A 118,544-nucleotide genomic window follows, 5' to 3' on the forward strand; every position below is an offset into this window, starting at 1 on the left:
ATTTTTAACAAAATAAAGAAAAACAAATCTGTTCCATAATAAATTTTGAAAAAAAAACATAGATAAATGTTCTTTCCTTTTACCATATTAGCCTTTTGTTTCTTTTGTTTTCAGTTTTACTAGAAATTATAAAAAAAATTGTTAATATTGAATTCTAGTATCGATTTATTTTAATGTTTTATCTTATAGTTCTGCTAATTAAAAGAATTATCTTTTTTTTGCTCAGTTAAATACATTTCAGCCTTTGTCTAATGTAAAATATGAACTTTTCTTACATGTATTTGACAAGATTTTTCCATATCTGGAAAATAAATTATTAAACAAATGATTAATTAATACATAAATAAAATGCTTACATGTACTTTTTCTTGCATTACATATATACAACTACAAAATATATTGCATGGTATTTAATGCACATTTTTGTAGAGCACAAGTTTAAATTTTATTTAGTGAATGCTTCTTGCAAAAAAAAAAAAAAAAATTATAGAAGCACAATATAAAAATTATGGATTCATATGCTTTTCTCACTAAGTACACCTTTTGCATAATATCTTAATTTAATATTTTTTTTTAAAGAATAGTTACTTTTTAAATATGTGTATTGTTCTTATGTCAAGAGAACCAAGTCTCAGGTTTAGATTAAATATTTTATAAACCTCAACAAAAATTTCCTCTGTAGAAATATATCTTGATTTGATTGCATTTTATAACATTTTATAAAATTGCTAAAATGCAATTGCAATTTTTATTTATTAGATCCATAGCATTCACTCTAGTAATAAAGTTTCTAGCATATGTAAGAACTTTCAACAGAATAATTTCCAAGTAATCTGAGTTTTTGTGAATCTGCTTAATATAAAGTATATTTATGCATTGTTTTAGAATGCAATCTTTGTTTCTCATCAAGAAATCTTAGAAATGAACATGTTGCCAATCACCTTGCAGCTGACCAATGAAAACCCTACTTCATCTCCCTTGTCAATTTCACTATCATTGATTCATTAATTAGAAAAGTTTCACTGCCTCCACCCCCTCAGGCCAAAGGATAATGGACCTGTCCAAAGTATTATGTAACCATCCATGGTCAGTTAATTTTTCATACCAGGGTAGAAAAGCTATATTCTATTGATGATGTTTACTTATATTTATTTAGGACAAGAGAGCAAACACAGAGTTTTATACCACTTAAGTTTTATGAGTTGTGTAAAAAAAGGGAATGCCATTGAAGTTTAATATGACATACTAAAGTTGACCAGTGGTCACTTAGATAAACACACATTGTTTTTGTGTCATTTTGATCTGGTCCAGGGTTGGAAGAGGAAAAAGTTTTGAAAATGGAAGTAGAGACAGCTGCCCAAGCATATACTCTGCAATCCAAAGGTTTGAGAATTTTTCTTACATGATTTTTTAATGCATGAGTTATGTAATACTGAGCATGTTTTGTAGAAAAGACTTGGACAAGAAATTACCTGTGTAGTTAGCCAGTATAGCCCTGTTTGCATGTTAATGTTATTTTTAAACTGTTGATGTTATGTATTACATAAGTTTGTCTGTTAATATCAAATGTGAGTTTAGCATTTAAAAATCATCATTAATTGAAGTGCAAAAATTCTTGGAGTTTTAATTGTTTAAGTATGATTTAGGCTATGTGATTTGAATGTGTATTTTAATATACCTGAACATTTTGATTTTTCACAATTTAAATTTATGATATCTTTTAAGTCATAAATCTAAATTATGAAAAATAATAGAATAAAGGTTATTGAAGTTTAAAAACAAACTATGATAGGAAAAAAAAACCTTATTTTATATTTATTTTTTTGGACAAAATGCTAAAAAGAAAAAAAAACCATCTGTTTCATGAATTTTAGAAAATTAGTTTAAAATAGTTGTTTTTATAAAACCATATTCTCAAAAGGGTGTTATTTGAATAGATTATAATTTCATAGCAGGCTTTTTAACCTTTCCAATTGAAGAGCTTAGACCTTACACAGTTGGTGTAGCACCTTAATATTTAATTTATTTAAAGCGATCAATGGTTCTCATTGTGTAGTTAACTGTCTCTAATGGAGTGTTGTGAACACTTTGACACCCTGAGCCCATCATTGAACCAATTGCCCAAGTGTTAAAAATTGGTTGGAATTTTGGGTTGGGTTTTTGAAACTCTTGCCCTGTATATGAATATGTGAAATAAATTTGGTAATTTTAGCTTTTGTCCACTGTGAACAACTGTGCATATGTTTTAATATTGCTGTGATGTAAGTCTGATTTTAATGAAATATTACATGTAGGTATGAAAAACAGGGAATGCTTTGAAATAAGTTGCTGACATCTGATTGATGAGTAGTGCATCTAAGAGTTAATGGCTCGGTTTTGAAATACATGTACATTTTTATAATTTTTTTTATTTTAAAAGAAATGGTAAAGAAGAGATTTACATGTACATGTAGGTCAAATTTTGATTAAAAATATTATATAACAGTGAATTTAATTCCAAAAATTGCTCATAACAAAGTATAAAAGTTATATTTGGTTTAAAAATACATGTACATGTAAATCTACATGTATAATTTGTACATGTATATGGTTTAGAAAAAGGTGTGTTTTTGCTCTTCTATTGGTTAATGTGAACCTTTCATTAAATAGAATAAATCTGTCAACATCATACATGTATTTTCTTATGAGAAATAAGTAAGTACTTTGCTAAAAAAGAACTTGGTAAATTTTTATCACCCTTTATAATTCAGAGCTTTAAGGTTTTTAAATTAGAATTCTGGTCTTTTAGGAAAAGGACTTAAATGTAAAATTTTGCTAAGTACTGGAGATGAATAATAGAGATGTGAAAAACAGGCCCAAATTCAAAGGGGTGGACCCAGCTTACATGTTCCTAACACTGGGGAAAAATGTGGGTTTTTTTTGCATGAAAATTTGATTTCTCACAAATTCTATCCAACAACATTTTCTTGCATCAACTTAGCCTTTACTTTGATTGACTCTCCCATAAACGTGAAATCCTGGATTCAACTCTTAAAAAGTGAGAAATTCATAATCTGAATTAAGGAATATCAATTAATTGCCCTTGACACAGATTGGATGATTGTTAAATCATAATTTGTATGACCTACATGTAGCAATGATAAAACCCCAATTATAGAATTATTCACAGGAAAAGTCATCTTGAGATATGGGTGCTAACACCATGTTTAACATATTAAAATGTCATTTTGATAATTTAAGAAAAGCCGTTTTACAGAAGGTGAAGTATGTTTTTAGAAATTTATGTTTTTTTTCTTTAAACTATATGAAAGAAAATTAATTTGATTTCTTTTTTTAATGCATTGAGGAATTTAGGATATGATTCATGGTTCTTGTGTTTTTTAAAAACATCCAGAACTGTGTACATGTATTTTAAAATTGCATGTAACAAGAAAATGAAACTCTTCCTCAATGTTAATTCTTAAAACACAGAAAAAATTGATTCATTTATGAAATGCATTTTTTTTTCAAAATGGACTTTTATGTTCAGGTTTAAAATTCTACAGTGTTTAAATAAATTCTTTAATCAAAGATTTTATCATGAAAAAAAAAAAACAAAAAAAGAGAAAGATTTCCCCTTCTTGCCAATTCCACATTAAAAATTGAATAATAGTTCCTACAGTTTAAAAGAAAGTGACTTCATCCTCAGTTGGAAATAATGAAATTAACACCATGGTTCATGTTTGACCTTTATAACAGTTATAGTGAAAACATTATAGAATTGCATAATAGACTATTAAAATCTGTATGTACAATCTTTTACAAGATTAATGATCTTATCATGAGGTTTTCACAAGATATAAAAAATAGATAATTCACTAACAAACCTACTGGTAACTATATATTTGTTTTTCCCAAGGTGGTGAATATATTCTCCAGATAATAAGATAGTGACCTGTTGACATGGTTTATTTACAGGGTTTTATGCATGAGGAGTTATTTTATTATTTTTTTATTGAGGTCCATTTAGTAACGGGTACTTGCAATATTGTAAAATTTTAGCAAATGCTTGTGCTTAATTTATATGTGATTGGTTCATTGTTTTTTTTAATTTAAGAGCCCATTTTGCAAATGCAATTTCATTTGCAATAATTTCTAAGTTTTCAATTATTGCATATACCGGTAGTAGTAATGCAATATTGTTTTATCAGACCATTCGCTTCTGCAATATTTCTTATAGAATTTGTCTGTTCTAAAAAAGAAGTATCCATATTGCAAACTGTAAATATTAAATGTAATAATTCATTTTACAGTTACTGCATTTAGTAATTATTTTGTATTGAATTTCACTAAACATGTTTTTAAGAAATTTTTTTGGAGAGATTTTTAATTTGTTAAGGTACATGTACATTCTCTTAGTGTTTCTACTATAGATGAATTTATGATCTGTTTTTAATTTGGTTATAAAGGATGTGAGTCAAAAACCCCTAAACTCAGGTCCTGAAATGTGATTTTCAGTAGGACATTTTAAAGTTTACAGTATATCAGTAATACTCATGTACATGTATCGGTATGGAAAAATGTCTTGAAATTTTGTAATAATTGGGGCCAATTCAGTGGTTCCTGGCTGTATTCGTTTTTGGAGCACTTTTTCAGTTTGATTTCATCGCCTGAATATAGCTGAGATATTGCTGCTTGGGCATTAAATCCCAACAATCAATCAATCAGTTTGATTTCATTGCAAAGAAGTATATCTCAAATTTACAAATAATACACAAGTATCAGTAATTCAATAAAGTTTTGAAATTCTACAAATCTGTATATTAATCATGACCATATATTGTAGATGGGCCATTTCATAAGGTTCCTGGCTCCAATCCTTTTCTAAGCAATTTTTCAAATTGATTTTCTTGCAAAGATATAGAAAGTTTCCAAATGAAGCAATAGTAGATTTTAACATATACAAAGGAAGGGCCATTGTGGTGGTTTCCAGTTTTTTTTCCGTTTTAATCAGGAACAATTTGGGCTGCTCTTTTTCATCTTTTTCACTCAAGTAGCAAAAAAATTGAAATAGAAAGTTTGTTAAATATTTTGCTGTTTTTAGATTTTACACATAGGCAATGACATGACATTTTAATAGGAGTGCTAGCTGACTTACGTGTAAAAGTAATTTTCAGAGCTCCCTATTTGTTGTTTTAGGTTTTACACATAGGCAATAACATGACATTTTAATAGGAGTGCTGGCTGACTTAAGTGTAATTTTCAAAGCTCCCTATGTGTCTTCTAGAAAAAAATGAAATCAATGCATTATATAAAAACAAAACCCAATAATCATGGAATACATAGGAAAGTTAACTTTATTTTGAGATAATTTTGCTTAAGGAAAATGCCAGTATTCATATGAGGTGGAGGATTGTGATCACACCAAAGTACTTTAACCCACCACATTTTTTTAATTCTCATACCTGTTAACTTTTTGAATGCCTCAAAGAAGGAGATTTCCTTCTTTTCAGGTTTTTCTAAGAGAGATTGAGCTTGATGACCTTTTAAACAGAAAAAGGATAATTTTGCTAGAAATCAAAATACAAATGTAAGAGACAGGTATAAAATCTATGATAACCTGATAAATTTACAAAGGATTTCTAATCAATATTTGAATAATTAACAAAAGGATTAATTATTTGTTGATTCTTTCTCGATGATTTTAATTATAACATAAACATTGTATTTACGTGATTATAAGTCTAATAAGCCATTTAGAACATAATTTGTGCAAATTTTCTGCTATTCCTAAAGGGAGATTTTGTGGGAGAAATTTGTGAGAGAGGGAGATTCTAGTCTCCCATCTGGGAGACTTTCTCAAAGAGGGAGTCTCCCTCCTAAAGAGGAAGGGTTAACAGGTATGTATTCGTTCTCAAGTTATGAATTTCTGACTTTGTATGTCTTGTTTCGTTTGCACTTTCAGTTTACATTATGTTTTTGGAGTTAATAGGTTGGGTTGTTTTCTTAACTCACCGTACCCATTCTTTTTATTTATGGAAATTTTATTCCATTAAAATATTATTTAGGTGGATGTACATGTATAAAGAAGGATTAAAAAGAGACAAACAAGAAGAAAACTTTCTCCTGGACAAGTGAAGTAAAGTTCAGTTATGTCAGATTCTACGTAATGCAGAAAAAAATGAGTGGTTAAAAAATCGTTCAGTTCCATAATATGACTAACTGACCAATGCTCTAGGCAAAGTTTGGACAGAGTCGTGATGTTTTGTAGAAAATCAAAAACTTTTTCCAACTTTCGGTAGATTTTTGAATCGAAAAGTTATAGAAGTTTCTGGAATCGTTTATTTCCTTCAGTTACAATGCTTATTGGATTATCTTTCTGGAAGCACAAAGGTAGGGCAAAACCACACATTGGAGGATCCTGATGGGGGAGGTTCTTGGATTTGGACCTCTTACCCTTTTTTTTGGACAATTTTGTTTATTTTGTGGAAAATTTGTATAAATGATTAGGAAATTATGGCCTGGAACCATTTTTAGATCTTAACCCCCTTTTCAGAATTTTTGAATCTGCCCCTTGTTATATAAAATTTGGTAATATGCAATACCTGTAAATTTGATATACACTGAATTAAGAAATTATTGTGTGCATTTATCATTGAAATTGGATGATTCTACTCAAAAGTTTTTATTTTTAACTTAAATTATTAGGGTTTTGAATGGTGTAGAATAGTTTAAACATGTCACACAGTGATTGGTGTGAGAGAGGACCATGTGCCTTTGATCACATTTCAGCTGAAAATGCCCCATCAAAATAAGAAATTTTGACTAAGACTGTTCAAGCATCTGTGACATAGATATTTTTTGATTGCTTATATAAAGAAAAAGCGCAGGAAAATTTTCCCGCCATTTTTCGTAGTGCATTTCAGCTAAATTTGACTTACAAATATCTTAAAAAGGCAAATTTTACAAACACTTTGATGGTTATTTCTGGTGGTTATCAGATATAATTAATTGGTAAATGTAATAAAATCTCAGCGTTTTTTCTTCTTCATGTGCCACACCTTATATACATTTGCCAGATTCTTAGACAGAGAAGTACTTAATTCCTTTAATCACTGCATTAGTGTAATAAAGAATATAACTACTTGCTTAATTTGTGATCAAAGCTTTTTGAAAATTTCTTAAAGTTTATGACTCATTGTGCATTGTACATGTAATTAAACTTTCAGGATGATTGCAATATCAAAATTCAAAATTTTAATTTCATAAAAGTTTATTAACATTTATGCTTGAAAATTATTTAATATTGCATTTATCTAAAAGGCTCAAATATTCTTCTGATTAATGTTGCAAACATGGAAAATGCTGAAAGTGTTGCCCAATTGTATTGCAGAGATCAAAATATGTTGTGAAAAAACTGATACCAATATTTTAAAATTTAGATTTGTCACATGATATGAAATAAAGTCTTTGATCTATAGTTATAATGGGATAGTCAAAATGTTCATTTTTCTGTGTTCAGCTTTCATTAGTGGGGATTATTTTTTCTCCCTGACAACAGATTTCACAGAGGACCTGTCAAATAGATAAAGTAATGCCAGGACCACAAAGGTTACGTAATATTTTGGTTTTTCTCAACAACATGTACTGGATTAGGTATTTGGACAAACCCAACTTTCAAAGTGGATTAATGTTTTTAGCAAACTATCAAAGTGATTGTGGAATTTGATTTGACTTTTCAATACCAAATGTTTTAGATGGAAAACAAACAAAAATGCTGTGATAAACATTGATTATGACTAATTTGATAGTATACAAAATGAGACTTTGATAAATAAGATTTTAAAAATTTATATTGAAAAACAAGGATCGTCAACAACAAGATTACAGGATACCTATGTATTCAAAAGATAAAAAGATCGGTTAAACAATTCTGACATTTAAAATGATGGTCAAGTTATGGGTCATCTTGACATTTTAGACAAAAACTTGTATACTACAGTGAAACTTTTCCAAACCAACCCTGAACGGTCTGAAAATCTGTTTTAACCAGACACTTTTTAAAGTCCCTCTTAAACAGTTTCAATGTTTTGTCAACCTGATTAAATCTGATTTATTCTGGAATATATTTCCACCATGGACAGTGCACTTCTAACATGCAAAGTGGGCTAATCTTCCTGTTCCACCATGAAAAGTGATTCTATGGAGAAATGATGAGCAGAGGGTTGATTCTTCATGCATTGTATTTTAAGCTGTTTGTGACTGAATTAGAAAAGTTTTCTTTCAAACATAAGCAACATTTGTACATTTAGCTTTTCTGTACTTCCAAAACAAAAAAGTTGATATGCATAGGGATCTTCACCATAGGCACTCCCTGATGTCTCCTACCATGAAAAAGTGGACTTCCCCCACTATAAAAAGTTAATGAGTAAAAGGCTTTATCCTCATGCACATTGTACTGTCTCTGAGCTCCTCAACCTCAACACAGGAACTCCTCCACTTCCTGTTGATGAGAAGGAGGTGTGACATTATTACACTCTTTCACATTTGTTGTCTGCTGTAGCAGTTTGTTCAGAATGATATTTCATTTGAACTAAACAAACAGAGTCTTGGGATTGTTTTGAAAAATTCAGATGGATGGAAAACATCTGAAAACTGTCAATATTTAATATGTATTGAAGTGGAATGGCCATGTAAATTATATAATTTAATGTTTTGTCAATTTAGAAATTACTGCATGTAATAGTCATTGCTGATGTTTTCATTTCAGTAGAAAATGTTTTTGTAAATAGAATTTTAAAAATGATCATGTGAAGCCTGGCAAGAACATTTTTAGGAGTAGACTTTGTGAAAATTAAGAATTGGTGACAAAAATTGTGATTTTTAGGGGCAACGCAGGGTCTGCCTCCTATGACCATATATTGTATATGTCAACAGTGAAAAGATTAAAATCCTTTCTCATTAAATCATGAAATTGATTAAAGATCCTTTTGATAGAAAAAGCCATAAATACGAAAAGTAGATGTATAATGGTACATGGAGATCGGTAGTTTGACTTTTGCCGAAGGATATCTTCAGTTTGTTAATGAAAAAGCCTTAAAGTGTAAGAAATCCTCCCTACCCCTACCCCCTCTCCCCCCAAAAAAGATTTTTACTGGAAAGTTGTGTTAATCATTCACATAGAATTGAAATAAGTATTGAAATAAGCATTGAAGATGGAAGATAACGAATAATAAGGCCTATAATGGTTTTAAAAAACACCCTGTCAGAAAAAAAAACAGATATTCTATGATAAAAAATGTTTTTTTTAGTTGTGTATTTCAATTATGTAAAAATAGAAAAAGATTTTGACAACTGCCTTAAGATGTTTATGATCTGATAATGAAAAAATAGAGACTTGTAGTGTATTGTACAAGAACACCCAAAAAGGACGGCTATTTTATCTCCGCCATCTGACATATTAGATGTCCCGGTACTTTGCGAAGTGTCAAATTTAAAAAGGTAATTGTAGAATGTCACACTTACTCTGATGACATTTTTACCAGGGGCATTTTACATATCATATCTTTCACGCTGAAATTCCAATTAATGCTAATGTTTGTCCATGGCCATCATTTTTGCCATAAATGACCAGCCATAAAATATTAATAATTTATGTCACAGGTTGGCTGTCCCACTTTGTTATGTAAAACTCCAGAGAGAATTTTTGATTTTAGAATCTGTCATTTTTATAATCTGCGCTAATGAGAATTTGATGGACTTTTTGAAGTGCCTTTGTTGTTTTTGTGTTCCATCATGAATATTTCACACCTTCTGAAAAGGTCTGAAATGTTTTACAGTGCTTTCAGTTTTGATGATTTAAGAAGTTTTTAATGTTTTCCGGTTCTTATGGGCTTCCGAGATCTTCTTCTACTTCTCATGAAAAATAGAAATACATGTATTGGGATGATTTGTATTACTGGTACATGTTTATCTCTTGAAATGTGCACAAAAAAATTTAGACAAGAATTTTAACTATAATTAGCTAAAAAAAGAAAATTGAAAAAAAAATTCAAATTTGATTTTTGCTATTGTTAAATATTTTAATTTTGTTTATAAGGTTGGTTTGAAAATGTAAAAAATGATTTAGAAGAAGAAGAATGAAATTTATTTTTAATGAAAAAAGAATTGAAAAGCATGTATTTTTTTTCAACCAGTACGAAAATTTAACTATACAAAAAATGATGCTAATTTAAGAACCAAAAAAAAAAAAAGAAGAAAATACATTATAGAAATAAATTAGACAGCAAGGTACAAATATAAAAAGAAGAAAAACATAATTAAAACAAAATATTTGTATGGCAAGCCAAAGTGGACAAAAATCAATATTTTGTAATATTAGAAAATGCTGTTTTTTGTCGACTTTGGCTTGCCATAGATTTGCTTTCGGAAGTAGTAAAAACTATCTTTGGTTTTCTTTTGATGTTGCAACAAGTATTATGTTATTCATTAAAAAATAAACATAACATTTAACAAAGGCAAAACATGAAGCATGAAATATCATGCAAAACATTTGCTGCAGAAAAATTGAAAATAGATTTAATTTTTCTATGGCTGTTGAAACTCTTCAGAGAAAGTTCACACTCCTTGACAGCAATGACATCAGAATGCAACATATGTCCATAGGCTGCTCTTGACATCCCTTATCCTTTCTGACACCAGAATTAAAAGAAATACAAAATTAACCTCTTGAAAAGTTTTTAATTAAATTACCATCTGACAAAGTTGCATCATAACTAGCCCTCAGTTCCCACCATGTGAGGGTAATTGATGAGTGAAATGGACATCCATTGTCAAGCAACAGGGGGTGATCAATAGCCAATCAAATTTCTTGATAGAGATTCTAATGATTTTAAACTTGTAATCATGAAATTATATGCTACTTTTAAAAAAAATTTTCACCATCTATGTAAGGGTAATTGTTATTTTAAACAATATCCTTAAACTGCTAGACACATGAGGAAGAAGTATTTATTTTTTATAAGTTTAAAAAGCTAGCTCTACTTGTATAAACTATGAGTATGTTTCTTTGTTAATTTCTATGGAGCTGAGGTAACATGCATTTAAGAAATAATTAAAGTTTTTGTGGACCTTGCAGTTTGCATTAAGGGACACTAAGCCTATTAAAGTAGCTCTCCAGCTAAGAATCATGCAAATGTGATTCATGGTTGGAAAGCATGTACATTTTTATTTTTGATATTTTATTTAAAATGCGATAGTAAACGGAAATTAACATGTGCCTTTTCATATAACCCTTGTTCTCAGGAGATAACAAATGTAAAGAATGTACTGTAGAATTCAAATTTAAGGGAGATAACTCTGTAAATGTCACTAAAATACAATAGAAGCTGTTGGATTTACAATGTGGATTATCCCCTAAGAGCAGACAGATTGCAGTGATTCATCATACAAACCTATAGCTTAATAACGAAAATAAAAATGTGTAGCCTTTTTTGTTATATGTCACATATTACAGAATTTGCATAATTCTTAAAAAGACTACTACTTAATTATTAATCTGAGGAATAATAATAATAAAAAACGTATTTACTTTTCAATATTGTTTTGTGTAGTATTGATAATTTTATAGATGCATTGTAATGTTAGAAATAGCGTAATTCATTGAATAATTTAAAAGTACATGTTACTTGAAATCAATGGTTTAAGAATCAACAGATAACATCTGATCAGCGATGTTTTGGTCAATTCCTGTAATTGAAAAGACCAAGAATGAAATTGACAGAAATATAAAAAGAAAAAAAAAATTCAATTGTATCTAAATTTTTAATTAAAGTCTGTATCCTAACAATGAGGACAGTATTGCATCACAGCCGGACCCAAATGACAACTGCTTTTATGGCAAATGACATCCTTTGTAATGACCACAAATGGCCTCTGTTTTATTATTCCCATTAAAACATCCCTTCATTTTCAGTTGGTTTGAACAATAAAATGACAAGAGTATTGATTTTATTAATGCCATTTGCAATGGACAATGGAAACTGACCAAACATGGAGATAAAAAGAGTGATCATCCATAATTAATAATTTGTATTTTAATGGCTAGTTACATCAGCGATTTGTTTGTCGCCAACGGCTAATTGTTACCTGTAGTTAACAAGTGCATTAAAAAGTGACGAATACTTTGAAACAGTTTTCTAGCCTTTGTTTGAATATATTCCATTAAGTACATCTTTTGAAATGTTACTCGTGCCTTTTTTGGTTAAGTGGCCTTTTTTATTTGAAGTGTGACACAAGTGGATACATGTAACAAAAAAAATCTTTTGATATATTTTTATGTTCTCTTTTTTTGGTAATTAATCCTTTAAGTACCACTTTTATAAGGCATTTGTTCAAACTATTTAAAAAATCCCATGTTTTTGTATGTTACATTTTCAGAATGGTATACAGCCTTCCATTTCTGCCCTATTTTCAGTCTTGTGAAAAAAAAGTATGCAATTTTCTATTTTTTTTAGTAATGGATAAGGCTACTTTTTCAAAATTATAGTTTAAGGATCACTTTCATAAGAGCAGGTTTCTTTTTTAATTTCTGTTTTTTAGTTTTTAGTTTTTTAAATCACTAAGAAACAAGAAATTTACTAAAGAAATAATTGTAAAAAGTTAGTTTCCAAATTTTTGCTTCACACCTGTGTCCTATATGTAAATAAAACTGATGTTTTCACCATAAGCAAAGTGACACTGACACAGAAAATAATAAATGAACATAAATGAAAAATCTATAAAAGATCCACTATCATCAGGGGCTATAACTCAACTCATCAAGGACCATAACTCATAACAGTTAATAGATAAAAACCACACTCTTCCCTCATTAGAAATGCTTGTTTGTTGATGTGTTAATGTTTTTCTATACACTCGTAATTGTTTTTATGAATGTCCCCTGTCAAAAATATGTCCAAGGTGAGCAAAAAATGGCCTTTTAATTTTTCTACACACTTATAACTGTTAATATGAATGCCCCTTGTCAAAAATGTCCAGATTGGACAAAAAAATGACCACTGGTAGAAATTTTTTCCCTTAGGGTCTACTTTTTCTGGACACACCACCTGGCTAATGGGTCTACTGATTGCATAATAACATAAAATAGCTTGTTCTTTAAAAATGTTCACTCAACCGTGAAAAAGTAAATTAAATGTTTATAAGTACAAATTAGGACAATAAAAGGTGAAGAAAAAGGATTTAAAAGGATTTTTTTATGACATTTATGGGTTGTCCAATTACACTATTGTTAAATGGGAAGTGTAATGATGAAAAAGAAAGGGAGATAATTATTGCTTAACAAGTTCAGTTATATATAGATAGGTGAAAAAGAAAGAAGGCATACTTGTATAATCATTTGTGTAAGGGTTACTTTAAAAGTAGTGAGGATTGGAGGGATGTTCTGGTTTGGACCCCCCTATTTGTTGGCAAATTTTGGACTAAAAAGCGAATAATTGCCTGGAATCTCTTTGCAACCCACTTTTTTAAAATCTCTGGATCTGCTCTTGAGAAAATATACTTTTATAGGAAGGTTGCAAACAGGGGAGAGTTCAATTCATGAGTTTTTTTTATTATTTATGAAATGCATTAACTTAGCTTTATATATTTTTTTTTGAAATGATATGATATGTTTATATAAAGGAGGGTGGACTTGAAAATGAAGTATAGGTTATAGAAATTACTAATTTCATATGTTAAAAAGAGTACCTTTTAGGAAAGTTCTCAAACTTCATTAGAGATCTTATATTCACTAATTTGCATATTAGAAGTGTGTCAGATTGGTTGGCAAACAACTAAGTAAACAATTGACAATTTAATTTTAGAATCCCAATTTTCAAAACTTTGTTATTTTATATCCAAGTTTGGTTTTGTAAAATGTTTGATTTAGATAGAATAGTTCATATTTTGTATGGGAATTTATAACTCTTTCTTACGAAAAATAAATTTGAAATTATATTTATATGTAAACCTCTTTTTTCACATACAATTATTTTTTTTAATTTTATGCTCATATAGTCTAACCGCTGATTATTTATGTGCAAATTCTATGGTTAAAAGGGTTTTATTGGCAGTGTAGGGAACCAAAAGATTTTTTCAATTATCTTAAAAAACGAAAAAATTATGATGATTTAAATTTGATGACCCATGCCACTTGAAGGAATTTTTGCCAACCAAAACCAAATCACAGATTAAGTGATGACATCACAAAGAACTCTCATATTGGTTTCTTTAAATTTTTTGATGTTGATTTTAAAGTCAAACTTTGAACTTCTTGATTTAAAATTGTTTGTATTAATTAAAAACAAATAAAAACTTGAGCTTCAAAGTGAGTAAAAGGTTTTTGTCATGATTTGAAAAAAGTTTTTTATTTGGAGAAAACTGCACAGATTTTCTTAGTTTTATTTTAGCTTAAGGAAAAAAAAGATACGAATTTCTTTTTGCATGGCTAATTTTTTTTTTCTTTTATACAGCTGACAAGAAAAGAGTTGACTTTTTTTTAAAATTTTGTTTCCAAAATAACCTTTGGAACAATTACACTTTTTAAAAATAGATAAAAAAGGTCTGAACTTGTTCAAGAATAATGCATGCTCCTTAGTTCTTTTAAAATGTACTGTTTAACCTCTGAAGTCACAAAAAACAGTTCTATTGAGTGATGGCAATTTTTTTATTACCAATTTATTTCACTTCTAAGTACATCTGACCAGAAATCCATAGCCTTGGCACCAACAGGAAACTATTATCAGTGATTGCAATACTGTGTTTGATGGCTAACACAAGGTTAAGATAAACATCATAAAAATTACTTAAAGAAGATCCTCAGTTGCTGGTCAAGCTAACCCTGTTAATCATCAGTTTTTTTGGAGGGGCAGCTGGCATGTTAGGGTCCCAATGGGGAAACTCATTTTTAAAAAGTTTCAAATTATTTTTTAGCACTATAAAAATTGATATTGTGTTCATGTATTTACATATCGAATGAATTAAGTGGCTTCAGTTTTATAATATTCAAAAATAATAAATGTTCACATTAGAAAAAAATATTGACATATTGATACCCCAGTTGGTACCTCTTTGCATGTAATCATTGCTTTGATAATGAAAAGGAGTTGTACAAAAATCAATATTTCTATCAATAAAGAGATGGTCAGCCTGACCCTTACATCAACATTCTTTTTAGTTGGGTCATAGATTGTTTTCTATCACTGCTGTAGAGGAAAACACCCATAATGGTGTTTTCTCAAATAAATTAGATTAATAAAAACACGAAAGCAGTATACTCCCTTGAATTAATAAACCCTTTCTTCAACGTGTGATGGAGAATATATTAAGTATACTATTTATTTGATCTCGTAAAAGTTCAATAAGTGCTTCGTTGATATGCAAATATTTACAAAGCGATAGCATGATTGTTACGATACTACGAATGTTACAAAGTGATACAAACACGTCTTAAACTTGTTTTTGAATATGTTTTTGACGTAGAATTGAAGTTTTATTTTTGTCAGCACTCCTAATTTCCCCTTTTCAATAGGAATGCAGTTTTACATGTGGCAGTCACAGATAAAATTGATTTTTGTGAGAGAGTTTAAGGGAATAAAAGTGCCTATGAACTTTTGTTGATATACAAAAACAAAGCAATAAATCTTTCCAAACTTATGTTGAATGGAAAATTGTTTTTGAGCATTGATTTGTTCTTATATTTTTACTAGTGTTCTCACCTCTGGGGGGTGGGGGTTTATTAATTTTGAAATAGTCATGTGTGAAAAAAAAAATGTTATTATTGAAAATAAGGCATAGGTGACAAAAACATTAAAAATAGTTATAAAACCTGGCACATTGGTTCACTTTTATTGAATCTGTGAAAAACAAATCATATTTATTGAAAAATTTATTTGTTAATAATTTTATGAATTGTACAATTTATTGTTAGCCTCAAAATTTATATAATGTAATTCAAAATTGAGTTGTCTCCCATTTTCTGATACTTACTAAGTATTAAATGAGGTTTGAAAAACTACGAATAAATATGAGTTTGATGTTAAAAAAAAGAGAAAAATTAGGGGTTCACCCAAAATGCTGTCTATTTCTGATATCCAATGGATATGCAAAGGAGAAGGCTAACATTACCTCTTGTGTTTTTTCAAGTAGAAGAAAGGGAAAAAAAAGGGAGGGGGGTAGGGTTGGTTGAGGAAAAAAATAACTTGAACAATGGATAGCAGATAATTTGCAATTAATATTTACAAGATGGATCTTTAATTTTTAGAAGTAATACCCTTATACACATATGCTTTTTAATGAAATAATCCATAAAACTGGATTCTAATTTTAAAAACTGAAAATTTAATTTCAGTTCAAGAAGACACAGGTTTCTTGAAAGACAGTCATCCGTTTGGTCCAAGTCCTTACATCAAGCCAAAAGAAGACGTTTCGCAGAGTTTGTACCCAGAATCGTTTGGCAAGAAATCGGCTGATCAAGTTTCAGAGAAGTCTGTTCAAGAAAGACCACCATTTTCACAGTTGTTCGACAGAGAAGAGCAGGAAAAGTTAAAATGGGAGGCATTCAGAAGACAAAGTTTTGCAGACAAGGGGAGAAGTTATGGAGAAGATGGGAGAAGTTTTGGTGAAGATAGGAGAAGGTTTGGAGATGATGGAAGAAGTAATGGAGACAAAGAGAAAGAACTGGAACACAGGGACTATAGAGATGAAGAGACCAATAATGGGGTTAACAGACAGACCGACATAGAAGACAAAGATGGATATGAACCTGAGCCCAGGAGAGAGAATGGGGAAAAAATGTAAGTAATGGATTGTTTTTTATAAGATATATGTAGTTAATGAAATTACAAAGGTATAGGGTATGGAGTTCTGGGATTGGATATAGGATTAAGGTTTAGGGCAGTGATTTAAGGGAATAAGGCATAGAGAATGAAATTTCGGCAACAGGGTATGGAGTTTGGGGATTGGGAATGGGATTAGATTTGATGAGATAGGATTAAGGGAAAAGGGTAAGAGTCAAGGTAATAGGGTTTTTGGAAAGGAGTTTAGAGAAAGAGATTGATTCAGGAATATATGAGAGAGGATTTTGATGGGTACATTTGTACTGGGGAATCTGTTGAAAAGTGTGTATTTTATTTGTTATTAATTGTTGTAAATGAAAGTAGTGAACTTTTGCTGGCCAGCTGAGCCGCATGCCTTGTAATGGATTCTATAACTGTTTAGCTGTTTCAATGACCTTGGTTGCCCTTGAGATGAGAAAAATGTTAAAAACAGAAAATGAAGAATAAAATTTTATAAAATGGCACCTAACTGTCTGGTCATAATTCTAGGCGAGGCTTTCAAAATCGGAAAAAGTAATTTCAAATCAGGAAACCATATTTAAAAAACAATGATATAAATATATCGTGCGACTTTGTATAAGTGGTTTTAAAAAATTTTCATCTTAATGTGTTGAGTCGTCTTTTTCTGTCAAGAGGGTCTCATTTCAAGTGTTTTTGTCCTAGTTATCTCCTTATTTTTGATGTATAAAGTGCTTTCAATTGTATTAATATGGTTTAAAATAATACTTCCAGTTCATCTAAAGTGCATGACATGTTTTTCGATTTTTTGTAGGGAGGAAATTTTTACAAGCTTAGGAAATGACAACCCTTAAAATTAGCTTAAGTTTTTAGAAAGAGGATGATCCAAATTGATCCGAAATTTTATCTTATTGTTGAATTTCCCTCTTAAACCTGGTTATTTCATTTGTTGCTAATGTGGATTTGATCTATCCTTGAATGTTGTCTGTTTTTTTTTTTTTGGCATGAATTCCATGTGAAATTTTCCTTCCATCTGATAAATATGCATTTACATAACATCTTGTGAAAATATCGACTCTATTATAATAACAAAAGAATTATTCAAAGTATAGTCTTATTGGTTCTTGTCTCTTTACCAGAAATATGAGCAGAAAATGAACCCATAAATGTAAAAAAAAAATCTGAAAATTTAAGGAAATCTTGTGTTTTTTTATGGAGATTTTTTTTCAGAAATTCTTTTTGTTTCTTCATTGTATTGGATTCCAGTCTAAATTCACAATTAACACTTCCAACACATGCAGATTAAATTTCACTTGTATTTTAGGCCAATAAGAGCCTTTGATGCCCTTTTGCTTTTTTAAAAAAAATGTTTTTTTTTATGAATAGATGAACCTAGAATCAACAGTAGAACTTGATTTAATTAACATACTTGTAAGTGCAGTGAAACTTTTGAATGTACATAAACCAAAAACCTGTCTAAACCAGACATTTTTTGAAGTCCCTTCATACAATTTCAAGGAGGTAGACCTAAGGTAAGGGGCATAACTCTTGAAATAAGTGATATGTATGTATCATGTTCAATTTCACCAAAACCTGTCAAATTTTCATTTGAAACAGAATGAAATCAATCGAAGTTACTTGTTGCTTATATGAGGTTGATGTAAAAGGTCTCAGTCTTGTATTCTTTGCCTCATAGGCTTCTATAGTGTACCTTAAATTTTCATGATTTAAAAAAAAAAATAAATAGACAAGGAGTTTCAATCTAACTTTTGACCATAATTTTCCATTAAGGAAATGTCAAAAATAATTTTTATGTTCATTTTAGAAAAAAAAGGCACAAACTTTTGTACATGAGGACAGGTCAAACAAAAAAATTAGACTTTTTCTACTTTCACTTTTATCTTGAGTTTATAAAATAGACTTCTTTTCTGAAGCATTATTTTTCATGAAAATACTGTTTTTCCCCAAAAACAAGTTTATTGTGTCATAGCATGATATTTACCCTGTATTTTTTATGAAAAATAATTATCATTTGTCAAGAAACAAAAACAGGAAAAGGCAAAAAGAAAGCGCACTATATTTTTTAGCCTCCATGTTTTGATGTACACCTGCTCAGGAATATGAAATACAAGACTGATACTTAAAATGCTGAATACAAACATTTCAGTGATTTGTAAGAGTTGTGTCCCTTCCCTTAGGTCTGCCTCCTTCATTATATTTTGAAACAGAATAAATTCTACAGTACTAGTCCAGAAGGGGTTCAGTTTAGACAGGTTTTATTGGATTGACGTATTATATTGTTTGGTTACTGTGAAAGAACTATTGTTCGTGGAGTACAAATTTTCGTGATTTTGTGGTTAGGCCAAATCACGAAATTTGGTTCCCAACGAAAAGGAGAATCCCATTGATGTGTATACTGAAAACCTCATAACTAAAAATTCAAGAATCTATGAACTTGTGTTTCTTTCCTAATCCATGAAAATTGGTATTCATGAATTAAAGTACTTTCACAGTATATTTTTAGTGTTAAAAATAAGGCTTATCTTGTGAAAACAAAGTTTAGAAAAAACTTTCTTTGCTCTGTTTGTTTTTAGAAAATCTATTTTACTTAGATTTCCGCAGAAAATAAGGTTAGGATTATAATTATAGGTCTTTTAAGTAGATGTATACAAGTCCTTTCATTAGAAGTGGATGTTGTAATCTTTGTTACATAATTTTGTAGTTTTGTAATAGGGAGAATGTTACTTTATTGAAAACTCATGTTTTATTTTCTATTCAAACAACCATTTAAATCTTTATAGAGGTTATCAAATTACTGTTTTTCTGGTGGAGAAGGACTGTCATTAAATTCATAAAGGTCATTCAAGCAATAAAAATGAAATAATGAAAAGATACAATATAATGGGAGTTTTTTGGACATATGTTGAATAAAAGGTGACCAAATGTCATCCAGGTCGAGACACTCTTTTATACATGCTTCACGGCCATGTCATAGGGCAGGTGTTACACAAAGAAATCATTTTTAAAAATAAAAATCAGATGAATCGAACAATGGCCAAAGGGTCAGCTTTAATTATACCTTTTGTTGGTAAAGATGACCATCATTTCTACTGACCATTTTTATGCTTGACCAGTGCATTCATTAAAACCCATTTATTAAATTTTCATTTTGCTAGCTGACGTCCAATTGCAGTTGGGCATTTTGGTGAAAAAAATGCAAAACATTTTAAATAGATTTGACACTCCATCGATTTTGACCATTGGCCGAAATATTAGGACGTCCCACTTAACTTAAGTGGGCATAAAATGTATCTGTTGATACAGCCACGCTTATTATGACCTCTGACCCCCTGCATCATGTGGCTTTGGACAACTGACCAGTAATATTTTTACATGATTAAAAATAAGCTGATACTAAGTGGACTCTTGTTTAAGATGCTATGATTCACAAAGTGTGTTTTTAGTCACATGCTTGGCTAATGGTCATTTCAAGTTTTTCATCAGTATCCAATCTGAGTATTAATGGTCAAGTTGTGTTTTTAATGACGAGGGATTGATAAGCATGCCTGATATTTATCCAGAGATTGAACAGTCCCTCATTGCCAGGTACGTTTAATCATTTAATCATCAACAAATCATTGATTAATCATAATTGGATTAGTTTTGGAGATTATATAATTAGTTTTGGTTTGGAGATTATATAATATGTTAATGATTATCTAAAATGTTGGATATAGTTCATGTTATACCTTTTTGGATTTATCTTAAATATGCTTTAAAGAGCAGAAAACTACCTTCTCTTATTGTGTAAAAGAATTTTAAGATAACAGCCAACAAACAAAACTAGATTTTTTGCGAAATCATAAGAAAATGTGTAAAAGAAGGGGTGGTGAGTTTGTGCAAAAAAAAAAAATCCGGAAAAGTTTGAAAAAGTTTAGTTATTTGGGTTAACCAATTTCACATTTACTTGAAAAGAAATATCTTAAAGCAATTTTTTTCCACTAAAAGATAGTATGAAATAATTTAGAGGTATGAGTTTAATGCATCTGCAGTCTGCAAAGATGCATCTAAAGAAATAAACATTGTAAGTTTTTTATTTTTTATTATTCAAAAACATCGTGTACTTTTAAAAATGAATTAAAATACTTGTACTACATACATTTATCTTTTCTGATAGTATGTCGTGAATTTTTTTTTGCCTATAAGCGATACATCCTCAAATTAACAAAATATATACATGGGCCTTCAAGCTGCCATTTATTGCCTACATTTCCCATAAATTCCCTTTATATTTGATATTTGACAATCCCCTATAATCTCTATATATTTACCCTAAAATTGTATTTCCCTATAATACCCATATAAATTTCAATCAGTTGGTTTGAAAACTGATTTTTCTTTTTCCTTCTCACTGGACCTTTGTAGAATTATAATTATGTAGTTTCTGTTTTTCATCATGTCCCCCCCCAAAAAAAAAAAAAAAAAAAAAAGAAAAAAGAAGATGTTTTTCTCTTTTTATAACTTCCTTTACACACTTTTCTAGTCTTGATGCTTGACTCTGCACAGTCTAACAGCAGGATGCATTGTCATGTTTAGAAGATTTAGGTTGCCCTTTGTAAAGCCATATTTTTACTCAAAAGCCACTGGAATGCCCTGTATATAGGAAAAAATAACAAATGTGGACAATCTAGAAAGTTCTCCTTTTTTGGAGCATGACTATCCTCTTCTTTCATTAGTCATATATGTTTTAAATTTTCCAAAACTTTAATACTTAACCAAGGTCATCTTAGTCAGTTAATAATGACATATAATTCTTGAAAACCTTGTTTGGTTTAGATACTATTTATGGAGAAAACCCATGTTTGGTAAAATCTTGTAATTATATTATTTAATTAACTGGTGTTTACAGAATGTTAGATATCTCTTAGGTGCATATGAAGTTAAGTAGTTGGCCCAGCTAGGGCTATTACTTGCCCTTAACTGGGTTTGAATTAAATTTTTCGATAGTGTAAGATATTTGTATTCAAGCTTGTGGATTCTTGTGTTACTGAAGAAATCCAACAGCCTTTAAGGAGGCAGACATAGGGTAAGGGACATAACTTGTGAACTCAGTGATATGTTTGTATATTCTATTTCAATTTCACCAAAGAAATTCAATTGCAGATGCATTGTAATTCAATTTCAATTTCACTACAGATATTCAATTTTACCAAAGCCTCTCAAGCTTTTGTTTGAAGCAGCATAAAATGAATCCAAATTAATTAGATGCTTACATAGGATTGATGTAAAATGCTGAATACAAATGTTTGAATGATTTTTAAGAGTTGTGTCCCTTACCCTAGGTCTACCTCTTTAATTTATGATTTGCAGTCTATTCTCTGTGCATATAAACTTAAGCAAAATTCCTTAATCCAAAAAGTTAGTGTTGCTAATGAAAATTAGCAATACCGATTTCTTGCTAAGTTTTTGCTAAAGTTATGCTGTAGAATACTAATATGGTTTAACAGTGTGTCCAGTTAGATAGTAACATGTCTCTTCATTATAGAACAATGTGATAAAATTTTCCATAGTAACATAGCATAAGTAAATAATTCATTTAATTCTTTAAAATAAACAAACATTTTTGCCACTTATAAATTAAAGTGAGGATGTTTTTGAAATTTTTGTATATTATAGAAGACTTCTGAAAATACAAATAAGACTTTGAATATGTCAAGTTTAGTGTTATACTTCTTGTATAACTGTATCTGAAGTATTTATTGTTTACAGTTTTTTTTATTTCTTTTTTTTTTAATATTAGATTTCTCTTTCCTGTCCAAGGATAAATTATGTCTTTTATTTCTTAATTCAAATGTTTCCTCACAGGTACCCCTTTGATGAAGCAGACTTTTCCCCACTTGAGCCTCATCCATTGCACATCTGAAGATGAGCTTTTTACTAATCAATGTAACATCTTATTTTAGACGATTATATTTCTTTGTCCTGTGGTCATCGGCTTGACCAGTGTCCAGCCGCCCTTTGACCCACGACAAGATAATGCATGACAGTAAAAAATGACCGCATGACCTGGGGGACAAAGGCAAAAACCATTGCTTCACACGTCAAAGTGTTTGGGTCTGTCGTTCACAGACAATGGGTCTTTGTTGTTGACTTGCTCATATTTCTCCGATTTAGAAGGTCCGTGGAACTTAAATGTTTTACTATGCACTCGCATTTTTGTGAAGAAAATCTTTAAATGTTTTCAGTTAAATTTTTATTTGTCACTTCCTGTAGTAACAATAAGATGGAATTTTCAATGTCTTTTTTTATTCACCTATTTTTCTGTAAAGAAAACAATTTACACTCAGGAAGTTTTGGATGCATTTTTTTCTTAAAAAGTTCTGGACTTGAGTCTGCCTATGAACTCAATAATTTTATACTAGAATAAAACAAAGAAAATTACTGTGTTTTTTGGAAAAGACTACAGCAAAAAGAAAATTGAAAACCCCTGTCTGAGTTCATTCTCATTACAGGTTTCTTTCTACATGTATTTGTACTTTGGGAAAAAAATCTTTCATTAAATCAGGCAAAATAAGTTACAGTTACTCTTAGAAAAAAAAAAAAACAAAACTGAATTAATTCTAAGCTATAATTACCCGTACCTTTTAAGTCTCTATGTAAGATCAGTGATAGCATGCTTGATATTAAAAATTGCTAATTAGCATAAAAAAATTAGTGGATGAGATTTTTATATTAATATCCAAAAAAGATCATGTTCTCAGAGGTTTGTTCAGACTGGATGTTCATTTGTAGTTATGGTAATTGAAGATCATATACATGTTTCCGTGGCAACATGCCATCCAATAATTAAACTTCATAACTTCCTTGTTAACAGAAATTATGTGTAATGCTGTACTTTTAATAACCTTTATGGACTTAGGTTAGGTGCATAACAATAGACAGAAAAAACAAAACAAACACACAAACATACAAACATACAAACAAAACTGCAATTTTATAGTAAAAAAAAAAGAATTTTTTAACAGTCCAGTCTAAATCCAGTGGTTGATTTCACAGAAATTGTAAGCTATGAACTCAAAAGAGAAAGTGGCAATGTGACTTCATTAAATAGGATATATATAGGACTTTGTGAAATTCGTCACAGGTCTCCATTTTTCACTCCTACCCTAAATATGAGCAAAAAACAAAAAAAAAAAAAAAAATTTCCAATTAACTCAAAATTACCTTATTACAGAAATTGGTACAAATATTTAACATGTGGCAAAATTTATAACAAAAATATAACTAAATAAAGATCTAATTTTCATATAATTAGCATTTTTCTCGGTATGACATTTTTTTTTTCTGACCAGAATGTCATTTATGAGTTTTCAATTAAGAAACAAATTGACCGAGCACATGTTTGCTGATATTTTACACCACAAAACATCTGTGAATATTGTTCTGCAAATAAGGATACAAAAGAAAAACATGTCCTAATTGTGGGTTTTGAATTGACAACATGGGCTTAAATGTGTTTTCAAGTATGTTTTTGACAAGCTCATAAATTTGTATTGTAAAGAACTTGTTAAAAAACACACGATTAGTTATGACCTTTAAAAGTGGACCAATAAAAAAAGGGCAAATATCATTGTCCTATTTTATGGTAATTTATTGTGGTGAATATGAATTTTTGAATGTCCACTTTATGTCAATAAAATAAAATATGATACCAGATATTTATTCAGTGACCATTTTTCCAAACAGATATTTTATATGTCTAAACAGTTAATTTTGGTTATTTCTCTATGCTTACAATTTGTGGGATACATTATGGTGCATGTCTGTCTGTCTGTTAGACTGTTGAATTTCTTGGTGAAAGTACCCTTTTTCCTAACTGTTGATTTACAGTTCTGGAAATTTAACTCTATAATACATTTAAAAGAGGGAGTTGGGACTGGAAAAGGGGGAGAATGTGCTTCAATGCAATGGTTGATTCATTACAAACCTGACACTTAAGTGTAAGTATTTGTAAGAATCAGGCAAAATTGGAAAAATCAGGAACATGCATGTCAAAAACCCACTGATTAACAATGTAATATCACTCAAGGATACTTTGTTTGAAAAGACCATTATTTGATCTCTGCATCACTGGCTTTGCTCAGACATTTTTTTCAATAGAATCTTAGAAATATGAGGTTTTTGAGTTACCTGTCCTTGAAATGTTCATTTTCAGTGCATTTCAATGAAATTTTAACCTCAGTAGTCCAGCATGATATGGAAAATCATGTCTGTTTTCCTGGATTCAGATGGTACAAATAGTCAAATTCCACTATCAATATGATGTTTTTTTATAACCATGTTTCACCTACTGCCTGATTCTTACAGGGACTGACACTTCCTTACCTGATGTCCAAGCTTTTTCCTTACTTATATTAATGAATATTTTTTTAAAATTTCTATTGAATTAAAAGGTTTTATTTTTAATTCAAACAGAAAAATTCTACTATTCATAGCAAATATTTGATTTTAAGTATTTGTCCACTCTTTATTATAAAATTTATATTTTAACATACTCACTAAAGCTTGAAGATGACTAATTTGAGCATTGAAATAATGTTAACCACTACTAACCAAAGTACATTCTATATATAGGCATATTTCATACCTTTAAAACACTGCTTAGAAACTATATTAAACTAATGTGCTATCTGACAAGAATTGACAGCTTAAAACACAGCAAATCTGGAAACTCTTGGGAAATCATGTAGAAATAGCCGTAAATTGCCAAATTAGATCTGTTTCTTGATTTTTGCCAAATTTGATAAAAGTCGGGTCTTGAGTGAAGCACTGCTAAAAAAGATGGCAAAAGGTTATCTTTATCTGTCATTCTTCATCTTTCGAACTGTCATGGTTTGATTTAGGTTACTAAGAAAAGTTGCGATCAATCATTTTTTCGAGGACTTGATGTGATTGGTCTTTTTTGTCCTTCTCTTTCATCAGGGTCAATTTGTGTCCTCCCTCTCTTTATGGAAAATTCCTAAGTTAGTGCTTGGATTTGATGTTCGCCTGTTTCACGGTCAGACTGTAAATATATTTCTTCCCAGCAAAATTGAAAATTTGTAGTTTTTTGCTGGTAATTTGGGTCTTATTGATCACTGAAATCTTAAGTGGTGACTCTAGAGTAGCAGAATACATCAATTTGTGCCTTGCATTACCTCGCAAGCAGATTTGGATCTATTTTATAAGACTGCAGAAAATTTAGGATTGGAACCAAAACGGCGCCACTTTGATTCTGGTCAAATTCATATCATGTGTCAAATGTTTAATCGCATCAAATTTCAAGTTTGTAAGTGTTTCCATACTTGCCTGAAATGTTCAGGGTTTGACCTCTGCAGTCATATCAAGCTGCACCCTGCAAAGCATTTCACACAAATTGAAAGCAATAACAGGTTTAACAATAAAATTGAAAATGGAAAACATGAAGTGCACAAAATAAAAAGGAAAAAAATGGGCAATATCCAAAATAAACCAAAATGAAGTTACATTTTTTCTGCTTAGATATTGTTTTTTTTTTTCAACGATGTCTGGTTGAAAGAAATCAAGGACGAACAATTGGAGAAATCCAGGACAGACTAAAGTAAAAAATAAAGTCTGGTCAGAAATTATACTAAAAATAAAAACAGAACACGAAATTTGTATCTTAGCACCACCCGCTCCTCCTCATAGAACCAAATGATTGCTCCTTAAGTAAAATATGATATCCACTTGTTTAACAGAGTTTGTTAAGTTCCTTGTTTCTCGGCATTGATTTTCTGTCAATGAGGAAAACAGTTAATCATAATTTTTTCTGACCTTTTGGGGTTATAGCAAGGACACTGGTCAATAAAATGACCAATGCTGCGTCATATCTTGTATTTTTAATTACATTTTTCAATCTCCATGGTCATTAGCCTAATGCATTTGCACATCTGCCCAGGGACTGGACATGTCATGATTTTTGACAGATTTTTATGGACAATGAATGAGAAATTGGATAGTAGGCCATTGGTCAGTTAAAGAGGCCATGAGTTCTTTGGTTTCAATCTTTATAAGAAATTCTTCTGCGTTGGTCTCATGCACGGTCTCAGGCAGTTCATGGAAATGTAATACCTTGGCCCAGTTAATATAAGATCAGTGATTTGGTTCAGATCTGCTTTAATTGTCTGTCCAAATTTTCATCACAATTACCTCGACTCCTAATGGACAGATTGATTTGAAATTTGGTGTGTGGCTTTATATGGATAGGGTTTATGTTGTAAACAATAATGGTTGTTCTCAAACAATAGCTTTTCTTACCAGAGGAGGTATGCATGGTATGACAGCATTTGTAACTTCATGTTGTTTTTAACTACTGTAAAGGTATTGATTTTCGTGGATTTTCTGTCCACTGTGAAAATAGCGAAAATCAGTGTGCCACGAAAATTAGAACATTTACCATATTTGTACTTGTTACTTGCCATAGCGAAGCTAAAGTCAACTTTTAAATTTGTAATTGTTTTTACAGTGGTGTAAAATGTATGGATTTCACCACATTGAACCTTTTTGTTTTAAAGGTCTGCTTGCAAAAAAAATTTAAAACCCTTGTTACATGGAATGATTGGTTATAATCTAATCACTTGATCTCCAAAACTTATTCATATCAGTCTTTAACTCGAAAGGTAAGTGTACAGAAATATATATTAGAATTGCTATTGACATTTAGAGGATGAATATAATTCACATGTTGTATATTTGTAGTACTGAAACACACCTTGCAGGCATTTGTAGTTTAAACTGAAGTGTGTTCACAGCTCTTTTAAAGAACAACAAGGTCCCTGACTGAATGACTTTCGTTTGATTTCCGCTAGAATCTTGGTTTCTTTGATTACTGTTTCAAAGCATTGTGAAATCTTTTGCACTAGAACAGTATCAAATAAAAAAAAAATGGATCTGTTTGCTCGTTTTGGAAATATAAGCATTTTAAATTTTGGTGGGAAGAGGGCTCTCCTAATTTTTACATAAGTTTTGTCCTAGTAGGTTTTTTCTTTTAAACAACCCTATGGAAGAATAAGGATTTCATAAAAAAAACAAAAAAACCTCCCAAATAACATTTTTAAAAAGGTGTCTTTAATGAAATTATGGAAAGAAAATTGGGGGTCACTAGGCATTAAATTCAATGCTATGAATTGGATATAACCAGAGGAGTCCAAAAATCTGACAAAAATGGCTGAAAATGAGAAGTGAACAACCTTAAGACCATCGACATAAGATGCAGGAAAATGATCAGTAGATTATATTGAATACTAAGAAGTTCTCATATTCTTGAGAAGTACATAGCGGTATTTCTGAACAGAACCTTAAGGAGGTAGACCTAGGGTAAGGGACACAACCCTTCCAAATCACTGAACGTTTGTATTCAGAATTTTACCATTGACCAAATTGACCAAAATTCAGAATTTTACCATTGACCAAATTGACCAAAATTTACGACAAACATGATGACTTTTCATTCAGAATTGTCAACTTTTCTTTCATCTGTGGCAACATTCCTTCAGCACCTGCGTATGGAGTGATCATATCACAACTCATACATTATGCCAGAGCTTGCCGAAACTACGCAGACTTTTTGTATCGCGCTAGAACTCTAATAGGCTTCTGGAACAGGGTTATGTTGCTACAAGATTGAAGTCATCAATACAGAAGTTTTATGGTCGTCATCATGAACTCATGGATCGTTAGGATGTATCCATTTGCACCATGAAAACTGATTTATTCAACGGGTCAGAGTTTTCATTTCCTTGTTTGTCTACCCCGGACTTGACTTTTTATGAGCAACTTGTAGGGTGTTTCTAGAAAAGCAGAGGACGCTTACCCTACCGGTGCACCTGGTCCATGCCCCCAGTGGAGTTGCTCATTTGCTTTTGCTACTTTGTATGTATGATTTTAGTTACTTTATGTTCATTGTTGTGTATGTCTGTTTTCCATGTCTGGTCTCTGTCCCTGGATTGCATTCTTTTGAATTACCGCTATAATCTTGGTTCCCTTGATTACTCTTACATCAATCTCATGTAAGCATCAATGTAACTTGGAGTGAGTTCATTCTGTTTCAAATGAAAGCTTAGTAGGCTTTAGTGAAATTGAATATAATACAAATGTATCACTGATTTCAAGAGTTATGTCCCTTACCCTAGGTCTATGTCCTTAAATTATTCAAAAACCTTTTTAAATTGAACCCTGAATGATCTGAAAATCAGTCTTAATTCGAACCTGAATAATCCAAAAACCAGTCACATTTAAGTTCATAGTATATCAATTTAAAAAAAAAAAATTGAATCTTGTTAAACAAACACCTGTCTTTAGCAAACACCTGTTTTAACTGAACCATTTTTGTAGCCTGGTAAAGACAGAAATCTCTCTATTATTCTATTAATTTTTGTGGTTAAAGTTTAGAATATCAGTTTTTAAAGCATATGCAACCTTTGACCTTTGAGTAGAACCACTGACCTGTGAGCTAGTTTAAATGTGTAAGCAACTGCTTCTTTAATGCAATAAAAAAGACGAAGAGATTTTGGGGGAGACAAACTCAGCGTAGTTTTTGAAACTTAGATTATGCTTGTAACCTTTATTGTTTCCGGTGATAATTCTGTTGTGTTATTTTGAATCCAAAATATCACACTTCGCCAAAGAAACCATCAGTAAGGTGTTACTACTATGTGTATATTTATGAATGAAAGTTCGTTATTTTTCTGAATTAAAATATTGAACCAATCAAATTTCAAAATTAAAATAAAATTTCTGACATTCTGAGTTTTGATTGGGCTAGTAATTAACAGTTTGAAAAGTGCTAATGACATATATTATACAAATAAACTTTAAGTAATATTTATCATGAAGAATTTTCCATTCATAATCTCGATGCCGTCATTTTGTGTTCATTGGAAGAACAAAATGTAAGTTTTAATGTAAATTTAATTGTTGTGGAGTTTTGTTTAAACGTTTAATCGTTTAATTGGTTATTTTTGTCTTTGATTTGTCAGGTTTTTTTTTGGTTTTCAGTTCATTGTATTTTTGGTTTGCATTGTGTCAATTTTATACTGAAACTCAATACTATTAATGTGTTTGGTACCGGTACTTGTAAATTTTTGGTTTTTACACAAAGCACTATTTTTGGCATCCACTGTTTTAATCACGTGGATATAGCAGAAAGGGAGGGAGAGACATAAATAAGCAACAAACTTTTATAAGAAAAACGTTATTCTTTTTTTTTTTTAATAAAATAATTAACACTCAACAATTTACCTATACAGAAAGGTTCAGGAATGGAGACAATATTCTTTTATGGAATTTTTCCCTGATAAATATGATGTTTGACATTTAATACTTTGTAGTAAGATATGTAATAAAATTTTTTTAAAAAAGTATTAATATTCAATGTAGTATTTTTTTTTAAGGTAGATAAAATTTGTTTGCCGTTTACGTGAAGACTAACGTAACTAAACACATCAATGCGACAAAGAAAACAGGTTAAAAATTTATTTTCAGCAATGCATAATTTTCAAGAAGAAACAAACTGAAAAATAAAAGTTGATTTAAAAAAAAAAAACAAACAAAAAACCAATGAAATGAAGAAAAAACAAAGACATGGGGTATGATTTTTTTTTTAAATAAGTTATGACATTTCAATTAAGAGTTATGTCTGTTTTCTTTTTTCTTTCTCTTTGTCTGTTCCATTTTTCTTTAAAAGGTGAGGGACTGAATTTTAAATTTTGAAGTTGAAAATCTACCAATATTTTTGTTAAGATAATAAAATTTTAAAAATGCTTCTTTACAAAACAAAGCTTAAAATTACAATGTTGTTTTTCTCACTTCAATTGTCTAAATGGGATGGTGTGAAAAATCAATCTTTAACTCATTCAAATGTCCACATCAATGGAAAAAAATATTGACTTTAGAAATCTTTAACCTTTTAGCATTTTTTACCCAAACAACAACTTTTACTTTGTTGACTGGTCAAGGTATTGATTTTGAAGAGTTAATCATGGCCATATTTTTCTGTATTATTCAATTTTTGTTTGTCTGGCATTGATTAAATAAAATAGTTGCCATGAAAAATGTTACTTGTGACCCATTTAATTAGCAACATTAGTAGAGTTACATGAGGGACAAAAAATTTGTCACAATTTTTGTCCCAAAACAAATATATTTTAGTAGATTGATGTTTGTGCTAGGGATTTTATATTATGCAATAATTTTAGGTGATAAAAAGGTTCAAGAGTTCAAATGTAGTGGCTAAAAAATGTAAATAAAGGTCGTAATGTTTAAAGGTGAAAAGATAAATTTACGCAGGTGAATAAATTTTCAAATATATGGTGACCATATTTAGAAGATATATGTGTTTACAGCTTCAATGTGGACCAAGGGAGGAAATTTAAGGGGATAAAAAGGGTATTTTTATACCCCCCCCGCAAACAAATTTTGGTGGGTGTATAGGTTTCTTTTTAAAGAGGGACATCAAAAGTGAATAAACTACTGGATGGGTAATAGGAAAAAAATCAGAAAAGTAAACTATTCTTCTTGGGATGACTAGATAGGGGCTTACTGTGAAAAAAAGTGGTATATATACTAGGCTAGGATTGGGTAGTAACGGTATTTTTTTTAAATGTAGAGGATTATTTTAAGGTTGCAAGAGGTTGATGATGAAAAGAGATTTAAAAATGTAGAAAAGAGGAAACTGCAGGGGGAGGGTCCAGGAACTTTTTCCAAAATAGGGGTACCATCTTCTACCTTGATCTGTAATTGAAGAGTTGTTACAATGCAATTTTATTTTAAAACTTCAAAAATATGTATAGAAATTTAAAGCAGAAAAAGTGCCATTACTCCATTTTAATGCTCTCTTACAGCTGAATGTGCAGCATTTCAGTTGATCCATTGATACTTTTCTGTATTTTTTGCCGATATAAAATAGTAATAAAAATAGCAGCACAGGAAGTAGAACAAGGGAAAATTGCTTACATTTCGCCAGCATGATTGGCAAAATGTACAACATGACACCAAATAAAAATCAATTGGTCTGTTTATATAATGGAACAGTAAATACTGTCCATCTGTTAATTATGTTTTTAATGTTGTTAAAAAAACAAGAAGTTACCATGGTGATGACCATTACCCTTCCTTGTCCTTGTTTACTTTGATATTGATCAAAACGGAGGATAATCCTTGAAACAGCAACGAGTGTCCCCAGAATGTTATGGAAAATAAGCATGGTTGAAGAAGTAGCAAAGGAAGAATTGCCAAACAATATACATGTAGTCTATAAAAAAAAGTCTTATAAGATGCATGGTCTGAAGGAATAGTGCTAAAATTTTGTTGTTTAAAAATCTGCATGCATTGTCATTAAAAGTAGTGTTTAAAACAAGAACTTTGAATGAATTAGCAAGCATAGTCTTCAAATCTTGTGCTTAGTATACTTTGTTGAAGAATCTGCAATCATGGTCTCTTTAAAACAGTGCTCTTATCAGGCATTGTGGAAGAAACGGCAAGCATGGTCTTTAAAAATATTGCTAGTAACCAGCATTGTTGAAGAATCTGCAAGCATAATGTAAGTCCTTAAAAGATGATGCTTAATTTTCTTGATAGCTTATACCACAAATATTTTTGCCTAAGCGTAGCACCTGTTCCATTTTTCCACTTTTGGTTATGATTCAATTTAATATTCCGTTTGGTTTTCTATGTATTTCCATAGGGTCCTTTGTTTTGTTTGTTGTTTTTGTCATTTTTAATTTTGTAATTGTTTAATACTACCTTACTGCCTTGACTGAAACAATAGATTGGTTTGCACCAACCATTAAAATCTTAATGTTCTATTTGTGTTTCTATTATTTCAAGTTCATTACATTGTTTAGGTAAGAAAGAGTATCTGCTATGTTGCACTTGGTGTTTATGCCACCATGGAGAAAACAAGGGAAAACTGTAATGGTTATGAAAGTTTAGTATTTTTTATTTGTTCTGTGTTCTAATTTGACCTTATCTGAAAGGTTGTGGGTGAATTGGTCTTAGATGGTTTTGCTTAATTGCTATAATATTGTTGCCATTTTATTTAATGTATGTCTTCAATTATTACTGTGCTGTACTTGCACCTTTAGAGCCTTTATTTGGTCAAATAAACTTGTATTCGTGGTACACTGATCCTCTGTACTTGACATGAGGCAGGTAACCAGTCTATCTTGTTTTGGAGTTATATCCCTTTCCTTGGTATGTCTTAGAACCAAAGGGATATCTGCAACTGAAAAAGAACTATAGACATGATATGAGGATAATCCTTGAATTTTCACCTAAAATGTATATGATATTTATATGAAAGAATCTTATAAAGTTTGAATTGAATTCACATGAATTTCTTTTTACTTTTTTCATGTACTTAAATGATGGTGGATTAAAATCTTTTTTCAATTAGAAGAAAATGGTGATAATAAAATCTTCAATTAATAAAAAATGTATAAGCATGAAAAACACTTGGATACGTATTAAAAATAAACTAAACAGAAATCATTGATGAATATGCTCATTAATTCCACTGTGATTTAGATTTATCTTCATGCCAATTTTCATTAAAATCACTCATGTAATTTCATGTTGACCTTTCACTGATAATGACTCTTTCAATATGTGTAGAGGCTTTTTTCACAAATATATTTAGCGTGACCATTGGCCATACAGTAGATAAGATAATATTATTAGGGTCGTAACTGTTTTACATATTTACTGAAGGGTCAAAAGTTATGGATAAAAAAAGGGACTAATGCATGAATTTTGAGGGTACTGCAGGTGTTGCTATGGAGAATAATGGATTTGGGTAAGATCAACTTTTTGATTATGTCAATTTTGAGTAAAAAATCTTCCTTTTTATAGAGATAACTTGGAATTTGAAATGTAGGAGGTTTATTTGTATATGGATTTACGCCATTGGTCAACTTGACCCGAGGTTTGTAAAACAGATTTAAAAGTCTATAGGTAGAATGACGCATGTTGAAAAATCATTAAATGTTTTTGTATTGGAAATGGGTTTTAAGTAAATGTTTTGGATATTTTTTTTTATGGTTCGTTAATTGTTCTCCCTGTAGGATAGAAAAAGAAGTAAAAATGGCACAATTGAGAAAATCATTAAATGTTTTTGTAAAGAAAATTGGTTTATAGATTATAATACTTGTTTTTGACCTTTTTGACTGTTAGGTAAATGGGAGTTGATTTGGTTTGTTTCCAAAAGGTAAATTGTCATAAATACAATGTTTTAAAACTAATTTGTAAATTTTATTAAGAATCAGTTACTTCTTTCAAGTTTAAGATATTTTAATGAATTTTTGAGTGTTTTGTGAACTTAGTTTAGACTAATATGAAAATGATTTTGACAGGAGTGGATTTATTTTATTTTTTTTAAGTTAAAAAAATGTATAAAAAGGGATGGGATCACTGTTATGATTATGAAATCTATTTTTATTTGAAAACATGAGTAGGTGTGTGTTATTGAAAGGAATGGAAGGAATTAGCTGTTTTTTTTTTCAAACTCCATGTACAGCCCATCCTGCTAATTGATTGATTGAAATGAAATTGATTAGTTTTCCTCAGTTAAAAATACATACTGTCATAAAAAGATGATCATTGAGTTATTTTTACTGATTAAAATTGATTGATTGATTGATTTATTAATTGGGAAATTAAGTGAAAAATAAATTTTTAAAATTTTTACTTTAAAATAAATGTTGTTCCTAGTTAGTCATCATTTCGCCTAAGATTGATTGATTGATTGAATAATTTAATAATTTGGAATGATTTGAAAAATGAATTTTAACTGTACTTAAAGCATCATTTAGTTTAGAATAAGTATTATATCGAATGTTTGCACTATTATCAATTTTTTGATAAAAAAACCACAGTTTCTCTGGATTGTGGTGAGTAATAGGATTATAGCCAATTGATGGATTTCTTTTGTGAAATGGGGCTTAAGAAATTAGGGGATTTAAACGGGGGATTCAGTTGTCATAAGGCAAGTAGAGGGGACCGAAATTTAATTATTAAATTATTAAGTTATGTAGATGAATATCAAATATTGGGTTTAATTAAAGAAATTATTCTGTACAAGTTGGCAGGAAAAAAGTTAGAAAAAAGGAATTTTTAATTAAAAAAAAATTGCTCAAATTTTTTTGGAAACAAATTAGTACTTTGCTAAATTAAGTTTTATGAAAATGTACAGTGTCTGTTTAAAATTAACTTAGATCTTGGAAGCCGAAAGTGAGATTGACCTCTACTTCATATAAATAATCTATCTTATGAAACCTCAGAGTAGACTCTTAAAACCATCTCAAACTGCCTTTAAAACAAACTACAAATTTTACACTGGAAAAATAATCCAATTAATTAGTTGTTTGGTTTGTTTTAAGAATTTCCTGCATTTTTCCCAGGAGAGTGATTTCCTGTCTTATCCCCCCTTTTTATGTACTCTAAATAAAACAAAATGACCAGCTTATCAAAGTTTGCCTTTTGACCCAAATATAATTACATAACACTTGTTTGAGTAGAAAAATGAAGACAGCTGACTTATCTGCAAAACCCTCATAAATATATAGATTTCTTAGTAAATCAGTTGTGTCATTAGTGGGGATCCACTCAGGGGTAGAGGTATGGGGTTCTTCGCAGGGGGAAGATTGTAAGATCTCCTGCAAGAGGTGATGAAATGTGATATTAGTTTTATTGTCTCACTGTGTAGAACCTTTGGAATTTGATCTATCAAAAATAATTAGGAATTAAATTTTTAAATGAAAACCTGTAAATTCACTTCTTAAAACAAAAAGATATACAAAAAAACTGAAAAACAAAACAAACCAAAAAACTGTGAGCCCTTCAAAACAATATATACCTGTATGAAAATAGTAAATTAAAAATAGGTGTATTGTGCATTCATCAGTTAATTTTTGTCTAATTTTGCTCAAGATCAACAAAATTTTTCGATTGAAGTGGGACCTAGGAATTACCCCTTGGAAACCGCTTGGAAACCCTTGGAGCAGCCATTAAAACTCCTACTCATTTTTATTTAACAAAAGTTTGAAATGAAATTATTTTGAACATATTTTCAAGGTCATATTGGACATGTTTTGTATATGTATAATTTCCACTGGGATTAAAGACATTTTCCACTTTAACATTTTAAGTTCAAGCTTCAGTTTTGAATAAAATCATGTAATAGAAATGTTTGAATGTAGGAACTATTTTAACATTTTGGATACGTCTTTGAAATAAATGCAAAAAGCTTTGCACTTATAAGGGGAGATAACTCAAATTCTTAATGTATGTTATCATTGTATATAAGCATAACTTTAAATGAGATGTTTCTTTGATGTACTATCGAGTACACACTAGCTTGTTATTTTTCCAGCTTTGGTTCTGATCTAAGTTTTAACAGTTTATGGAAAGATCAAAATACAAGATGTACATCTAAGGGGAGTTAACTCAGAAGATTCACTTGCTTTACAAAGCACTTGAAATCATGATCCATAAAGTAGACCATATTGTTCTTTACTGTCTGTAGATAGAATTTTTTAGGGGAGGGTTGGAAGGGATGCTATTTAAACAAATTTTAGGCAAGATTTTCCTTATCTTAATAGTGTTTAATGAAATTTAAGCTCATTTTTCTTATTTATTTAAAAACCTATTTGCTCTGTGGGTGGGCGGGGGGGTATCTTTCTTACCACCCCCAGCCTGCCTGGTACAGTCTTGGTTCATGTAAACATTTGTAGAAAGATCAAAATTTGAAGAAAGGAAATATTTTTAAAGGGAGTTCATATTATTCTCATATTTTGAAATTTCATACAAGCAGGAATACGAAATAAGATATTCTTATAACATACTACCAAATAATGAAGCTTGTTCTATTTCTAGATTGACCCTGGTTCAAGTTTAATTTTATCTTTCCTGTAAACTAGTTCCATTCTTGTCTTGGAGACTTTTTATGGGAATGGTCATCAAAATACAAGCTGTTGGGAGGTGATCAGGTTCGGGAAGATAAGATATGGGACAGATGAACATGCAGTGTTTTTAAATATATGTAATTTGAGCATGATTGAGAAAGACATGCTTTCAGAAATTCGCACTGAATTTTTGAAGACATTGATGTAAGTTTTTGTTTCATAGAATTTTATATAAAGTGGGAATGGGTCATAGGAGGAGAAGATTGGGTGGGAATGGGTTGAAATTATGATTTAAAAAGTTAGAATGCATGTATGTTTTACATGCAGTGATGTTACTGGTATTTAAAAAAAAATACATGTATTTATTATCCCCTGCTGCAAGTTGATGGGAAGACATTGAAATGCTAGGTATATGTCTTTGAATTTGTTAATTTACATTTTTTAAGGAGGTAGACTTAGGGAAGGGATATAACTCTTACAAATTATTGGAACATTTGTTTTGACCATTTTTACACCAATCTCACGTAAGCATCAAAGTAACTAGGACAAATCTCATTCTTTTTCAAAGGAAAGCTTGAAAGGCTTTGGTGAAATTGAATATGATACAAACATATCACTGATTTCAAGAGTTAAGTCCCTTACCCTAGGTCTACCTCCATAATCAAAGTAATATGTAGGCTACGTATTGGTGACTTGTACATGTTAAGTATTGTTGTTGGCAGAGTTATTTCCCTTTGTTGATGATTAGAAATAGTGGTGATAACTTGTCTTGACAGAGTTATTTCCCTTTGTTGATGATTAGAAATAGTGGTGATATCTTATAAAAATATGTTTTGGCAGTATGGAGCAACTATTTCATACATTTTTTGATTTATGGGTGCAAATATACTACATGTATATGGAAGGTGAAAAAAACACATGTGAATTAAATGTGGTTGTTTGAATATAATCAAATTGATCATTCCCCAACAGCCTAACCCATCCCAACTCACCTGACCAAATGAAAATGAATTTGCTGATATTGTGGTATTGTAGGGAACAACATTTTTATATTTGAGGTAAATGGGTCTACATTTACATTGTAGTGCATCTAGTGTCATTTGAAACAACAAAATTAATTCTTCCCAAACCCCTTCCACCTTACCCAGCCCTGCTAGATATCTATGAATGAAAAGATTATTTAGCAAACATGCCAGTCTTAATAACAAATAAAAATTCTTGCAAGATTTATTTCTTAACCTTTCCCCATATCCCCCCCCAAAAAAAAAAGAAAAAAAAAAAAAAAAAAAAAAAAAAAAAAAAAAAAAAAGAAAAAAATTAAAATTGTGATAATCCTCTTAAAACATTAATGGAAATGATAACTCTCTTAATCGTAACACAATCATAAGTTGTTTTTTTTCTAATCTGAGGAAAGGGCTCCTTAACTTTTGAATTTTGTGTTGTTATTAACCATACATTATTTTCTCACGGACTTACCCTCTGGGAAAAGATAAACCTTCTTCTTTCTGATAGCATACAATCTCATTGTGTCGTAAGAGTATGCAAGTCATATACATTTCATTAAATGCAAATATTTTCATTACGAATTGGTTTTTTAATAAATTCCTTTACAGTTTCAAAGTTGGATATTTTTTGTTAGTATGATAAAGAATAACAAAGCCAGGTGTTTTGAACTTAAATATATTTTCATTTTCAATTTCTTCTTTTGATTCGTTTTTCTATTATTATACCTATATTACCAGTCTTGGGGAGTGTCAAAAAGGGAATTACCAACGTCTTTTTAATTCAATAGATATGGAGATCACAACATTCCGATAAAGTTACTGTTGTGTACTCGAGCTTCTATCAATCCATGAACAATCAATATAAAAAGTTTTTTATGCAGGGATTTTTTTCCATCTTATTAATTCTCTATATCACCTCGTGCTCGTAAAGTAATAAAATAAGTTCTTTATTGATGTATTAATATTAAATCGGAACAATCATATTTTTTTATGTTTAATAGTTCGAGAAAAATGGCAATAGGATTCGACTTTTCAATATGTTGTTTTTCTTTCACGGGGTTCTTTTGAGTAAAAGATTAAATGAACATTTACCATTGCTTTTTTATAATACAATTGTGCAGGGATGAAAGAGAAATATGTTTTTATTTCTTTACCAATAGGTTCGTAAAAAGATCCTAATATAAAATTGAATACACGTTAGATCTTGTCGGTCTTGTGGTCAATTCAAAAGGTGTTGACCCACGGTGGATGATTATACGTAAAAACACAACTGATAACGTTGGAGAAAAAGAAACAATATTTGTCAAGGATAGGCCAGTTTAAATGTTGAAAAAAGTAGATAACGATAAAAACACTGTAACCTTTATTATTTAATACATGTGGTAGTGTATACCAAGGCCAAAGATCAGCTTAAAACGCATCAGGTAAGAAATTTGTAAAATAATATTGATGGAAAGTTATGTTGATTTTCATTAAAAGTTAAATCTGTTTCTTTAAGTCTTATAAAATGCAAGTTAAAAGAGTTGTAATAAGTATAATATTGTAAGAAAATTGTTTGAAGACTTTATATTGGTTTTTGAGTTATCTGCCCTTTGTAATGAAAAAGACTTGAGCTAATTGATTTGTTATGCAACTTTAAGACAGACTTGTGAAGGTTTATTAAGTATGGTGTTCTGTTAGAATTCAGTTTTTTTTTCATGTTTATGTTTTGTTTGTTATGCACTGTGTGACCTATATTACTGGTACTATATAATCTGACCTGTTTATGAAAATGAATGGTTTTGGAGTTTTACAGAAAACAGAAAGGCGAAAGACCTTTGGCAAAATAGTTAAGTTAAGGTTATTTTGGTTGCCAAAAAAATTGAAAACAGGAGAGAAATTAGAAGATTTAAGGATTGGTTTGGAATGATCAATTAGGACGATAGTTATATTTATTGGTAAAAAGAATTAAAAAAAAAAAGGGGGGGTAATCTGAGATTTTAAAAAGAGGTTATGAGACAAAGAACATGATTTGAGAATGGAATTTGGGAAAACGAGTGTGAGGAGTATTTTTTATCTAAAGGTTATAGGTCATTGGTTCAAAGGTAATATGTCATACTTAGTTAGAACTTGATTCATTCATTTTTTTTATCTGCAAAACAACAGTACTGACATTTAATTTAATGCTTTTGCTTTTCTAATGTTGATCAGCATTCTATTTCTCTTTGTTTTTATTTGTTCATTTAAGATGTTGATATTTTCCTAATGCTATTTTGGATTGGTAAAGATCATTGTGTTTACAAGTGAAAAATTTACACTTTTGAAATGTTATGTTTAAAGGATATGTAAGGGATGAACTTGATAAAATCGAAGAGTATATTTACTTCCTGTCCGATTATTGAAGCTTCTTACATAACTGATCAGCTTCCTTCTGTAATGAGTATAAGATAGAGGTGGTAACCATTTGATTTCTAAGGGTGCCAGGAGGAGGCAACCATTTGATTTCAAGGGGTGCCAGGATAAGCAGTTTTCCTTAGTTTTGGAAATGGCTGTACAAGGAGATCATCAGCCTCATCAAACTACTGATTATCTTTTCTCATTAATTAGCTATTTTAAAATAATTTAGTGTGAAATAAAATTTGTTTCACCATTTATGAAAATATTTTATAGTATTGGCCAGAAGTAGGGTCTAATGCATCTTCTCCTTTGATTTTTTTTTATCCCATTCTAATATGACATGCTTCAAGGCTCTTTAGACTGAAGCCATGGTGAAAAAAGTAATATACACATGACCAACATTTCATGCAACACATAAGCTGCATCTATTAAAAAAAATATGGAGAGTCTAATCCTATTAGAATTGAAATTAATAAAGGAAACTCCATATTATCATTGTTTTACCATGGGCTGGTCATTTAGGTAGGTATTAAACCCTTTGCTGTTGCTAGGGATGAAACAATGGAACATAAATGGCCAGCCCATGGTAAAACATTGATAAAATGGAGTTTCCGTGATTTATTACTTAATTTCTTCATTTATAATACTCATTTAATTATACAAATATTTCTAGCTGAATGTTAATCAAAAACAAGGAAAAAAATCCAGGGTAGACTAGAGTCTATGATCTCAACCATTACTTATTTATTTTAACTATGAACCCTCCAAGTGAAACTATAATGTTATTTTCAGAAAAACAAATGATAAAAAAAAACCCTCATTTTGTCAGAAAACAAAATGAAAAATTTAGATATGAGAAAAAAGATCAACTTTCAGAACATTAAATGATAATAAAGAAAAAAAAGAATGTAATTTGTAGAGAATTAAAATGAAAAAAAGAGAGGAAAAAACAAAAACACTTAATGAATCTGACATAAAAGAAATTAGAGATAAATTGTTTACGCTAGTATCTATTTCCGACTGAACTTATCTTTTCTCCCAGACCACAAGTACTTTAAGGGTCTTTGTTTCTTTTAAAGTGTTTGGGTCTTAAATTTTTTATGAGTTAAAGCTTAAGTACTTTGGTTGACAAAAAAGGTTAGATTTTATTGCAAGGCATATTTGGGTTTATCACTGTATGTTTGACTTTTACAAGATTTTGGACAACGAAAAATGGCAGGTTAGTTACTAAATGAATTATAAATTTTGAGGTATGAGGTTTTGGGATACAAGTAATAGATGAGGATCCCATGGTTGGGAGAAAAAAGGTTTGGGAGAATTAAGACTTTGGAAGAGGCTGAAAGCATGAGGAAATATTTAGTTACATAAAATGTCATACCATAGTCATTTTCAATAGGGGGCATAGACAGGGATCAATGTTGATGGGATAGTATAAATTGATTGATTGATTGTTGGGGTTTAACGCCCGGGCAGCAATATTTCAGTTATATTCAGGCGATGAACAAGAAAGGGATGATGAAATGAACATCATGATGATGAAATGAAAAAAGGGATGGGACACAAGGATAATAGGATCGACAAATTTAGATTTCCACAAGATAAAAGGGGGGATGGGTAGGGTCTGGCAATTTAGCCTCCTGTGTCGGAGCACAAAGGATTCCTACTCCTATCAAATACCACAGCAGGATTCTTTAGCCTGTGACAAATGTGGCATCTTTCCCAACACAGTGCACCACTATGGTTTGCGTTCAGGTTTTCTGTATTATAGCCTGACAACCCCAGCATGTAACACGCCAGGGGTACCCCATTCCACCACCTGGGGCATACATCCCAGTTGCTCTGTGGGCAGAGCGCCTAGCCCCTGGCTAGGTTTCTGAGCACTATTTAGTCGACAAGCTTAGCGCTGCTGCAGGCCTATTCTTTTGACACCCGGACCTGTGCAGGGCAATATAAATTTGAAGAAATATGGAAATTTTAATGGTTATAAAAACTGGCAGGTTGCCACAGTTGGCTTTTTTATAAGGTATGAATGTATGAATGGCAAGTGCGAGAGGTGCAGATTTGGGTGGGAAGTTCGGGTAATGGTAAAACTGGGAAATATTTTTTTGAGCATGCTCTGCAATCAATCTTGTTATTGTCAGATCAAATATGCAATTCATGTAGCTCCCCAAAATGTAGTTATAATGTTCTTTAAAGGAAAGTTTTTGTTGGTTGAATTTTTGCATCACAGGCAAATTCAAATTGCTGATGCATAGTAGTATGGAGGGGATAAATAGGTGTAGAAATTTTGTTTAACAAATTTAAAAGCAATTTTTTTTAGGCCAAGTAAAAAAATATGACTCGGCGGGTGGATTTTATTTTGTATTTTTTATTTCTTAGCAGATATTTGGTAGCCTAATTTCAGATTTTTGAAGTATAGATATGTTCTGAATCCATAGCCACATCAGTTTCAGAAAAGAAGCATTGTTTTAGTCACCAAGAAATGAAAGATTGATGTGAAAGTATCTCAAAACTAGTAACTGACATGAAAAAAAATCTTGATTTTGAAATTCCTGCCCATTTTTTTTTGGTCAATTTTTTAGGGGTGGGAGGGGATGAGAATCTACCAATTGAATTTATTTGGCCTTATGAGGAGTTGAATAATGTAGAAATCGGGGAGTTGTTTTTATGCATAGGGTATAGAGAGATATTACTCAGTTTACTTTTTTATATTTTGCACACTTTTCACCAAAAAAAAGAGCTTAAGATATACAGTTCAAAATTTTGGCAAATAAAAGTCAAATCAACTGACTTGAAATTGATTTATAATGTAAATGACGCATTGTATTCTAATTTTGGAAATCAGTTTGGCTTATTAGTCATCTTTTTTCGTCTTTTGAACGTTTTCTTTTTGCTTTAAGTGTGATTTATTATTTGTTGAGGCTGATTTTGTTAAGTAATAATTAAAAGTTTGTACACCTTTGCCCATGACTTTGTGAAGGAATGATATTTTACCATGGCAAAAGCTGTGTTGCCGATTTAAGATGAGATGATGGCACCTTAGGTGTATGTAGTCCTCGCTGAAAAGATGACATTTTACTGTGGCAGTGTCGAAGTGATGGAGTCATTGTTCCTTGCTCTACCCATGACTTGGTGCTTTAGAGATGATTTGTATGAGCCATTGTCACTTATTTATAGCGTCTTATATCACCATGGGGACATTGTTTGGGATTAGTGTACTTTATTTTGACTTAATGGATGATTTTTATATTTCAGGGCTGATACAGTGTCACCACATGTTACTGATGTGGTTGATAAGGTAATGTCTGAAGACAATTCACTGATTGAGAACCAAGAAAGTTACAACCTCTCCAACGCAAGTTTCAACGACACAAACTCAAATTCATCTGACGCAGGTTCTGAATTTATATCTAACCATGTTACGTCTGAATCGACGACAACATATGTACGGGATCCAACAACTGGACATGTTACCTCAATCAAGCCTGACAAAGAAGGAGTCTATTTCTGTCATCTTTGCAGCTTCTCAGGTAGGTAGTAGCCATGGTGACAGTCTGATGCATTGTGGGTTAATTTATTTCAAAGTAACCTTTATTGATGTAATGAACTAGTGCTAAGATTGAAAAAAGGTTCATCTCCAAAATCATAGGAAATTATGTTGTAATGCAATTCTAAGAAATAAAATTTCTATCCACTACATTGCTTTTGTTACAGGGGTCAAAATTTGGATCTATGGTTAAGGACTTATGCCTACCAACCTGCAGAACTTATCTGAAAATTTACATTGAGTAAACTACTAGTAAAAATCTTAATTACCTTTATTAATTTGATTTCGAATATAGCAGACCCTACCTAAAATAGCAGCCACATTAATACTTACAGAACATGTATACTTTGAAGTCCCAAAAGAAATATTATCAAAGTGATGTATAAAATTACATTCATAAAATCAAATTTTCTCAATAAATCTACATAAAATAGCTTTAATTGTGTAATATTCCAAACACCGTCTTGGTCGTAACTAAAAATAAGTGTGTTCCTTTCCGTTCTCATGTCATTTTCTTTTTCCCAGTGGTCATATAATTTCCCATATTTTGTTAGATTTTTCCTTAAAATCTGTAGTATTTTCCAAAAGGGAAAAATATGTATTGTCTAGTGTGATGATTTCAGAATCTATTATCATCATTAACTAGGATTGAAATTATCAATTCAGTTACATGAAAAGCCATGTGGCCGGGGTCAAAATGTAGGTCATAAATAGATATAAGTTGAATAACTATTGATTGATAAAGTGCTGAGAAAAGAGCATGTGGTGAAAAACATGATGTATGTGTACAAAGGGCAGGAATTACGATACACGACCAAAAAAAATTATCAGTTTTGACCTCATTTTTTTATCTACTGATATGCTATATAGTGTTAGAGTCAGTTTTGTGCCTAACATAAAATGTGTACCTCAATCAAACAATTATCTCTTTTTTTATTTACAATAAATAGATATAAAACTGTTTACATAATAAAGTTTCAAATGTGCCAGTCTTATTGGGAAGACCTACTTCACTTATCTTTTTGTTTAAATAGGGTATTTTTATACCTTAGGAAAAAAATTATCTGCTTTTTTAAGTTACTGTTGCCGAACAATGATTGTAAATAAGGAAAGAACAAATGGAAAAAGAATGATAAAGTACTTCTATTCCTCAAAAAATCTTAATACAAAGTGCCTGGTGATTTTGTTCCAAGTAAGCCCTTCCCCTTTTTGTAAGAAAGAACAAATGGAAAAAGAATGCAAAACTATTTCTATTCCTCAAAAAATCTTAATACAAAGTGCCTGGTGATTTTGTTCCAAGTAAGCCCTTCCCCTTTTTATAAGAAAGAACAAATGGAAAAAGAAAGCAAAACTATTTCTATGCCTCAAAAAAATCTTAATACAAAGTGCCTGGTGATTTTGTTCCAAGTAAGCCCTCCCCCTTTTTGTAGCACAACAAAACAAAATGGAAAACAACATTCTGCATCTTGTAATTTAATGAGTCATTAAATTTTAAAATTGATGTGTCACATAATTACTCCTGTAAGGATGAAAAAAATTCTTAAAAATTTAGTGGTGTTTAGTGTCCGCTTTTGATCACTAGCAACTGATTAATGAAAGACTAAATCTATTGATGACTGTCTATCAATCTGGTGGGTGTTTCTAGAAAAGCAGAGGACGCTTACCCTACCGGTGCACCTGGTCCACGCTCCCAGTTTTTAGTGGAGTCCGAGTTGCTCATTTACTTTTGTTACTTTGTTTGTATGATTTTAATTACTTTATGTTCTTTGTTGTGTATGTCTGTTTTCCATGTCTGGTCTTTGTCCCTGGATTACATTCTTTTGATTACCCCTATAACCTTGGTTCCCTTGATTACTCTTCTTAATTTTCAATCAGATTTGTAATGTAGGTGTCCATCCTAAATGTCTGCACCCCTCTTCAACCCCCCTCTCCTCCATCCAAAAAATATTACCATGTGATGTAAATTGATCTAGTCATTGATTTGTATTGTACAACATATAGTAAAATCTCATCTATCTGGTAATATTAAATGACATCACTACGTATTTATGTTAATTGTTCAGGGTAGAAAAATGTTTAATCATCAAAAATATGCGTAAAAATGATTCTGACATCTTGATGAACTCTTTTGTGGTTTCACCCACGTCCAATTTTGTAAAATTATACCACTTTGGGACCTTTCCGATAACTAAAAACAAAAAGTCAATAAAAATAGCATGAGCAAGGACGGGTCATATATAAAGTTTATTAATAAAAACATTGTTTTTTCAAGGTAGATTTGTTTTTTATAGCATTTAGCCAACTGCATGCATGCCCATACTTAATTAAAAAAAAACCTATATGTTTTGAATGTGGCGGATATTTAAAGCTGTGAGGTTGTTTATTAAATGTACAGGCTTAATTGAAACTTAGATTTAATCAACCTAATTTCTAAAGAATTAATATTTTTTTATCAGGTCGATGAATGGTTGAGTTGAGGTAGATAAAAAATGGTTTTTTAAATTGTATTGCGTTTTTTATAATGGGATGCACAAACACCAAGGAAAAAATACTTAGGTAAAAAATCTTGTCCTTAGTAAAAAAAAAAATAGGTCTTCATGATACACTGAAGTATGGATGGTTTAAACACGATGTGATAAAATGTAAGTTGAATTAAATGTAAATATTCATTTATAGTGAGTACATTTTCCTTCTACAATGTTTGAACTTTTTTTATAGCCACAACCTTTCATATTTGTATAGGGTACATTATTATCTGGGAGTGTAATGTGTTTTTTTTCTTAAGGACATTTTGATGTATTTCTTTACATTTAAAACTTAGTGTTTTCTGAGGATGTTGTTTTTATTATGTACCCCCACTCAATGAGTAGGTGGTATGTTGGAATCACCTTGTCCATCCATCCGTACACACAAATTTACCAACTCGCATAGGATGGAATAACTTTTAAATTAAAAAGTAGCTTTATAAAGGTAGAGCATATGTCATAAGCAATTTTGCTTGCTGTCTGATACAATTTTATTATTATTACAATGGGAGTATACCTAGCACAAAAATGTGTGCAACTCCATGTTTTTTCGCTAGTTACAGATTTGTTAAGAGACTGACTTTCTGCATATTGAAAATAAATCATTTCAACCTTATACAATGAAGTTATGGAAGGTATAATATTTTCGACTTGCCCCTGTGTCAGTCCTTTCAACTGTCAGTCTGTTAGTATGTATGTCAGTCCATCTGTCACTGCACTCAGTTTTTATCTGATTTGTTTCAAACTGGCATTAGTAACAACAGCTTTGATAGGATTGATTTATACAGCATTGTTTGAGGGGAACTTTTTTCTGGGGCCTGGTCAGACTCCATTGATTATGTGATGGCCTACCCTACATCAAGTATTTAAACTTTTACATCATATTTCTTGTCTACGCTGGGTCAACTTTGAGTTCAGTCATTTTCAAGTTTATTCCTAAGAGTTATCTCCCTTACATATGAAAAACTTTTTAACTGAGTTTGTAAACAGCCGATTATTCATCCTGATTCATAAGCGTAGGAAGCAAAAACTCATTGGTACTGTTTCTGACATCTGGAAATGGTTTTTTTAAACTGAACAAGATAGAAAGTAAGAAAACAGGTGAAGTATGTCAAAAAAAAAAACATTTTATGTGAAAATTATTGGTACGGCATACTGTACCTGTCAAAATTTTTGGTATGGTCGGAGCTGTACCAACAGTATCTGTTCCTATGTCCATGTGATTGTCATCTTTCAAGAAAAAAGTGATTGCATCTTCAGAAATAATGTTTTAGACCAGTAACTATTGTGTCTGCCAGAAAATCATGTTGGTTGCAAATAATTCAAACCAGATTTCGAAAAAATAGAGGGCACTTCATAAGTGTTATTTCTACCTTAAAAGGAAGAGGAATAATTTTGTGTAACAAATGCCTTTATTGATATTTAAGTATCATTGTCTGTAAGAATCAGGCAATGGGTGGCCACTTTCCCCAATTTAGTCATTTTTGCATTAAATATATTATGTACATCTAGAAAACAACCAAGAAGCTTTTTAAGTTTACCCGAAACATCTGTGACATAGATATTTTTTGACTGGCTATATAGGGAAAGAGTGCATTAAAATTTTTCCGCCATTTTTCAGTAGTGAATTTCAACTTAATTTGACCTATCAATATCTTACAAAAGCAAATTTTACAAACACTTTGATTGTTATTTCCGATGGTTATCAGGTATAATTAATTGGTTAATGCAATAAAATCTCTGCATTTGTTTCCTTCATTTGCCACACCTTATATGCATTTTGCCTGATGTTTAGAAGGAGAAGTACTTAAATATTTATGTGACATTACAATAACACATCTGTCTTAAAACTGTACATATGAAAGACTTGTCCAGAAATTGAAAGCAACATTTGATATTTAAGGGAAGGTGGTTTTACATAAAGGTGACACGTCTTTTAAGCAGGTTAATCAAGGGGTCACAGGCTATGACTAGAACTTATCAGCCATTAAATATAGTCAAATTTAGCTCTTAAAATTCCACCTCCTTATACTCCATATACATGTACCATTGATAAAACTGTCTTTTCTGTTGCTTATTATAGCACTTTGTATGATAATGCCTACAAATTGTTCATTAAGTATGGGAAAATTTAGCTCTTAAAGTTTCTTCTCTTTTGACTCTTTATATTTATGATGGTTTGGTCTTATCTGTTGCTACTTTTAGTACATTGTCCAACAATACCTACCTACTACTCATAAAGATTTCTAAGTATGGCAAAATCTGGCACTAACCGTCCCGACTCCTGTGACTCCCAAAACCATTCTTGTATGACCTTTTCTTCCTTCACTTATATCACAGAGCCTGAAACCACCTATTCATTGGCCATATAGTCAGGCATATTTCAATGTCATTTTCAGAGTTAAGTCCCTTTATTTTGAAAGTCAACAGTACAGTCTATATAATATTTATCTTCTCTATGAAAAACCACATGTTAATTTCTGTTTACTATAGCATTTTAAACAAAATGTCAGAAATAAAAATATGTAGGCTTTCCAACCATGAATCACATTTTGCATGATTCTTATCTTCAGTGCTACTTTCTATATCGTTTCCTTTGCCTTCTTTTATTATTTTCTGTCTTTGTCTTCTTTTATTATTTTCTGTCGTAGCTTAGCTAAAAAACACCCACCTATTGGCCATCTTTAACCTTTAATTAAACAGATAAAATTAAGTTGAATGCTATTTAGAAAATACACAGTACAGTAAAACCTCTATAAACCAAACTCTGAATAAACAGAAACCTTGTCTAAACCAGACACTTATTGAAAGTCCCATTATATCAGATTAAAAATATTTTGAACCTTGATAAACAAAACACCTGTCTAAACTAAACAAAATTTTAAACTCCAAAAAAGGTTCGGTTTACAAGAGTTTTCAATATACTTTATATATTGAATGCTATTTAGAAAATACACCTACTTAATTGAGATAGTACTAGTTATGTACAGCTTTCATTATTTTGGTATTTTTCTATGTAAAATTATAATTTGTCATTATAATGTCATTGAAAGTGTTACTAGTGTCAATTTACAAAATATATAAAAAAAAAAATTTTAAAAAATGCCAAAGTTAATGTAAGATTAGTAAAAATATCAAAATAATTTCTGAAAATCTTTAATTGGCCTCGAGTGATGAAACAGCTTTTCCTGTTGTCACATATGATAACAGTCATATACTGACACAGTAGAAATGTACTTGTAAAATATGTTTCTAAATGACCAGTGGTTGCTGTTGGCTGTGAAGATTATTTATTTTCACATTTTGTCTAGGGTCACTTTAACCAACATCCATTCAATTTTGGCGTAATAATATATTAAAAAGATATTCCAGTCTTTTTATAAATTACAGTGAAAACTTTGTAAACCAAACCTTTTTTGAAGTTTAAAATGTGTTTGGTTTAGACAGATGTTTGGTTTACCAAGGTTCAAAATACTTTAAATCTGATATAACGGGACTTTCAAAAAGTGTCTGGGTTATGCAGGGTTTCCATTTATTCAGAGTTTGGTTCATAGAGGTTTTACTATATTGTAGATAATCATCTGCCACTGTTAGTTATTGTACCTAATGTATTTTTTTCTACTTCGGTGAATTTTCCCATCCTCTGGCCAAATATGGCCTACAAATTGGTCAGCTTGTTTCTTTTTTACCTGGTTTATTTTAAAGCCATCGGTAAAATTGTGTTATTAAAAAAATACTGACTGACCAGCGGCTGACTGCTTGATGTAACAGTTTGTTTTGTAGTGATATGACACATATTTGGCGACCTGCTCAACCTTGCACGGTAATGGTTTCAAGGGATTTGTAAACAAAATGGATGTTTGTAACATTGGGATGCTAAAATAAACATGAAAAAAAAAAAAAATTATATATAAATGGAAAGCTAGCTTAGTTCATGTCCATGTCAAGGGCAATACACAAATCATTAAAATAAGATTTCTTCAATGTTAGAAAAATAATTTTTTGGTTAAAGTGTTATGCTGATAGATGTAAGTGTAAAAAAAAATGGCTAAAACGAGTACCCCTGTTTCTGTATTAGTTCAAAGGGAATATTTTTTAAATTCTCTTTTAAGACTTGCTTTTCATTTTAAATGCCCTTTTCATGTATTTTGGACACACAGACACATTGACAATTATGCTTTAATTTAAATTATTAACTGACATATTCATTCTCATGTAGAAAGGTTTTCATGAAAAATTGTTGTGAAAAATTTTAGATGTGACCAATTTAATGTTTTTTGTATAAACCTTTTTATTGTGAAATTTGTTTACAGACACATTGACTCCAAATGTAATTGTTAATTTGATATACCAAAAAAGGGCACAATAAATCTATTTCTTGAATGTACTGTAATTTAAATATCTATTTGTCGTAAAATTTTTTTAGTTATTTTCTCACGGGTCCAAAAATTATTTGTACTTTTATCTAATAAATAACCTTTTAATAGTGGACTGTCCAGTTTTTAAAAGTACCTTGTTAATAGGAACAAAAAATGTGTCCCAAATATTTGGTTTGCTAAATAAACATAAAATTCATTCATTATAGAGTTTTACTGTGTTGACCTAAGTCTTTTTTTTTTGACCATTTAATCTCCTAAACTGTTCTAGAGCGAGTTGACCACCATGCGGAGCAAACTGACAAAAACTTCTGGTATGTTAAATTTTATCTATATTTTTTTTCACTTCACCATGTAAATTCATTTTTTTAAAGTATGATTTAGTTTTTTAACCATTTAATCTTCTAACCTGTACAAGAGTGAGTTGACCACAGTATGCAGCATAATAAAAACTTCTGGTATGTTGAATTTTATCATTTTTTTTTACTTCAATGTGTAAATTATTTTTTTATAAGTAGGACTAAGTAGAGTTTATGTATAAATGTTTTGTTTATAGTGATAAAATTGTACGTTCCGTTTTTAAGTATTGAAGGTCAATTTTCAAGTACACTTCAAACAATTTAAAATTTACGTAGCCGGAAATTTTTAAGCAACCACCTAACATTCCAAATGCTTGACCATAAATGTTTTATTGAATACATTTTTGTGTTGTTCAGCGATACATCCATTAAATGGCATTGTGCTCGAACATTTACATTCTGTGTTCTTTAATGATTTTGCGATAAAAACTACTTTGATTTTTTGTCACTAAGGGGCTTAAGAGATGAAACATATTTTAATATGTGTATATTAGATCACCAAAAAACTTTTTCGTGACCATACTATATTTTTAAAAGTGGTTAAGTGACGGGGATTGAAACTTTGTAAACAAATACTCCAGTAAAATTTACGATAATAGGTGGAGGATTTCGCAGGTCTTACCTCAGTGTACATTTTTCACGTTGGTTTGGATGAAAAATAAATTAAGTGTTATAAATTGCAATGATTTATTGAACAGAAGATACTCCTTTTTATTGTACAGCGAAACCTGTCTAAACTGAACCCTTTTTGGACAGGAGATTTTGTACCACTTAGGCAAGTGTTTTGTTTACAAAAGTTTTAAACATACTATCATTGACAGAAAGAGATTTTAGAAGATGTCTTGTTTAAACTGATGTTACATTTAACTAGGGTTTGGTTTAGATAGGTTTAACTGTACTTATATTTGTCATAAAAACATTTAAGTATAAAACTTTACATGTGTTGACTTAAGATAAACTTTATCATCCAAATTTTGATCTGTGTTCTTAGGTGAGACTTACTGGCTATCATTTTAAATGACCAGTTCAAAAATAGGACAATAAAAGAATAATCCACTTTGCTACTTTATTTTTGGTGAAAAAAACCTTTAAGTTATGTATATGTTTAAAAAACAGGTGTGGGCTTGTTACTTACAAAGGATACTTAAGTATATCTGCTTTAACTGCTTAATCATCAGTCTTTGTTAATATCAGGCAGGGGTGAACATGGTATAAACTCCACCCCTTATTTAACCAGCTATAAATGCTTAATTATCAGTCTCTGTAAGAATAAGGCAGTAGGTGGACATCATATGAAAAACTCCACCCCTTTTTTACACAAAATATTTTTGATATACTTTAGTGATTATTTATCAGTCTCTGTAAAAATCAGGCATAGAGTAGAAATAATATAAAATACACCACCTCTTTTTTTATTTAAGTGCAAATATAAGAAAGTCATTGAATGATAAGCAAATAGTCTATGTAGCAAATGGCAAGATCAAGGCCAAAACCTGGAAGCCATGATATTGACTTGGTACAGGTAATTCTGATGGAAAGTTGGGATAAACTAGGTTTTACAGCTAGCTTTACCTACCACATCAATTATTGTTATTGGGACTTCAGAATATATCTGGTTTATGTGAAAAAATAAATTGGCAGAATTAAGGAGGTAAGTTGAGGGTAAGAGACATAACTCTTGAAATCAGTGATATGTTTGTATCGTATTCAATTTCATCAAAGCCCATCAAACTTTCATTTGAAACATAATGAAAATCAGTTCAAGTTACTTTGATGTTTACATGAGATGGATGTAAAATGCTGACTACAAACGTTCCAATGATTTATAAGAGTCGTGTCCCTTACCCTTGGTCTACCTCCTTAAACCTTCAGAATGTAATATTTCAGTTGGATTAACTAAAGGGATACGGATTTCAACAGAAGGAACCTGGGTTCAGTGGTGGTTCCAGAAAAGGGTGGAGGGGGGACTCCAGTGAGTAGTAAATTGTCTTCTATATAATCAATCCAAAATCATTTTTAGCACAAGGGGGACCTAGGACAAAGGCCTCCCCACTTGGATCTGCCCATTACTTTTTCAGAGAATTTTAACCCAGTTGTGTTACTCCCACTACTTGAATTCATACTTTTTCTTGCTAAGATAAGGTTTCCGTTTTTTTTCAACCAATTCTTGTCACCTATGTTAACCTTGACATTTTTTAGGCCATTATCACTCAACAGAGGTAGTGGGAAAGGTGTTAGTTTCAATGCGCAGAAAATACTGCAGAAAAGATTGGCATTTATTAATCCTCAGTGATTCTGAGTTTCAACTTGTTTTAAATTGCATTATATTATCAGTAAGGAATTTTTCTCTTGTTTTTTTAATTAATTTTTAATGTTCTTTAAATTTTGTTTTGTTCTTAAGATTTATTGCTCATTTTGCATTTAACAATGAAATATTTTACTGTAAACCAACTTACTTTCATGACTACTTTCTTATGTGTTTTGCTGGCGTTGGTTAATTTCGCAAAGATTTATTTTTCACTTTTATAATAAAATAATTGTTTGAACATATAAAGATAGTGTCTGAATATGCCTTTTTGGCAACTATTTATTTTTGCGACAATTCTTCGTCTGCAAAAGTCACAAAAATAAATTGCTTGCGAAATTAGTTGGTTTACTGTATCGTGTTTTCAACCATTTGCTAACAAAATTTATTTTCCGTTACAGGAAGAACACAACTAGAGTTTGAAAATCACATGACCTGCCATTTTGAACATATTTGTCCACACTGTGACTACAAGTCCCGAACAGAAGGAAGACTAAAGCGCCACATCAAGGATTTTCACACGGACGACCCTCCAGACGGATTCGGTTCCAAGAGAAATATGGGTCGACCAAAAGTATTTAGATGTAAACAATGTGACTTCGTTGCCACTGAAAAGGTAAGTCATTTTTTTTTACATAGGTTAGATGAAAAAAACTTTTGGCCCCACCACAAAACATGAAAAAATTACTTAAGTTGGAGAAAATTCTCATCTGTTTGTAACATCACCAATTTCAGAGAATTGATAGATTTGTTGAATTTCTTTTTATATTTCATTTTGGAGTTATGGGACTAAAAACACCAAAATAAGGGGGTGAAGTGCCATCTGTAAAAACGCAGCTGTTCCTTGACAATATTTTTTTCTAATTTTTAGGCAAAAGTCAAAATATGTTGATGTGCCGATGGGGTTTCTGAAGCACTCTTTGCTGTTAGAAGAATCTTTGATCCACCCCCTTGATATTGCTGTTCTCTGTTAGAATCAGCCAGTGGATGAATCATAGTGGGAAAAAAACCACGTTTTTTATGACATGTTTTTCAAAATGTTATCTGATATGCAGAAATGGCATTCAACTCTTTTTAATTGTCAGTACTTTAAGGTTTAAATTATAATCATCAATGGGAGATAACTGACTATAATTTTCCCTTATGTTGAACTCACTGTTCTGCATATTCTGGCACTTTAAAGAGGGATGAACTGTCAATATGTCTTGATGAAACATGAGATAAATATCTACCTTTTTGAGATGACACATTGAACAAAATTTAAATGTAGCTTTAGCTGTGATACCTGTCTGAACTGAATCCTGTAAAATCAGACCACCTATTTAAACCAGCTTCCTTTAAAAGTTCTGTTTTTTTTTCAGTTTTATCAGTTTAAATGTATTTTGAACCTTTGTAAACCAAACATCTATCTAAACTAAACCAATTTCAAAGACTGATAAGGGTTAAGTTTAGACAGTTGCTCAGTATAGCATAAATAAAATAGATCTCGACTTTCACGAGGAAAATTTGGATCAAAACTTCTTATTCAGGATGTTAATTTATCATAATCTTACAGTTTCAATTACTGTTTGTGGTGCATTACATATATAAATCTTCTCCGTGCAATCAACTCAAATCTGATCATTTTTTTAATTATTTTTAGACTGAATTCTGGGCCCATGCCAGAGCTCACATCAAAGACGACAAAGTTCTCCAGTGCCCAAGATGTCCATTTGTGACTGAGTACAAACACCATTTGGAGTATCATCTACGCAATCACTTTGGCTCCAAACCGTTCAAGTGTAACAAGTGTAATTACTCATGCGTTAACAAATCAATGCTCAACAGTCACATGAAATCGCACACAAATGTTTACCAGTACAGATGTGCGGATTGCACCTATGCCACAAAATACTGCCACAGCCTGAAACTTCACTTGCGCAAGTATCAACACAAGCCAGCAACTGTGTTAAATACTGATGGAAGCTTACCTCAAGGTATAGATGCAGATGCCTCTGGTCTTTCATTGCTACAGAAACGAGGCCCACCAAGGGGACCAAGAGGCCCCAGAAAGGATAAGTTTGATCCATTTATGAACAGTATGTTTAATCTACCTCAATCCCCAATCCATGGACTTCCACCAGGCATGAGCAGTGCAATGATGTCTCCTTATTGGCCTTTACTCAGTCAACTGCCAAATGGATTTCATCGCCCACCTCCATTGGTTCCCACCTCATTAAATTCTCCAATGACCTCTTTGAATTCATCACTTCACTCACCCCAAATACCTCACCATATGCCAAAGATGGCTTCTCCTCAGACACCAGACAACACTAGCAATCATTCATTCAAGTGCAATTTCTGTTGCTATGGCAGCACAAGTAAACAAGAACTTTATAGACACTTAATGAAAGTTCATGCCAGTGAGAACCAGGATTTGTTTTCCATGTTTGGGCTTTCATCAGAAAACTTGCTTGAAGAACAGAACCGTAGACTAAGCATGATCAGAAAAGAAATGTCAGAAAGAAGTTTTGATGATAGCATGGAAGAAGAGCTTCAAGTACAGACGGAAGGTGATCCAGAGGATCAAAAATCTAGTCCCCACTCATGGTCCCACCCCTCACCTGGGGAACCAGCAAAGATAAGTCGTAACAACCGCTATAGTATGCCTGAGCTTCCACTCAACTATTACCGCAATGGTAACACTAGTCCCATTCAGTCAACTGAAGGAGAAGATATTATTAAGCAAATGATGAATAAATTTGGTAGTGGGTCAGCTGTTAACAGTACAAGGCCAAAATTTGGAGGTCTGCGTGAGAGTCCTCTTGATCTTACAAAGCGCAAGTACCCATTCACTTCTAGTCCTCTTTCACAAGACGACATGAGAGATGGTGTAGATGGAGATAATCATTCAAGTGGAGAGAGTACTACAGCTAATGAGAATAATGGTCAGACGCCACGAAAAAGGTCCAGGAAAGGAAAAGCATTTAAACTAGACAGACTCTGTCTAAAATTGCAAGATAAACATGCAGAGGGGGAGATAGATAGTGATAATGAAGATGCTGAAACAGCAGACGACAGTGGTCCCATTGGAGAATTGGAGATTGATGAATCCAGGAATGAAGGTAAAAATGTTGGAAACACTGAAGGTATAGGAAAGGAAAAAGAAGAGGCAGATGACATTGAAGATATCAAAAACAGTCTGCAGTATTTGAATGAAGGAATGAATGAAAAGGAGGCTGACAGGAAATCACCTGACTCAACCAGGAATAATATGAATGAAGATGAAATGTCACCCAAGGATGTCAGTAGCAGCCAGGATGCAGTTTCATCTTCACCAAGACCTTCAGGAGAACTAAACAGGTTGAAACATGAAACTGAAGTTGCATGGAGAATGATTCAAAGTGGTAGACACCAACTACCACAAACAGCAATGGATCACAATGGCCACCATCATAATTTGATGAAGCTTTCGACTGCTGCACATCAAATGATGGCAATGAACAACAAACAAGGAGGACCAAATGGGAAATATGAATGCATTTATTGTGAAATAGCATTTAAAGATTGTGTAATGTACACAATGCACATGGGTTACCATGGTTACAAAGACCCATTCAAGTGCAACATGTGTGGACATTGTAGTAAGGACAAGGTTGACTTTTTCTTGCATATAGCTCGTGCTGCACACAATTAGTGCTTGTTTCTTGCTAAGTACAGCATGGATGAAAATACAAAAATTAAGACAACACGAAGGAGTTGTTTGATAGATGATAAACTTTTAACAGAGACTTAGTATCCTACGCATGTATAAATGTTGATAATGACTTGATATTTTGCATTCCGTTTTACTTTATGTGGCAGCATTAATTATAACACTTTTCACTAGTCAACACAGTATAAGGGAGATAACCCTTATTTATTTTTGTTTGCATTAGCTCAATGTATTCTCAGAGTGATATTCAGTCTTCAGTTCTGTAAATGGTGATAGCTGTGGCCTCATTTTTGATCATATTATTATTTTTTCAAAAACAGTTTTTTTCAGTTCCTTTTATCTTTGTGATGTTGCCAAATCAGTACCACTTTAAACAATAGTATGTTTTTATTTTAAAGGAAAAAAGTAATCTTACACTGCCATTTTGACTTAATTGAAAGGACAGTTAGGTATATAGGCTTATTTGGACTTAGTTTCCTTAGAATTTATTATGTATATACACATGAAATACATTTTGTATATAAAACACACAATTAGTGCTCTCCAAGCACAAAATATAGTGTTATTTTTAGCAATTAGAATAAATTGCAATACGTAGAAATTTGTGGTTGTACAGTAAGATATATACATGTATTACCAAATTGATATAGTTAATTGGTTTGTGATTGCTTTATAAATGCATGCCAGGATCTCTAGTTTTAGATTTCTTATTGTGGTTGTAACTTCAAACATTGTTCCAATGAAGTTTGGCAAATGTATTGTATATTATGTATTGCCTTAAAAACAGACACATTTTGGTTTTGAAAAGATGGTTTATTTTTTGGATAGTCAATAGAGTGTATTTGTTGGATTAGAAAAAGGGTTGCTATGCTACAACCACAAACAGATCTGGCAGACTCTAGGGAGGGCTTAAACTAGGGGAAATAACTCATTTAGTTCTTTTCATATTTCAAGCTTTCAATTTTTTTCCTGATATTTTTATATGTCATTTAGCAGCTTTATCCTGTAGAAGCTTGAAAATTAGATCTCTTTTTATTCAAGATATCAATTTACACAAAAGAGTTATTTCCCTTTGACAAAGAATACTCTCCCTTGATTTAGCTATATTATGTTGTATGTTGATGTTGTTAATGTATACATTTGTTTTTTTTTTTTAATCTCAGGGAACCTTTCATATGTATGCCATTTCATTGCCAGATATTTAACTGGTGCTGTATTTGCTATTCTGAAAATAACCACCTATTTCTTTTAATAAATGACCAGTGGGGGAAGTTAATCTGTTTCGAATGGAGTTACACAGGCAAAATTATGTCACATGATTTTCACACGTATTTCACATGATTTCCACCTGACTGAGCAAATAAACTTTGTGAGACAGTTCGTGTGAAATTCACAAGAGTTGTTCACATGCAATTCATGTTAAGTGAGTTTCACATGAAAAATATCTGCCTGTGATACGGGTGTCAGATTGATAAATTGTGGTAATTATTCCATTTTACTTAGGCTTCTAGGGAAAGGAACAAATTTGGGTTTTGGAAACTTAAGTGAGGTTTATTCGAAAATTGCTCTGCAATATTTACTTTAACATACATAATTATAAGGAAAGCCAACAAGGGCCATTTAAAAATGTATTGATTTTGTTAATTCAACATGGTGATGTCAAAATCTTTACACAGTTACATCATTTTTTTACATGCTTTGTTATGATAATGACTTAAATGATGTTTTTTTCAAGTGACCCTTGTCTGGTTTTACAATTTTATTGCCAAAATTTATCTTTACATTTTACAAAGGTAGTGCTTTTTTAAGTGTTTGTCACCACTTAAAAATTTTTCATAACGATTCTAGGAAAACTTTTGAAATTTCCATTGTCGGACCCTTTAACAAGTTCAGAATACTTGTTTTTGTTTGTTTGTTTTTTTTTTTTTTATAAATATGAAGATATCAGTTGAAGTTAGATTAAGTAGAAATTGAGACATGATTTTTATTTAAATAATTTTTTTGAAATAGCATCTGAAAATTTTCTGAAAAATATTTTGTAATTTTTTTTTTTGAAATCCATCAAAGAACGATTGCATTCTAATAGAATCAAACATCACATGCTTCTTAAGTGGAATGATACATAAAGATCTTATTCAATATTCTTGATTTAGAAATAATTTATACATGTTCTTAAAAGCAATTTTCTGCTACCTCAAAGGAAAGACTACCTCAAAATATTAGAGGCTAGAAAATCATTACCTCTTCAGCTTTTGTATGCATGATTGACTTAAGAATGGGTTCCAGGCTAATACTTGGTCAAACTTTGTCCTAAATTGTGCAAAATTTTCATTAAAAGTGTGTTGCAAACCCTAGAACCACACCCCTCTTTCAATCCACCACTAAACTTCCTTTAGAATAAAAACACACAATTATTTTGACAATTTTGTCAAGAACTTTAAACTTTGAAAAAACGAATGCAAGTTAATTAAGCTTAATTCTTCATCTTGTTTTTTTTTTAGGTTTAAAATTTATAATAATGAAATGTATTATATGATATAAAAATGAAATATACCTTTTTGGTCATTTTCATTTATTTGCAATTTTTTTGTAATCACGATAAAATAGATTTGATTTTTATCGTATTATAAATGTAAAGTTTGATTCCATTAACTTTGTTTTACTGGTCGAAATATGGGCATTATTCTGTGAATGAAGAGGACCTTATCAATTTAATCCTTAATTCAATTTAAAGGAGGTAAGGGCCCAACTCTTGAAATCAGTGATATGTTTGGCAAGCCAAAGTGGACAAAATGAGCATTTTCTAATATTAAAAAAATGATTGTGTAATATTAGAAATTCATTTTCTAATATTACAAATGTTTGTATCAGAATGAATCAAATCCAAGTTATTTACATGCTTACAGGATATATGTGTTAAAGGTTTACACAAGCATACAAATGGTTTGTAAGAGTTATGCCACTTTACCTAGGTCTATCTCCTGAGTTGGAAATAAAGAATGCAAAATTTGCATGTTATTAATGTTTTTATGCATTACTACTGGTAAATTGCCTTATTATCTTAGCCCTAACCTCATTCATTATCTTGTGCCTGTGTAACTTAAAGGCCTTTACAGTATTCAGTCTTTAATTATTGTATTCCTATAATCACTATTGTTCTTGTGAATGTTAGCTAAGATTTCATATTGTCCTATTTATTTTTGGTATTTACAAAAAAAAGTTATTTATAATCATTACTCAAGTTTGTCATAGAATAGTCATTAATCATTTTACTTTTTCTGCATAAATTGGTGATTTTTATTGATTATGAATTGAATTACAACATGTAATAATGATTATTGTCAATTACTTTTAATCATGATTATTGACAATGACCAGTAATCATGATTATTGACAGTGATCAGTAATTATGATTATTGTCAGTTACCTGTAATCATGATTATTTCCTGTATTTTTTAATCATAATTGCATTTATGTTTAATGATTCCATTGTTGATTGTTTTGTGTTAATTGTTCATGTATAATTAATTGATGTTTAAGGATACTTCCTATTAATTAAAGTTGTCAATCGAATATTGGTATCCTTTCTTTCTGAAATTTCCCCATTTTTGCCCCCTGCTGCTGTGCAGAAGGAAATATAGCCCATGTGGCTGCCCCTCACACTTGACTTTGTGGACAAAAATCCTCAGAGCCACTCAATGGATTTTGTTCAAATTTTGTAGGAATGTTAGTTACCATATGTAATTAATCCTATTGCACCGCTATTTTGATTTGACAAATATTACAGGATTTATGTGACTTTTGCACTTCGTCTTTTTGTGGGACAGAGGGGAACATATGGACACACGTAGCAATCTTGTTGAATATTGTTGCTTCAAATACAATTTAATCAATGGAAGCCATAATTAAAAATCAATTCAGATACCTTAATACATCAATGAAGAGAATAAACACAAAAAAAGAAAAAAATTAAATCAATGCAAACCAGGCATGATTGAAAAGACAAGACAAACATAATTAAACACATAACAAATCTACCAAACAGGAAAATACATATGGGCATGGCCATTTGATTCTGAGGAAGAGGGCACATATGGAGTGGTCAGTTTATTTATCTATAAAAAAGAAATATATTTGTGAAGTATGGGACGGCCAAAATATTATTATCATTATTAGTTTTGCAATTGCAAGGTACATGTAATTTATTTTCAACTTAGTGGAAGCCAGAATATTTGTTTTCAAAAGGTGCCAGCCTACTCCTTTCAGAATCAAATAGTTGTCCCGGAAGTGGGAAATAAAACTCAACAGCAATTCTGGATCACCATGGTAACAGTTCAGCTTTGGGTTTACAGATCATATCAAAATCAACATATGAATTGTATATTTTACTCCAGATTTTCAGTGCAGAAATGTTGAGTGGTGTAGATGAGCCGATATATCTGTTTAGTTCACCTGGCCATGTGAGCAATTGACATCATGTGGCGTCTGTCGTCGATGGGACATTTCATCCTTGTTCGTTCACAATTTTCCGAAAATCTTATCTTAAAATTACAAGGCAGATTTCGATGAAATTTGGTAGAATAGTTCCTTAAGTTATCATGCAAATATATAATTGTATTATTTTTGTTCCGTCAAAAAAAACCAAAACACACACACACACACACACACACACACACACACACACACACAAATGTGGGTTTATATTTAGGAAACATGGAAGAGGAATATATTTTGACTTTATATATCCAAAACAATGACAGACACTATCAGGAAAATGCTATCTTGCATAGCTGTAGAAACGTCCATATTTTTATAGGTGCTGTGACTCTTGCTATTGGTTATTGCTCTTGGAAGGCGGAAGCGGAAATGACATTTGTAACAGCTTTTAGTCAATTTCTTACGGGATCTCTGGTCACCGTTGAGCGACAGAAATATCCTCGTGCATATCTCACCTACCATAATTGGTATTTTTCGGTTGAAAAATTGACCCTTGCGACAAGACCTATAAAAGTGGCCATTTAGCTCGAGTTGAAAGACGACTCGACTCCTTCTTAGTATTATTGCACCTGAAAGTCGTAAAATAACATTAATTTTGCAGTTTTTAGCTATTTACGTATACCGTGAAAACCTAAACAGATGGAAAGAAACCTTAAATTGTGAGATTTATCCTTATGATAATGACTGAAAAAAGTTGTAAATACGGCTGTGAGAGTAATTTCCCTACAAAAGATTCAACTATGGCATAGTATAAAAAAAACTCTTATCGGGAGGTACTACATTGTATTATTGAGATATATATATATTTTTGCATTTCATTGGCTTATAGTTTAAAGTATTGTAGCAGATTGGGAAAACGGTTTAACTAGAGGCTTTAGAGGGCTTACTGAATTTAATTTCTTTTTCTTGTTGATGGATAAATCGAGTATTCCAAATGGAATACATCTCATTTTTGTTCCTCGAAAAATATAAAAAAAATCGAAATTTCCATCTGGAATACTTGTTTTTATTTTCACAAGGAAAAGAAATGAGATCCAACTAGGTGAGCAATCCGGTCCCTCTAGGGCCTCTGGTTTTATATTCTATATAAAAGTTATAACATTTCCGAATTGTCCTTTATGTTTGGTGTTTAATAATGCATATTGGTGTATTGTCGACTCCTTATATCTCTATATGATTGATTGATTGATTAAAGATCATGTGGCAGATAGTTCATACATTTAAGGACGAAAACGGTTGTTCAATCAAACGAAGTGGGGCGACATTTCTATATGCGGGTTGTTTCCTCTATGAGATCCGACTCAGCGTTTCGGACAAGTAAAATACAGGGTCTGTTCGATTGGTCAATCGTTCTATGAATGCTCATGACATATCTGCCATAGGATTTTCGATCATATCAATCAATCAATCAGTCTGCTTATCAACCAATGTGTAGAGTACTACAAGAGACGTTTTCTGTAGTCCAGGTGTGGGTTACTTTGTCTGAAAGGTTTTCTGTGACATATCCTGCTTCATAAGGTCTATATAAACGTGCTAAGTTAATTTGGCTGCTAATTTTATGCTCTCGAATTCGTCTATCGCCTCAGTGGCGGATCCATTGGGAGGATGCAGAGTGATGGCATACCTCATTTTTACTGAAAAAAAGTCATTTTTATGTGTAAAATTGACAAGAAATGTACCTATATCCGGCCCTGCGCCTTGCTAGTAAACTAACGGGTCCCATTTGACGTTCACAGACATCTTTGAGTATCAGAGTGACATACAATAACTTGTCATGGTCTAGCTTCAACGGCATAGCTTTAGTGAAATATTTTGATTTTGAATTGATATTCATAATATTCGCTATATTTAACTTCTGGCGAAATATGGGTCTATTCGCATCTGTTTCATATAACTTGGAAAGTGCTAAACGGAATCAAATTATCCAAAATCCGTTTTTTTTTTGTCAATGTTCACTTCACTTTTAAAGAGCTACATGTACATGATTGCATGTTTCGAAAGAGACACTCGAATATGTCTTTGAATGTCATATGGGTTCCAGAGCTGCCAAGGTTGTGGGTTATACGAAGTAGAAATTCTAGTGTTGAGCTGCCCTGGCTTTCATTATTATTATTATTATTATTATTATTATTATTATTATTATTATTTTGATTATGATTTTTAAAGAAATTAAACAAAATATATGAAGCATATAATAGAAAATAATAGAAAATAAACATGGAAATTATGCAAAAAAGTAAAATAACAGGGAGGGTGGGAGGGTGAAAAAATTGTCGTCAAACCACTCTTACAATTTCTAACATAATGACGAAAGGATCGGATTGAGCAGTATTCGACTATTCGTTAAACTGTAGCGATATATGACATATCGGGTCTAAGGGGAATAACTAGAAAAAAAACCAAGCAGACAAAATGGGATGCGTAATTACATGTTTTTGAGATTAATAACGAACCAATTACTAAGCTTAATAGAAATAAGATACAATAAAAATATTTTGGCGAAAAAGAATAACATATGTACAAGATATCACATAAGGACAAAAATAGAAATACACGATACATGCAAGTATATACGACAAATTACAAGTATCTGGCGGGCCACATAATAAAAAATCCGTCGAAATATATCAAGCATGTAATATAAAACAAATAAACATATTAGATAACAACAAGAATAATAATCAACTGAGGAAGGACAAATCCAAGAGATGAGACACTCCCTTGAAAATTCGTCTCCAAGCAGGAAGAATAGGACACTTCTTCAATCGCCTCAACAACCTAGGAAATGAGGCGCAAACACTTTCCTGAAAGTAGTGACCCTAAAACAGCCACCAAATAGAACCCAAGGGATGAAACACTCCCTTGAAAGTTCTAAAATCTAAGGAATTAAACTCCTCCTTAAAGGTTTATGATCAAATAAATAAATAGATAAAACAAAATGAAAGAAAAAGATAATAAAACATAATATAATACATAACAGAAACATACATGTACATATGGTTGATGACATGTTGAAAACATCTACGAAGCTCATACTGGCCAGCTTTATTAAGGTGGAAGCTCATACTGGCCAGCTTCATTAAGGTGGAAGCTCATACCGGCCAGCTTTATTAAGGTGGAAGCTCATACTGGCCAGCTTCATTAAGGTGGAAGCTCATACTGGCCAGCTTTATTAAGGTGGAAGCTCATACTGGCCAGCTTTATTAAGGTGGAAGCTCATACTGGCCTGCTTCATTAAGGTGGAAGCTCATACTGGCCAGCTTCATTAAGGTGGAGGCTCATACTGGCCAGCTTCATTAAGGTGGAAGCTCATACTGGCCAGCTTCATAAAGGTGGAAGCTCATACTGGCCAGCTTCATTAAGGTGGAAGCTTATACTGGCCAGCTTCATAAAGGTGGAAGCTCATACTGGCCAGCTTCATTAAGGTGGAGGCTCATACTGGCCAGCTTTATTAAGGTGGAAGCTCATACTGGCCAGCTTCATTAAGGTGGAGCCCACCATGCTTGATAGCAAATAAAGACCTGATAGAAATACCCCTGTAAAAAATCTCTTATAAGAACAAACGAAATGAACACTGTACGAACTACAAATTTTACATATCTGTAAATAAAGTTTTGCATTTCGCACCAGTAGAAGAAAACTCGACTAATGGTCTAGGTAAAACAGACGAAAAGAAGATGCAAATACAATTAGATGAGGATTTAATCAAAATTAATTCTCGAAAATCTGCTAAAATCTTATCAACATGATTATTTACAACATCATTAGTGCCTCAGTGAACAATGGCATGAGAATAATTGGATAAAGAAATCTCTCTATTCTTAATCATATGCTTCGTAGTGTTTATCTTAGCTCTCCTGATAGCAAGTAGATCCATGTAAAAAATGTCGTCAAAATACTTGCCCATAGAGTCTGTGTAAACCAAAACTCTCTTACAGACAGGATTAAAGAAATCTGAAACGAAATTAAATCGACTTTGCCATCTTTTTAACTACCGAAATTTTATCTTCCATTGAAAATTCTAAATAAATTTTGTAGGCATCGTTCGCCCAATCTCCGTGTAACTGAATGAGTTGACTAGGCACACTAGCTTGGAAGGCGAAGGTTGCACCCCTCTTCTAAAACTATGAGAGAAATATAACTTGGAATTTAACCCAATTTTACCAATCAGATCCTTCAGCTTGTACTGAAATTGAGAGTATGTAACAGGAACTAATTTGAACTGCCCGCGAAGAACAAAGACAGAGGAATTATACGGTACAGGAATAATGTTACACATGCGAATATATGCAGAAACTGGACAAAGAATATAAACAGGTATCCTAACTAACAGGATTTTAAGTGTTCTATTACCTAATTGGATTGTTTTAATCCATTCAAATACAACTATAGCAATATCATGCTCCAAGAACACTTAACATCTGGTTAACTGCTTTCTTTCATCAAATGAATGAATGGAATTAGGTACAAGATTAGATTTCCTTCACATAAGGAAAAAGGCAAACAAAAATAAACACAAAAAAATGCAATCAGAACTGTCATTTAAATTCAAAAATGAAGCCGTCTTTAACAATAAATTAAGAGTGATAGGTAGTGAGTGGTGTGGAAGATGTTGCTTAACTCTGTAGAGACCTTTTATAAGAATTTTAAAAGCAAAATTATCAAAATGCGGAAATGGATAATCCAAGTATTGATGCATAAGTTTCACTCCATGAATGTAATTTTTAACCGAGTCGACTGATTTAAAAGAACGGCTTAAAAACTGCGCATAGCAGAAAATAGTACTCAAACTAAGAGGAAGAAACGTTAAGTTGAAATACAAACAAAACAATAAAAACGCTCTCATCTGAACTAAAAGGTTTTTCCTAGATCCTGAAGTATAAGCTTCTCCAGACGATGCTCTTACATCTTTCTTTAACTGTTTATATTCAGAGTCTGAAATTATTAAAATTAAAGAATAATGATATGAAAACGACTTTAAATGCACTGACTAACTAACTGAAACTGCGTCATAAAATAACTTTGAAAATTCATCTGATAAATGCCATCTCGACAAATAGTCCGCCAATCTGTTCTCATAACCAGCTAAACAGCACGTACTTCAAATTCATGAATCGCGGCAATGTAAATTAATTCTCGCAAACAGTGCTGAAGAAATTCGACTCTAGACTTCCCAGTGTTGATAACAGAAACAGATACTTGATTATCACACAAAATTCTTATTCTTTTTCCCTTAAAAAAATAAGTCCACAATTTTACACAAACTATAATTGAAAGGAGTTCAAGACAGATAATATGTAACTTAGATTCCATAACAGATTTAAAAAAAACTTGATGAAAACACTTTCCATTAAACCATCCGCCACAACCGGAAGCACAAGCATTAGACGAAAATATTTCGTCAGGCTTTGACCATTCTTCTTGAATCATCATGGAGATCCCATTATAAGATGGAAGAAAATTTAACCACCACCTAATATCTTTCTGAATAATAACAGGGACAACAGTATAAACTACCTGATCATACACTGATCTAAGCCAGTTTAATAATCGCGACATAAAAATGCGACCTGGTGTAACACATACTACTAAAAAATTAGCTTTCCCTCTAACGATTGAATATCTCGTAATTTAGTGGATTGCTTGTATGACCACCGAAAGCAAAATTCCACAAATATCTTTTAATTTATCATCAGGAATTTGAAAAAAAAAGTTTATTTGTGTCACATGAGATACCTAAAAGTTCTAGTAGACGGACAGCTTTGTGAGAAGATTCCTGTATCCCGGAAGAAATCAAAAGATGCTTTAACTCATCAAAAGCCTTAAAGGCTCTGTCAGGTGAATCCACCCCCGCGAAGTCATCAAGATAGTTAACAACATCAAAACCAAGTTCTCTATACATAAATGCAACTGCATTTGTAACGCGCCGGCAAATATGTGCAGCAGAACGCAGACCCATAGAATGGACTCGGTCAAAATAAAGATGTCCCCTCCACTCGAAACCTACTAACTAGACATCATGCAGATCGATAAATATCTGCCTATAAGCCCTTCGCAAATCCCGCTGTAATAAAAGACAATTCCGTCCATGCTTTTTAATTAAGTCTACAAAGGCTTCAACATTAGGATATTTCAGATTTACTTCCTCGCCTAAGTAAAATTTTTTATCAACTAAGTCATTAACACCACCGACTCCTCTTTCACTCAAATCTAAGATGACCCTTCTCTCGGACAAAATCTTTCTTCCGAGCACTATTTAAGGGTGATATAACGATATCGTTATAAAAAGGATTAGAGTGGAAAGGACCAATCACTGCTTTGTTCGATTTCTTTTCTCAGATAATAGTCAGTATCGTCTGGGAACTCAACCGCTCTCTTGTGATTGTGAACAGAACAACAGGATACATTTTTTCCTGAATTTTCATAACTAATCGGAAAACCATATTCTAAAGAAGTGCACACATCATAATCATCATACCCTGTCCACATAAATTTGAAAAAAATCGATATTTAAACGCGATAAAACAGAAATTCTGCAGTCTTCGTAATTGTACTTGTTAGAAAACATAATATGTTCATGATCTGCAACCAAAATATCTAAACAATTACACCAGCCTTTGTCTAACTCAAACATCTCATGACAAACTTTACAATCTGAATCAACAGGCTTGTCAGGACCCAATTTAAGATTGATACTCATGACGGAAGAATCTGATGTAAGAGTAACCAGCTTTAGATATGCGGGGTAAAAAATTTCGGCCTCTGGGTTCAAAGCAGAAAACGATTTCGGTGCTAGTCATCCCGATTTAGGAAAATTAGGACAAGAATTGTCGCATTCGGGATGAAACAATTTGTTTTTATCTTTTTTAATGCAGACTGCACAGATATTCTGCAATAATCTTTACTAACCTTTAATAAAAGCGTTGTGGGCCCCTTTTTGCTTATAACGATTCCTATCAAATAAAGTACAAAACCAAACTTGATCACTCTCTGCTGGTTTAGAAAAAGGAACAGACATCTTTGATTTAGGAAGCACATAAGGTGTACGAATTGGGACTTCTATAGAAAACACCAAGCAGACAAAATTGCGCTGCGTAATTCCTTGTTTATGAGAGTATAGGTTACAGACCACCAATTCAACCAATGAGCATTTGGAACGTACGCAAAAATAGTCCTACGCAGAAATTACCCCTGTTCCTCATAGTGCTGTGAAAAAAGTTCTCATCTTATTTAAAAAATTTAAACAGTTTCTGAAAGGACAAACATTTCTGTACATTTTATAGGTGCATTTTGCTTCTTGTGATGTGAAGCCTAATCTCCATAATGATTTTTAAATATACCCCTATCTTGTGAAAACACTGGGATTTCCCATGCTATTTATAGACCCTTCACTTCCGGTGACCAGTACTGCACTGCAAGTCTGCTAACCCCATATGCCATTCTGAGGATTGTGAGCTGACATATGTAGAATCATGCTGATATATAGTCCTCTGCAGGTTAAAGTTAAGGTAAAGTCCAGAGAAGCCATTGAATATTGTGAAATTAGCATAGAAGCCTATGGAAAGTGGAATTAGTGGTTTTTAGCCTATAAACGAACTCATATTTACGGAATGCAAGCCATTTTAGCCAATCGGAACAGCTCAGCCTTTATAGTTACACAAAAGAAAAACATCGGAGGCATTAGGCGGATGGACCTGTCCGGAATTTGACCGATTCGATTCTAAATTTATAAGTTAAACTTGAATTGTTTACCATTACTTTTTCTTTGCTCCTGGCTTCGCGCCAAAATTCTTGGAAGAGTTGTTGTTCTTCATTTCTAGTGCTATTCAACCGAAATTTTTAGCGCCAACGGGTGGATAGAACTACTTTGATTCGCGTAAGACTACGATGCGGGCAAATTTTCAAGACGAATTCCCCTTTCTGCATCCGAGGTTATTTTTTAGTGTAGCGGCAACTGACGAGTAGTTCCAATTGCCATTTTAGCAGGTTTTTCAAAGGAACGTAACCCATCAATACCCGACAACCTGGTTGGCGGTCTCCTTGGGAAAAGGGATAACAGTAAACATTTTTCTAGGAAACTTAAACTTTTTCCACTTCGGTAAGTACTTGAATGGTTTGAAATAAGTTATTTAAAAGTATTCAAGTACTTACCGCGGCCCAAATAAATATTTGAATTTGAAGTTTACTGCTGTCTATTGCTCCAGTTTGACAGTCAACCAGTCTGTCGGAAGACAAATTTGTAGAAAGTTACTACCCTTTGCTTAAAATCTTAAAAAATGAAGCCAAAGTCGGGAAAATAGAAAAGGTCTATTACACGAGTATTTTCAGCGGCATGAAAAAAAAGATAATTTTTACGCACGACCAAACATTCCATGCTCACGATTTAGTGCGCACTACGTAATATTTTTGTCTTCACATGACACTTAAAGCGCTCCGTATAATCATAAATGCAGGAATTTGTAGAAGATTTCTTTGAATATATTTTCTCTGTCCAGATCTCATACTTATCCAATTAAGAAGACAATTTGATACACTGATACTGTACCTATTATAAATAAAGCAGATTAACCCTACTTTTGTGTTATTTGCATCATTTATAAATCCCTTTTTCACGAAAAGGGGAACATTAAACATGGTTTATGACACGAATCTTATGCAGTATCTATGAAATAGTTACATTTTAAAATAGATTTTTAATTGAAGAAAACAAAAAGAACTTTAAGACTAGATATCACACGAACTACCAAAAAGCAAAAAAAAAAAAAAAAAAAAAAAAGGGAAGATAATTCCATTTCTTACTTATAATAACTGTAGTTATGGTGTTGTCACCACATTTTTTATTCATGTGCACAGAGCTACTCGTTTGTATGAGTCTGGGTAAAGATGCTCCTAATGACATCATTAATTGGGATATGGGCTGGAGAACTCCGAGTGAGAAACAATGGACTTGTGTCTTTATAAATTGGACTAGATTGAATGTGGAGTCATGGAAATGCTGTGTGACAAGAAAGACAATGGCAAAATTTAGTAGGCTAGCAGCCGACACCTGAAAAATTTAATTCTAATATACCCTAGGAAAGGAAAATATCTGAACGGATTCGGTCACGAATGCAAATAATTGAGGTCAACGGTACGTAAATCAAGTTCTATATAGATGACGCATTATCTTTAAACAATCCTAATTTCGGGGATTTGATACATCGCATCTACCCAAAAGAACTTGAGGTAAAGGATACTATAAACACTGTGAAGTCAGCCTCATATCTTGACCTACACTTAGAAATCGATGGGAAAGGAAAACTATTGACCAAACTTTACGACAAACGTGACGACTTTTCATTCAGAATTGTCAACTTTCCTTTTATCTGTGGCAACATCCCTTCGCCTCCTGCGTATGGAGTGTTCATATCAAAACTCATACGTTATGCCAGAGCATGCCGAAACTACGCAGACTTTTTGTATCGCGCTAGAACTCTAACAAATAGGCTTCTGGAACTGGATTTATGTGGATTATGCTACAAGATTGAAGTCATCACTACAGAAATTTTATGGTCGTCATCATGAACTCGTGGATCGTTATGGTGTATCCATCTGCACCATGAAAACTGATTTATTCAACGGGTCATAGTTTTCCTTTCCTCGTTTGTCTACCCCGGACTTGACTTTTTATGAGCAACTCGGCGGGTGTTTCTAGAAAAGCAGAGGACGCTTACCCTACCGGTGCACTTGGTCCATGCTCCCAGTTTTTAGTGGAGTCCGAGTTGCTCATTTGCTTTTGTTACTTTGTATGTATGATTTTAGTTACTTAATGTTCTTTGTTGTTATGTCTGTTTTCCATGTCTGGTCTTTGTTCCTGGATGACATTCTTTTGATTACCGCTATAATCTTGGTTCCCTTGATTATTCTTTCAAGGCAGTGCATCTGTGGGCTTTGTAAATCAAATCTGAAAAAAATAAATCGCATCGCTGTTACGAAGAAGAAACGGTGAATTAGCATCCTGTATATAATGTTTGTAACTATGACGATTTTTCTGTCATGTTTTTTTTTATGGAACGCCTAAACTGTCTCATGAAATTCACATTTGTTAATGTGTTGTCAATTTTATATTACTTGCTGCGTTTTTATAATTACATGTGGTCATTTTGTATTTACGTTATGTAGGAACATTTTTACCTTATGTCGTTTTATCTTTACGTTCTTCTATTCGTTTTTACGTTCTGTCATCGTCTTTACGCTCTGTCATTTCGTCTTTACGTTTTGTTGTTTTATGATTGCGTTATGTCAACATATAGTTACGATATGCGGATTTATCTTTACGTGCAGTGGTTTTTTTTATTACGTGAGGTCGTTTCGTCTTTACGTTATGTCGATCTATAAACATTTTATGTGCATCTTTCTTTTCTTTACGTGCAGTCAATTCTTATTCACGTGATGGGGTTTGATCTTTGCGTGATATGGACAAAAATATCATGATGAAGTGTGACCCTGGAACTTTTCGTGTTAACTACAAATCAGACGGTATAAGGCAGAAATAGATGTCACAACGCCGAATAGAGAAGTGCTGAACGAAATAAATTTGAAGTCTATCCACTTATTTAATTGAACAAGCAACAGTAATTTGACGTTTTAGTGGTGAAAAGTGAAACAAGAGGCTCCAAGGAGCCGGAATCGCTCACCTTGTTGAATTTTGCTTTTCAACGGCAATAAATTTAACAAGAAGTTGTCCAACAATTTTTACTAAAAAGACTTTGGAAGGACTTATCATAAGGATCATTTCAGCAATTGAAAGTAAACTTTAGAATATTCCTCGGAATTAGATTTCTTAAAATTGATTGGAAATGTAATTATATATAATTGGGGCTTTTACGACAAATTCAGGTTGATTGATGGTAAAGTTCGAAATTCTTGCATGTAAAATATTCATATTTAACTTAGAGCATATATAGTATTACTGTTTCTTTTTTGTTTACAATCACAAAAAAAAAAAAAAAAAAAAAAAAAAAAAATCCATTCGCCATTTTCGTTTCGAGTGTCGTCCCTGTTTATTATTTTGTATGCATCACACACACACGGATTATTCTACAAATTCATGCTTTAAAATAAAACCTTATTTCAAGAGATTCCCATTATCATGTATTATAATGTATGACATGAACATTTACTCGTCCTCGGGAATGAAGAAGATCGTAAAACGACATTAGATTCATCTTCGAAATTTTGTTATATATTTTCAATTTTGTTCATGTAGATGAAAACCATTTTGGTTTAAAAATTATTTATTTGTTTTTGTTTTCGTTTTTCTCTTGGTTGTGTTTTTTTTTGTTATTTTTAAAATTTTTTTTATATATTTTCTCGTTTTTTGTTGTGCTCAGGCGCGTAGCTACCGTTAGGCAAAAAAGCTTTTGCCTGCACTTAATTTTGCCATTTTTTTTGGAGATAAAATACATCCAGGAGAGGCATAAACGATGCTCTAAAACGCTATCTCCGCGGAGCTTCGGGGGGTGGGTGGGGGGATGGGGGTGGGAAGGGGCTTCACCCCAGACCCCCTGCCGTAATTTTGCCAACATTTCAATTTGGCCTCAGCTACGCGCCTGGTGCTTTTCTTATTTACTAATTCACGTTGTAAAAATGTTATTACATAATGATGCTCATATTTGTAAAATAAAACTTAATCTACATCTGAGAAAACCGTATGAGTATATTTATCATGACAAAGGACCAATGACTGACGTAGACAAAGGTCTGTGCAGGCTAAGTTCTGTTCAATAAATTGCTGTACACAGACCCCCTTGTTGCAAGTACACATCAAATTCTGCAAAACGTCGGAAGGTATCGGACTGTCTGAAAGAACTGGTGCATGTCCCAACTTATGTAAACTGGAACATATGATTATCATATTATAATAGTGCTCGATTCACATTATAATCATATGGTACAAACCATAATTTTTGAAAGAGTTTTGGTGGTACATTTGCAGGTCCAGCTATGTAGTGTGGTTTGCATGGATTTGTTTGGAGTTTAGGAAACCAGTACATAGACGGTAGATCACAATCATCGTCTTTGGTAGAGAGACCAAAAGTGGATAGCACAGACTTATGGTTTCCCACTATCTCTTCTTTGCCGAGTGTGGGAGCAGTATAGGTCTTATTAGTGTTACTGTTTTCTACGTGTACGCCCGAAACGTAACAAATGTACCACCGTATAACCTAAAAACAAAATGGTAAATACTTTCAGAGATCCCCAAAATGTCTTCAATAAGTTCAAACATGCCTTTAAAGTAAGTTCTGACATGCCCTGACAACGAAGTCATAAAATGCATGGAAACTGAACGATGACTATTAAAAATCATACTAAAAATATAACGACACGAAGACATATCAATGACCAACATCTCCTTACTGTGGACAAGTACATTTTCTCCTTACTCAGGACAGACGCACTATTTTTTGATTGCGGACAAGCTCACCATTTCCTGACTGTGGACAGGCGCAGCATCCTCTGGTTGTGGACAAGCGCATCAACTCCTGAGTGTGGACAGGCGCATTATCTCGTAATTATGGACATGCTCATAATCTATTGACTGTGGACAGGAGAACCATTCCCTGACTGTGGACAGGCGCAACATCCCCTGAATGTGGACAGACGCATCATCTCTTGACTGTGGACAAGCGCATATTCTCCTGACTCTGGACAGACGCACCATCTCTGGACTGCGGACAGGCTCACCATTCCTTGACTGTAGACAGGCGCACCATCTCTGGACTGCGGACAGGCTCCCATTCCTTGAATGTGGACAGGCGCAGCACCCCTGGTTGTGGACAAGCGCATCAACTCCTGAGTGTGGACAGGCGCATTATCTCCTGATTATGGACATTCTCATAATCTATTGACTGTGGACAGGCGCATCATTCCCTGACTGTGGACAGCCGCAACATCCCCTGACTGTGGACAGACGCATCATCTCTTGACTATGGACGGACGCAATTCTGACATCCCATTCTGTCCATGATATACCTCAAGATAAACCACATAGACAAATGAGATATTCACTAAAAGAACACCCGCGGCTACTGAAAGCTAGATCGGACCGTAGAATGAATGACAATATCACCAAAACTACCAGCGTTTTAGACATAATCGGTCAATACAATTTCAGTTTACTGGATTGGGGGTAGTATGCGACATTCAAAAAATGACTTAGTTTTTACGCAGGGTCGAATAAGTGATAAGAAAGTTAAACAAATAGTCAATTATTTGGAAATCATATCCTTGCCCAATAAATCTATTACGGACAGTCGATAACCCATAGAATTATGTTTGAAAGAATGTGCTTTATCGACTATATTTCCGTGAAAAAAAGACTGGGCGGGCAATACCATTTTTAATTGAGAACCTGTAAGTGCTATAATATTTTAATATCAAAGTTTTCTAACGGTAAAAAAAACAACAATAAATTGTTTTAGAAGTTTGTGACATCCATACCCCTGGTGCACAAGTTTTTCTGAAAGGATTTCATGGCGTTTCTTTAAAGTCTGACACTTTATTACAAATAGGAGAAAATGGACCATTTGTGAAATATAAATACAATAAATGATTGCAATTGGAATATCACCATCTAGGAAATCATCTCTTTGGTCATTAGTTTAAGTTATAGAGAGAGTAATCAAGGGCAGCAATATTCTAGCGGAAATCAAACGAATGTGATACTGGGACAAACACCAGAGAAGAAAAACAGACACACAAAGCAAAGAACATGAAATAACAAAAATAATACGTACAAAGCAACAAAAGTCGATGAGGAACTCGGACTCCACTACAAACTGGGAACATGGACCAGGTGCACTGGAGGGGTAAGCGTCCGCTGCTCTACACCCGCCGAGCTCCTCATAAAAATTCAAGTCCGGGGTACACGGAAAAGGAAAAAAAAACTGACACAAATTGGTTCTCATGGTGCAGATCGATATACTGTAACGATCCTCGAGTCCATAACAACAACCATAAACCTTCTGTAGTGATAACGTCACTCTTGTAGCAACATAACCCTGTTCCAGAAGCCTAATTGTAAGAAGTCTAACCCAATCAAACAAAGTCAGCGTAGGTACGACAAGCTTTGGTATAATGCATGAGTTGTGATATGAAAACTCGATACACAGGTGCGATGGGATGTTGCCACAGATGAAAGGAAAGTTGACGTACGGAATGAAAAGTCATCGCGTTTGTTGTATAGTTTTTGGTCAATAGTTTTCCCTTTACCAACGATCTCTAAGGATATTATGAAGATTTCTGTTTTTCTTGTCTAATATATCAATCAAGAAAAGGTGTACAAGTACTATTATTGTTAGATTAAGTCAGCTTGAGTTCTTTTGTGTAGAAAATCTTGAACATATTATTCGAAGTAAAGATTTACGGCTAATATTTCACCAAGGCATCTAAAAAGTATTATTGAATCCATGCAATAGATTGTGTTTTAAAGGATCTTTGTAGAGTTGAGCCATGAACTGTAGTCATATCCAAGTATTCCAATTGATGTTTACATCTCGTCTTCGACCATTAAAAATGCATTGTTGTCATTACAAGATCTGAATTGAGAACCAGATTCATCAAAGAACCATTAAATTAAATTTGACAATTTTGTTCAGGTGCACCTAGTCCATCCTCCCAGTTTTTAGTGGAGTCCGAGTTCCTCATTTACTTTGTTACTTTGTATGCATTATTTTGGTTATTTATGGTCTTTGTTGTGTGTGTCTATTTTCCATGTATGGTCTTTGTCCCTGGATTACATTCTTTTAATTGCCGCTAGAACCTTGGTTCCCTTGATCACTTTTTCAAACGAATTATTAACACACAAAATAGTTCATACCATTATTTACACAGCGGTCATTGCAATAATTGAAAACAGAGTTTTTTTTACATTGGTTGATGATGACGTTAATAATTTGGAAATATTAGTAGTAGAAGGTTTGATGGAAGATGAAATAAAACGTGAGCAACTCGACGGGTGTTTATAGAAAAGCAGAGGATGCTTACCCTACCCGTACCCGTCCATGCTCCCAGTTTGTAAAGGAGTCCGAGTTTCTCATTTGCTTTTGTAACTTTGTATGTATGGTTTTGGTTACTTTGTGTTCTTTGTTAAGTGTGTCTATTTTCCATGTCTGTTCTTTGTCCCTGGATTGCATTCTTTTGATGGCCGCTATAACCTTGGTTCCGATGGACGAGGTGCACCGGTAGGAATAAGCGTCCGCTGCTTCTCTAGAACACCTGTCGAGTTGCTAAAAGTTAAGTTCGGGGTAGGCGAAAGATGAAAGAAAACCTATAACACGATGAACAAATCAGTTTTCATGGTGCAGATGGATACACCATAACGATCCATGATGACGACCATAAAACCTGTGTAGTGATGACATCAATCTTACAGCAACCACTACTGGACCAAATAATGACTGACATGACCATCCACAGTCGTTTTTTGACTGATACAGACGAAAATGTCTCAATCAACACTTTTTCTGTCTATGAAAAATACAGTTTGTCCACCATAGCGGTAAAAGTGTTGCATTAGTCATTTTTTGTCAATCTAAATATACTAAAATAATGTTGGTAGACATATTTTGGCTATGTCAACAGTTTTTTTGTTGTTGAGTTGGTGAAAAAAATGTCTATGTCGCTTTTTGGTTGATTTAGACATATAATGTCTACATTTTATGTCCTACTCAACACTACCCTTGCTTTGATGTTTTAAGATTGTCTACTACAACGCATTGTTGTGTTGAGTTCGACAAATTGTGTTTTAAATGGAAATTTTAAGTGTTGATATGTTCAAAATATGACTAAGTGAAAGAAAATGAGCGTTTAAGTAGACAAATGTTTTTTTTTGCTTCAGTTACATTTTGACTGTGCATGGACATTACAGACATTGTTTTAGCCAGCACTGAACATAAACCTATACCAGAAGCATAACAGTTAGAGCCATAGCAAAATAACAAAATGTTTGCGTACTTAAGGCATGCTCTGGCATAACGTATGAGTTGTTATATGAAAACTCCATAGGCAGGTGCTGAAGGGATGTTGCCACAGATGAAATTTTAATATCCACATTTTGATATAGTACAGTGTGGTTCGTCATCGTTGTAGTCAAATATCATTTAAAGTGATAAAACATGGTTTGATTATTTTAATATTGTCAGAAGTTTTGTACTGGAATAGTTGCTCTGCAGACGGAATGTGTAATAAGGTACTTTTTGTTGGAATTGTCGGGGCAATATCCATACTAGATGTGAGCATGCTAGGATTCCCATCTGGGAATACCACAGCCTTACAAGAAAACAGTGTGTATGGTCTGATGTCAGGTACGGGCCTTTTTATACTGGATAAATGTCTAGTATTTTCCACTACAGAGAGAATAGAAAAGATCAGTTTAGCTGTCAATTATCTAACAAACAAGACGGCATCAGCCAAACAATTCCTACATATACTAGGGCTACTGGCATCTTGCATTCAACTTATTCCAAAACGCACGTCTATTCATGCGTCCAATTCAATTACACCTTCAAATACAGATTCGGAAATTCCGATAAAGAAAACAAAACTAGCGCGAGACTTACATACCCTATACATAAACAAGCCGGGGGAACAAAATCCCCTCAGTTGTGCCATTGGAGTTTGAATCTTTGGAATTTTGCAATTCAAAACAAAATTGTTCTAAAAGCTGTTCACATAATTGGGAAAAAGAATATTTTAGCAGAATAGATCTATTGAGCAGAACCAAAATCAGACCAGCAGAATGGGCACTGAACAAGATTGTATTTCAAACCCTATTCAGAATGTGGGGGAGTCCTTAAATATATTTGTTTGCCTCGGCAGACAATTGTCAGACAGACCTTTTTGCTCCTGGATACTTTATATTTCCGTGTCATACAAATCGCAACATGTACAATAATGTGGTACGTCTTGCAACTTGTACACAGCATATTCGTTCTTATAAATAACATTATCTAAAAAAGTAGCAAAACTCTCATCTCTTTAAAAGAATGAAGTAATTCAAAATTGATAAATAGTATTTTTGAAACATGATTTTGTTAATCGTCTATAACAAGACTAACGTTTGTTTGTTTTTATTGAGTTGGTTAATATTACAAATTTATTTGTGAAATCAATCTTTGTAACATACAAGTTTCCAATATCTTAAGATTTTAAATGCCCAAATACATTCAAACATTGAAGAATAAATTTTCTTACTTTATACTTTAAACAAACAAGGGAAAAACATAAAAAAAGAAAAACACAAGCTATCATAAATCGCATGCCATTTATATCAATAAATACTCATTGTCATCAATTTTTCAAAGAAATTTGTACTTCAAGTAATACACGAATAATAAAATATAAATTAGTAATTCGTTTTGTTCAAAAATTATTATTCAGAAAAATCCGCCGAAAAAATGTTTACATTTTAAGTCTACATATTGTATATTTAAGGTCACGATAGTCATTTATGTAATCTGGGACAAATTATAACAATTTGAAGCAGATCACATGATTAACATAGTAACATCGATTCTATTATATCTAAACAATAATAATTATGTTAAAAATCCTACAGCTATAATTTTCAACAGAACCATTTATCTGCACAAGACTATTTTCACTCCCGAATAATGCACCAAATAGTTTTGTTGTTGAATATTCTCAGAATTCATGTAGTCAATTTGCACAATATCTGTTGTTTGATTGGACGACAAATAATTAAAGAATGACCTCAGCACCGCCTATCTAAACTTACTTTCCTAATGATAAAACAGCGATAAAATCATGTTTGTTGCTGTATTGCCAGTTATCACGAAATAAATAATCATTTTTCTTTCCACAATGCTATCTCTATCAAATATCATTCTCCCTTTTTTTGAGTATCATTTACTAAAGAAATACCATAAAGTCCTTTGTCCTCCTACCATTCCTATTCAATTAAACAATGAGGATTAAGTTACAGAATTATCTCTTTCTTTTTGTATTCGGATAAAACTGGTATTTTTAAGCAGTATTAATCGTCACTTAATTATTGGGAAAAAAATTTTTCAACGTTGTTTGAACTATTGATTGATCTTTATGGACATCTGGAGTAGTACAATACTAGTATGTATTGAACTTTACGGGTTAGAATCTACCCGTGTTGTTAACTCTGGACTCCTTACTTTACTTTTTTCAACACCCCATTTAAACTTAACTTGTCGAAAAATAAACGATTGGCACGTACTGAAGTCTACAGTGTTACATTATCCTTTGAAAGTGTATATATGTAATATCTAAAGATTTCTGATGTTTTTTTTCGGTGTCAATATGCAATAGTTTTTTTTCAAATGACAAATTCAATTGCCAATCCATTTGAATACAGACACTACCAATGGTAGATGTGGTATGAGTTACAAAACAAACTTTACGAAGAAACAATATTAATTCGGTTCTACCTACACCATATTTTGAGGATACTATAGTTTTGTCTTTATACACGAAACTGTATTTTACAGAAAACAGTGTTTTCATCTTTCTTTTTAGTCAAACAAACCAAGAACAACAACCGAAATGCCCGTTTGATATGCAATCGATATATAATAGTATCTCAATACTGCAATTACCGATCGACATCCAAATTGAGACTAGTTATGTGATCTATAATTGCTTTGAATAAGTAGGATTTGTAACCGCTCTTGATCAATGAAGTGGGATTTTGGCATTTATTTTTAACCAAGCCTAATATTTTTCTAACTATTGCTTCTTGAAAAGAATAATTGCTTGCTCTCAAAATATTGTAATCAGGTTTTTCATTTGTGATGAATTAAGTTGCAAGACTTAAGGGACTATTTGTGATTGTTTAAGACAAAATAAGAGACCTTTTGCAGATTTTAATCAATAAATAAACAAACAACTGACAGTAAAAAAAGTTAACGACCTTTACTGATTGATGTTTGATCTCCTATTCGTCTGTTCATGTTCAGATCTTCACTAAAGGATACACTCAATGAAAGGTACGATAGATTAATCATGCATCTTCCATTTTCACGATCACAGGTAGACATCAGTTCCTTTAACTTAGATTAGATTTCATTATTCACTGATGCAATAACGATATCGTGTGTAAGGATTATTCAATGATAACTTATATCATTATACCTTGTCATAATGTCTGAAGAAATAACACAATGACAATTTCCGAAATAGGTTGAATTCATTGACAGCTGTCCCATTGGTTCTGTACATCATGCCTTTTACTTTCTGAAAAGAAAATCATATCCCAGGAAAAAGTATTAATACTCATGAAATAGACTGAAAAATGAATTCAACATACTTTTGACAGTTGTTTTACCATGGCAAAGTTAGGGAAACGGTAGTTTGTGCTATTCCTCACTCAGTACATGCAAATGTTCAAAATAGAGTTACTGGCAGGCAGTTAGGAATTTTATGAATGTTAATTAAAAGACTGAACACAATACCTTTAATTTATCCTAGCTATGACATAAGTAGCCTGTTAATTGATCCGACATGCCGACGAGTGCGACCTATATTGTGCCACGTCAATTGACTATAGCCATTTCCAACATCTCGGCGACGACGACTCCAATCATCCATCACTGCTAACAATCGAGAATTGCCATCGCCATCACCAACATCATGACCACTACTTCTACGAAATTTGAATAGTGCACAACTGATCTCTCCTGGAAACAATGCTATAATGGTAACTATCATACAGGTAATATTGAAAATCTGGACAATCTTCATCGCTGAAATGACAGAAAGAGACATTAGCTCTCTTTGAAACAACATTAACTTTAAAACAAAATGTTAAAATTGTCATCGCCTAAAAAGAATAAAGTAATTCAATAATGACAAATTTTATTCAATTTGTCTTGCTTGTCAATAACAAGAAAATATAATATTTGTTCTATTTAATGATTTAGTAAATATTACAAATGTTTTTGTCAAATCGATCTGTGCAATATACAAGTTTTAAATGTCTTAATATTCTACATGCTTAAATAAATTTGAACTTTAAAAAGATAAAAAAAAATGAACATTTCATATTGATTTCACCAACAGTAATATTCATGTGATAGTTCTTGTAGGAAAGTGGTAAACAGAGCATAATCATGTTTCACACACTTTTATGCTTTAAACATACAAAAAAAAAAAAACAACAACCAAGAAAAAAAAAACCAAAAAACAAAAACAAAAACAAAAGCAAAAACATAAACAAAAACCAAACAAAAAAAAAAACAAACAAAAAAAAACCAAACAAACAACAAACAATACAAAACAAAATATAAGAAAAGAAAAAAAAAACAAAGCTCATATGGCCATGGCATATACGTATCAATATTGGTTTAGGAAATTTATACTTCCAGTAATACATGGAAAATAAAATACACAAGAAATTCGTCTTGGAAAGAAACCATTACTTAGAAATCTATGACTACATATGCTTCATTTTGAGGTAAAGGTAGTCTGTATCTGTAATCTTGACAAAATATAAGAGGATAATGGTGGTTGGATATACATGCATCTCCAATTTTATTTTATCTAAGCAATACCTTATAAATCCTCTCTTAAAAACCTTACATGTATAATTTTCAACAAAACCATTTACCTGGAAAAGACTGTGTTCACTCCTGAATAATACACCAAACATTTTAGTCGTTTAATCTTATTAGGATTTACGTAGGACTTTCGCATAGTTCTTATTTGACCAAAATACAAATTAAAGAATGACCTCAGCACCGCCCACATCTGCTTACTTTTCTAAAGACTAAAATATGATAAAATCCAGTTTGTACCTTTAAGGCAAGTTATCACGTAATAAATAATCATTTTTCTTCGCACAATGCTATCTCTCCCTTTTTTCGGTATCATTTACCTACGAAAGATCCTAAAGTCTGTCGCCCTCTTTACATTTGTTTTCAATATAACAATGAAGATTAACTTACAGAATTATCCTTGTCTTTTTGTTATCAGATAAAACTGATATTTTTGAGCAGCATTAAACGTCACGTAATTACTGGAAAAATATTTTTTTTTTCGATGATTACTGATAGATCTTTATAGACTGTTAGAGCAGGACAATGCTAGTAAGTATATTGAAACAAATCCTACAGCTATAATTTTCAACAAAGCCATTTACATGTACAAGACTATGTTTACTCCTGAATAATGCACCAAACAGTTTAGTTGTTAAATCTTCTCAGAATTTACGAAGTCACTTCGCGCAAGTTCTGTTGTTTGATTAGCCAACAGATTTATTAAAGAATGGCCTAAGTACCGCCTACCTAAACTTACTTTCATGACAAAAACATGCTAAAATTGCTTTACTGCAACGCAGTAAATAACCCATTTTTTTTCTTCCATCATTGCTATCTCTGTCCAGTGTCACTATTTTTGGTATTATTTACTTAAGAAATGAACTAAAATCATCTGTTGTACTCCTTTAACATCTTTATTTAATTAAACAATGAAAATAAAGTCGAAGAATTCCCCTCTTTCTTTTTTAGCAGATTGAAGGGGTATTTTAGGCAGAGTAAAACGTCACTAAATTATTGGAAGAATATATTTTTTCAATCATGAATGATATATTGATTGGACTTTATGGACTTTTTTAGCAGGACAATACTAGTGTTTATTGAACTTTTAGAATATACATTTGTTGTTAATTCTGGACTCTATGGTCCTTGCTTTTTGCAGCACCCCATTTTGAATCATAATATCGACAAGAAGCAGGTTGGCGCGTTCTGAATTCTTGTTTTGTTTTTATCATATTGCTTTCTTGGAAGGTACATACAAGTAATACCTCAGGATAACCGAAAAATGAATTATTTAATGGACACCGGACAAGAAACACAGTTCCAAATTTCGAGTTCAACTGTCAGTCCGTATGACTCCATGCAGACACTACCAATGGTAGATGTGATGCGAGTTGCATCAAATCTTTTCGAAGAAGCAATATTAATTTGGTCTACCTATGCCACAGTTTCAGGTGACTAAAATTCTGTCCTTGCACGGAACTATATCACAGAAAACCGTATTTGCATCCACCTCTTCAGTCAATCAATTCAAAAAACCACTGAAATGCCAATTTGATATGCAATCAATGTAATTGTATCTGCAAGTTGCAATAACGATTCGACATTCAAATTAAGACTGGTTATGTGATCTATAATTTCTTTGAACAAGTGCGATATGTTACTTCTGATATTTCTTAAGATTGCTACTTGAAAAGTATATTTGCCTTGCTTTCCAGATACTGCTCTCATTCCTAATTTCATATTGTTAGCAACAGGGTTATGTTGCTACAAGATTGAAGTAATCACTACAGAAGTTTTACGGTCGTCATCATGAACTCATGGATCGTTACGATGTATCCATCTGCACCATGAAAACCGATTTGTTGATAGCTTTCCTCTCCTCTCTATTCTACCCCGGACTTGACTTTTTATGAGAAACTCAGTGGGTTTTCTAGCAAAGCAGAGGACGCTTACCCAACCGGTGCATCTCGTCTATGATCTCAGTTGTTAGTGGAGTCCGAGTTGCTCATTTACTTTTGTTACTTTGTATGTATAATTTTAGTTATTTAATGTTCTTTGTTGTGTTGTCTGTTTTCCATCTCTGGTCTTTTTACCTGGATTACAGTCTTTGTATTTCTGATAGAATCTTGGTTGCCTTGACTACACTGTCACTAGATTTTTTTTAACAGAATTAAGTCGCAAGGCTTAAAGGACTGTTTGTGATTGAGGAAATAAAAAACATTTTGCAGATTTCAATTAATGAAAAAGCAACTGACAAGAAGAAGAACAGTTAACCACCATTACTGATTGATATTTGATCTCCTATTTGTATGATCATGTTAGGATCTTCACTAAAGGATACACGCAGTGAAAAGTGGATAAATTTACAGCTATAACATTTATATTTGTTGCCTTTTCCTCAAAATATAATTTATTTATTCATAACTAAAACACATAGATTAAATATCCTAAGTATACGTCTTGATACTACTGGCCTTTAATGAGAGTTTATTTCATAATTTCCAACTCATTGAGTCTACATACAAAACGAGCTTGGTCCGGACGTGCGCCTCCCCACTGAAATTTGCAAAGCATGGGTTGTCAGGTGTAGATTTGGCGGTTTTAGGTTGAAACTTTAATTTCTCGCTAACTTTTTCCACAAAAGATATCTACATTGCATCCACTCTAGACGAATAATTAAAAAAATTAACCTAAACAAAATTTACCTTTGCGCCCCCATAATCTAAAATCCTGAATCGGCCCCTGGATCGGATCCATAATTGTAGCGCATCCCTTTCTAATAATAAAACGTTTGTGTTGGTATGATTCACAAACTATAACATTCATGTTCATTTGTATCAGCAAATAGTAATAAAGTTTGATATTTGTAGTTCTAGCTTTAGCACATATTGTCTACAATCAGTCAATACTTACAATACTTTCAATTACATTAAATTGATTTTGTTATACGTTTGTTAAACCAATATGTAAACATAGTCAGTACAAAATCTCAATAATTTACTCATTCGTATTTTTGTTTCATGAACGGGTATTCCCCCGACACAAACGAAGTATCAAGGCTATTTTGATGGATCTAAAGCATGGTGTCATGATTTTAAACTTCTATAAATAAAATCAAGGTTTGCCAAAACGTTTTTGTAGAGTTTTGGGTTGGGACTCGTACCCATGTAAGAAGATAGAACACAAATGATGCTCACAAATATTTCAAAAATGGGTTAGAGAAATGTCAATAGGCTACCTTCCTTCTTGGCAGCTTTAGAGAAATTTAAATAGACTACCTTCCATCTTGGCAGCTTTAGAGAAATGTCAATAGGCAACCGTCATTCTTGGCAGCTTTAGAGAAATGTCTATGGGCGACCTTCCATCTTGGCACCTTTAGAGAAATGTGAATAGGCTACCTTCTATCTTGGCAGCTTCAGTAATTTGATTTGTTTGCATGATTACAGTATTTGTATTATACAGTCGTATTCTTTCTATTGATTACATGGCTGTAGGGCACATGGTATAATACTGCTTATACCATCGTGATACTAAATGTTTTGAAAAGAACTATGTGAAACATGTGTCTGCCCCAGTTTTTGGTAATAAAAAAAACAAAACCAAACAAAATAAGAAGCTGATATGAAATTTAGCAGTCTTGTGTCTATGACACCATCCTTTAAAAACAGTACTTCACTGATTTCCAGTCTTTATTTTTATTGAATATTTAGGGGGCCATTTTCTATATATTAATTAACCAAACTCTTTGAGTATGAAGTTGCCTGCTTATCCATACAACCCACTTGGAAGGAGAATAAATGATAATTTATAGCCAAATGTATAAACTCTAGATATATTGTATATACACTAATATTCATTTGAAATTAAAGTATTAATCCTTGTAATGTACAGATATGGCTTAGACAAGAGAAAAAAATCAGAATTAAAAGATTTGTGAAGTGGAAGTGTAATTTCCAGAGTTATCCGTTCCTGTTATTAAAAAGGACGGATTCGTATCGGTTTTGCCAATTTTGTGAAAGCCTGTTAATATATATCCGTTCAATGGATTTCTCTAACGTTGTTTCATTGACCAGACCTATAAAAAAATTTACTGTTTGACACAAGGATGCTTTACCAAAAATAAAAAAAAATACACTAATACTGTAAGCGTGATGTATGGTTCTGCAAACCTGGTGCCAACAATATGCCTACGGACAGGTCTATGCAATTTCGCTGTATGCAAAAAACAGCATGAAAGAGTCAAGTTGTCTCTAACTAAAACCATTCTTTTTCAAGAAACGGCATATGCATACAATGGCAAGCAATTTTTGACCATTTAGGTAGTTTGATGACACTCATCCAAAGAATGAGAAGTAAGCGCGTTTGTCCTATAGATTTTTATATTACTTGTGTTTCTAGAAAAGCAGAGGACGCTTACCCTACCGGTGAACCTGGCCCATGCTCCCAGTTTTTAGTGGAGTCCGAGTTGCTCATTTACTTTGTTACTTTGTATGTATGATTTTAGTTACTTTATGTTTTTTGTTATGTTATAGCGGTAATCAAAAGAATGTAATCTAGGGACAAAGTCCAGACATGGAAAACAGACAAGTTCGGGGTAGACAAACGAGGAAAGGAAAACTATGATCCGTTTGATAAATCAGTTTTCATGGTGCAGATGGATACACCATAACGATCCACGAGTTCATGAGGACGACCATAAAACTTCAGTAGTGATGACTTCAATCTTGTAGCAACATAACCCTGCTCCAGAAGCCTATTTGTTCTAGCGCGATACAAAAAGTCTGCGAAGTTTCGGCAAGCTCTGGCATAACGTTTGAGTTGTGATATGTACACTCCATACGCAGGTGCTGGAGGGATGTTGCTACAGATGAAAGGAAAGTTGACAATTCTGAATGAAAACTCATCACGTTTGTCGTAAAGTTTGGTCAATAGTTTTCCTTTACCATCGATTTCTAAGTGTAGGTCAAGATATGAGGCTGACTTCACAGTGTCTGTAGTATCCTTTATCTCAAGTTCTTTTGGGTAGATGAGATGTATCAAATCCCCGAAATTAGAATTGTTTAAAGATAATACGTCATCTATATAGCGAAAACTGAGATTAAAGAATCTAGCCAAACGATATTCTTTCTTTTCGATCAAATCAGCTATAGTCAGCCTCATAAGAGTGAAGGAATAGGTCAGCAGGTAACGGAGCACAATTTGTTCCCATTGGAATGCCGACCGTTTGTTGAAAAACACGTCCACCACATTGGACAAAAATGTTGTCGATTAAAAATTCCATCATTTTTTAAACATCTTCCTCTGTATATTTCGAAGATGATCTGGAATTATTTCTTACAAAGCATGAGGATTCTCTACCAAGAACAATATATTTGTATATAGGTGTACCATCTTTTTTGAAAAAACCACGATGTAAAACGTTTTTAAGGTTTTTATGCTATTATATTCGGATAATAGTCTTGAACTGATTGTCTCCAAAAGATCTTTCGAATTTTTCAGGATCCACATTGAAAATGATCAATATCTGCATCAGTTTGATAAAAGAGTGGAATATTTCATATGAAAAATAACAAAATCTTGAAAATAGGAAAAAGTCTAGTAGCTTATAACTTAACCTAGATCGGATAAAAATCCTTCATCTTTTTCAATGCTTTGTTTGAAGAAGCGCAATTTGCAGCATACATCTATTCAAAGTTTTTTTTTCTATTTTATGTATGTATATATATCAAGTTACTTTACATACATGAACATTTAATTCTTTTTATATAATTAATATTCACAATGTAGTTCTGAATTGTGAATATACCATCCTAATGTATGCTTTATATTATCTAATAATGATATGTTTTACTTTTTTGACACCAAAAAAAAAAAAAAAAAAAAAAATAAATAAATAAAAAAAAAAATAAAAAAAAAAAATATTCGGTTGATTTCATTGCTTGTAATTTTATAATCATTTATATTTTAATTCCAGGTAAATCGTACAATTAACTCATATATGTCCATCAAACAATTTATATATACAGGGGTGCTGCTTATCGTTTCGAAACGAATCAAAGGAATACTTTAGGCTTGACTTCTCATAATGAAATACAGGATTATAGGAGGAATAAATCCGACAGAAAACTGACATTGGCGTGCATCTTCTTGTATTCAAGAAGTATTTAATGTTTTTTTGTAAAATGAAAAGTTTAAATCAGTAGTAGTGTATGTAGATGCTATATGAAAATGAAAAACATAAATTCGCATTTCTATTTTAGAGTAGTCCAAGTTGCTTATTGAATTTTGATGCTCTGTACGTATTAATATTGTTTATTTTGTTTTATTTGTTGTGTGTGTCTGTTTTTCCTCCCTGAGTTAAATTCTTTTGATATCCGCTGTAATATTGGTTCCCTTGCTTTAATACTCTTTAAGCAGTGTTTGTATTTTTGTAATTATTTTGGATACAAAACCCATAGACACCACTTCAATGATTATCTCTAATGAAATTAAGGATGTTTGCTGATCATGTTCGGCGTTTTTTGTCAGATGTTCGAACTCCTCTGTTTTATCTATTTCAAAGCATAAATATTTTCCCCGATGGCCCCCGCCTTTTATTTGATAGTATCATTAAAAACACATTTAAATGTTTTTAAAAAAGTTTCTGCGAAATTCTTGCTGTTCTTTCGTTTTTTATTTTTTTTGTTTATTTTTTGTTTAAATAATACTCACTAATACTAAACATATGACAAGTCAAGAGAATTACTTTTCACGCCAAAAAATCAAATGCTTATATTTAAAAAAAAAAACGATCAAACTTACCCACCAATTTGTTCTCATTACAGTCTGGGTTATCTTTATCACATGTTATTCTTTGTACATTGGTATTTATTTTCACAATGTAAAAGCACGCCCTAAAATTTGCTGTCCTTTTAATATTTTCATTGAAGACAGAGATTAAATTACAGTCGTCTTTTCTTATTACTATCAGATAAACAAGAATGCTTAAAAAGTGATAAATATCACGTAATTATTGAAAGTATTTTTTTCTACAAAAAATGAAATATTACGTAATTCTCTTGATGATGGTTAATATTTGATTTGCTTACTTAAGATAATATTTGAGCAAAGAGAATCAAAGCTTACAGATATTTTCAGGGAGGTTTTGGTTTTGGGGGCTCAAACTTTACGTTCAATAATATTTAATAAAAATAAACTTACAGGTAATTTTTCGTACGTACAAGTTTTAAGACCTGTCTCAATGTTTATTACAATATTGGTGTAATGAAATTTATTCTGTGTCACTCATATTTTAAAAACTTTCTTTGCATGACTTTGGATAACAATTTGATATTTAACATACGCTTTTAATTTTCTATCGAACATTGAAAATAAGCACCTAAAGAAAAAGTTCTTAAACATATAAATTGAGACTGTCCATGTAGAAACAAGACAGGTCTTAAAATACGAGTGAAACAGAATAAATTTTATTACACTAAGACCGTAATAAACATTGAAACAAGTCTTTTAACTTGTACGTACTATAAAATTACATATAAGTATATTTTTATTAATCCAATATAACTCAATGTAGTGTTGCACTCATTGTGACATCAGAGAGAACAAGATTTTTTTCGTATGAAAATTGGTATAGTTTGGTTTCCCTAAAAATCAATTTTATCGTGATTATATGGGTATATTACTTCTTGGAAACATAGTATGGCATGTACTTTCTACTTTTTGGACTCGGACTTAATATTTGTCTTTATTTTTCTTCTTGTGCACTAGTGTGAGACACCGAAACCGAAAACCTCCTTAAAATATATGTATGCTTTGATTCTCTGTAATTTCATCTTTATTTTTATCCTCAATAAAAATGTCAAAAGGACAACAGATTATAGGGCTTTAACGTTGGGTAAATAAATACCACTGTACAAAGAATAACATTTGATAAAGAGAACATTGTGAAAAAAATGGTCAACGTCATAAATACGCATATCATCAATGAAAAGATGAGAGACCCTAACTCTCTGTGGTATAATTTAGGAGGAAACACAGTTCTGTAGGGGTAATTAATTTTGTCGATATTTATCATAACGTTTTACATAATTGTTACGATCATAAATATGTAATTTAAATGGAAATACATTTATATGAAATCCACAAGTTTTCCAAGATAATTAAACCGTGAATTTGATTGGATGTTTATTAATCTGGTCAAACATGAGAAACGTTATGAACAATAGCAAACCCAGAATGTAATATATTTTCTGAATCGGTGTGGTTCGGTTTTGGTAGGTTTCACTGTAGAGAATCAATGCCATGTCTGTTAGGAACATTAAAAATATTCGTTGCTTAGTTTAAGAATAAAACACATTTCTTAGAATTGTGTTATATTTTAAGATTTTTCATTTTAGAACTTTATAAGGAGAACAAATTGATGGGTCAGTATGCTTGTTTTTTAAGATATAATGCATTTGATATTTTGGCGGGAAAAACAATATCTCTTGATTTTCCTAAGTTTTGGCTTTAGCAAGTATTATTTATGAAAAAAAAAATTGACAAAAACAAGGATTTCACAGAAACGTTTTAAAAAGCATTTAAGGGTGTGTATAATGAAACTATCAAAGTAAAAGTGGGGGTCATTGGGAAAAAATCATTTATGCTATGAAATGGATAAAACCAGAGGAGGGAGTTCGAAAATCTAACAAAAACGATGAACATGATCAGCAAACATTCTCAATTTCAAAAGAGATAAGCATTGTAGTGGTGTCTATAAGTTTGCGTACACAAAAATAATTACCAAAATACAAACACTGCTTACAAAAAGTAAACAAGGGAACCAAGATTCTAGCGGACATCAAAAGAATATAATCCAGGGAGGGAAAATAGACACTCGCAACAAATAACACAAAATAACCAATATTAATACGTACAAAGCAACATATGTAAATCAGCAATTCGGATTCCACTAAATCTGGGAGCGAGGACCTGGAGCAAATTTAGAAACTTGCACACGAAGTTGCACATTAATTTCATTATTCTGTTGGATTAAATCCTATAATCCTGTATTACAAGATGGATTAAACACTAAAATAAATATTTCAGAAGTAGTATACTTCTGATTTGTATTTTAATTGATAAGCAGCACCCTTGTATATACAAATAGTTTGAGGGTCATATATGGGTTAATTGTACGATTTACGTGTTTTTTATTTACTTTACACATTTAGGGGTTGATTGTTATTTTTTCTTTGGAGTTAATATACAAATGATAAGAAATTATAAGCATTGATCAATCTTATATATATATTTTTTTGTTTTGTTTTGTTTTGTTTTGTTTTTGTTTTTGTTTTTGGTATTAAAATAGTAAAACATGTCAACATTTATCTCCCTTTGGAGCAGGTGTCTATTCGGAACACGTAAGTTTTTCCATCCGATATCGACGATACTTTAGAAAATCTCGAAAGTCAAAAAGGAATTTCTCGTTCTACTGACCCGGCCATAAGCATTGATCAACCTTATATTTTTTGTTTTTTATTGTGTCAAAAAAGTGAAACATATCATCATTAAATAATAAAAAGCATACATTAGGATGGTATATTCACAATGCAGAACTACATTGTGAACATTCATTGAAATGAAAACGAAATGTTCATGTATGTAACACAACTTGATATGTATATTATAAAAAAGTAGAAAACGACTTAAAATAGACGTATGCAGAATATTGCGTTTGTAGAAACATTGCAACATTGAAAAAAAATCAAATCATTGAAACAAAGGAGGCTTATTATCCGATCTAGGCTATGTTGTAGGCTACTGATCGACCTATCCATGCTTTCAAGATTTTGTTATTTTTCATAATGAAACATTTCAATTTTTTTATTAAACCGATGCAGATATTGATCATTTAAAAAAAGCAATGATAATTTTTTCTTGAAATGAATGTTTCGTTCCGTCATTTTAGAGATGCAGATTGTCCAGTTTCTCGAGATTATGTTAGTTGCCATAACGGCATTATTTGTCCGAGAGATCAGTTTTGGGCGCAATCTTGTATTGGGCTATGTTATTGAAAATGGTGGTCGAAGTATTGGCAACGGAAATCGTAGATTGATACACGGAGTAATACTACGCATTGGTTGAGATGCTGAAACTGGTATTAGTCGGTCTCTATTTTCGGTGTTATGTACATTTTTCATTCTTTCCCGTAAATTTATTTTGCTTAACTATTGTCAATTTGTTTTCTTTTTTTTCAGAGATAATATAGTTTGAAAGGCAGAATGATGCGGAAATCTGATCTATTTAACATAAATACAATCCCGGCATTGTTTGCATTTTATTTTTCATAAACTGTTATGTGATATAATGTTGAAAACTCTAGAAATCATCAGCTATCAATGCAGAAACCAAGAATAAGTGACTGACTCGTACATCCAAACAGTTACATATACAATATAGGTACAATGTCGAAAATTATTGAAGATATGTGATGAGGCGACGGAACGGGTAGGAAATGCGAGCTATTTCCCCCATTCCAAGCCGAATACACATATCTTCAATAATTTTCGACAATGTACCTATATTGTTTTTATCCTGTTATATTAATAGTTTTGTAGTTGTGTACATTTTTAAAATGCATATTCCCTGAGGAGGCCCGATCATTAAACCCGAAGAAAAAAATTAATACGCATGGCGCATGACTCAGTAAACATTGAAATTCAATCCGCACCATATAATCCGTCAAAGCTGTTTTGAACAAAATAAGCAATGTATCAAAATTTATTAATTCCAAGAGACAAATAAGTAAAATGAACAGTAAATACAAATATTTTGAGTGTTATAAAGTCGATTTTAAGAACATTAAAGTTTTGAATTTCGCGAGGAAGGTGGAAGCTGACTTTTTTCTGTTTGGTATATGGCAGTAGACTTCAGGGGTGAAATTTGTGCACTAGTTTCTTTGGGATTTGAAATATTTGTTTGAGATTTTTGAAGAAGAGGAGGCAGTTGTATGGGCAGATCTATAATGTAGTGTTCCTCTGATTCATTATCTTGGGGTTTAGGCAGTAATAAATCCAAGACCATAACAGTTTCCTGGTCATTTGTCTCTTCAAGAGTTTTATCATATTGTAATGCTTCAAGACTTAATTGCTTGTCTTTGTTTGTCATAAGAATGTTGCACATTTGTGATGAAAATTAAAAAGATTCTGTATGAAATCGACACATTTCAGAGTTATCGTCCTTGATTTGGTTGTTTTAATTGGTGATTAATGTACGAGTTTCTCCAAAATACAGATTTGAATGCACAGAGGAATATATAGTTACATAAAAAGATAGTGTATGTATATATTGAAAAAAGAATTGTTTATAATTTCTAACTAATACATGTAATGATGAAATATTGTCACATCCAAATTATAAAGCTTTCCTTTGTCAGACAGGTAGTGGCATAAATTCTAAATGAATAATTAACCTCTCCCTATCCATAAGGGTTTAATTCTACAGGGTCAGGGTGTATATGTTTATGTACTGTGATTCATCATTCAGTGTAGCATTTCTAAACCTCGTAAGAATTCTCTAGATTGCTATACATATATTTTCTAAATTCCAAATATGATTGTTTCGTATAACAATATCCTCTATATGCAAATGCTAAATGCAAATCTAAAACTAAAAGTAATTATCTAACATATGCACTTTTTTGCAATATTTTTTGAAAACAAATTTTGTAGCATATTGTACCTCTGAAGACATGTATTGTTAGCTTGAAATCTTTTGCATATAATGTCCATTGTCGTGCATTTTACATTTCTACATGCTATCTTATACTTCATTTTCATGCTTTCTACATGATATCTCTGTTTCATATAATTTTCATCGTCACGCACTCTACAAACAATTTCAGACTTTTATTTGCATATAACTTCCATTCTCATTCTATCTACATGCTATCTTATACTCTCTTCTTCTCTACACTTCCATCTACATTCATTCCACAAGCAAATTCATACTCTCTTTTACTGACACTTTCCATCCGCAAACATTCAACATATTATTTCACACTCTATATTGCATATAATTCCCATCTTCCTGCATGGTACCTTCAACTGATCATCACTTTGCATATATTTTCATCCTCAAGGATTCTACAAGCAATTTCATACTCTCTTTTGCTGATAAGCCTTAAATAAACGTTAGCACTGGAACAATAATGTTCTTAACGGCATGGCTGAAGGAGCAAACGGAGCTTTGAAAATTTTAAGTGAAGAATAAGCACATTTCTTCGATAGATTAATCATGCGTCTTCCATTTTTACGATCACAGGCAGACATCAGTGCCTTTATCTTAGGGTTTCATTATTCATTGATGCGATAACGAAATCCTGTATAAGGATTATTCAAAGATAGCTCACATCATTATACCTTATCATTATGTTTGAAAAAATAACACAATAACAATGTCCGAAATGGGTTTAATTCATAGTTGATAGCTGTCCCATTGGTTCTGTACATTATTCCTTTTACTTTCTGAAAAGAAAATCATATCCCAGGAAAAAAGTATTAATACACATGAAATAGACGGAAAAATGAATTCAACATACTTTTGACAGTTGTTTTACCATGACAAAGTTAGGGAAACGGTAGCCTTTGCTATTCCTCAATCAGTACATGACAAATGTTCAAAATAGAGTTACTGGCAGGCAGTTATGAATTTTATGTTTGTTAATGAATAGACTGAACACAACACCTTTAATTTATCTTGGCTATGACCTAAGTGGCCTGTTAATTGATCCGACATGCCGACGAGTGCGACCTATATTGTGCCACGTCAATTGACTATTGCCATTTCCAACATCTCGGCGACGACGACTCCAATCATCCATCACTGCTAACAATCGAGAATTGCCATCGCCATCACCAACATCATGACCACTACTTCTACGAAATTTGAATAGTGCACAACTGATCTCTCCTGGAAACAATGCTATAATGGTAACTATCATACAGGTAATATTGAAAATCTGGACAATCTTCATCGCTGAAATGACAGAAAGAGACATTAGCTCTCTTTGAAACAACATTAACTTTAAAACAAAATGTTAAAATTGTCATCGCCTAAAAAGAATAAAGTAATTCAATAATGACAAATTTTATTCAATTTGTCTTGCTTGTCAATAACAAGAAAATATAATATTTGTTCTATTTAATGATTTAGTAAATATTACAAATGTTTTTGTCAAATCGATCTGTGCAATATACAAGTTTTAAATGTCTTAATATTCTACATGCTTAAATAAATTTGAACTTTAAAAAGATAAAAAAAAAATGAACATTTCATATTGATTTCACCAACAGTAATATTCATGTGATAGTTCTTGTAGGAAAGTGGTAAACAGAGCATGATCATGTTTCACACACTTTTATGCTTTAAACATACAAAAAAAAAAAAAAAAACAACAACCAAGAAAAAAAAAAGAAAAAAAAAAGAAAAACAAAAACATAAACAAAAACCAAACAAAAAAAAAAACAAACAAAAAAACCAAACAAACAACAAACAATACAAAACAAAACATAAGAAAAGAAAAAAAAACAAAGCTCATATGGCCTTGGCATATAAATATCAATATTGTTTTAGGAAATTTATACTTCCAGTAATACATGGAAAATAAAATACACAAGAAATTCGTCTTGGAAAGAACCCATTACTTAGAAATCTATGACTACATATGCTTCATTTTGAGGTAAAGGTAGTCTGTATCTGTAATCTTGGACAAAATATAAGGGGATAATGGTGGTTGGAAATACATGTATCTCCAATTTTATTTTATCTAAGCAATACCTTATAAATCCTCTCTTAAAAACCTTACATGTATAATTTTCAACAAAACTATTTACCTGTAAAAGACTGTGTTCACTCCTGAATAATACACCAAACATTTTAGTTCTTATTTGACCAAAATACAAATTAAAGAATGACCTCAGCACCGCCCACATCAGCTTACTTTTCTAAAGACTAAAATATGATAAAATCCAGTTTGTTGCTTTAAGGCCAGTTATCACGTAGTAAATAATCATTTTTCTTCGCACAATGCTATCTCTCTCTTTTTTCGGTATCATTTACCTACGAAAGATCCTAAAGTCTGTCGCCCTCTTTACATTTGTTTTCAATATAACAATGAAGATTAAGTTACAGAATTATCCTTGTCTTTTTGTTATCAGATAAAACTGATATTTTTAAGCAGTATTAAACGTCACGTAATTACTGGAAAAATATTTTTTTCGATGATTACTGATAGATCTTTATGGACTGTTGGAGCAGGACAATGCTAGTAAGTATATTAGAACAAATCCTACAGCTGAAATTTTCAACAAAACCATTTACATGTACAAGACTATGTTTACTCCTGAATAATGCACCAAACAGTTTAGTTGTTAAATCTTCTCAGAATTTACGAAGTCACTTCGCGCAAGTTCTGTTGTTTGATTAGCCAACAGATTTATTAAAGAATGGCCTAAGTACCGCCTACCTAAACTTACTTTCATGACAAAAACATGCTAAAATTGCTTTACTGCAACGCAGTAAATAACCCATTTTTTCTTCCCACAATGCTATCTCTGTCCAGTGTCACTATTTTTGGTATTATTTACTTAAGAAATGAATTAAAATCATCTGTTGTACTCCTTTAACATCTTTATTTAATTAAACAATGACAATAAAGTCGCAGAATTCCCCTCTTTCTTTTTTATCAGATTGAAGAGGTATTTTAGGCAGAGTACAACGTCACTAAATTATTGAAGAATATATTTTTTCAATCATGAATGATATATTGATTGGTCTTTATGGACTTTTTTAGCAGGACAATACTAGTGTTTATTGAACTTTTATAATATACATTTGTTGTTAATTCTGGACTCTATGGTCCTTGCTTCTTTCAGCACCCCATTTTGAATCATAATATCGACAAGTAGCAGGTGGGCGCGTTCTGAATTCTTGTTTTGTTTTTATCATATTGCATTCTTGGAAGGTACATACAAGTAATACCTCAGGATAACCGAAAAATGAATTATTTAATGAACACCGGACAAGAAACACAGTTCCAAATTTCAAGTTCAACTGCCAGTCCGTATGAATCCATGCAGACACTACCAATGATAGATGTGATTCGAGTTGCATCAAACCTTTTCGAAGAAGCAATATTAATTTGGTCTACCTATGCCACAGTTTCAGGTGACTATAGTTCTGTCCTTGCACGGAACTATATCACAGAAAACCGTATTTGCATCCACCTATTCAGTCAACCAATTCAAAAAACCACTGAAATGCCAATTTGATATGCAATCAATGTAATTGTATCTGCAAGTTGCAATAACGTTTCGACATGCAAATTAAGACTTGTTATGTGATCTATAATTTCTTTGAACAAGTGCGATATGTTACTTCTGATATTTCTTAAGATTGCTACTTGAAAAGTATATTTGCCTTGCTTTCCAGATATTGCTCTCATTCCTAATTTCATATTGTTAGCAACAGGGTTATGTTGCTACAAGATTGAAGTAATCACTACAGAAGTTTTACGGTCGTCATCATGAACTCATGGATCGTTACGATGTATCCATCTGCACCATGAAAACCGATTTGTTGTTAGCTTTCCTCTCCTCTCTATTCTACCCCGGACTTGACTTTTTATGAGAACCTCGGTGGGTTTTCTAGAAAAGCAGAGGACGCTTACCCAACCGGTGCATCTCGTCCATGATCTCAGTTGTTAGGGGAGTCCGAGTTGCTCATTTACTTTTGTTACTTTGTATGCATGATTTTAGTTATTTAATGTTCTTTGTTGTGTTTGTCTGTTTTCCATCTTCATACCTGGATTACAGTCTTTGTATTTCTGATAGAATCTTGGTTGCCATGACTACACTGTCACTAGATTTTTTTGACAGAATTAAGTCGCAAGGCTTAAAGGACTGTTTGTGATTGAGGAAATAAAAAACCTTTTGCAGATTTCAATCAATGAAAAAGCAACTGACAAGAAGAAGAACAGTTAACCACCATTACTGATTGATATTTGATCTCCTATTTGTATGATCATGTTAGGATCTTCACTAAAGGATACACGCAGTGAAAAGTGGATAAATTTACAGCAATAACATTTATATTTGTTGCCTTGTCCTCAAAATACAATTTATTTATTCATAAATAAAACACTGACCACCTTCACTTATCGATTGATCAAATATCCTAAGTAGTCGTCTTGATACTACTGACCTTTAATGAGAGTTTATTAGATAATTCCAAACTCATTGAGTCTACATAGCAAACGAGCGTGGTCCGGATCCAGGGGTGAAAATGTGCAAAGCATGGGTTGTCAGGGGTAGATTTGTTGGCGGTTTTAGGTTGAAACTTTAATTTCTCGCTGATTTTACCACAAAGGATATCTACATGGCACCCACTCTTGAAGAATATTTAAAAAAATTTCCTGAACAAAATTTACCTTTACGCCCCCATAATCTAAAATCCTGGATCGGCCCCTGGGATCCATACTTGTAGCGCAACCCTTTCTAATAATAAAACGTTTGTGTTGGTATGATTCACAAACTATAACATTCATGTTCATTTGTATCAGCAAATAGTAGTAAAGTTTGATATTTGTAGTTCTAGCGTTAGCACATGTTGTCTACAATCAGTAGGCTGTTTTGATGGATCTAAAGTATGGTGTCATGATTCTATACTTCTATAAATAAAAAAATAAAACACAAGGTTTGCCAAAACGTTTTTTGTAGAGTTTGTGTTGGGACTCATACCCATGTAAGAAGATAGAACACAAATGATGCTCACAAATATTTCAAAAATGGGTTAGGGAAATGCCCATAGGCTACCTTCCATTTTGGCAGTTTAAGAGAAATGTCAATATGCTACCTTCCATCTTGGCAGCTTTAGATAAATGTAAATATGCTACCTTCCATCTTGGTAGCTTTAGAGAAATGTAAATAGGCTACCCTCCATCTTGGCAGCTTTAGAGAAATGTAAATAGGCTACCTTCCATCTTGGCAGCTTTAGAGAAATGTCAATAAGCTATCTTCCATCTTGGCAGCTTTAGATAAATGTCAATATGCTACCTTCCATCTTGGCAGCTTTAGAGAAATGTCAATAGGCTACCTTCCATCTTGTCAGCTTTAGAGAAATGTAAATAGGCTACCTTCCATCTTGGCAGCTTTAGATAAATGCCAATAGGCTACCTTCCATCTTGGCAGCTTTAGAGAAATGTCAATAAGCTACCTTCCATGTCCTTCCTTCTGTTTTCCATGTCTGGTCTTTGTCCCTTTATTACATTCTTTTGATTACCGCTATAACCTTGTTTCCCTTGATTACTCTTCCATTATCTGTGTTTCCTCCTAAATCATTCAAAAAAATGGGTTTCCGATTTTTCCATTGATTATATTCGTATTTTTCACAATGTTAAGTTTTATCAAATATTATTCTTTGTACAGTGGTATTTATTTAAAACACTCCCTAAATTCTGCTGTGCTTTTGACATTTTTATTGAGGACAAAAATGAAGATAAAGTTACAGTCGTCTTTTCGTCTTACTATCAGATAAACTAGAGTGCTTAAGTTAATGGTAACTTAGACATTGAAAGTACTATTTTTTTCAGCAAGGGCATCACGTAATATTACAACTTTTGTTGAAAATAATAATACTTTCAATAATTACGTGACATTTAACACTTTTTAAGTAGTCTGGTTTATCTGATACTAATAAGAAAAGACGACTGTAATTTAATCTCTGTCTCAATGAAAATGTTAAAAAAATAAAACACAAGGTTTGCCAAAACGTTTTTTGTAGAGTTTGTGTTGGGACTCATACCCATGTAAGAAGATAGAACACAAATGATGCTCACAAATATTTCAAAAATGGGTTAGGGAAATGCCCATAGGCTACCTTCCATTTTGGCAGTTTAAGAGAAATGTCAATATGCTACCTTCCATCTTGGCAGCTTTAGATAAATGTAAATATGCTACCTTCCATCTTGGTAGCTTTAGAGAAATGTAAATAGGCTACCCTCCATCTTGGCAGCTTTAGAGAAATGTAAATAGGCTACCTTCCATCTTGGCAGCTTTAGAGAAATGTCAATAAGCTATCTTCCATCTTGGCAGCTTTAGATAAATGTCAATATGCTACCTTCCATCTTGGCAGCTTTAGATAAATGCCAATAGGCTACCTTCCATCTTGGCAGCTTTAGAGAAATGTCAATAAGCTACCTTCCATGTCCTTCCTTCTGTTTTCCATGTCTGGTCTTTGTCCCTTTATTACATTCTTTTGATTACCGCTATAACCTTGCTTCCCTTGATTACTCTTCCATTATCTGTGTTTCCTCCTAAATCATTCAAAAAAATGGGTTTCCGATTTTTCCATTGATTATATTCGTATTTTTCACAATGTTAAGTTTTATCAAATATTATTCTTTGTACAGTGGTATTTATTTAAAACACTCCCTAAATTCTGCTGTGCTTTTGACATTTTTATTGAGGACAAAAATGAAGATAAAGTTACAGTCGTCTTTTCGTCTTACTATCAGATAAACTAGAGTGCTTAAGTTAATGGTAACTTAGACATTGAAAGTACTATTTTTTTCAGCAAGGGCATCACGTAATATTACAACTTTTGTTGAAAATAATAATACTTTCAATAATTACGTGACATTTAACACTTTTTAAGTAGTCTGGTTTATCTGATACTAATAAGAAAAGACGACTGTAATTTAATCTCTGTCTCAATGAAAATGTTAAAAGGACAATTTTAGGGCTGTACAAAGAATTACATTTGATAAAGATAACATTGTGAAAAAATGGTCAACGTCAAAAATACACATATAATCAATGAAAATACCCGAGACACAAACGTTTTGTATGATTTAGGAGGAACCACAGTTCTGTGCAGGTAACTAATTTAGTTGATATTTATCACAACGTTTTTGTTGTATGATTTAGGTGGAACCACAGTTCTGTAGGGGTAATTAATTTAGATATTTATCACAAAGATTTTACTTAGTTGTAACGATAATTAAGATGTGATTTAAACGCAAATACATTTATATCAAACCCATAAGTTTCCCAAGAAAATTAAACCGTGAATTTGATTGGCTGTTAATTAATCTATATATTGTATATTCACAATTCAAAACTACGATGTGAACATTAATTAATTGAAATGAATTTAATGTTCATGTATGTAACACAACTTGATATTATAAAAATAGAAAACGACTTTAAATAGATGAATGCTGTAAATTGCGCTTTTGCAAACAAAACATTGAAGAATATAGAGGATTTTTGTTCGATCTAGGACAGTTGATATTAGGGTATATAATCAATGAAAAGACCGGATATCCAAACTTTTTTGTATGATTTAGGAGGAACCACAGTTCTGTAGAGGTAGCTTATTTAGTTGATATTTATCACAAAGTGTTTGTTGTATGATTTAGGAGGAAACACAGTTCTGTATAGGTAATTAATTTAGTTGAAATTTATCACAAAGATTTTACTTAGTTGTTAAGATAATTAAGATGTGATTGAACGTAAACAGAAATACATTTATATTAAACCCACAAGTCTCCCACGATAATTAAACCGTGAATTTGATTGAATGTTCATCAATCTGGTCAAACATGAAATCTTGTGTCTCATTAATGAAATAAAAATGGAAAGTCTACTACAGACGGGTTATTTGATAATGGACAAATTCAGAAATTCAACTTTCGCCTTCGTAAACAGTTTTGCCTCGTCGCAGCGTCCTCGTATATTATGACCAATGAGGAACGTTATGAAGAAAAGCAAACCCAGAATGTAAAATATTTTCTGAATCGGTGTACTTACGGTTCGGTTTTGGTAGGTTTGACTGTATGGTGCTGTCATACTTTTACCTGTAGTAAATCAATGCCATAAGTCGGCCAGGAACATTAAGAATGTTCGTTGCTCAGTTTAAGAATAAAGCAGATTTCTTGGAATTGTATTATCTTTTAAAGTATATCATACTAGAACTTCATAAAAACAAATTTGTGGGTCAGTGTACTTGTTTTTGAGATAAGGCATTTGATATTTTGGCGGAAAAAGGATTATGTTTTTTGAGGTTAGGTATTATTCATAAAAAACACCGAAAAAATAACAAGGATTTCGCAGAAACTTCTTAAATAACATTTAACGGTGTATTTAATGAAACTATCAAAATAAAAGGGGGTTCATTGGAAAAAAATAATTTTGCTATGAAATGGATAAAACCAGAGGAGTTCAAAAATCTGACAAAAAACGCTGAACATGATCAGCAAAAATCCTCAATTTCAAAAGATAAGCATTGTAGTGGTGTCTATAGGTTTGCGTACACAAAATAATTACCAAAATACAAACACTGCTTATAAAAAATAAACAAAGGAACCAGGATTCTAGCGGACATAAAAAGAATGTAATCGAGGGAAAACAGACACTCACAACAAATAAAACAAGCGATTTTACATGCTGACTGAGGTATAAAACTGCTTTAGAAATACGCAGGGACAACTTTTATATGCTGATTGAGGTATTAAACTGCTTTAGAAATACACAGGGACAACTTTTATATGCTGACCGAGGAATATGTTTGTTTGTTGGGGTTTAACGTCCGAGCAGCAATATTTCAGCTATATTCAGACGATGAACATGAAATTAATGATAAAATGAACATGAAATGATGATGACATGAAAATGGGATGGGACACAAGGACAATGGGACGACAAATTTTGATTGCCACTGGAAATAGGGAGAGGTGGGTAGGGTCGGTCAATTTAGCCTCCTATGGCGGAGCCCTATGGTTCCTATTCCGGGAGAATACCACAGTAGGGCTCTCTAACGTGCGAGGAACGTGGCATAATTCCCAACACAGTGCACCACTATGGTTTGCGGTCAGGTTTTCCGTATTATAGCCTGACAACCCCAGCATGTAACACGCCAGGGGTACCCAATTTAACCACCTGGGGCACACATCCCAGTTGCTCTGTGGGCAGAGCGCCCTAGCCCCCGGCTAGGGTTCTGAGCACTATTTAGTCGCCTTTTACGACAGCTTAGCGCTGCAGTGGGCCTATTCTTTTAACACCCGGACCTGCACTGAAGAATAAAAGTGCGCAAAAAGTACACATGGAATGATTTATAGGTATAAAAGTGCATCATCAATACACAATGAGTGCTTTTCTATGCTTATTTTGGGCTGTAAAAAAGCATAATAAATACACATTGAGTGATTTTATAAGATAATTGGGTGTTACAAAGCACGAAAATGCATAGGAAATGATTTTATATGGTAATTGAGGTATAAATGTGCATCATAAATACTCTGGGTGTGTTTGTCATGCTAATTAGGGTGTAAAAGAACATAAGAAATACGCAGAAAGAGATTTTATATGCTGACTGAGGTACACAATTGCATCAGAAATACTAAGGGAGTGATTTCGTATCCTAACTTGGGTGTAAATAAGCATCAGAAATACACAGGAAGTGATTTCATATGGTAATTGAGATATAAAAGTGCATCATAAATACTCAGGGTGTGATTGTCATGCTAATCGGGGGTAAAAGAGCATAAGAAATACACAGAAAGTGATTTTATATACTGACTGAGATATACAAGTAAATCAGAAATACACAAGAAGTGATTGTATATGCTGACTGAGGTATAAAACTGCATCAGCAATACATGTACTCAGGGTGTGATTTTTATCCTAATTAGGGTGTAAAAGAGCATACGAAATACACAGGAAGTGATGGTGTATGCTGACTGAGGTATAAAACTGCATCAAAAATACTCAGGGTGGGATTTTCATGCTAATTAGGGTGTAAAAGAGCATCAGAAAAGTACAGGGACAAATTTTATATGCTGACTAAGGTATAAAAATGCACCAACAGTACACATGAAATGGGAATGGGAATGTTTTTGTAAGTATAATTTTATGCTATCCTTTGCTGATAATTTCTTTCCTCATGCATTTTACAAGCAATGTTATACATTTTTTGCATATAATTTCTATCCTCAAGCATTTGTTCAGCAATTTTAAACATTTTGCATTTAATTTCAATCCCTTCCATTCTACAAACAATTCTATCTTTTCTTTTGCATATAATATCCATCCTCATGCATTTTACAAGTAATTCTATACTTCCTTTTGCATTAATTTCCCTCCTCGGCATTTTTCCGCAATTTTAAACTGTCCAAAAAATTTCCATCCCTTGCATTTTACAAGCATTTTCTTTTGCATTTAATTTCCCCTTCTCACTCATGCATTTTCCAACAATTTTATACTTCATTTGGCTTATAATTTTCACTCTCATGCATATTTTATGCAATTTCAATCTCCCTTTTGCATATAATTTCCCTCCTCGTGCATTGTCAAGCACTTTTATACTTCCTGTGGCTTATAATTTCCATTCTCATGAATATTTTATGCAATTTCAAACTTGTGCATATAATTTCCAACCTCATGTACTCCTCTGTCTTTTGCATATGATATCCATCCTCATGCATTATACAAGCAATTTTATACATTTTTTTTGCATTTAATTTCTATCCTCATGCATATTACCAGCAATTTTATACTTTATAATTTCCATTCTCATGCATATTTCCTGCAACTCGGACTCCACTAAGAACTGGGAGCATGGAACAGTTTCACCGGTAGGGTAAGTGTCTTCTGAAAGATCGACTTGACATTTCTTTTAATAAATTTGTAATGTTTAATAAATCAATAAATAGAACAGACATTTTATGGTCTTGTTATTGATAACTGAAACAAACTCATGTTTCAAGAATACATTTTTCATTATTTAATTATATATATATATATATATATATATATATATATATATATATATATATATATATATATATATATATATATATATATATATATATATATATATATATAAATTCTTTTAAGGTGATGACACTTTTGCCGTGTTTTTAAAGGTAAACTATTTCAAAGAATGATCATATCTCTTTCTGTTGTTTTAGCTACGAAGATTGTCCAGATTTTCAATATTACATATATAGTAGTTACCGTAAAAGCATTGTTTTACAGAAGGGATCAGCTGTGAACGATTAATATTTCATAGAAGGAGTGGAGGAGTGGTCATGATGTTGGCGATGGCGATGGCAATAGTCAATTGTTAGCAGTGACAGATGATTGGTGTCATTGTCGCCGAGGTGTTGGAAATGGCAAAAGTAAATTGATGTTGAACAATATAGGTCGTCCTCCTCGACATGTCGGATCAATTAACTGGCCTCTTATGTCACAGCTGTGATAAATTAAAGGTATTTTGTTCTGTCTTTTCATCAGCATCATAAAATTTCTAATTGCCTGCCTGGAACTTTATTTTGAACATTTGTCATGTACTGATTGACGTATAGCAAAAGCTACCGTTTCCCTAACTTTGCCACGGTAAAACAACTGTCAAAAGTATTCTGAATTATTTTTACTGCCTATTTCATGAGTACTAATACTTTCTTATGGGATTTTCTTTTCAGAAAGTAAAAGGCATGATGTACAGACCCAATGGGGGAGCTATCATCTACGAATTAAACCTATTTCGGAAATTGTCATTGTGTTATTTCTTGAAACATTGTGATAAGGTATAATGATATAAGCTATCTTTAAATAATCCTTATACTAGGTATCATTATCGCATCGATGAATAATGAAACCTAAGATAAAGATGCCTGCCTGTTATCGTGAAAATGGAAGACGCATGATTAATTTATCACACCAATGTGCTTATTCTTCACTTAAAATTTTTAAAACTCCTTTTGTAGGTGGCTATATTCCTTAATTCATGCCGTTTAGAGCATCATTGTTCCAGTGCTAACATTTATTTAAGGCTTTTTCACTTATCAGCAAAAGAGAGTATGAAATTGCTTGTAGAAAGCTTGAAGATGAAAAATATATGCAAAAGTGATGATCGTGCCATGCAGGAAGATGGGAATTCTATGCACTTTAGAGTATGAAATAACATTCTGAGACGTTTGTATAATATTGATTTGTTGTGACAGGCATCATTAATTTGATCCTCTATCCTACATATTAACATCTAAATGAACTGTCCCGTACTACCATACATCGTGTACTAATTTACAGCCCTAGATTAATCCTACGAGGAGGAATGACCCGGCCAGCGAAAGCTATATTTTTATATAGCCTAGCTGGCCGAGTGGTCTAGGGCGCTGGACTTTGTGCAGGCGGTGTTGCCATAGATGTCACAGCGGTATGAGTTCGAGTCCCGCGGAGAGAACGACCAAACATTTGCATCGCTTGAGATTTCAGACTTTTATATATATATATATATATATATATATATGTGCAGGCGGTGTTGCCATAGATGTCACAGCGGTATGACCAAACATTTGCATCGCTTAATTATCTTTTCTTGAGTTTTATCTCGAAATTGGCGCGAGATTTTCCAATCGTCATCTTCTCATTGACCACAGAATTTCTGTAGATTACTCATTGTTTAACGCCTAAGCAACTTTGTTGACAAGAACGTATGTATTTATAGTCTAAGCCCATTGCTCCAAGAGGTCTACAGAAGCCAATAATAAAAACCAAATGGCCGGTTTATATGGAATATCAGTTTCACGAAAAACGACATTAAACTGCCATAGACGTTGATACCAAACTTGTTCGCTTTTTGTGTATCATTGGTTATGACCGTTAATGGTCAAAACGGCTAGCATTATTGATCCGGAGCATCTCCGACACCACTTTGAATGTAAACTGTTTCTTTGTGTAGTTTTCAGTTTATTTGTGATGTGTGATTTGCTGTGTTCATGGCTTATATTTTTTATTGCATTGCATGCTTAAATAAAGATTTGACATGCATTTTTGTAATCGATGATGTTATGCAATAAAATACCTTTGGGAAATTGATCAGTCATGTCTGGCTATTGGATTTTATATAGATTAATCACACATATTCCGAAAACGTGCGTCACATGTAGACATATTGGAGATTTCCATTAATATAACGGAACTCGCCGTAAACGAACGTAAATTAACGACACTCATCCTAACAGTTCCACAGTTCATATCTCTGTTGGAGGCCAACAATATTGACACAACATTTTTATCGCATGTTAGGTGTAGTACTTCCGATTAGCAGATAAAAGCAGATAAAAGCAGGGGCGGATCCAGATATTAAAAAGGTGGTAGACCAGAGAAAAAGCGAGATATAAGGATATTAAAAACTCGTTTTTGTCCTAATTTTGCATAAAATTAGCATACTTTTCAAATAAAAATGGGTTTCCAAACCGCTAACCCCCTTTCCGACTCCGTAATTGCGATAGTGAATATAAAATGCATATTTAAAGTCCCAACTATTTATTTATAGTCTAAAATTTATTGAATTATCAACCCGAATGTCATTTGAATGCATACAGGCTTGAATGCGTTTTATATACAGGTAATTTTTTCTAAATGTAAAGTTTTGGATACAAGTAAGTGTCATAGTTTGAAACAAATGTAGCTAATATATGATGATAGAGTACTGAATAAAGCACATTTATATGAAGTATGGGATATTTTGTACAGAATATACAATGTAACTCAAAGTTAATTAAACTTGTTGTGTCACTTTAGAAACGGCAAAAGCAAGGTATCCACTCCACATCATATCTCTAGACTTGAGAAATTGTATTGAAAATAAATGTATGTCTAAAATATACATTTCAACAATAAGAATCGACTAATAATGTTGATATTGTTTCTGTGTGTACAAAGAACATAAAATTATAATTTGAAACTCTACTAATAAACGTGCAGTTAGCTAGATACCCTGAAATGAAATGAATTTACAAAAGCAAAAACTTTTTGTTACATTGTTTCCTCTTTAGATATTCGTTTCATTCATAGTTGCTATTTTCCTATTAATACTTCATCTAAATCCCCAGCTGCTTTTATTACAAATTAGAGATATGAGTATCACAACTGATTATACATATCAATGCAGATTATTGAGTATTACCACACCACGTGTGAGGTATTGCATTCAGGTGCTGATAAAAGGAAACGCGTGCCGAGCGAACGCCCCATTCCTCTACAATTTGGAAAGATAATTTTATTTTCACAAAATCTTGATTTTGCACGAATTCTACATCCAAATTTGTTTTGTCACGCTTCGCTCGGCATGGTACCCTTACCTGAAATTCGAAATCCGCCCTTCCAGTTAATAATTTTCTGAAATAGTTTAAGAAATGGGGTGTTCAGGGAAGTTACATACAAAACAAAACACGAACAAAAACAAACAAAAAACGAAACATAATGCATCGAGGTAGGACCCCTGTGTTATGTTGAGTCATTCTTTTTCGTTGTTGGTCAAGTAATTCAGGCTCACCACTACTTTATGGACCTTTCTCAATGTAAATGGTATTTAATATAATTTCAGTAGCTATTAGATATTTATTATAAATGAAAATCATCGGCAAAATTTGCTCCACTAAATTAACCCTTTACTGTTGCAGATCATATGTACTTTTCTTGAGAATTTATTCGATCACGAACTTAGTGATATTCAGTTTGATATAACACTTATGAATCGTAGTTGAGGGTGGTATACATGCACTTGATTACCATACTCAGACTTTGCCTCGGGAAATATTCTTCCGTCGTTTAATAATTTAGTATCAAACAATCATTCTGTATAGGTATACATAGCAACAAAACTTCACCCAATACCCCTGTCACATCACTGCTTCGAGATCTGAACTATATGTCTCTGGTAAATTCAGATATGCGTTATTCAATGGCTGTGACACATCTGTCTTTAATATAGCAAGTATTATTCAGTACTTTTAAATTGTCCTTATAATGTTTAAATGATATGTAGCTTTTGCAAATATTATACAACGAAATAACGGTTCACATTTTAAAAAATTAAAATACATTAAATTTAGTTCTCTTATTCTGATTATATAACGAAATATAAGAAATGAAAAAAAAATAAGAAAGTAAATAAAGCTGAAGAAATAATGGGCGGCAATCAACAATTATAAGCCCCCCCCACCCGTTTTTTTTAAATTTTTAATCCTAGCGATACGTAGTTCTTTGTAATCGAACCAAAGGTAAGTATAAAATTATAACTCGATTTTCAGTGTGGTATATAAAAGACCAAGTTTGTAAAGGCGTCACATTTGTTTTAATTATGATTTCAATGAAATCTTAATGAGTTGAACGTTAGTTTGAGCATTATTTCTACCGTAATTGTAGTCTTTTCACTTAACAAAGTAGACGATCCCTATCAGGACGTTCGTTAGTTCGTCAATTTAGTCTATTATGACTTAATTAAACTTATGCCAGCTTTGATACAGGATAACACGCTGAACAGAATCAAAGCCGATATCAACACTCTGGTATCCATCTAAAAGGCAGAAAGATCAAATCCGTAAAAACACTTATCAGTATTTGTTGCGTTTTACCATATTTGTTTCTTTTTCTATTATAAGGTCGATTTTGCATTTATTAGGTAAAAAATTGACAACAGTAATTTTAAAATGATTATCTGGAGTCACTGATAAAATTTGATAATTAATCTAAATTTGTCATTTAATTACCTATTTTGAATAACTCTAACAATATGGTTTTAAACGATTTCAATGCCAATTTTATCTTTCTATTTTTTGATATTTTGTTTCACATAACTCAAAATAGACATTTTCACTGTTTTGATAAACATGGTAAGCGAGAGTTACCGAAGCTGAGTAATGAAGAAAAATATCGATCATAGAGCAACAGAGGTAGAAAACATGCAAAGAAATGTGAGAAACAAGATCGATCGAGGAATTTTTGTATTGTATTGTTTCTATTTTATAGACAGTTTCATTAAAATGCTTTCAAAAGAAAATAGTATTGTGACGTAATAACTTACAACTTGATGTATGTTTATATTTACGATTTTGTGAGGAATTGACAATGGCTTGTAAATTTCTGTTAAATTAGCCACCCGATAGTGCGTATAGATACACAGATGATTCATTTGACGTATTTTTGAAAGTGTTTCCATTTGCGCACAATACTACAATAACTTGTGCTTAAATACAGACATAAGTAGATAGACACAAAATGTAGGAAATATTGGTAGCATATGCCTAATCAATTGATCATTATTACTGACTTACATGTAGTACTATTTCCAAAAAGTCCAATAGCCAATTTCTGTATCAACTGCCTGAATAACTGAAAGTCTGCAGACGTCAAAACAAGCCTTATAATTTACATTAGTTGCGGACGTGTGTAATGCCGGATCTAGAATTCTCCAAAACAAATTAATACTTGTTTCTTTAAATCAACTACAGAAAATAATCAGTTAATTGCATGGCAGACAAATGTCACACGACAATTAAGTACCAGTCAATATAAAATTCAGATATTGCAAATATTAAAGTGATTCACGGTGAAGAAAAACGCACAGAACAAAAAATGCTTTCGCAATTTACATATACTATATTTTTACATAACAGATGTTCTTTCTATATTCCAGTCTGTACTTTTGAGGAAATCATATACTTATCTCCCACTAAAACCAAAAAAGTAGAAAAAAATCAAGAACGACACACACACACACACACACACACACACACACACACACACACACACACACACACACACACACACACACACACACACACAGAGATGATCTCATAAGCGCAACATCCGAATGAAAAACTATGATTTGTATGTGGTGTGTAATTGATTCTGATTAAGAAATAAAAGTGAATTCGGTGGGTTTTTGACATGCATGAATCACCTCCAGTCTGATTTTTATGAAGACTGATACTTGAAACATATAAAACAGTAAAGTAATACATAGAAAGCCTTTTACAATTGCATTTCAGTAATTATTACATAATGTGTAAAGATAAAACTATATTTTTATATGGATATTTAAGTGTCTGTCTCAATAAGAATCAGACAGAGGGTGAAACATGGTATCAAAATATTCTACTACTTTACATAGTAATCATTCCCACTAGAATCAATGAACAAGGACAAAATATTTGGGAAAATGACTAATAACATCATTGCAATGCACTGCAACTGAACGATTCAGATATAAATATTTCTGTAAAAAAATTCAAAGTTCTATTATTCCAATAAAAAAAATTCCAAACAAATATGTAGAGATCATTTCAAAACAGACGACTTCAATGAGTAAAATTACATTGTCAGATCAGTGGAAATTAAACCAACATGTGTCTATTTTGCCCGATTTACACTGATACTTGTACGGACACGCTCTTTAATCATGGTAAAGGTAAGAGTACAAAACTATTTAAAGCCTATCAACGTATCTTCCAAATGAGTTTGGAGCTTGTATTTCATCGTCATATCAGATTTAAAGGCATGATACTATGTAAATATTTTAACAAGAAACATCATGTTTGTATGAATATCATTGTGAAAATTTGCGCATTTTAGTGTGAATCTATTGAACAGGACAAGTCACTAATACAATTAAACCAATCTTAATCGAACCCCTTGTAGACTTTAAAATTAGTTCAGTAAACACTGGTGTTCGGATATCCTATGTTCAACATACATTTTATTGATACCAAAAGAGACTTTTCTGCTTAAGACAGGTTTCGGGGTTTTGAGTGTTTGGTTCTACAGATTGTTCGGTTTACCAAGGTATATTAAATGGTATAAGTAGCACACACCAGCTAAGGATCATGCAAAATGTGATTCATGGGTGAAAAGCCTACATATTTTTATTTTTGATATTTTGTTTAAAATGTCATAGTAAACAGAATTATGCAAAATCTGAAAAATGTGATATACCCCCCAAAAAAGGCTACATATTTTCATTTTTGTAATTAAGTTGTTTTATGGGTCTTTACGATTAAATGTGTAATTTTAATTCAAATCTGCCTGCTCTTAGGAGATAATCAACATTGAAAATCCAATCGATTATTTTGTAGTTCGGTATTATTTACAGAGTTATCTCCCTTAATTTTAAAATCTACACGCATTATATATAATTTTTATCTCCTACGAACACGGGTTATATAAAAAACTGAATGTTAATTTCTGTTTACTATGGAAATTTAAATAAAATATCAAAACTAAAAATATGTTGCCCCGTGCAGGACGGGTGTCAAAAGAACAGGTCCGCAGCAGCGCTAAAATCATAGTGAAAGGCGACTAAATAGTGCTCCGAACCCTAGTCCCCAGGCGGTGGAATGGGGTATCCCTGGCGTGTTTCATGCTGTGGCTGTCAAGCTATAATACAGAAAACCTGACCATAAACCATAGTGGTGCACCATGTTGGGAAAGATGCCACATTCCTCGCACGTTAAAGAACCCAGCTGTGGTATTTATTAGGAGTAGGATTCTTTGCGCTCCGCCAAAGGAGGCTAAATTTCCCGACCCTACTCATCCCTCCTTTTTTTCTAGTGGCCATAAAAATTTATCGACCCTGTTGTCCTTGTGTCCCATCCGTTTTTTTCATGTCACCATCATCATCATTTCATGTTCATTTTATCATCCATTTTATGTTCATCGCCTGAATATAGCTGAAATATTGATGTTCGGGCGTTAAACCCCAATAATAAATCAATCATTGAGTAGGAAATTGCCTGCCTATCCACCCAACCATCTTCAAAGGAGAATGAATGCTAATTTGCAGTCAAATGTTGAAACTCCAGATGTACATACAATAATTTCTATTTGACATTTAAGTATTAAACCTTACAATGTACAGATATGGCTTAGAACAGAGGAACAGAATTTACACCGACCATTTCAAGCCAAAATCGTATATCAAAATTTGTGTTAAGTCAGTAAACTATTTCAAAGATGTCAAACGAAATACACATATCAAGGCTGTTGTATTCTTCATTTGCCCGGATCGCCCTGTAACGTGCAGCCCAGCTGTTATCCAAGAAGTACGATTGTTTTATGTCATATACATGTACATAAAAAATGTTTTCATTGTAACTGAATAAATCCAAAATAAATCCATATATTTTCAATTACACAATTTACATCTGATTTTAAGATGAGTAAAGTGTAATATTCAAAAGTGGTTCGTTCCTGTTACTACACAGGTCAGATTCGTATCGGTTTTGTCAATATTGTAAAGCCTTTTATTATCTTTCCTTTCAATTGATTTTTCTTACATTGTTTTGTAGATTAGACCTATTTCTAAAATTACTGTTTGGCACAAATGGTTTACCAAAAACATACGCTAGTACTGTAACCATGATGTATGGTGCTGCAAACCTGGAGCCAAAAATATTCCTCCGGACAAGTCTTTGAAGAATGACTCCGAGCCATGTTTCAACTGCTGCCCGCAACCAGGGCGATTCCTAGTTGAATAAATATGTGATTTGGGTCTTCAGCCTGTTTCCACTTCGGCAATCAAGCGATTCCGTAAGTAGTAAATTTTATCCAGTCTCTGAGCAGGAAGTCAATCGCTTTCAAAACACGCTTTGCCAAGCATCCAACCAATATTATATTTACGGTCTTGGGACACATTCTACTAATAACATAATATCTACAACCTAGGGCCAAATCCTAGAAGGTACATGATATCTACAGCCCAGGGACAAGACTGAATTGCTACAAGGCACATTAAAGCTTTGGTCGCATGCAATCGAGAAAAGGGTCATTCAAATACGAGAATAAAATATCAATATTTTCAATTTAACAACTTATTCGTGTCGTCCAGATTGGACAACTTTCAATGTATGCAAATAAAGAATGAAATATTCAAATTGTCTCTAATTTTGACATTTTAGAATGAGAAGTAAGCGCGTTTGTCCTATGGATATCTATAGTACTTTAACGCCACATTATTTGCGTATGTACCAAGTCAGGAAATTCAGGCCTCTGGCCTCTGTAAATCTTGTTTCGTGTTAACCTTCTACGTTGAAATCTTTCGCTGTACCTGTGTATAATGATTTTTTTAAGGGATCAGCGTTAGCTTGCCCTGTGGTGTGAAGATTTTTTTGTCGTTCATTGAAGAATTATGGATGGCCTTGAGCTGAAAATTTTAATTCCGGTGGGGTTGTTTGACATATTCACCTAGATTCACAACCTCTTTTCATATATAAAGCATCTTTAATGTACATTATCATAGGATATATGTGTAATTGTTTGTATGAACGAGTCAGTTATACTTGGTTTCTGCATTGATAACTGATGTTTTCTAAAAGTTTTAACCATTATATCACATAAGTTTGTGAAAAAAATAAAATGCAAACAATGCCGGGATTGTCTTTATGTTTAATAGATCAGATTTCCGCATCATTCTGCCCTTCAAAACCTATTATATCTGGAAAAAAAAAATAGTTCAGCAAAATAAATTAACGGGAAATAGCAAACAAGTGTATATAACACCGAAAATAGAGATCGATGAAATAATTTGAAGGATAAAATTTTAATTCACAATTGCAAATTACTTGCTATATTTTATCAGTATTTTGAAAATCAAGTTCCAGTAAGGCAGTTAATTTCATGTTTGTTTATCTTGATACTGAGCACAACATTTTTTTCATTTACCATGGATCAAAAACACGTCAATTTATACTCTCCATCATCAATCGACTATTGTCATTGCCAACACCTCGGAGATCACGAATAATACGTCTTCCTAAACGAAAGAATCGACTTGTACCAGTTTCAGCATCTCGACGAATGCGTATTACTTCTGAGGTTAGCATCAATCGACTATTTCCATTGCCAATACCTCGACCATTTTCAATTATAACATTGCCATGTACAAGATTGGGCCCAAAACTGATCTTTTCGGGAAACAATCCCATTATGGCAACTAACATAATCGTGAAAAACTGGACAATCTGCATCTGTGAAATAATAGAACGAGACATTCATTTCATGAGAAATTATCATTTCTTTATTTTTTAAAATCAATATTTGCATCGGTTAATAAAAAATTGAAAGAGTAATCGAAGGAACTAAGTTAAAATATTTCATTATAAAAAATAATAAAATCTTTGAAAAATGGATAAGTCGATAAGTAGCTTATAACATAGCCTAGATCGGATAAAAAGCCTCCATTTTTGTCAATGCTTTGAATATTGCAATGTTTATACAAACGCAATTTACATCATACATCTATTTTAAATCGTTTTCTACTTTTTTATAATATACATATCAAGTTGTGTTACATACATGAACATTTAATTTACATTTCAAATAATTAATGTTCACATTATAGTTCTGAATTGTGCATACAGAATCCTAACATATGCTTTATATTATTTAATGATGACATATTTACTTCTTTTATATAAAAAAAACAAAACAAAACAAAAAACAAAAACAAACTAAAACAACAAAAAAAAACAACAAAAAACAAAAACCAAAAAAACCCCCCAAAAAAAACAAAACAAAACAAAAAAAAAAAAAAAAACAAATTAGATTCATCAATGTTTATAATTCATTATCATTTGTGTAATAACTCCAGAGAAATAAAATAACAATCAACACTACCCCTAAATGTGTAAAATAAAAAACAAATCCACGTAAATCGTACAATTACCCCATATATGACCATCAAACAATTTGTACATACAAGGGTGCTGCTTATCGTTTGAAATACAAATCAAAAGTATACGACTTCTCAGTTATTTAATATCAACTAAATTAGTTACCTCAACAGAACTGTGTTTCCTCCTAAATCATACAAAACGTTTGGCTCTCGGGTCTTGTCATTGATTATATGCGTATTTATGACGTTGACCATTTTTTCAAAATGTTATCTTTATCAAATGTTATTCTTTGTACAGTTGTATTTTTTCACCCAATGTAAAAGCACGCCCTAAAATCTGTTGTGCTTTTAACAATTTTATTGAGCATAAATATAAAGATGAAATTACAGTCGTCTTTTGTTCTTACTATCAGATAAAAGAGAGCGTTAAACGTCACGTAATTATTGAAAGTGGCATTTTCTTTCAACAAGAAATGAAAATATTACGTAATTCTCTTGATGATGGGTAAAATTTGTTCTGCTTACTTACGATAATCTTTTAGCAAAGAGAATCAAAGCTTACAGATAATTTAAGGGCGATTTTGGTTTCACCAGTGCACAAGAATGAAAAAATAAAGACAAATATTAAGGCGAAGTCCATAAAAGACATAAAAGTAGTACATACCATTCTCTGTCTCCAAAAAGTATTTCACGATGAAGTTCATTTGTTAGGGAAACCAAAGTATACCAATTTTCATACAAAAACAAGAAGAAAAAAAAAGAAAAAAAAACCTTGTTCTCTCAGATGTCACAATGAGTGTAACATTACATTGATTTATGTTTAATTAATAAAAACATACTTACATGTAATTTTATAGTACGTACATGTTGCAGGACTTGTTTCAATGTTTATTACGATCTTAGTGTAATTAAATTTATTCTGTGTCACTCGTATTTTAAGACCTGTCTTCTTTCTTTATGGACAGTCTTTTAAATTTGTATTTTTAAGAAAATTGTTCTTTAGGTGCTTATTTTCATTGTTCGATACTAAATTAAAAGCGTATGTTAAATATAAAATTGTTATGCAAAGTGATGCAAGAAAGTTCTTAAAATATGAGTTACACAGAATAAATTTCATTACACCAAATTCAATTTTATAACTTGTTCAGAAACAGTTACTGATCGCATAACCAGTCTTAGATTATCATTAAATTGTTGAGCTTCTGAGATAAAAAAATATACATAGATTGTGCATGAAACTGGCACTTTGCAAGAGTTATTGTTCTTGATTTGGTTTCATTTGGTTGATTTCAGTGGGAGATGAATGTATAATTGCTGACCTATTCCTTCACTTTTATGGGGCTGACTTTATAGCTGTACCGAAAGAAATGACATCGTTTAGCTAAATTCTTCAATCTCAGTTTGCGCTATATAGGTGACGTATTATCATTAAACAATCCTAATTTGGGGGATTTTATACATCGCATCTACCTCAAAGAATACTAGATATTCGAAGTCTGCCTCATATCTTGACCTGCATTTAGACATCGATGGTAAATGAAAACTATTGACCCAACTTTTTGACAAACATGATGACTTTTCATTCAGATTGTCAACTTTCTTTTCATTTGTGGCAACATCCCTTCAGCACCTGCATATGTAGTTTTCATATCACTCATACGTTAAGCCAGAGCTTGCCGTAACTACGCAAATATTGTGTATCGCGCTAGACTTCTTAGGGTCTGGAACAGGGTTATGTTGTTACAAGATTGAAGTCATGACTCAGAGTTTTTTATGGTTAGCATCATGAACTCGTTGATCATTAATGTGTATCCACCTGCATCATAAAAACTAATTTGCAAAATGTGTCATAACTTTCCTTTCCTCGTTTTTATACCCCGGACTTGACTTTTTATGAGCAATTCGTCGGGTATTCCTAGTTTTTAGTGGAGCCCGAGTTGCTCATTTACTGTTGTTATTATGTATGTATTATTCAAGTTACATTTTTTCTTTGTTGTGTTTGCCTGTTTTCCATGTCTGGCCTTTATCCAAGGATTACATTGTTTTGATTTCATCTAGAATCGTGGTTCTTGGTTCCCTTGATTCCCTTAATTGCTCTTTCTAAAAAGTGCAGATCTGAATACAGAAATGATTATTATGTGAATGTGTAACATATGTATATTGAAAAAAACCATCGTTTGTTTGGTGAGTTTTTCTAAACAATAAATCACTTAACAATTGACACTGTCTGAATTTTATGTGGACTGGTGCATAAAACATATATATATTTTCTAAATCTTGATGATTAGTTTTAGAGTAAGCATCTACAATATGTGAATATACGTGTAGCGCATAATTCCTTATATATTCCAGGCCGTCGATTTATATGTTTTTTCAAACAGTTTTAATGTGATAACACATTCGAACTGAAAGTAAATAGTTGACATGCAAGATAAACTATTCAAATTTAATTTTAATGCTGACATATTGAAACGTGCTTCTTACTCAAGTTTTTTTCAAATTCATTATCAATATCCACAACATAATTAATGTCTGGTTAACTCCACACAGACAGAAAGACAGGCAGGCAGACATATATATACACACAAATACACACACACACACACTACTTAATTAAGATTAATGTAAAAGTAAAAAAAAACATGGAGCATTTGACGGCTGGAATAGTTAAGTTTGTTTAAGTGGATTTCGTTACCTATTCAATGAATAGAAATAAGAGGAATGGAAAACCGTGATCTTATAACAAATTACGTTATCTGCTCTATGTATTTTTGGAGCTCCAAAATCTCATCCTTTTTTTTTTTATTATTATTTGATATTGAAACTGTATGACGATTGATTCAATATATTATATATATATCATATAATTAAAAAAGACTTCGGGTTTGATGAAAAAATACATGTATTTTGTTTTTTTTTCTTTCATTTTATTTAAATGTCTTTTATGTGTCCATGTTTCTTGAAATAAAGTCGATGAAATTAGGATCAGGGTGCATTCGGTTTTGTAGCGCCTACTAGAAGAAATAAAAT

The 118,544-nt window shown here is 32.2% G+C and overlaps 1 protein-coding gene, 5 long non-coding RNA genes and 1 pseudogene across 11 annotated transcripts; 2 read left to right on the top strand and 5 right to left on the bottom strand.

Moving 5' to 3' along the window:
- Window positions 1-1,268: 1,268 nt before the first annotated feature.
- On the top strand, window positions 1,269-60,528 carry LOC148598144 (uncharacterized). Of its 4 annotated transcripts, XM_088560494.1 has the most exons (5): window positions 1,269-1,383; window positions 16,367-16,811; window positions 43,405-43,679; window positions 53,663-53,877; window positions 54,904-60,528. In XM_088560494.1, the coding sequence occupies exons 1-5, from the start codon at window positions 1,338-1,340 to the stop codon at window positions 56,935-56,937; spliced, it is 3,015 nt and encodes a 1,004-aa protein (XP_088416620.1). In that variant the 5' UTR covers window positions 1,269-1,337; the 3' UTR covers window positions 56,938-60,528. The 4 variants fall into 4 exon arrangements, with proteins under 4 accessions (XP_088416620.1, XP_088416621.1, XP_088416623.1 ...); XM_088560495.1 differs by lacking the exons at window positions 1,269-1,383; window positions 16,367-16,811 and adding an exon at window positions 36,829-36,973; XM_088560497.1 differs by lacking the exons at window positions 1,269-1,383; window positions 16,367-16,811 and adding an exon at window positions 38,854-39,197.
- Window positions 31,695-38,287, bottom strand: LOC148598145 (uncharacterized). Its single transcript, XR_015918379.1, has 3 exons — window positions 38,246-38,287; window positions 32,948-33,093; window positions 31,695-32,396 (listed from the first exon to the last, which is right to left on the bottom strand). It is a non-coding gene; the product is annotated as an uncharacterized LOC148598145 (long non-coding RNA).
- Window positions 60,529-61,957: 1,429 nt separating the features above from the next.
- Window positions 61,958-68,152, bottom strand: LOC148598146 (uncharacterized; annotated as a pseudogene).
- A 12,182-nt stretch (window positions 68,153-80,334) lies between these two features.
- On the bottom strand, window positions 80,335-82,195 carry LOC148598147 (uncharacterized). The gene is made up of 3 exons (XR_015918476.1): window positions 82,091-82,195; window positions 80,937-81,227; window positions 80,335-80,718 (listed from the first exon to the last, which is right to left on the bottom strand). It is a non-coding gene; the product is annotated as an uncharacterized LOC148598147 (long non-coding RNA).
- A 12,258-nt stretch (window positions 82,196-94,453) lies between these two features.
- LOC148598148 (uncharacterized) lies at window positions 94,454-110,360 on the bottom strand. 2 transcript variants are annotated; one of them, XR_015918479.1, is made up of 2 exons: window positions 110,179-110,360; window positions 94,454-95,036 (listed from the first exon to the last, which is right to left on the bottom strand). It is a non-coding gene; the product is annotated as an uncharacterized LOC148598148 (long non-coding RNA). The 2 variants fall into 2 exon arrangements; XR_015918478.1 differs by lacking the exon at window positions 110,179-110,360 and adding an exon at window positions 95,894-96,790.
- Window positions 100,852-107,805, top strand: LOC148598149 (uncharacterized). Its single transcript, XR_015918480.1, has 3 exons — window positions 100,852-104,696; window positions 105,095-105,327; window positions 105,541-107,805. It is a non-coding gene; the product is annotated as an uncharacterized LOC148598149 (long non-coding RNA).
- Window positions 110,361-114,274: 3,914 nt separating the features above from the next.
- Window positions 114,275-116,305, bottom strand: LOC148598150 (uncharacterized). Of its 2 annotated transcripts, XR_015918723.1 has the most exons (3): window positions 115,678-115,786; window positions 114,563-114,867; window positions 114,275-114,335 (listed from the first exon to the last, which is right to left on the bottom strand). It is a non-coding gene; the product is annotated as an uncharacterized LOC148598150 (long non-coding RNA). The 2 variants fall into 2 exon arrangements; XR_015918722.1 differs by having other exon boundaries at window positions 114,275-114,867; window positions 115,678-116,305.
- Between the last annotated feature and the right edge of the window lie 2,239 nt (window positions 116,306-118,544).

The sequence above is a fragment of the Perna viridis genome, chromosome 14, assembly GCF_037379345.1.
Source record: "Perna viridis isolate PV_CMFRI_1.1 ecotype Kerala chromosome 14, ASM3737934v1, whole genome shotgun sequence".
NCBI classification, from domain to species: Eukaryota; Metazoa; Mollusca; class Bivalvia; order Mytilida; family Mytilidae; genus Perna; species Perna viridis.

What these genes read in the sequence shown, in the direction of transcription:
- LOC148598144 (XM_088560494.1), top strand. Translation starts at nt 1,338, where the DNA reads ATGGAAGTAGAGACAGCTGCCCAAGCATATACTCTGCAATCCAAAG. An exon ending in AGAGAGAATGGGGAAAAAAT is followed by an intron (nt 16,812 to 43,404) that starts GTAAGTAATGGA and finishes TTTATATTTCAG; the next exon opens with GGCTGATACAGTGTCACCAC. An exon ending in ACTTCGTTGCCACTGAAAAG is followed by an intron (nt 53,878 to 54,903) that starts GTAAGTCATTTT and finishes AATTATTTTTAG; the next exon opens with ACTGAATTCTGGGCCCATGC.